The 144,179-nt window shown below is 48.7% G+C and overlaps 1 long non-coding RNA gene across 1 annotated transcript; it reads left to right on the top strand.

The window, feature by feature from the left end:
• Positions 1-25,650: 25,650 nt before the first annotated feature.
• Positions 25,651-118,831, top strand: LOC144807955 (uncharacterized). Its single transcript, XR_013606536.1, has 3 exons — positions 25,651-25,735; positions 26,960-27,031; positions 118,712-118,831. It is a non-coding gene; the product is annotated as an uncharacterized LOC144807955 (long non-coding RNA).
• Positions 118,832-144,179: the final 25,348 nt, after the last annotated feature.

Genomic DNA, 144,179 nt, shown 5'->3' with positions numbered 1-144,179 from the left:
ATTAAAATTGGGGATGGGGGTCGCACACTACTCACACACCAGCAGGATCACGCCTAAGGACTGTGGTAAGTGTAGTTTGTGTTTCGCGATGCATCTTCTTTCGATTCTCTGCTATCTTCGCTATCTTTGCCATCCCTCGATACGTGTTTTGGGGTATTTATCCCTCATCAGCAGGGATTAGGCCGTGTTCTGGGGTTGCCAGTGGCTGCCAAATATTGCCAGGTTTAGTACCACTCAGGCGCGCAGGTGCGGGGTCCCAGGCTCATCAGCCAACTGCTCGAGGGAGCTTTAACATTACAATTGGGGGTGGGGTCGCACACTACTCACACACCTGCGGGATCACCCCTAAGGACTGTGGTAAGTGTAGTTTGTGTACCATGATGCATCTTCTTTCGATTCTCTGCTATTTTCGCTATCTTCGCCATCCCTGGACACGTGTTTCGGGGTATTTACCCCTCATCAGCAGGGATTAGGCCGTGTTCTGGGGTTGCCGGTGGCTGCCAAATATTGCCAGTTTTAGTACCACTCATGCGCGCAGGTGCAGGGTCCCAGGCTCCTCAGCCAACTGCTCAAGGGAGCTTTAACATTACAATTGGGGGTGGGGTCGCACACTACTCACACACCAGCGGGATCACCCCTAAGGACGGTGGTAAGTGTAGTTCGTGTTCCGCGATGCATCTTCTTTAGAATCTCTGCTATCTCCGCTATCATCGCCATCCCTGGACACGTGTTTCGGGGTATTTACCCCTCATCAGCAGGGATTAGGCCGTGTTCTGGGGTTGCCGGTGGCTGCCAAATATTGCCAGGTTAAGTACCACTCAGGTGCGGGGTCCCAGGCTCGTCAGCCAACTGCTCGAGGGAGCTTTAACATTACAATTGGGGGTGGGGTCGCACACTACTCACACACCAGCGGGATCACCCCTAAGGACTGTGGTAAGTGTAGTTTGTGTTCCGCAATGCATCTTCTTTCGATTCTCTGCTATCTTCGCTATCTTCCCCATCCCTGGACACGTGTTTCGGGGTATTTACCCCTCATCAGCTGGGATTAGGCCGTGTTCTGGGGTTGCCGTGGCTGCCAAATATTGCCAGGTTTAGTACCACTCAGGCACACAGGTGTGGGGTCCCAGGCTCGTCAGCCAACTGCTCGAGGGAGCTTTAACATTACAATTCGGGGTGGGGTCGCACACTACTCACACACCAGCGGGATCACCCCTAAGGACTGTGGTAAGTGTAGTTTGTGTTCCGCAATGCATCTTCTTTCGATTCTTTGCTATCGTCGCTATCTTCCCCATCCCTGGACACGTGTTTCGGGGTATTTACCCCTCATCAGCTGGGATTAGGCCGTGTTCTGGGGTTGCCGTGGCTGCTAAATATTGCCAGGTTTAGTACCACTCAGGCACACAGGTGTGGGGTCCCAGGCTCGTCAGCCAACTGCTCGAGGGAGCTTTAACATTACAATTCGGGGTGGGGTCGCACACTACTCACACACCAGCGGGATCACCCCTAAGGACTGTGATAAGTGTAGTTTGTGTTCCGCGATGCATCTTCTTTCGATTCTCTGCTATCTTCGCTATCTTCGCCATCCCTGGACACGTGTTTCGGGGTATTTACCCCTCATCAGCAGGTATTAGGCCGGGTTCTGGGGTTGCCGGTGGCTGCCAAATATTGCCAGGTTTAGTACCACTCAGGCGCGCAGGTGCTGGGTCCCAGGATCGTCAGCCAACTGCTCGAGGGAGCTTTAATATTACAATTGGGGGTGGGGTCGCACACTACTCACACACCAGCGGGATCACCCCAAAGGACTGTGGAAAGTGTAGTTTGTGTTCCGCGATGCATCTTCTTTCGATTCTCTGCTATTTTTGCAATCTTCGCCATCCCTGGACACGTGTTTCGGGGTATTTACCCCTCATCAGCAGGGATTAGGCCATGTTCTGGGGTTGCCGGTGGCTGCCAAATATTGCCAGGTTTAGTATCACTCAGGCGCGCAGGTGCAGGGTCCCAGGCTCGTCAGCCAACTGCTCGAGGGAGCTTTAACATTACAATTGGGGGTGGGGTCGCACACTACTCAAACACCAGCAGGATCACTCCTAAGGACTGTGGTAAGTGTAGTTCGTGTTCCGCGATGCATCTTTTTACGATTCTCTGCTATCTTCGCTATCTTCGCCATCCCTGGACACGTGTTTCGGGGTATTTACCCCTCATCGTAGGGATTAGGCCGTGTTCTAGGGTTGCCGGTGGCAGCCAAATATTGCCAGGTTTAGTACCACTCAGGCGCGCAGGTGCAGGGTCCCAGGCTCGTCAGCCAACTGCTCGAGGGAGCTTTAACATTGCAATTGGGGGTAGGGTGGCACACTACTCACACACCAGCGGGATCTCCCCTAAGGACTGTGGTAAGTGTAGTTTGTGTTCCGCGCTGCATCTTCTTTCGATTCTCTGCTATCTTCGCTATCTTCGCCATCCCTGGACACGTGTTTCGGGGTATTTACCCCTCATCAGCAGGGATTAGGCCGTGTTCTAGGGTTGCCGGTGGCTGCCAAATATTGCCAGGTTTAGTACCACTCAGGCGCGCAGGTGCAGGGTCCCAGGCTCGTCAGCCAACTGCTCGAGGGAGCTTTAACATTACAATTGGGGGTAGGGTGGCACACTATTCACACACCAGCGGGATCACCCCTAAGGACTGTTGTAAATGTAGTTCGTGTTCCGCGCTGCATCTTCTTTCGATTCTCTGCTATCTTCGCTATCTTCGCCATCCCTGGACGTGTGTTTCGAGGTATCTACCCCTCATCAGCAGGGATTAGGCCGTGTTCTGGGGTTGCCGGTGGCTGCCAAATATTGCCAGGTTTAGTACCACTCAGGCGCGCAGGTGTGGGGTCCCAGGCTCGTCAGCCAACTGCTCGATGGAGCTTTAACATTACAATTGGGGGTGCGGTCGCACACTACTCACACACCAGCGGGAACACCCCTAAGGACTGTGGTAAGTGTAGTTCGTGTTCCGCGTTGCATCTTCTTTCGATTCTCTGCTATCTTCGCCATCCCTGGTACGTGTTTCGGGGTATTTACCCCTCATCTGCAGGGATTAGGCCGTGTTCTGAGTTTGCCGGTGGCTGCCAAATATTTCCAGGTTTAGTATAACCCTGGGCGAAGAACTATGCTCCGTTCGCGGAGCTTGCGGAGTTTCGGCAACTCCGCGTTCCGCGGAGAACGCGTAGCTGTCGATTACTCCGCGATCCGGTGCGTAGCGTAGTTCTCACGCGCTGAATAACATTATCGCGTGCGCGGCAATGGCTTACCTTGGTTCTGCGTTCGCTTTTTCCCGGTCGCGTGTGCCACCATGTTTGTAAACCCTCCCGCACAATCCCGTGCGACTGTGCGAACGCGATTACGTCATTTGGATGCGCGATAGCGTCATAAGGACGCGCGAGGATGCTTGTTGGTAAGATCAAGTTGCCGAACACGCAGAAACTGCAATCTTGCACAGAATAACTCGCGAGCATGTTAAAACCATAATAAATTACCATTTTGGTTAGCAAAAAAAGTGAAAAACCCCTTAAAGGTTTACCTTTGGCTGTATTTTTTGGGGGGTAGGAGTCCTCTTTTTGTTTCTACTCTTTTTTTGAAGAGTAAGGAGGAAGGGCCCTTGAGTTTACAACTTCCTGTTCCTGTCCACCAGGCTCCTCCCAGTGCTTTGTCCATGTGGTGCTCACTTTCATTTGGATTTTAAGCTGGAAGGATCACTTTCTGTGTGTGTTGGGCTGCATTACTGCTTTTTCTTGGATTTATTGAGGACTTTTGGATTTGGAATTCTCTTTTTCAAGTAAGTTTGAGTAATGTATGAGTGAGTATGATGTAGACTTGTGTTTGTTTGATTTGAGATTTTTTTTAACTACAGTATTCAATCCTGGATTTAAATAATTATTGATGGAGGCCTGTACTTTTATGAGGTCCCAACTTGTATTTTTTTTTAATTTCATCTAGGCTACATAGAGAGGTACCCATGGGTCCAATCATGTTTCTGTGGTCTGTGTTTACATTTTTATTCCAGTTTGTAAACAAACATCATGGATGGCATTGGATTGTCGTCATTATGCAATAGCAATGTCTGTTGTGGAATTTCTTTTTGTGTAATTTAAATGTTTTTATTTTTTTTAAGCCAATAGCTAACCCTAGTACTCCATGTAGTTAGTGTGTAGGCAGGCTTGAGTTCATTGTATTAACTTTCTGTGGTTGGCCTGGCCATGTGTTGGCGGCCATTTTATGTTTCCAGCCACTTTGCTCTTGCCATAGGCCTACAACCTTGTGGCCTACTCTGCCAGTAGGCCAGAGGTACTACTCATAGGGTCATGAAAGTTAATCAACTGTTTTTGTGGTGTACCCTTAATTTGAAAATCATGGATGGCTTGGATTGATTTAGAAAATCTTATTTTTATGTGTGGGGTATTTCAGGTTTTGGGTGTGTTTAACTAATCTGTCAATTTCTGCCATTAGGTAAACCTAGGAATACAGCTTGGGTAGTTTTGGTAACTTCGCACAGTGTGAGAACGTGACCTTACATTTTTTGTCTTGTTTGCGCGCTCAATGTACTTGCTCGGGAACGCGATAACGACATTTTATTCAATTCGCGCTGCCGAACACGCCGATTTTGCAATCTCTCGAACAATATGTCCCGAGTTGCATAAAAGTTTCTCGAAAATGTTTAATGTGTTTCTTGTGCTACAAAAAGTCCTCATTTATGTTGTCATTTGGTTGTAGTTTTCTCTTTTTGGAGCATGGACCACTTCCAGTTTCTGTCCTCTATGTAATGATTTCTTGTTTATGGGTGGGGTGACCAATTTGGGCGGTGGTGTGTCCATTTTGTGAAGCAAAGCATTGTCCCTTTGCCATAGGCATTTATTGTCTGTCTTCTCTTTCTTTTCATGTTGTTGTGGGTGGCCAGGCCATGTGGTGGGGGCCATTTTGTGTGTACTTCCTTTGTGATGATTTTGCCATGTTGTTGTTGGTGGCCAGGCCATGTGGTGGCAGCCATTTTGTGTATGCTTCCTTTGTGATTTTGCCATGTTGTTGTGGGTGGCCAGGCCATGTGGTGGCGGCCATTTTGTGTGTACTTCCTTTGTGATGATTTTGCCATGTTGTTGTTGGTGGCCAGGCCATGTGGTGGCGGCCATTTTGTGTATGCTTCCTTTGTGATTTTGCCATGTTGTTGTTGGTGGCCAGGCCATGTGGTGGAGGCCATTTTGTGTAAACATCCTTTGTGATTTTTCCATGTTGTTGTTGGTGGCCAGGCCCTATGGTGGCGGCCATTTTGTGTGTCGTTCCTTTGTGCTTTTGCCATAGGCATCCAAGGTTTTTGACTATTCTGGCAGTAGGGCAAAGGTACTACTACTCATAGCCATAGGTGCATTAAAGTTAATCAACTCTTTTTGTGGTGTATCTTTAATTTGTACATCGTGTATGGCTTTGGATTGCTTCAAATTTTTTTTTTTATGTGGGTACTTTTCAGCTTTTGGGTGTGTGTAACTAATATGGCACTTCCTGCCAGTAGGTAACCATAGGAATACAGCTCGCGTACTTTTGGTAACTTCGCACAGTGTGTACACGCGACATTACATTTTTTGTCTTGTTCGCGCGCTCAATGTACTTGCTCGGGAACGCGATAACGACGTTTTATTCCCTTCGCGCTGCCGAAAACGCCGATTTTGCAATCTCGCGAACAATATGTCCCGAGTTGCATAAAAGTTTCTCGAAAATGTTGAATGTGTTTCTTGTGCACCCAAAAAACTGAAGTTGTCATTTGGTTGTAGTTTTTGGAGCTTGGAACAATTCCTGTGTCTGTCTTCTGGTTTCTGGGTGGGCTGACCACGTTGGCAGCGGTGCAGCTACTTTGTGAAGCAAAGCAAAGCATTGCCCCTTTCCCATAGGCATTTATTGTCTGTCTTCTCTTTTCTCTTTCTTTTCATGTTGCTGTGGGTGGCCAGGCCATGTGGTGGCGGTCATTTTGTAGGTACTTCCTTTGTGCATTTATCATTGGCCTCCCAGCTTTTGGTCTGATCTGACAGTAGGCCAGAGTCCCAGAGGTAGTAGTTAGCGGGGGTGCTTTATGTAGCTGTTTCCATTCGGTCTATTCAATTAACATCATTAGGGCATGTGTGTATGGCATTGCATTCCCAAATCTGTTGTCTGGGCAGGGGTGTAGGTAACTTTTTGTGTGTTTAATAATTTTATGCCTTTGTATGTGTTTTTGCGGTGTAGGTTTACAACCTCTTCGCCATGGGGTATTTTTATTCCTTGCATTAACCTGTCATGTGTAGCAGGCATCCTCCTTTTTCTGTCCATATTGGTATATATATAGGCCTGCTTGACTTTATTGGTTCTTTCTGGACTTCATGTGGCTGGGAGCTGTGGTGCTGGTAGTATTAGTCTTCTGTTTTGTCTTTTATACATTGGCCTGTGTGTCTTTCAATTGTTCATGTTGGCTTACTGCTTGTTTGACTGATGTTGTTCTGCCTTCTTTGCTTGTAGGTGCACAAAAAAGACTGAGGAGGTGCTGGTTGTTTCCATCCATCGCCCGTTCTACTGCCAGACGGACGTCCTTCAGTTGTACGCCACGTGTGGTGTGTGACTCTTCTGACCAGACATCTCTGCAATTTGTGCTACTGAGTGCTGCTGTGTGCTGTCATCAGAAGAAGATGGGCCCTAAGAAAGCAGGTACCAGGTCCTCCACCACCAAGAAAGTTGCTGAGAAGAAGGAACAGAAGAAGGAAGTGTCACTTAAGTCTGGTATGGACCCCAAAACCTTTTTTGGGCCCCCAAAAGGTACGCCTGCAGCAGCGGTGTCCGGGGTGCAAGCTGGGGCCAGCACATCCGCATTAGTGGAGGCAAGCCACCAACCCAGGGCCAAGCACATGATGAGGGTCAAAGAGGTAGCCAGCCTAATGTTTGGAAGCAGTGATACTGAGCCTGAACTAAACTTATCGCTGTCTCAAAGTAGTACACAATCCACGGAAGATGGAAGTGCTCAACAACCACCGCCAGCAGTAGATGTTCAACAACCACAACCACCGCCCGCAATAGGAGTTGTTCAACCACAACCACTTCCCGCAACAGTTGTTGAACAACCACAACCACCGCCCGCAATTGGAGTTGTTCAACAACAACAACAACCAAATCCCACAATAGTAGTTGTTGAAGAACCACAGCCCGCAATAGTACTTCCTCAAGAACAACAACCACCATCTCCGCACGCAATAGTAGTAGTTGTTCCTCCCGAAGTCGGGGCAGTTCTGTTGCAGGGTTTCTGTACTCACACAGAACTGTGCACAGAGGAGTGGAACCTCGGCAAATTAGGATGTCCCAAAACTTACCTTGGCAACCAACTCACCCCTTACCGAGCTAGCTACAGTGTCTCATTGGACATATCAAACACCCAATGTTTAGACAAACCAGAACATGAACTTACAGTACCTCAGGGTACGTGGGACTCATGAACACTCTTTCGTTATATTATCATTACAAACCAGAACATGGAGTAAAGAAGACACATGTGCATTTGAAATGTTTATTTACTAATGCCGTCTTCTCAGGCGCAGTATCTTTGATAATACAAGTATACTTATTATCAGTAGCAAAATTATCAGCATAGTTACTAAGACATAAAAAGCGAATGGTGACAGCATGTTAACATGCTGTAATGAATAAGAGTTAACAACACTTATATCTCACCCTCCCTGACACATATATTATATTATTAGCTAAGAAGGTCTCTTTGGGTTGTTTTAGGGCGGGCCCATACCTTAGTGTCCTAGCATGAAGGAATCACATCAGCATACACCAGCTCTCTCTGCATGTGCACCGCATCAAGTGTGTTAACAATTCTCGTGCAAAGCAATATCAATCCCGCCTCAAGCCCAAGTTGGCAAAGGCTGCACTTGTGTTATGACTATGAAGGCGTGGAGATCAGACCTCATAACAATTCCATATCGTGTTGCTCCTGAAACTTCAGCACTCTCCGTGCAGACATGGTTTATTAAACAAGACTGATATCAGAGCAATAACATATTATTCTCACAAACACCACGGCAAACCTCTAGGTTGAAAGCTAAGTCAACAATTAAGGGTCGTGTGCAGAAGTTGCAAGAAAGGAAAAATGGCGTTTAAATCTCAAATGTACTTATGCTAACTTAACACGATATAAGGATATATAGGAGCTATACAACACCCCCCCATGATCCGAGAACGGACTAAATAAAATAACAGAAGTGCCATCACATGAGAGCAGAATCCATATATAAACGAGCATGAATAAAAATTCAATTATAAAAAATAATGCTAAAAATTAGCCCACAAATATAATGTGGCTCAAGCCAATAGGCAAGCAAAAAACAAAATGTTTTGACCAAAAGTCAATAAAATGAAGGAAATGCTATCAATCAGCATGTCAATTTGAGGCAGTGTCTATGATAAGACTGTATATGAAAAGTAAGCCGCAACAGCCTCCAGGAGGAAGTCACTGTCCTCATCCGAAAACAGTTCAGCCATCCAATTTAAAAGATGAAAGGAACATACGTGATCTTCCAGCACCGGATCCTCTATAACCATCAGAGGACAGCTCGGTGGGTTTTCAAGAAAACTCAGTTCCAAGAAATTTTGCGCTGCCGACAACACATCCCAGGGACCCATTAGTCCATGTGCCACCGCCAAGGCCATAACCCTCTCGTCAGAACAAACCAACTCGTGAGCAATGATAGGACTCATCAGTTGATCAAAATCGACGTCAGAAGATACTGGTCCGCAGAGACACAAATCAATGGCCCAAAGGAAATCACAGGTCAGACAGCGAAATACAGGCTGGACACAGGTGAAATAGGAGAACCGAAAAGATAATCCAAACGCCGTGCTTAGAGTCGCTAACGGCAGTGTGCCATAGTAATCAAGCATGCGGTTGCGAAACCGCGTCAGTAGTAGCTGTGCGTGGTCTTGCACAGGAAGGGCATCCATATTTAAAAAGGCAGAAAACCACCAATGCGCCAGCCGCTAATGCAAGCAAAAACGGGAACCCTCCAAATAAGGATGAAAAAATAGAATGGAAGAATGCAGGGATGACTCCAAATATCTTCTCAAAGGAAGTCACGAGACCACCGCTAACAACTTTAAAAAAATGTGCTAGGCCCGTTGTGGAGGATGCGTTAAAGATAGAACGGACCATGGCTCCGAAATGCAAAGGCAAATCAGTGTTTAATAGAGCCTGAACCTCCGTACGGGTGTTAGCAATGTGAAGCACGAAAGTTTCACGGGCCGAGCTCAAGGCCACCTCTTTCTGGGACAATAGAGCTCTTATTCTAGCCATGCCGCTGAATTCTGCTCCCAAGGTCGGTATCTGTGGCCAAATGGAAGACTCCCTATGTTCACGTGTGGGAGGATAAAGAACATTTCTGCAGCAAATAACTCGCTCACTAACCGTTACTATGAAAGCTATACCTTTAATTAAACCACAACAGTTTTCATTATTGAGCATTAAATAACTACCATTCTCTAACAATTTAAACGTGGGGATGATAGCAGGAACTGGCGTGCCCTGTAAAACGCAAGCCATATTCGGTCTGTCCTTGTTACATGAACCGTGTAACTGTATGTGTCTACACATTAAAGAATGATCTGGCGTCTCAGTACACTCATCCCCTGTCAGATAAACTTCTTGTTCATCCTTGAAACATCTGTATGTGTATGGGAGTGACCAGACCTCATGAAGAAAACCGCTACCTAAGGGTTCAAAACGACCTATTGGCACATATTTCATACAATTTGAAAACTTATATAAAGCAAAAGGCAGTGTTATTAAACCGTGGATAAGCCACGTAGCATCAGTGGCCTCTGCCACAGAAAAAGGTAAAGATTCCAACCTTTCAATATGGAGCATAGAAAAGGAAGCATCACGCATTGAAAGCAAGCGTTGTTTGTCTGTCAAATTAAACGGTGCAAATAAAGAAGAAACATTCATGTATCCCCAGGGAACTTTACCCATTTTCAGAGTCTGAAGTGTCCATGCAAACTGCATGATTGAACGTAATTGATTTTGACCATGGTATAATACAGATACTTCATCATGTACAATATCAACAACAGACGACACAATATTATCTAATGTGTAAATTCTTGAGGAAAGCACGTTAATGCTATTGTCAACAACTGCAAGAACTTTCTCAAGATTTGCCTGATCAATAGCCCTAAGGCGTGAAGCAGCCTCAATTTGTGAGAGTTTCCAAATTTCATTGTAAACACCATATAACCAGCGTTTCGACCTGCCACTAGCTGGGCCCTTAATGAAATCATTCAAATCCACGTCTGCATTCAGTTTGGAAAGGTGATACTTAACCGCAGGTAAAGTTGAATGTTTCAGCCAAGCTTGACACAACTTGCCCACTGAGTAAGAGGTGACAGTATGACTCAAATCAAAACGGGGATCAGATCTAACAGTCTTAAAACCGTCAGTTATGTTTAAAAATCTCTTTTGGCAAGAATCAGCACTACGGTGCCAAAGCAGCCAACCCTTGGGATTCATACTGGAAATGTTAAAGGAGGAATTCAGAAGTAGAACCTGTATATCTCTAATGGACAATTGAGTAAAATTACTCCAATTCTCATATTCCTCCAACTCCGGGAAAGACGGGGTGTTTAACTTTTTAGATGTAGCCAATCCAAAGCACGTGGTCTGGGAAATGGTTTCATTTAAAAACCACATATGATTTGGGATGAGACATGCACGGTGCAAAGCCTCAGTGCCTTGTACCTGCCAGGCCCTTGAGCCCCAAACTGATTTAAGGTCTATGGTATCCTTCCATAACTCATACCCTCCAGTAACTAATTGATCCAGGAAGGCCTTTGAATATAACAATTTTGTATTTGTAAGTCGAACCTTGGACAGTGGCTGTTTGTGAAATTTAAAATAAAAGGACTCGGGATTGGACTGATTAAAGTCAGTGAAATAAGTATACTTTTTAAGAAACGTTTCTGAACTCCCTTGTGTTGGTGCTGGGCAATGTTCCCACTGAGTAAAATTAACCGCATCCCTTCGGGAAGATGTCTTGTGTAAGAAGTGATTGCCATAATGTTGGTAACAGAACAATTCACCATAATTAGCAGATTCTAAATATAAATCCTCAGCATCAAAAGCAGCATAGTATTTCAAATCAGAAAACAAACTTTCCACAGCATTAACATCCCAATCATCAGAACGAATGTTTTGTTTCACCACATCCCCCATATTAACTCTCAGTACATTAGGAACATTAACGACTTCCGTTGGACCATGAATCTGAAAACGAACTGCATCCCACGCGATTCCATCCAGAACAGGCCATGCTGTGATGTTAACCAAAGTCAAGTCTCTTTTTAATCTGTGTGTAGAATGTGAAGAGGAAAGTGGGGCCAATGTTCCATTTAAATGAGTAATGCAAGTTCTCTCCTCGACATAGTGTCCATTCATAATCCGAAAAAAATAAAACACAAAACCAATTGACATAAAAAGGTAAACTGAAAAAAGGACCAGCCAAATGTATATCCAAGGAGGTATCAAAAAATGTTTTTTAAACAGGCTAGCATATACTGCAATTTTAGAGGGTTTTTTCGAGGCAAGGGAAGCAGAGTCAAATGAAAATCTGGATTCCGTGGCTAAACGAGCTTGCAGGTCAGGCATGGACAAATCAGTGGGGTATGTATAGTCTGTCTCATCAAGGTTAGTTCCTGGTAAATTATTCAATAATGGACTGGAAACAGCAGGTAATTCGATGGCCACCTCAGGGTCATTATTAGAAGCAGTGGGCATAATTGAATTTCTCACAATGGAAGGACAGGAAACAGCCGGTGTCATGCTAAGAAGAATCGGCCACTCTGTGTATCTTGACATTGTCAATAGAAATAAACCTGTTTTCCTTACGACCTGGAAGTGGTGGTAGAATGACTGTTCTTGTGCCCTTCACTCCAAGCACTGGGACTGGAGCTCGATAGGAGGGACCAAACTCTTTCTTGTTGTCGATCTTCTCTCGAACCAGTTCTCCAACTTGGGGTAGCCAGCCAACTACCGGGATCTGCAACGCATCATCCGATGTGGAGGGCAAATGTTCCTTTGCAAGAGTGTCTCTCGTCTTTTGTAGATTCTGTAAAACATTGCAATGTTCATCTGCGTCAAAGGAAGTGGCGCGAACCACCGAGTCTAGACCGTCAAGGTCAGGGACGAACATCTTGATGCCAAAGAGCATTTCGTATGGGGTCCGCCCACCCAGAGACCTTCTAGGGAGATTATTAAGAGCACGCTGCACGCCATAGAGGTGAGCCAGCCAGTTTCTGCCAGTGCCTATAACTCGGGCTGTCAAAGATTGCTTTAAATCACGGTTCATTCGTTCAACTACACTATTGCCCTCGGGTCTGTAGGGTGACGAAAACTTGACTTGGACCCCCATCGAAGTCATGGCATCCTTATACGCCTTAGAGGCGAAAGCCGGACCCTGATCCGAATGGAAGGTACCACAGGCAAAAATCCCTATAAAGATACGCAAATCTCTAATGACAGTCCGTGAATCAGCGCTGCGATGTGGCCATACCCACACAAAGCGTGTGCATGAGTCAACTGCTACTAAGATGTATTTATACGCAGTATCAGATGAAAATGGACCGCAGTGATCTAAATAAACACAGACTAGTGGTTTATTAGAAATGTACAACTGAGTCTGAGGCGGACGCGTAGCAGTCGAAGGTTTAATCTGCTGGCTTATGTCACACAGAAGGACATAATCACGCGTTTATTTGTACAGTCCCCGCCACCAGAAACGTAATTGTAATTGAGTTACAGTGGCCGAGACGCCCGCATGCGCAGACGCCACACCTTCATGAGCCGCTGTAATCAAGTCTGCTCTGCGATCCGAGTTGGGAATCAGCCGTTCCCCAACATCAGGAATTGTCACAAAAGGAACCTTTTCGGGACTTAAGTGGTATTTATACTTCGAAGGGAATCCCGCAGGATGTTTACTTCCCTTCTCAGAGGCAGCAATCGCTGCCAAGATGTCGCTATCAATCTTGGTTTTAGACCTAGTAACTGCTGCAACTAAGTATGTAGATACTGCTGATTTCGCCGCTTCATCAGCAAGCGAGTTGCCAACAGCGTGAACTCCCACGCGCTGATGACCGAGAGTATGAATCACATAAACGAGTGGCAACATAGCCTTAAGCTCTGCCACTCGAACCCAGATCATTTTATGTTTTATTGTGCTACCCTTGGAATCATGAAAGTCATTTTGAACCCAAAAGAACAAGTTTTCATTGTAAGACTGGACACAGTAGTAAGAATCACTTACAATTAGAGTAGTAACACTTGGATCCGCGTACTCCAAAGCTAGTAATAGAGCACGAAGCTCTGCCAATTGTGCGGTGCAATCGCCCAGGGGCAACGTGCGTACCTCCCTGGAAATGAACTCATCATTCAACATAGCACCGACCACAATGGCGCATGCGGAAACGTAGGCATGTTTAGAGCCATGCGCAACCTGCGCCGACCCATCAGTGTAAATGATGCAATGGAAGTCCTCCAAAGGTCGCATCGCCAGAGGAGCAGGGTGAACGAATTCATACTGCAAGTACTCCTGCGACCGTAAGGAAGCGTCAAAAATAAACATGACATCCGAGGATGACAATGACGCAGCCCACTGAATCCACCGAGGGTGCAAAGCTTTTTAATTTGGTACACTCGCTTTCGTGACTGCCTCCAAATGAGGACAGGGTGTTACCACCAGCATGCGTTTCCCCTGTGACAGAGCTCGTTCCTTTAGAATAGCCATCTGTACAGCAGTTAAAACCTTTTCTATGGTGGGAAACCGCATCTCAGCCGAGGTGTACAAGTGTGACTTGTAAGCAATAGGTACTGTGTCACCTTCATTAAAAGTGAGGTACGTGAAACCCACCGTCCCAGGAATTATTCTTATGACCAGGTTGGTGTGGTTATCACGAGTCAGTAAATATTTAGAAGCGAGCAGATCAGCCTGCAAGGATTGCAAAATGGCTGAATGCTCAGGCAGCCAGCATGATTTTGAGAAAGTTGGTTGTATCAAAGCATACAAAGGCTTGATACGCTGGGCATATTCCGGAATGTAAGTTCTGCCGAAATTCAAAAAGCCCAGTAAGGATTGTAATTTTTTCAGAGTTGTTGGTGCGCGCAATAGTGCGCACTTCTCCAAGAAGTGAGGAGCCAAACCTCTACCTTCATTGTTGAGCTCATAGCCCAAAAACAACACTGTGTGTTCAGCAATGTGCGATTTTGCAAAGTTGAATTTGTAACCCATGTCTGCGAAGTTGCAAACAAGAGAATTTACACGACACAGATGCTCCCAAATCTCGTCGTCTGTGAGATATATGTCATCCACATACGAAAAAGCATCAGGGTCGAGTGCCTCCAGAATAGAGACAATTCGAGCGGTAAATACACCAGGACTATTCTTGTAGCCCATTGGAAGACGCCGGAATTGCTTTTGGACTCCAGCGCTTGTAAAACTGGTCCATTGGGAGCTAAAGCTGTCCAATCTGTGGGCATAAAAACCATTGGATATGTCAAGCGTTGTCTTGAAACGCTTACGCACGAGACTATCCACTAGGGCAGAGCCGTGGGTATTCTGTACTGCACAGTTACGGCAATGCGAGTTCAAATGCCGGTAATCCAAAACCAAACGATATGATCCGTCAGGTTTATTCACAGTAAAAAGGGGATTATTCATCGGTGACACACACGTTTCAATAACTCCCTGATATTCCAATTGTTCAAGGATTTCCGCGACGGAAGATTTTGCTTCACGCCGAATGGGATATTGAGGTTGAGGCTGCGGCTGAGACCGCAACGGAATTTCGTGGCAAGGCGACAATTTATCCCAACCACATTGGTTACGGTACAGAGCCGGCGCGAGAGCCCGAGCCCACTCTTCTGCAAAATGCTGCGCATGCTCTTTCGAGACAGTGTTCGCGAAACTGGGTAGGATTACCTCCTCCCCTCGCGGCGCCGCGAGCACAAAAGGTGGGGGCCAGTCAGCCTCCGAAAGTAAAATATCATATGTAGAAGACAGATTCTCCCAAAATACACCTTTAACGGTACGCTGTATGTCACCCTCAATTAACAGGACAATTTCATATAGTCTTTCAGGGGGAGCAAGTCTCGTATCCGCTGTTTCTATCACAACGTAGACATCAGTCGCTGTCACCCTCAGTAGTGGACGCAGCGCCTCTCTGACTATGGTTATCTCCGCCGCGCTGTCCAGCAAGGTCAGAGCCCACGTCAGATTCCGAAGCCGCGTTCTCACTATCTGTGGCATATCGATGCGCTGTTAAGGCTGCGACTTTCTTTTTCGCAAACTGCGGACGCCTAGGCGTAGAATCCTCCTGCTTCACTGCGCCGTCCGTCTGGCGGGACTGACCACGTCCTTGTTGGCCACCACGTCCACGTCCACCCCCTCCTCCTCCACCGGTCTTCGGGGCCGATGTGTCCTGAAAGGAACGAGGAGAGCGTTGATCAGAACCCTGAAAACGATCAGGTGATTTAATCATCGCGCGGTCGCGCAAATCATAAACTTTTTCGGATGGCGCAGGAGCTTGTATTGCAGGAAAAGTACCCTGAGTCTGCATTGTCTGCTTCCCCTGTGTCTGTTTTTTAGGCCAATTCGATTTCTTGGACTTGGGCTGGGCATCTGTCACTGCAGATTGTCCCTGAGGTTGTTTTTTATCCTTCACTGGAAAATATTTCAGACCTCTACTTGTGCGGCCAATAGTTTTATAAGCGGCCACTACAATCTTTGCTAACTGGCGGGGTTTGTCGGCATCGGGCAGAGCAGCCAAAGCATTCGACACCTGAAAGTTAACTGCATCTCCTTTAACATTGGAGAGAATGAGATCACTTACAATCTCAAAAGAACCACACAGGCGCATACCCAATTCCACAGCTGCCTCTGGACCGTGATCATTCTGAACACGTCTAATGATTTCAGGCAGGGCATTCATAGACGGGGTGCCGAAGCACCTCGTATAAACTGCCGCAAAAGTTTTTCCCCAGCTTTCACAGTCAGCTAGTTCAGGAGTAATATCCTTCGGTAGAGTAATCGTCAACATTCTATGTTTATCAGCAGGAGTAGAATTCGGAAAAACCGCCTCCAGTTGATCAAACTTCTCTGCTAGCCAGAATGGGAAGTCATCGTTGTCAACAGGACGCGCACCAAAAACCGAATTTACCATCACTGGATTGAGACGCATTCCGCCTCGTTCCATGGGAGCGGCCGCACCCCCCTGGGGACCACCAGGAAGATGTCGACCAATGTATTGCACTAAAGCACGAATCACGGAAATGGAAACTACATGTAGCCTGCGAATTTCTGCCAGGGTACAAGCCCCGTGATTCGGGTGCGGGGTAAAGCCACCCAATGCAGGCCAATTAGTACCTGGAATTGAGAGTGGACCTAACCTCGCACGGGACAAAGAGTGGGGGAGGGCGCCATCAAACCAAACCCGATGCTGCCAATGATCAATAGGTATTTCCAATGCCCTGTATGGCGTATATTCAGCCGGGACATCCGAGGCGGTGTAGGAGTTGTACAAACCAGAATTAGCGTCCACAGCCGGAAACGTAACCCAAGAGTAAAACAACTCGTAAGGAAACGCCGGATCTGCACTTACCACGAAAATCACAGCCATCCCATCTACTGGGACCTGGTACGTCTGAAGATGGTTGCGTACCGCTACGCGACTATGCTGTGCAATAGCCACCGCAGCCGCCATCACAGAATCGGAAACAAGAAAACACAAAGAATACTTTGTAGCACAACTGGGTAGTAATTCAAAGAAACCGTTTAAGTAAGAATCAAGCTTGAATAAAGACCTATTTCAAAAAATAGGTAGGTTTCACCAACACCCCGTTTTCCGGAAACGGATGTGAAGGGGTTAAGGCATGAACGATAAACTACTCGAGTGTCATGATATAAGACCACCGAAACCGTTGGGCGCCATGTTGCAGGGTTTCTGTACTCACACAGAACTGTGCACAGAGGAGTGGAACCTCGGCAAATTAGGATGTCCCAAAACTTACCTTGGCAACCAACTCACCCCTTACCGAGCTAGCTACAGTGTCTCATTGGACATATCAAACACCCAATGTTTAGACAAACCAGAACATGAACTTACAGTACCTCAGGGTACGTGGGACTCATGAACACTCTTTCGTTATATTATCATTACAAACCAGAACATGGAGTAAAGAAGACACATGTGCATTTGAAATGTTTATTTACTAATGCCGTCTTCTCAGGCGCAGTATCTTTGATAATACAAGTATACTTATTATCAGTAGCAAAATTATCAGCATAGTTACTAAGACATAAAAAGCGAATGGTGACAGCATGTTAACATGCTGTAATGAATAAGAGTTAACAACACTTATATCTCACCCTCCCTGACACATATATTATATTATTAGCTAAGAAGGTCTCTTTGGGTTGTTTTAGGGCGGGCCCATACCTTAGTGTCCTAGCATGAAGGAATCACATCAGCATACACCAGCTCTCTCTGCATGTGCACCGCATCAAGTGTGTTAACAATTCTCGTGCAAAGCAATATCAATCCCGCCTCAAGCCCAAGTTGGCAAAGGCTGCACTTGTGTTATGACTATGAAGGCGTGGAGATCAGACCTCATAACAATTCCATATCGTGTTGCTCCTGAAACTTCAGCACTCTCCGTGCAGACATGGTTTATTAAACAAGACTGATATCAGAGCAATAACATATTATTCTCACAAACACCACGGCAAACCTCTAGGTTGAAAGCTAAGTCAACAATTAAGGGTCGTGTGCAGAAGTTGCAAGAAAGGAAAAATGGCGTTTAAATCTCAAATGTACTTATGCTAACTTAACACGATATAAGGATATATAGGAGCTATACAACAGTTCAGGAAGTAGAGCCTCATTCCGAGCAAGAAGAAGAGGAAGCCACTTCTGGAGGTGATCTATTGTCTTTCAATTCACCAAGGGAAAGGAGGGTTAGTGCATCGAGTTCTTCGCCAAGCATCCCTTCCGATGACCTTGATAAGGATTGGCAGCCACAACTATCTGAGCATTCAAAGGAGAGACATCCCAAGACCAGGCTAGGAAAAAGGAAGTATACAGCAAGGCTTGAACTTATGGAGGTCGATGTAGGTGAGCAGGATATTGCTGGTGATAAAGACGGGTCTGACACTGTCATCCTCACGAGCGTTATTCCTGGTGCAGAGGATGTAGAGACCAACATTTTCACCCTATCCAGAAAGGCTGCGAATAGTGATGAGCAGGTAGCACGCATAACTCCTACACACTCAACACCCAAAGTAACACCAGCTCCCATTTTTTCATCAGCGAAGGCCCGGCAGCGTCCGACATCCAGCACAAGCGCCACCTCAATAGAAGGAGGTAGTGGCAGTACTAGGACTGAGCTGTCACATAGGGAAATTCAACAAAAATCCTCCAGTCCATCCGGCATTGGAAGTGGGTCCTCCTCTTCCTATGGCAGGAGACAAAAGTTTACCTCCCCAGTGTGGGACTTCTTTACGGTTCACCCAGGTCAGGAGAACATTGCTATATGCACCATTTGTCATGTCAATGTTAGTCGTAGTAAGATTGGTACAAACTATGGTACTGGAGGCCAAACGACCTATTTGAAAAAACACACACTTAATCAGGTGGGAGAACCACCTTGCAAGCTTAGAAAATGTAAGCACTGGTGTTGGTGGGGATACAGTACTACAAGGTCCACTCATGGTTGACCAGGAGGCAGAAGAAGAGGGAGACGATGACCTTCTATCTGGGAGTGGTACACAAATGAGCCCTGTCGCCAGCACTGGAGTGGTAAAGTCCACATCCTCCGCATCAGCAACTTCTCAGTGGCACCAGAGTCAGCCGGAGACACCAAGGAGTGCAAAGTCTGCGATGCAAGGTGGTCCGTCTAGCATAACTGAAAGAAATACTAAGCAGCGTACCATTACTAGCATGTTTAGTCAGGAGGGAAAGTACGAGCGGAACCACCCAATAGCACGTTTGTACATTGCGAAACTTGCAAAAATGTTGCCACTGGACCTTCTCCCATTTTCATTTGTTGAGGCTGTGGGATTTCGGGAATTAGTGGCAACCCTCTGCCCAAAATGGAACGTTCCCAGTCGCTACTATTTTGCCAGAGTTGCTGTTCCAGCACTACACCACGACGTGCTGGAATTGATTGGGAAAGCCTTACAACAGAGTGTTGTCCATTGTATCCACCTGACAACAGACATGTGGAGCAGTTGCGATGCTACAGATTACATGTACATCACCGCACACTGGATCTCTTTTGCAGGTGTTAAAGACAAGTTAACTTCAGGCCTTGACGTTGCTGGGATTTTTAATGATACTTGCAGACATGCAACTGTAGCCATGTTTGCTATGGAGAAAAGTCATACTGCTGAAAACATTTTGTCTGAGTTGAACAGCAAGGTCTTTGAATAGCTGCAACCAAGAGGCCTTAAGATTGGTTTTGTTGCCACCGACAATGGCAGTAATGTAGTGAAGGCAATGAGAGAAGGACATTATTTCAGGGTACCCTGTTTGGCACACTGCATTAACTTAGTCGTGCAAGAGTTTCTGAAAACTGAAGCCAAAGTCAGCAACATACTGACCATCTGCAGAAGAATATGCACGCATTTTAACCATTCTTTTAAAGCACGGAAGCTGCTACGGGTTATTCAGCGTGAGCATAAATTGCCAGTGAAAGCACTGATCCAGGAGGTCCCAACACGTTGGAACTCTACTTATTTCATGCTTGAGCGTCTCTTTGAGCAGTACATACCACTGAATGCTTATGTCATGTCAAGAAGATTAGGGGATCCTACTGTTAATCTTAAAGCCCTGACCATTGAGATGTGGCAGTGGGACCTCATTAAATGCTTCAGAGATGCTACTACCTTTTGAGGTCTTCACACGTGCAGTTAGCAGGGAGGACTGTACTATGGGCCAAGCCATCCCATTGTTGTACATGCTTGAGCAACAGCTGAAGGAGGTCTGTGAAACATATGAAGGTGACGAAGAAAAAGTTGATGCATATACCTTGGCCAAGGCCTTAGCCAACCGCTTATCTCTAAATGCAAGGCTTCAAATGATTGTGTCAGGTCAACATTACATAACTGCAACAATGTTGGATCCACAGTACAAATTATTTGTCAGCAGTAGCGCAGTAATTCCTTTTTCAGATGCGGATGTTGCCAAGTACAAAACTTCCATAGCTGCAGAAGCTAATGATTTAGAAACTGAACGGCTGTTACTTAAAGGCCTGCCAGTGCCAGCCCAGGCCAGTCAAAGTACTCCAGGCCATCCTCCTGAGGCAAGTTCTTCAGAGCATGAGAGCAGTGTGTCTGCTTCCCAGCAGGCACCAACAGTACCAAAAGCAGCACCTACACGATCTGATTCAGCAGACACAACCAAAAGCATAACTGCTTTTTTTCTACAGAAAGGGATGGGTAAGTCCGTTGCTGTTGCAAAGGGGAAAGAGGACCAGCAAAGCCGAGCGCCAATGAACACTGAGCGGATGGTTCAGGCCTATCTGGATGACACAACAGAGGTGTTCATGGAGCAAAGCCCATTGGTCTATTGGTATGAAAGAAGGAGACAGTGGCCAGTGCTGAGCAGGCTGGCGATAAAGTATCTGGCTTGTCCTGTAGCCAGTGTCTCTTCTGAGCGGGTTTTCAGTGCTGCTGGTGCCATTGTGACAGCGAAAAGGACCAGTCTCTTCCCCCAAAAGCGTGGAGAGGCTGACAATGATAAAAATTAATCAACACTTCATACCACCAGACTATAAAGTACGTGAATCAGAGCAGGATGAAGAAAGCGAGTCCGAAGACATCAGTACTGGGTTACATGACCTACTTCTGTCTGAACCCCCAGAGTTTGAGGACAAGCTCCTTTCCCCTGACAACTAGGCTTTTAAATTGTTACTTTCTCCCTTCCTTTATTTGTGTTATTTTCTTATTAACAATGGCTTTCTGGTGCAAAACTGCAAATAAAAACCACAACCAAATCCATCCCCACCACTGATTCTTTTTATGTACCTACTGGAGTTGCACGCCTGTGCATTTATTTTCACTGTATCTTTTTATTTACCTACTGGAGTTGCACGCCTGTGCATTTGTTGACTGCACTCCTCAGAGTCTTGCTCCATCTTCTTGACTCCCTCTCAAGTCAATACAATTCCATCTTGCCAGCCATACATTGGATGTTGTAGATGGAGTATAGTACAATAATGTAGCCTCTAACAGTCCCTCCATAACAAGTGAACCGTACAGTCATGACTACAGCCATCCTCTATTTCATTTGAAATCTGCAACTCATCACTGTCTTACTCTTAAGGCTACCACCTCTGTCTGCAGGCATTCATAGACGACTCTTCAGTGTCAAAACTTGAGCAGGCATCCACAACTGAAGTCAACTTGTTGTGACTCGTCATTACTTTTAAGTTTTAAAAGGCTCGGCAGCATCTGTGATCAATCATCTGACAGTGAAAGAGAAGAGCAAGACAGGTATATTAAATGAATGATGCTATGCATTGCATTGGATGTTTGCTGACTCTGAGCAAATGTGCATGGAATTGAAGTATACTAGTAACTTCAGACTCACGTGATAGCCAATTTTTCCATGTTATTTAATAATATAAATTATTTACGCACTTGTGTTCCTACTACTACAGGTACAGTTAGGACTTAATTTATCGTAGTCACTCACTACAGACTGAGTTGCTGTTGCTGTTGGACTAGACGTGCCACACCTGATAATGATGGTGACCACCATATCTTTGCACGCTGTCAGGCAGTTGGATCTGATCTGATTGATGTACGATGTTTCTTGGAGTGGAATACAAGGTAAATACAAATAAGAGGCACAGCACAGTAGACCCAGGCTACTACATGTGTGTGCACTGTGCAGTGGTAGAGTACAATAGTGGTATGATTAATGACTGAGAATGACGCATTGATTTTGTTGATTAATTTTGAAAATGCTAGGTTGCTTTTTTATGCCCCTTTCTCTGGCTCAGTCAAATTTTTAGGGAAATGCAGTTTGTGTTACGGGCGACCCTGTGTCGTGGGTCTGTTCTGTGCTGGCTCCTGTCTTTTCTTGTACTTCTAGATTAATAATGATGTGCAACTAGTAGACTTATACATATTGTATCGAAGCCGCCTCAGTCTGAAAGTCCTCTCTTACGACTACTCCTCTTGTATTATTTTTTTGATCTTCACTGTATTACAAATACAATTTGTTTAGGTCATTCACATTCTTTTGTATTTGCCTTTTCTTTTTCAATCCACACAGGCTGGACGTTTTTCACCCACTGCTATTATACTATGAGCATCAACTCACCCTTACCACTAATCCTCATCATCAAGCAATTGGATGGCGGGAAACCAAGAATGATATTCAGCGTGTCCTTTTCCTACGTTTATTCCTTACATTCATTGGCTAGTGGATCAACATCATAAATCATCGTCTTCATTGTTTTGCTTTTGTTGTCTCCATGCGTACTGGTTTTCTTTCTCAAACCTTTCCCAAAACCCCCGTACCCATCCATTCAACAAACCCTAACCCTCTTCCCCCGGGCTGCGTGGTTTCATTGAGGTGTGATGTTTGTTACATTAAATATACACCAACAATTTGATCACGCGCTTGCTGGGGCAGATGTGGTGTAAGCAACAATAGTGAAATTTCAACAAGGCATGGCCAGGATCTTCTTCTGCTTCCCAACTCAAGCTCTGTGTATAATGCCAAATAATTTACCATTACCATCAAACAACGAATACATCTAATGAATTGGCGTCATTGTTTGGGTTTAAGTTTACAGCATTATGATTTAGAAAAGTTTGACGTTGACGTGAGTACTACAACTACAGTTGAACTTCTTATCTTCTCTTGCACTTAGTTTCCAGTCCCCAAAACCATTGTTTTGTTTCAGTTTAGCAGTTGCAATATTGTTTTGGGTCAATTGTGTAATGTACTGTACTTAATACTTATACTACCCCCACATTGACTATCACGCAAATGACTGCCTCTTTCTTTTTGTCTCAAAATGCTACTGGCAGGGTCTGTCTACTACTACTATCACAGAAGTTCAGAACCACAGATTCTTCTCCATTGTCTTGGGAAACAAATGCAGCCCTTGCAGTGCCACACTTCATCATCAATCATCATCAGCAATCACAGGTAAGATAAGTTTGCTGTTAGGTATAACGCAAGACAGACTGGTAGTTCTTCTAATACTACAAATATAACTCGGTGAGGGTTTACCGCATCTATCTGTCTGCATGTTAAAGATGTGGCCAATATATTTTTTTATTCGAAAGCACTGTCCCCTGACCTGCATGGCCAATTAAACCTTGCGATGTTGCACAACGTACATTATTTGGTGAAACAGTCCCCCCCCACCCACCCAACAAACACAAATGAACTTCAAATGTTTTCTTTTGAAAATAACTTTGTGTCTCATTTATTTTACCATAATATAAAGAAAGATGATACAAAAATAAAATATATATGAAATCTTACCCCACAGCTGTCCCTACCCTCCCCTAACCCCAACCAAATTTCCAAGTTCAATGTAAACCCCAACACCCAATTCCCACCCACCAACAAAAGGATTGAAAAAGGGGCAAACAAACAGGGTACATCTCAAAGCCGGCGGGCTTTCAAGTGTTTGTCCACAATGAGCTTCACCCGCTCCTCTATTTCATCCTCGAGCCTCGCTACCCGGAGGAGAATCTTTTTTTGAAATTGACGGCACCTACATTGGTATGCATGTTGTGGAGGGGCGGCCGATGATGAAAAAATCCGGCGGCGGGCGGCTGCCTGACCACGGCGACGTACTCCTGCAGGCTTGGGGTCCGGGGCATTGGAAGAGGCAGCAGCTGCTGCCGCCGCCTCCTCCTCCTCCTCCTCAGCCTGAGCCACCAGCCGGCGGTAGGCCTCAACTATGGCCTGCAGTTTCCGCTGCCAGGCCCCGGACTGCCAACTCCTTTCTTGTTGGTTTTGAAGGAGTAACTATAAAGAAAGAGACAAAATTGTTGTAATCCAAAATCCCAGCAAATCAAGAACACAAAATGTATTCAACACATAGTGGCACAGTAGCACTAGCAAGCAAGCTGAGTACAAAAAATTGTGTTGCATCTATCTTGAACATTCTACGGCCTATATAATTAATTTGTTAGACTTTTTGGCACGGCATTATGCCTGCCCTAGTAGCATGGGTGTATTTCAACGGTCACACACATACGAACACCTGTCTTTTTCATATCTCGTTTTATATCATATACTCTGCTTCCGGGAACAGTCTCAAACTAACATTAATTAACAGGGGCCAGATAGTAGTAAATGTCTAGTAGAGACTATCATTCTTTATATCGCGCACCAAACCTTAGGTGGTTTGTGTTTCACCAGCAACGACCCATGCATCCAGTCGTCCCCTCCTTCCCTTGCCTTTGGGTTTGACCAAAACACCGCAGCTGAGACTATCCACTACCCACCAATATTGGGTGTGTCTCCCAACCACGCAGGCAGCTGTGTTTTCCCCTTTCCATGCTTCCACAACAACCCATTCATCCGACTGCTATCAGCCACCTGCATTGCTGATTCCAAAGTATCCTTCTATATTAGATGATTGGTGCTTTTTCCTTGCTCCTTTCATCATACTTAAAATCGATCTCCTTAGTGTTAATCCATCGCAGTCATGTTGTGGATAAGACTTTTAGTCTGCCACCAACGTTTCACAGCTGAGTTGTAGTCAGATAGAAGAGGCCTGTTATTTTATCAATTCTCGCCGGTGGTAATGCTAAGCATGGTAATGACAAATAAAGGTGGCGTCATATATTGTCCAGTAGAACTTCAAGTTCATTATAAATCTCAGAGTACAGTGAGGAAGTTTTCCCCTCCCACCAAGTAATGCGGATCACTATTGAATGTAACTTACCATCGCCCGCCGCTGTTGGCTCCCCCCCCACTGCTGCTGGTGCTGGTGTAGGTGCCTCTGGTACTGTCCCCTCCGGGATCGCCTCTACTGACGCTGCGCCGCTGTCCCCGTCGGCACTGGTGGATGGTACGGGTTCTGCACCTATAAAAATAAGTACACCTTTTTAGATGGATGCACAGCCCCCATTGTACTTGTTCACCAAGAATGGAGTTCTGCAAAACAGTTAAGTACAACGTAATCAGTAGTAGTCCACATTGCATAGTACAGCAGAGTCACTACACATATTAGCATTCATTTGTTATGGTATGGTACCCAAGCTCATCTCATCTCTACTGCTACTCTAGTCCTTGGAAATTTGAACTGAACCATGTAACCTTTGTACATCAATGTATACAGTTTTGCACATGCTACCTCGCAGCTTGTTGCGCAGTACGAGAAGACGCCTTTGAGGCCACATGATTGTTCAATGCATACACCTGAAGAGGTTGGAAAATAAAAAGGCCCGTATTTACTTTTTGTATGTGGATTGTGGAATCGAGTTTGCTTACAGGTTACACCTTTTTTTAGCATGACTGCAACAAACTTGCATAAATGTATTTCATACTGTCTAACGTGCACCACTTTTGTCATTATTTTTCAGCAGATGAGAAGATTTCCTTCTACGAAGCAGAGATTTCCAGAGCTTACCAAAAAGAGGCATATGTAACCAGTATACGTTCAATGGTGAGGGGTCTCTGACATTTCCCACATTTCCCTATCGTGCACTAGTAGCTGTACAAATGTAGATTACTTTATTCAGCCTTTTTTAACTCTGGATTTTTTCTGGTGGGCCCCTTGACGTATTTCACGGAACAACTTAAAACATTGATGTTACTTACTTACTTCTAACAAAATAAAGCTTTTGAAGTACCACATTGACTCTGAAGTATATTTTCAGTGTCTGTTGTCTTGTAGACTTACACGAGTGAGTGAGCAAAAGGGGGTTACTTAGGTTATGGATTGTGTAATAAAAGCATTGGGCATCTTGGTATTGGGGTTCAGGAGTGGGATAATTGAATAATTGACCAATGACTGAGCCCATATAGGTTGTCGTTCAGTGAATTGTGGGTTCCTCAGAGTTCTGTGACTGAGGTGTAAGTAAGGTCCAACCTGTCTATCACCAACATCCAATTTTCTGGTGCATACATAGTTATGTATGTGACTGCATAGAAGAATACCCACAAGAGTAGTAGTGGTATACTAACGTTTACAAAATACTAGACTAACATCTGGATGCATACTTGGTTGGTGTCAATTGGCAAAGCAGAGACATTACAGAGGAAAAAGCATAAGACAGGAGTGGACCCTGTGCCTACAGCTATTCTATCACAGATTTTTTGAAAAGATTAATACCTTAACTAAAGAGTGGGCAACAGGGCAAGCTTACCTACAGACAGTCTAATACTAGTAGTAGCACAGAGAGTCATAGCAGAGGCTCTTTGAAGGAACAGAAAGGCAGGGACAGAATCAGATACCCCAAATTTTGAAAACATAATGAAAATCAAAAAAGCATTTGTCAAAATTTATTTAGGAAGGAAATGTCATTAATCGGTTGGAAAAAAAAGCTCCGTTAGAAAGTTAGGGAAATATCATTGTTCCAAAAGAAAGCACTGTTGGACTTACTGGGGACAGCAGCAGGATCCTCAGTAGAGGAGCTCTGTGCCTGTGATTCACCCGCCGACTCGGTCCCAGCCTTCTGCTTGCCCCTGGGTTCTGTGGTTCATGTAAGAAATAATAAAGAAAGAGAAAAACATTGAGTGCTGTGAAACATAGACATCATTTCAAAAACCACTGCTAGAACATTAAAAAACAAACATTGATCTACCAAATGACTACTGCCTTGCAGGATTCACTGACTGTATACTTGGAGCAAACAAATCAAATGTTCCATAAACATTCTGATTGCAGATTACTAAGTAACACAGAGGCAGTAACACCTGAACAACACCACCGATTCAAGAATGGGGTAAGCAATTATCTGTAAGTAGGCATTTCTTTTTTATTTTTGCCAGCAAAATGCATAGATCACAAGGAGGAGACATGCTTAACTTTGTGCATACACGAAATTGTACGTTCGTTGCATCATATTTTGTTCTGCTACTGACTGAATGCTACTGCTGCTAAGCCTACCCACTCACTAAACAAACTACATCAGTTCTATGGAGGGCTGAGGCAGGGGCGGCTCTAGGCTCATGGTGGTCCTGGGCAGGGAGCGTAGGTAGTGGGCCCCGGAAGAGGAGGTCGGGGCGGAGCACGGAGGCCAGTGAAGTGGGGGGAGTCAGGGTGTTTGGAAGTGGAACAGAGCCGGATGCACCAAATCCCTGCCAGGGGCCTCCACGCAAATATGTATCCATCCTCAGAGGATTATTAAATTAAGGATATATATTGGTGTGATGGCTTGCACATGCGAAAGCCGGCCCTGGCTGAGGTAAGAAGAACAAAGTAACTTTAGCATTCATTGCCAGAGGAGGATTCATGCAGAAGAGAAGGCCGTGAAAAAAATGATACAATATGCAAACTACGTACAATTATCCATCCACCGCTATTTCACTGACGGACAAAGGAAGGACAAGACTCTATTAATAGCATTAACTAACTTCAGTTCTCTACAATAAAGAAAATCTCACATCAATAAACAGCAAAAGCAACACGCAAGAGTCAGTGAAGAAGAGCAGCACAGACCAGTATCATACAATTACAGTAGATATAACGGAATACATTGGAAATGTAACTAGGAGCACCAGTCATCGCGTTACTTATTCAGCCAAGATTTAGAAAGATACAATAACAATAACAATAACAATACTTATACTACTATATATATATATATATATATATATATATATATATATATATATATATACACACTTTTTTTTTTGGGTAGCCACTCACCAAGACCCACGACCTCGACACCAAGCAGGTCCAACAGGTCCTGCTCCCGGTCCAAAATGTCTGCCCAGCGGTGGGACAGCTGATGGTGGGTATGCCGGATACCGGAGCAGCGGAAGACTGCCCGGCGCACCTTCGCCCACCGCCGGAGATGCTCTTCAATCTGGTAGCCGGAGCCGGGCCTGCCGCCTGCTGCCAAGGTCAAGGGGAGGTGGCGCTGGAGAAAAAAGACCAGGGCAGCCACCTCCTCCTCCCCAAAAAGTTGGCGGGCCGTCACCCCTGAGGGGCGCATTCTGCCGCAAGGCAGCCGGGTTTTTTTGGGCACAGGCGCCTTGCCCTTTGAGCCGCCGATGCTGCTGGCGCCCTTCACCATGGTTCTGGGTGGAGGGGAGAAGAAAAGTTCAAGACAAAAAGGTAGGGGAAAGAAGAAGCAAGGTAAAAGAAGGAAGTAAAATAAAACAATAGAAAAGTTGAAAAAAAGTTGTAAAAGTAGAAATAAAATGAAAAATATAAACCTAGGCACAGAGAGAGATAGGTAATAACTAAAGAAACTTTGAAAAAGTGGGTAAAAAGACCAGGATTGAAGAGATATGAGCTAGATGCTAAAGTAGGCCCAAAACCATAGCCAGAGTGTGCAATCCAAGATGGCTGCGCCTGTCGCGACCGCGTGGGTAGGTTCGCACGATATTTACCGCGATCACGCACTTTTGTAGTGCGAACGAGTAGATGAGTTCCCGAACATGTCTTGCACAACCCGAACACGTGACTTGTGACCCGGGACAGGAAATAAGGGAACGCAAGCGGGCGGGACAAACCTCTTGGGTAACTTAGCGCGCTAGCCATACTGAGCATGCAGGCAGCGCCCCGAACACGCGCACCGCGCTCCCGAAGATGAAAAACGGCGCGCGAACGGGTCTAGCAAGCAACTACGCATGTCCGCGGAGCTACGCGTAGGTCGCGGAGTGCAAGTGCGTCTTCGCGGAGCTCCGCGGAGTGCGGCTCCGCGAACTACGCCCAGGGTTACTTTAGAGTCGATTTTTTCGCACTTGCTGTCTATTCCCGAACCTATTATCTTTGCAGGTGACTTTAATGTTGTATTGGATCCCCTGCTGGATAAATCTGCTAATAGTCGCCCCCTGGTTCTTTCTAAGTCTAGGTCTTTGTTACATAGCTCAATGAAGCAATATGGGTTTGTTGACATCTGGAGAGTGAGGTCAGGACAACAACAAGGTGTTTCCTTTCGGGACTACAAATATCATCACCAGTCTAGGATAGATTTTATTTTAAATAGCCAGAGACTGGTAGATTCTGTCAGGAGTATTAATTACCTCCCTCTGCATCTATCGGATCATTCTGCGGTAGCAATGGAACTGGTTTGGCCCATTAAGAAATCTTTTAATATGTGGTCTTTTGATCGTTCTCTTCTCTCTCATCCAGAGGACACGGCTGATTTTAAAACTGAGGCCCATAATTTTATGATATCCAACAGTGGCTCGGCGGCCAGTAGGATTATCTGGGACTTGTTTAAGGCCTTCTTGAGAGGACTTATTACTGGTAAAGTTTCCTACCGTAGGAAGCAACATAGGGAGGAAATTACTTCTATTGAAGCTAATATAGTCAAAATACAACATGACATAGACACTAATTATACAGCTCCCGAGTCTGTTCTAAACCAGCTTCGAAACCAATTGTTGGTCCTGAAAGGCAACCTGGGCTCCGTTTTAAATCTTAGAATCCAACAGAAATGGGAGGCCAGTAAATTAGCCCATTTTGAATATGGTGAAGGGGCAGGGAAACTATTGGCGTGGAAGACCGAAATAGACCTGGTCCGCAATAACATAGCTGTTATCACAGTGGACAATAACACTTTTTCAACGGATGACGATATAAGGAGGGCCTTTAGAGAGTTTTTTCAAACTATCTATAAGGAGGAAAACAAGATTGACTTAGAGTTTATTAACGGCTGGCTGAGGGGTATTGTTCTACCTTCACTTTCCACTGAGCAATTTAAATTTTTGGACAGCACTATTACCGAGGAAGAGGTAAGGTCAGCCATTAAAAAGAGCAAGAAAGGGAAGGCTGCCGGACCTGATAGGCTGCCAGCCGAAATCTATAGAGCTCTGGAAATAGAAATAGTCCCCTATCTTACTAGTTTGTTTAATCAAATCTTACTCGAAGGTCAGCTGCCCCCAGCATCTTGGGATAATGCTTCTATTACCCTTATTAACCTGTTAAACCAATGGATGCGTGCGGATCATATAGGCCAATATCAATCTTGAATGTGGACTATAAGATCTTTACCACAGTTCTTGCATCTAGGCTGGCCTCGGTTGCGCCCTTGGTCCTCCATCAAGATCAAAAGGGATTTGTGAAGGGGCGCCAACTATATGAGCTAACTTTTGATCTGATAGGTGCCATTGACATGGCATCGGCCGAGACCCTTCCATTGGCCGCCCTTACGTTGGACGCAACCAAGGCCTTCGACAGGGTCAATTGGTTATATCTGTTGGGGGCTTTGGCCAAGTTTGGCGTGGGTGCGGGTTTCTGCCGGGCTGTTGGTCTCCTATATCGCAACCCAACTGCGCGCCTGCTGGTGAATGGAGACCTTTCGGACCCCTTTACCATCTCAAGGGGGACGCGGCAGGGCTGCCCTCTCTCTCCGCTCTCCTATTCGATTTTTATATTGAACCCTTTGCGCAACAACTGAGGTTAATATCAAACCTTTTTCTTCCGGAGGATGGGAGAGGAAGGTAGCCCTATATGCCGATGATGTGCTCATTCTTACATCAGAGGTCAGCACTGCACTCCCTGCAATTTTAAAAATTGCCCACGAATTTGGCCAAGTATCTGGTTACGAGATTAACGATGCAAAGACTGAGATGCTTGTCTGGAACGACAATGGGAGCACCACAGGCTAGCTCCTCAATGCTGTATCTGGGTCTGAACATCGGAAAAGATATCAATAGACTTGCTGCAGTCAATTTTTCAAAAGTAGCAAAAGAGTGTCGTAAGCTTCTGCAAGTATGGTCCCATCTTCCGCTCTCATCAATTGGGAGGGTTAATTTGATAAAAATGTCGATTTTACCCAAAATTTCTTTTTTATTTAATACCATCCCCCTACATTTTGACCAATCACTGTTAGCTAAATTACAATCAGAAATCACATCTTTTATTTGGAACAAGCATCTGCCAAGAATTGCTTGGAAGAAGCTTAGACGGCGTAGGGATAAGGGGGGTTTGGTCGCCCCTGACCTAAAGTTATATGCATGGGCTTTACAGCTATCACACACCCGAATGTTGCTGAAAATGCCCACGGCTTACGGGGTCGGCTCTATGTTTTCAGCTATGCTGGATGGGGAAGGTGTTAGTCAGTCGGGCTTTTTATTCAAATTTGGCAACCCGAAATTAAAAAAAAAATTGTAATTGAAGGTCCGACAAGGATTGGCAAAAAAGTGGTCTGAAGTAACAAAATCTATAAAGCTGGGGTATTTCTGTAACAGAACACCGCTATGGGGTTTACCTGAAAATCCCGCCTGGCTAGGTGATAGCTTAGCGGTCCCACTAAGAGAAGCAGGTCTTGAAGTCTGGGGCGACCTTTTTTTCGAAGGGGAACTGCTTTCATGGGAACATCTCCAAAACAAAATTGGCCCCAACTTCTCAAGGTTTAAATATTTGCAAATGGCCAGCTGGGCCCACTCCTACAGCTTTTTGCCCCATGGGGGAATAGGTTTCCACTTGGAGGCTACAGCCTACTAATTGCTGACCTAGTGGACAGCGCACCGGCAAAAAAAGAGATCTCCCAGTGGTATAAACTTATACTTGAAGAAATGGACTGTAACTTTAGCTTACCGGACTTGTTGTGGGGATCTTCACTTACTGGCCACAACCTGCAAGAGCTCTGGACTGCCTCATTTGGGCTTTTATGGAACATTGTGAAGCCTTCATGGCTACGTAGAAATCATCTCTACACCCTCCATAGGGCATATTATTCCCCCCTTAGACTTTCTAAATTCACAGAGGGCAACTCGGTAGCGTGTGCCAAGTGCGGGCTAGTGGCAGCCTCGGATGCCCATATGTTCTTCGAATGCCCCCGTTTGGATACATTTTGGGAAGCAATCAGCAACACTCTCACAGCATCGCTGGGTTTTCAGGTAACCATGGAGCTCCCTCTTGCGATCTTTGGGATCCTAGATGGCGTTCAGAGTTCAGTGAAAAATCTGGTGTTCTACGCTGTGCTTTTGGCCAGAAGGGAGATCTGCAAGAAATGGAAGGATCCCTTTCCTCCCTCTTTCAATGACTGGCAGGCATCCGTCTTGCAGACCTCGCAAATGGATCTGGCTAGGTCTGGCAACCAGAATAAAAGGGCATTCTGGTATTTGTTGTCATGGGAGCAGTGAATTTACTGGGGGTTTTTTTTCCCCAGGGTCCAATGATTACGCTACTATGGTGCTTTTGCTCTCACCATCTGTACAGCCGCTGCCCGGTCCTAGCCCGGCCCGAGTTGGCTGTAACTTCCACCAAGTTTACCGTTGGTTAGGTAATCAGTTTTCTTATACCGAGATGCGGTTTTTTCATCAAAAAACCCTCCTGCACCTCTACTTTTATTTATTTTTATTTATGTCATTTATAAAGCGCCTGAATCACCCCGAATGGGGTATCTCAGCGCTAAGGACAGCTGATGCGCTGGGTAACAAAATTAGAAGAGTATCGTTTTGAGCTTCTTTCTGAAGTGTAAGTAATTGGTGGTGAGACGAATCTCAAGAGGTAGTTGATTCCAGAGTTTAGGAGCGAGGTAGAAGAAAGATTTTCCTCCCAACCTGGTTAGCCTTATGCGCGGGACCGTGAGCAGGTCCTTCCCTTCAGAACGAAGGGAGCGGGGCGGTAAATATTCCACTAGCTTATGTGCGAGATAGGCAGGGCCCATCTGGTTTATGCCTTTAAAAACGATGCAACAGATTTTAAAATGTATTCTTTTGCGAACCGGCAGCCAGTGAAGCTTACGCAACAGGGGAAGTGAAGGGGCACGGTTGGGGGCGCCAGTTACCAGGCGAGCAGCAGTATTCTGGACCACCTGAAGACCTTGCAATGCTGATTCCTTAGCGGCAATCAGCAAAGCATTGCTGAAGTCCAGACGGCTGAGTACCAGAGCATGAACAAGGGTTTTACTTGTGGATACGGGTAAAAAATAAAAAACCTTACGGAGGAGGCTAAGTGCATAGAAACAAGCTTTTATTATTGCAGCTATGTTTTCATCCATGTTAAGATCTTTGTCCATTAACACCCCTAAGTTTTTGACAACTTTCTTTGGCAGAGGCGATGGTCCCAAGTCATCAGGCCACCAACTAGGGGACCTACTGGTGATCGCGTCTTTGAAGAGTATGACTTCCGTCTTTCCTGCATTAAGCTGCAGGAAGTTACTGCTCATCCAAGAAGTTGTGGCTCTCATCCTTTCTCTGAACATGTTTTGGATGTCAGGAATATCTTTCTTGTAAGATAGGATGAGTTGAGTGTCATCCGCGTAGGAGATTGGGATAAACCCATTCTTCCTAAGCAGAGCTGAGAGAAGAGCAATATATACATTAAACAGGGGTGGGCTCAGGCAGGACCCCTGCGGTACCCCTTTGGTGACTTGGGTGGTCTTAGAAAAAAAAGGTCCAAGTTTGACTGTTTGCGTCCTGAAGCCAGGCCAAAGCAGAATTCTGGACGCCTTTAGAGCTCAATCTGTCCAGCAGGATTTGATGAGAAATGGTATCAGAAGCGGCGGACAGGTCAAGCAGTATAAGAATCACTGCTTGACCATCGTCCGCCAGCATACGAATATCCCCAGTTAAGTTCACCAATGCTAGTTCAGTGCTGTGCAAGGGGCGAAAACATGACTGGGAATGATCAAGGCAGTAGGAAGCTTCTATAAAAGTGGAGAGATGGACCTTAATATGCTTTTCCAGTAGTTTGCTATACAGAGAAAGTAAAGAGATAGGGTGGTAGTTGGACACTTCACTAGGAGATAGTTTAAGTTTTTTCCTAATGGGCATGATCTGCGCATCCTTCCATTCTTTAGGGAGATGGCCCTGTTTAATGGAGCAATTGAGGATGGAGCAGATAGGCTCAGCTAATTCGGCTGCAAGTTTTTTTGCTTCTTTGGTGGGTAATAAATCTCTGGGAGAGCCCGATTTGGCGGATTTTAGTAATGATTCTGTATCCTGAATAGTGAGCCAGGGAAATTCTTTTAAGGTAAGCTGATTTTTAAGAGCCAGGTCGTGGCCAGTTGGAGAAATGTAGTTAGTGTTAGTAGGGAAAGCTAATATCTTATTGTAGATGTTCTCTATTTTTTGTGAGAAATGATTAGCTATATTATCGCACAGTGGTTGAGTTGCTTCCTCTTCTGAATTGCAAGTTTAAGGATTAGTGAGAGATTTTAGGATGTGGAAGAGGGTTTTGGGGGTGTTGCCTGCTTGCTCCTGCTGGCTGGCTATATGATTTTTCCGTGCGAGTTTAAAATTTTTGTGGTAGAAGTCTAGAGCCACTTTATAATGTTCCTACTTGTATAATTTTTATTTCGGCGCCATTGTCACTCTAACCTTTTACATTTGCTTTTCTCTTGGCGCAGATTCGCTGTGTACCAAGGTGACTGTGTACGAGTGGGGGCCACGCAGGATTTTTTCTCAGGAATTAAGATATCTAGAGTGAGCTTAATTGTATTATGAAAGGACGACAAATGATTGTCGACTGTGTTCGAAATGGGTTAATATTAACCCTGGGCGAAGCACTACGCTACGCTTGCGTAGTTTGCGAAGTTTGCACAACTTCGCACTACGCGAGCTGCACGTAGCACAGTGCGAACACGCGTAGTGCAACGTAGCGTAGTGCAGCGGTCATTTTTTGCTTGTTCGCGGTCCTCAACGTCATGTTCGCGACCGCGAGCAAACAAAATGACATCCCGGTGAGATTCTCAACGCGGGGAGGTCAGGTTTCTCATTGCGAGTGGTTGCGCATGCTCGCAGTTGCTCGCGATGAGAAACTACCAGTTTGCGTTGAGAAAGCTGCCGCTCGAGTAAAAATCTACTCGAGCAGCAGAAAACTACAGCTCGCACTGTGCAAGTTGCCGTTTTCAATGATTGAACAGTGCCGGATGCTTGTTCGCACTGTGCAATCATTGAAAACGCATCTTGCACAGTGCGAACATGCTACTACGCAGCTCGCGTAGTGCTACGTGAAGTTCGCGTAGTGCGAAGTGCACTTCGCGTAGCTTCGCGTAGCGCTACTTCGCGAACTACGCCCACCCTTAATATTCAGGGGTGTGTGCAGCACGAAATTTACTGGGAGTGAGTTTCTGTCACTGTCTGTATGTGTGCATTATTGGAGCCTTTTTATATACATGTTCACGGGTGCCAGTCAGATCAAAAGATATGCACGAGTGATCCGACCATGTTTGAGGAGTAGTGGCTTTATACGAGATATCGAATGAATTGGAGAGGATTTGGTCTAAAACATGGCCAGCAATATGTGTCGGAGTATTGTTCCTTTTTGTGAGTCCAAGAGCAGACATTTCCCTCTGGAACGTGGTGGCATCCGAATCATCAGGGTTGTCACTATGAGCATTAAAATTGCCTAATAATAAGAACTTATTTGTTGATATCACATAGGGGGCAATCAGGTCCTGAAGAAGTGAGATAGAAATAGCAAGAGGACCGGGGTCGATAAACAAGAGCTCCCTTCCAGCTTAATTGTGAGTGAAGATCGATTCTGAATATAAGAATCTCTATGTTGTCACTACAATATTGGTCTAATATTGTCGCTATTACTGGATCTTTATAAATAATTGCAACTCCACCACAAGTTTTATGTGGCCTATCTAGTTTTAAGATGCGATATCCGTCAGGAACCACCATAGCAATATCCGGAGCGGAGGAGGTTTCTGTTAGGAATCCTATGTCCGAGGAAGCTGAAACTAATAGGTCCCATATGTTAGTGGAATGCTTGGGAATGGAGCGAACCTTCGCCAAAAAGCAATCCCAGTTGGTTACAGATGCACTGTAGGTATCGACAGTGACAGAGGAGACATTGGCCAGGGAGAGTGGCAAGCTGTGGTAGCCACATAGAAGGCAAGATAACGGGCCTTCACCGAGGGGGGGAATCGGTGAATACAAGTGTAAAGCTCATTACCTGCAGAGGGAGACGAAATACAATCTTTAATGGAAATCAGCTCCTGTCTAGAGTAAGTGATGATAGTGCTGGAATGCACTGATTGACGAGTAAGTGAACCGCATGGGTCCTGGCTCCGGGTGACGAAATGGCGCGGTTGGGTGCAGACGGGCTTGCCTTTGGCATGCCGCTGGCGCCCCCGCTGCGCACGCCCGCTGCACGTCACCCCCAGCATCCGGTTTTAAAGGGAAAGATGTTAGAGCGCTAGAACACTCACCTCTTCCTAAAGGAAGTGTGTTAAATGCCACTGAGGAAAAATAGAAAAGAAGGAGAAACTCCCTCCACAACAATCGAGCAATGCTCACGGTGGACCGGGGAGTTAGGAGCAGGAGAATAGAACTGAGTAAGTAAAAAAGATTTTCTATTCAAAAATGCCACTTGTTAGCCGCTCTGACTAACAAATTACAAAGTGCTCAAAAACGAACCATTAAAACATTATTGCTGGATCCCAGTGTCAGCGCGTCCATGATTTATGATGGTGGCCAATGGAGTTAAACCCCCTCCGGAACCTGTGGACTCAGCCAGGAATCTCGGATTCTGGTTCAACAACGAGTTATCCTGTAAATCTCAATTCAACCAGGTTTCATCAGCGTGTTTTGGTCAATTGCATATGATTCGCAAAATTCTCCTTTTTCTCCCTCGGGAATTTCGCCGGACCATTGTTCACGCCCTGCTGACCTCACATCTGGACTATGCAGCCTGTATCTACGCTGGGGCTCCTGCCTACCTGATCAAACGCTTACAGATTGTTTAGAACGCGGCGGCCAGGTTGATCGATAACATCCCATATCGCCACTCGATTTCTACCCACCTGAAGAAGCTTCACTGGCTTTCAGTGACCAGGCGCATTCAGTTTAAGTCACTGGTTTTGACTTTTAGAGCAATGCAGGGTCAGGGACCGACCTCTCTTAGAGGCTGACTTAAGCATGCTCAGTCTAACCGCTCACTCAGATCAATCATCTCCGCCTTTTGGTGACTCCCCGTTTTTGCCTCTACAGAATGGATGGCAGATCTTTTGCAGTGATCACGGCTAAAGCCTGGAACAACCTGCCAATGTCCTTGCAGATGGCTGAATCTGAATCTATTTTCCGATACCACTTGAAGAACTGGCTGTTTTCCAACTCTTAGCCCTCTATGCGTACCCGCACCTGCCGCCTGTCTTAGAGCCGGGAAACGCCAGCTGGGGGTAACTGTTTGCTTTACAAGCTTCAAATAAGAATAATAATAATAATGTTGATTCTATTAATGACCTGAGTTTGACTCCGTTCCACATTCCTCTTCATTAGAAGCTCAACCTCTGACTTCCCTTTCTCTTCCTTCTTAATCCTCAACAGCAAAGGTACAAGTTTTGAAAAAGGCTTCCTTCCTCTTAACACCTCAAATGGTATTCTACCTGTTACTGAATGAGGTGTAATCGTGTTTGATAACAACATACTTTGAAGAGGTTGCTTCCATGATAACCCAAACGTAAGTGCCAATTGTATTGCCTCTTTGACAATTCCATTGAACCGCTCAACCAGGCCATTACTTTCGGGATAATACAACAACGCCCTTACATGATTAACACCACATTTTTCCAAAAATGACTGCATCTTACTTGATTTAACCTCCACCCCATTATCAGACACCAACGATCCTGGTACACCTTCGCTAGAAAAAATATCCTCCAAAAAAACAATCAATAACCACCTCCGTGGTCACACTTCCATCAATATGAACTTCCGTCCACTTAGAGTAATGCCCAATGAGAACAATGACATATGCCTTCTTGGATGGTAACGTGGTAAATGGCCCCATAATATCAATTGCTACTTTCTGCCAAGGCCCATCAGATAAATCTACTGTTTGCAAAGGTACCACCACTGGTTTAATCACTTTGTCACTTGACTTGCATGCATTAGATTCCCGCACCCAATGATCCATACCATCCAAACCAGGACTCCAAATTTCTTCTTAAACCTTCCGCCTCATGCTTGACATCCTCCAATGGCCTTCATGTCCTAACTTGGCAATGTTTTTGCGCTTCTCAATAGGAGGTACAAACCTATCTCCTCTTAGGACAATACCATTACAAAAGGATAATTCCTCCTTTACCTTCCAAAATGTGCTAAATTCAGCTTGCAATTGCCATTCCAATGGCCACCCATTTACAATTTTTTTTTTACAACCAACAGCACAACATCTTTTTTCATTTCCTCTATCCATTTCAACTCAGACAACTCTAACCCATTTGCCACATCTCTGTCCCTACGACACATCACATCTTCAAACATGTACCCCACATCACGTCTACTCTCATCCATTTCCTGTGCGTTGCACGATTCCACTGGTAACTGTGACAATTCATCAGCAACACAAGTATTTTTGTCTGGAACACATACAATATCATAATAATACATTTGCAACTTTGAAGCCAATCGTGCTAACTTTGTTGTTATATTTTTCCTACTTCCTGGTTTTGAAATATTCACTAAAGAGTTATGGTCTGCACAGATTCCCAATTTCCTGCGACCAAACATACATCCTGAAACACTCTACAGCCCCAGTTGGAGAGAGTAATTCTTTCCCTATCACTGAAAGATTTCTGTCGACTTGTGTCGGGGTGCGAGATGCCTATGCAACCATTGACTCATTACCATCCTTCTTTTGTGATAGAACAGCTCCTACTCCGTAACCACTGGTATCCACAGATATAGTAAATCCAACCCCATGGCGCATTTACCACCTCATTCTTGATTGCTACAAACTCCTCCTTGCCAACAACCAAATGTTGCATTTTTCTTCAATAACGCTCATAAATTTTCCACCTTCCAGACATCATTTTTCACAAAACGGGAAATAAACTCTGTTAGCCCCAAAAAAGGCATTAACTGTTCTTTAGGCTTGGGCTCAGGAGCATTCACGATAGCTTCAACATGAATGATTGTTGGACGTACGGCTTCCTTAGATATAATGTGCCCCAAGTATTCCACCTGCCGTTTTCCAAAACCACATTTCTCTTCCTTCACACTCAGAACATTTTTCATTAGAGCATGTAAAACCTCCTTCAATGTCCCATCATGCTCTTTTTTGTCCTTTCCAAATATCAAAATGTAATCCTAAACACCTTCCCACCTGTTATGCCTGATAATACTCTGGACATCTCCCTCTGAAAATCAGCAGATGCACCTGATGACCGTAAAGGCATTCTTCTATACTGGATCCTGCTTTCAGTTGTTATAAAAGCTGTGCAATGCCTAGAGTCTGGTATGCGCTGGCCAAATCAATTGTAGTGAATACAGTAGCCTCCCTGTGATTAGCTGACCTGGTATATGCTGTCCACTGATTAAAGTGGGCACCTCGCGCCAGTCCAAACCGCCCTTATGCTGATTTAAGAGGTCAAAGATAACCTTAGAAAGCTATCCAAGAGGTAGCTGTGGAGAGCAGCCTTCAGGCGTAGCCTTGATGGAATGCTAAGCAGCTTGTTTTACCAGAATGCAATCTTATTGTATTAATTAAATGAAAGGAGAACCACACAGTAGTTATAAAAATATGTATTTATTTATATAACACTCACTAGTATGACACAATATCTTCTACACGAATATATTCACGAAGCAAACAATACTGTAGCACAGAAACGATAGTAAGTAGCAATAAAAGACAGTTGCTATTGTTATTGTTATTGTTATATCTACTTCTAAAGCGCGTCACTCATCCAACAAGGATATCACGGCTCTAAAATTAAACAGTAAACCATAAACAAATTACCAGGGACTACTATATATTCTATTTAGGGAATAATGCAGTTTTTAGTTTTTTCCTGAAAGTGAGGTAACAATCAGTACATCGAAGATCGATAGGCAAGTCATTCCAACACTTAGCGGCAAGGTGCGAAAAGGCCCGCCCGCCCATCCTGGATAGTTTTATTCGTGTGGTGACTGCTTTAGCTGTGGCTTGTGAACGTAAATTCCGAACTGGGGCATAGAGCTTGATTCTGTTCCGCAAGATGTAAGGGCCAGTATTATGCAAAGTTTTATGAGCAATGCACAACATTTTAAATACTGCTCTTTGCCTCATAGGCAGCCAATGTAACATTCTCAGGCATTTTGTAGCAGAATCGTACTTTTTCTTATCACAGACAGCTTTGGCTGCCGCGTTCTGGACCAGCTGTAGTTTGGAAAATAAATAATCCGCCATACCAACAAACAGCGAGTTGCCATAGTCCAACCTACTAGTCAGTAAAGATTGAACTAAAATCTGTCTACATTCCATCGGAATCCAGGGAAAAACACGTTTCAGCATTTTTAGTATGGCGAATCCTTTGCCACAGATTGTGGTAACATGATGCTTCATAGATAAAGTGGTGTCCATAGGGATTCCCAGGTTTCTAGCGGTCAGGGTTGGGTTTGGTGGTGTACCTAAAGTATTTGGCCACCAAGAGCTGTCCCAAAGCTGTTTGGATCCGCCGAATAAAAGAATTTCTGACTTGTCAGCATTTAATTTCAGGTAGCGCCTATGCATCCAGTTAGATAGCTCTGACAGGCAGTTATGTAACCTGTTTTTGGCGTCCTCTTCACCATTGAGGGTTACCATCAACTGAGTATCATCAGCATAAGAGCAGATATTGATACCCCATTTATTGCCTATAGATGCCAATGAAGAAACATAAACATTGAACAATGTTGGGCTCAATGTTGCTCCCTGTGGCACCCCATATTTGATCTTCCGAGGAGTGGAGGTAAGGTTTCCTAAACAGATGGACTGGGATTTATTCGATAGAAAAGACTCCAGCCAGTTCAGGGCTTTACCATGAATTCCTTTAGCAGCTAGCATATTTATTAGCAGTTTGTGGGAAACGGTATCAAACGCCGCTGATAAATCAAGTAATATCAGGGCGACCGTTTTGCCTTTATCAATCTGCATTCGAATATCGTCCATCACAGCCAGGAGTGTTGTCTCAGTACTGTTATTCGATCTAAAACCAGTCTGAGAAACATCCAGCAGGTTATTGGTTTCCAGAAAGCTTGACAACTGTTTAGTTACCAATCGTTCTAAAACCTTTGATAGATATGGAAGCTGTGAGATGGGACGGTAATTGGCTGGATCGTTTATGTCCGCGCCGGCTTTTTTTAATAGTGGTATTACAGCTGCATTTTTTCAGACTTCTGGGAATTCAGCTTGGTCCAAGGAAAGATTAAGAACTTTTGTAACTGCTGGATATATTACGGGTGTAAGCTGGGAGAAGATATAGTGTGGACAGACATCCCATGGTGATCCTGATTTGATTTCTAACATAGCTTTGCTAACTTCTTCTTCAGAAAAAGTACCAAAAGTAGAGCAGCTGGCCTGCATAGTAGAATCAACATGATACTCTACATGGTCCTGGCTATTATTTACAAAGGAAGCATAGATTTTATCAATTTTTCACTAAAAAAATCACTAATTTTGGAGCAGTTTTCATGTGAGGGAGTCAAGTTTGAGATGAGACACGGTGGGTTACAGAGTTCTTTTACTATTTTAAAAAGCTCCTTCGAGGAATTTTTGTTGTCTAGTATTCTTTGGGAAAAATAGTCTTTCTTTGCTTTGCGTATAGCTGTGTTGTATACTTTCAGCTGATGTTTATAAGTAGCTCTGTCTTCGAGCGTTTTACTTAGTCTCCATTTGTGTTCCAATGTGGTACATTTTCTTTTTACAGTTTTTAGATCTGAGCCGTACCATTTCTCTGAGATTTTTCGTTTAGGTCGATATATAGTACGGGATAGTGAACAATGATCCAACGCTTTCTCAATGTTGCTAAGCAATTGACGAATTTCTTCCTCACTGGAAGTTGCAGGACTAAAATTATAATCAAAGTCTTCTTTAAATTTTTCCACAAAGAATTTTTTCCAACATTTTGTGGAATTTGTCGACTGAACGAAAGGTCTTTTATTCTTTATAGGTAGGTTCAAATTAAATTCGATCCTATAGTGATCCGTCCAAAGAGCCCACAGAGGGACCAAACCATATATAAATAGTGGTATAAGAACCACAACTCGAGTCAAGACGAGCTCTAGAGTAAGTAGAATCGCTGGGACCCCAAGGAACCACCCAAGGTGAGTAAGTGCGAACCCCCACGGAGGACAGGTGCAGTGTCGGAACACGACTGCGTGCTCCGTACAATCCTATGAGGAAGTTGCGGTTGAAGTTCTAAGGTTTAAGGACCCTTTTCAGTGTGCTTCAAAGAAACCCCGTGGAAGTTAGGAGGTTGGAGAGCCACCCCATCTGTGGATACCGTAGTACCAGAGTTACCTATCCCAGGGAAGCCGGGTGCATAGGTCTGAAGTAGCGTTGGAAACCGCCGTCGATCTCAATGGGAGACTTCAAAGAAGAGTCACTGCTGGAAGGATGAAGAACATCCGGTGGAATCCAAACGTGTATTTGGGATGAAATGTACCTGGAAGCAGAGGGGACAGAGTCTGGGTCACTGGGAGTGACCAGGGGCACGGTAGACGAATGCCCGCCGATGTCGGGCGCTTCAGCTGCGTTGACGGTGTTTTTGAATCTGCAGCCACGGGGACCCATAGATGTCGAAGACAACTAGGAGCCGGATGAGAGCTGTCCCATAAAGGATGTCAAATGCTTGGGGGTTCGGTGTCCTGCATGGGCACCAACAAGCCTTGGCAATGGCAACCCACGCAGAAAGTCAAAAAGAGTAACAGTTTGGACCAGCAAAGTCCAGGAGATTCACCACAGGAAGGGGAGTCAGGGCAAGCCTGCAGCAACTAGGGAAGCCAATGGAAAACAAAGGTGACCCTCAAGTGGATTCACAGGTCAGAGGCAAAGGAGTCACGAGAGGACCTCAGGTGGATTCACAAGATGACAGTCCATGGAGCACTCAGTGTGAGGAGGACAAAGATCTTGGTAAGAAATGTGCCCAGAGATTGGGGATGTCAGTAGCCCAATGCACTTGTCTGGCAACAGCCAACAAGCATATGCACTTGCAAAAGTATGCAGTGCACAGGGGTTAAGGTTTCACAGTCCTCACAAGGGACCTACCTCCTGTGTTGCTGGGATCTTTGGAGTCCAGAGGAGCTCAGGAACAGCAGACTGGTACTTTGGGATGTGGTGCCTGTTGATGCAGGGGAGTGACTCCTTTGCTCCAAGGGAGATGTCTTCAGTTGTGCTTGATGGTCCACAGGTCCTGCACAGTTCCTGTATGGTGCACAGGCACAGACAGACAATGCAGCAGACTGAGTGGGAGATGAAGTCTGGCCCAAACAAAGTCCAACGAAGTCTATGTGTCCAGATGGTCGAAGTTCAGTGGTTTCTGGTTCAGAATCTTGTCCACGTCGACTCTATGGTCCTACAGCCAGTTATACCCCTTTGTACCCACAGGAGATGGTTGGACAGATGCAGGGGATCCTCCCAGGGGAGGGTCTGGACAATGGCAAGGATACTCCTCTGTCTTGTGTCCAGGTTCGCGCCACAGTGGGAGCCATCGGTTCCCAGAACTGGTTTGAGCTGGACTATGCACAGGGACACGAAGTGTGCCCCTCGTGCAGACTTTCAGGCACTTTGGAAGTGCACCCACCAAACCCCAATACCAAATCCTGTCTGTGTGGTGGCCACACCTCCCTGTGACAGGATGCCTATTGTTCTGCCTTCCTCTTCTTGAGCTTGGCTCAGCAGCAGGAGGGCAGAATTGTGTCTCTGGTCGGCAGCAACCCTTGTGTGCTGTCTGGGTCGAGAAGGGTGGTACTGGAAAGACCAGGGACCCACGAAGCTCGCACCAAAATGGTGGAATCATACCTCCCACAATTGTTACTGGGGTGGAGGAATGATTCCAAGGTGTTTGATACCAAACACAACATGGTTTGTTGCAGCCGTTTTCGAGATAGCATTTTACGCAAGCATACCATGCACCTCCATGTATATGTCTGGTTGCGTCACCAACAGCCCGGGAGAAGGGTCTCCGTATGCTAAATGGATGCTCTGCTCATGCAGGGGCACCCTCTCACGTAAAACCCAGCACCCTGCCTTCAGGATTGTCAAGGTCTGCTATAGGGGTGTTTTAAGTGTAGTGACCAATAGATATAGTAAACCTATATCTTTCGTAAAATCTTACACAGACTGCTATGGCAGACATGTAGTTCCATTATGCATGGCCTCTCATGGGTGGCATAATACATGCTTCAGCCCATGAGAGGCCTCTGGGTTACCTATGCCCTGGTGTACTGTATACTAGGGACTGACAAGGGTACCCCAGTATCCAATCTGGAGTGTACCTAGTACATATCAATTAATCAATCAATCAATCAATCAATCAGAGTACTTGTAGAGCATGCTACTTACCCCTGAGGGCCTCAAGGCGCTGAGGGGACGGGTTAATACTACTGCTCAAAGAGGCAGGTCTTGAGGAGTCTTCTGAAGGCGAGTAGGTCTTGGGTCTGCCGTATGAGGGTAGGGAGGGTGTTCCAGGTCTTGGCGGGGAGGTACGAGAAGGATCTGCTGCTGGAGGTTGTTGGATGCGGGGGACAGTGGCAAGGGCGAGGCTGGCGGAGCGGAGCTGGCGCGTGGGGTGTAGAAGCTGAGTCTGCTGTTAAGGTAGGCTGGTCCTGCGCTGTGGAGTGCTTTGTGTGCGTGGGTGAGGAGCTTGAAGGTGATCCTCTTGTCGACGGGGAGCCAGTGTAGGTCTCTCAGGTGGGGATGATGTGGATGCGGCGGGGGACGCTGACTATTAGTCAGGTGGAGGCGTTTTGGATGCGTTGTAGTCATTGTAGGTGTTTGGCTGGGATTCCTGCGTAGAGTGTGTTGCCGCAGTCCAGTCTGCTGCTGACGAGGGTCTGTGTCACCGTTCTTCTTGTTTCGGTCGGGATCCACTTGTAGATCCTGCGGAGCATGCGGAGGGTGTAGCAGGAGGAGGAGATGGCGTTGACCTGCGTAGCCATGGAGAGGGAGGAGTCGAGGTTGCGTGCATGGTCGCTGGGTGTTGGTGCTGTTCCCAGTGTGGTTGGCCACTAGGAGTCGTCCCAGGCTGAGGGGGTTGGGTCTGAGGATGAGTACCTCCGTCTTGTCCGAGTTCAGTTTCAGATGGTTGCTTCTCATTCAGTCGGCGACGGCCTTCATTCCCTCGTGGAGGTTGGTTTTGGCGGTGTGGGGGTCCTTGGTGAGGGAGAGGATGAGCTAGGTGTCGTTGGCGTAGGAGATGATATTGAGGTCGTGCTGGCGGGCCACTTGTGGGTGGGGGGCCATGTAGATGTTGAACAGCGTCGGGCTAAGGGATGAGTCCTGGGCGATGCCGCAGATGATGTCGGTGGCTTCGGATCGGAAGGGTGGGAGGCGTACGCTGTGTGTTCTGCCGGAGAGGAAGGACGTGGTCCAGTCAAGGGCCTTCTCTTGGATACCAGCTTCTAGGAGGTGTGTCTTTAGAGTGCGATGGCAGACCGTGTCGCTGTTTGATGTTGATGACCTTCCGTAGTTGTGGTGCGATGGCTGCATCTGCTTTGTTGAATACGTGGTGTTGGCACGGGTCTGACGGAGATCCTGAGTGGATGGAGTTCATGACCTTGCGTGTTTCGTCATCATTGACGGTGGACCAGGAGGTCAGGCGGATGGCGCTGGTGGTGTTCACAGGGGAGGTGAAGTCTGGCGTAGTCGGGGCAGTTGTGGTGTTGAAGCTGTTGTGGATGTTCGCGATCTTGCGGTGGAAGAAGATGGCCAGCGAGTCGCACAGTTCTTGTGAGGGCGGGATGTCGTGTGCGTTGGTGTAACAGTTTTAAGGAGAAAACAGATAGACTGGGGTCCTGATTACCAGGATCCCAGTCAGACTAGTAAAAAACTAACACAGCACTAAGAAAAAAGGGAGACTTGAAATATCGGCGGGGACATTGACCCACAATGACAAACACTGGCCACATAGTGATACGGCACAGCAAACGCCCACGGTGGGGGATGAACAGAGAGCACTCAATAAGCGACAATCCACTGAGGGGCTTGGTGAGGTGTGCCCAACATATGGCTGCGGTGGGGGCCATGGGCTGTGCGGACATCCTGTTTGGGCCCCCTTCTCTCCAATGCACCTGGGACAATTCTGAGCAGAAACGAACCATGCTAAGGGCTGTGCCGAGAATGCACTGGGCCTAGGACTAAAATTTAGGGGTATATTTACAAGAACGTGTGATAAACATCACCAAAAATTGCTAACGCAACTTTACACATCGCAACCCATCGCGGGATAATAATCCTGTGTTAACGTGGAATTCACAACACGACGGGAGCACGCGATAGTCTGCCGAAAGCGCAGCCAATGTCAGAGATACAACCACCCCGACAGAGATAAAAACACAAACCACAACACCAGAAATCGTGCGATGAGGAAAGCAGGGATAAGAACCACCAGGTCCACAAAACACATGGCAGGCAGGAATAAGCACAACAAAGGCCTGAAAAAGTTAGACAGACCAAACAGAAAACAACAGCCAAATACAATGGAGGCAACCTGAGATAGCAGATAACTCCACCAAACCCATTTGCAACAAAACATTAGACATGGCAGACCATCTTGCACAAGATGAATGCAGCCTGAGAGCGGAGGAGGACTATTGCAGAAAACCAGAACTCCAGAAATGATGCGAAAGGCACAAACAAGCAGAAACATGAAAATAACAAGACGGCAGCAATGCACACTGGAGGTGGGAGTCCAGCGCCACACCAGGAACTGGATGACATGGAGGAAATGATGTCCACCACATCAGTCTGGAGAAGGTGGCAGGACTCGGGGAGCGGAAACTGCACCAAACAACAGACACAACAGCAACAGGTAGAGGAACCAGCAGGGACTGAGGGAAGGGGGGAAATGGGCACAATAACACACATGCACACCTAAGCACCGCACAACTGCAGACAAACCATGCCCAGGAGTAACAACACCAACCAGGAACACAAGTCACACAACACGGTAATGTCACACCACTGAACAAGCACAGAAGTGAAGACAACGTTGCCTGATAGGGAGAGGGTGAGCCAAATCAGAGCGGAAGAAACATCTCACACACAATGCAGCACACACACATAGGAAGCAGAGCACCCCAACATCGAACACAATGTGGTACAAACACCAACTTGTGCACAAACAAACAAAGGACACAAGTGCACCCGCCTGTGGCCAGTAAACAGCCAGACGCAACTGGGAAAGCACGAAACAGGAACATGATAATGCCCAAGTACAAACACACAGTACTGATGGTGTAGCAATGCACGTATGGCAGGGAGCCAGAGAGTCTGTGACACACACATTGGCCTACAAATCAAGAAATGACACCGTTGGAGACAAGTGAAAGTGCGGAAACTTTATCAACAAGTGCGAGTCAGTACGGCCAAGAGAAGTGCAACGATATGTAAACAACAACAGCAGCATGTCTGAATGAGGAAGGAGAACCTCCCCAGTACAAGTCAGTGCCAACCCGCGTTGGTTGTCCTCACCTGGAACATGAGTGCTGGCCAATGCAGCCATGTCCACTGTCATCTTGGGACAGGTGACCATACCCACAACATGCAACTATGTGTCGGGACATGGAATGGCTCACATCTAGTTGTGGCTGCAGGTACCTTGTCAGTCGTCCATGAACGCGACTGCAGCTGCGTAGGCCAACATCTCCAATGAGCGATCGTCGTCCACCACATCTGACCTGTTGCCGATGTAATCCATTAGCTGACCCAGACAGATGTGCTGACTTCAACCACTGAACCCAATGTGCACCAAAGCCCAATCGGGTAGTGGCTCAATGTGCTCCCTGCACACTACAACTCGTGCAATCTCCAAGGTCCAGTTTTCAGCCTGCATGACAAACATCCATGCATTCCATAAGCGGTCATCCTGGTGATACTCCTGGTCGTGGGCCAACAGGGGCTGCACACACACCTAGTAATCCAGGTCAGCTACTGTTACTTTGGAGAGGCAGACATCCATGGGCCACTCGAATACGAGTGACAATGCAACAGAGGCTGCACGCAGGTGACGTGTGCGTAGCGGAAGTTCAGCCGGTAACTGATCAGCAGCCCTGCCAACGGCAGTGCCCCTAGTACATGCAGCAGACATGCACGGTACAGCTCCACGTGACTGGAGTCGAGCATGTGTCTGGGATGGTCTGCCATTGCGTCAGTGGCTCTGCATGAAGCGGCACTGGCTTGCCCTGAGACAGTCCGGTGGATGAAATGGCTCAGCTTGGTGCAATGAGCAGTGTCTGTGTGAAATGGGTGCAGGCCTTGGTTGGGGTGGGAGTACATGTGAATGCCATTTCACGCACGCCAACTACGACCAAGGACTACTGTGTGTGGGATGTGTACACGTTGGTCTCACATCGGGCAGTGCATAGTGTGTGAGTCGCAAACAAATGCTATTGTATCTGTCAGGGGGTCCTGGGCACATGCAAGTTCCTCTCTCAGGGGGTGCTGGGCACATGCAAGTTCCTGCTCGGACCTGCAGATGTACTACCGCTTGATAGTACACCTCTCCCCACATTCAGCTAGTGTGTGGCTGAGGTGCCATGCCATTGATGGCTCATGTGCAAGGCTTGCCCAGATTATCATTGTGAGTTGTTCTGTTGTGTCTGGTGGGTGGACATGTTGTTTTGTGAATTTGTGATGTGTTACAACACAGAAAATGGTGGTAGGTACTATTGCCGCACTAACAGACAATTACAATAACCATTCCTTGGTTCTGGCTACAATTAACACACGCTTTCCAGAACCAGGATCCGACGAGGAAGACTCCAGCATAGGAGACAGGATACTGTGCCCAAATCGGCAAACGATAGCGACACGGCTATCATCACAGCAACCATTCATATTTGAAGAAGCAAGGACTCCCCTGACACCAGGGATTTCCATAATAAAACCCACCCATTAATGAATGGGCGACATTGGAATTTGAGATATACTCGCCCATGCTGGAGTGAAAGGTTAATGAAGACTCCCCATTTTTGGAGAAATAGCATTTCAGTACAAGGATACAAAGACAAGCCCTGAAGAAGCCCGTGTTGGGCGAAACGCGTAGGCTGTGGCCGTGGATTTTGTGAATCACAATAAAAGCATTTTTGAAAATCTACGTCATCTTTTGGAAGACTCATCACTCCTGTTATCTATTCATTTGGAAATTGCCAAAAAGATTGTGCATTTCCCTTGGTGCCATCCTGGGAATGCTGGTTGCTGATGGACTGTCGGAGGATGGAGGAATCATGCACACTGGTTGGTTATTCGGAGGCGACATTGGTGGAGGTTCCACGGTGTTCTGTTGTTACCTGCACATTGATGTGAGATGTGTGCTTTCTGTTGCAGCGATTGTGCGCTGTGTCGGCAGGGGCACAGGTATGACATGTGTGCTGTGGATTACCCCCAAGACGTGCGTGCATCCAGCTATAGCATTTGGCCCCTGCTTGGTGGCCATCAGATCCTGCGTATTCTGTTGGACATATAGGGACTAGGGTACCAGGCTTTGGTGATGTTCAGGACAGGTGTGATGGACTTGGATGTGGCTGGATGTATGACTCCTCTGACTCTGGCGAGTGTTGGTTGGGGGATACCAGGGGCCAACAGGTGCAGCACAGCCAGCAGCTATGTGTGGGATGGGATGTTGGTTGTCTGCTGTGTTGGTTCAGTCGGCCTGTTTGGCCTTGTTGGTCAAGATGCATAGGATGGTTGTCCTTTTGGGCCTGTAGTGGGCAATGACATTGTCAGGTGTTGGTTCTGTGAGGCTGGTGCGGTTCCTGGGGGTCCGCTGTCTTTGTCTGCGCTGCCTCTGTGGTGTTCCGGGGAGCAGGGGTGTTCTGGGTGGGTGGTTGGGGTCCTGGGGTGGTGGCGGTGGGTGTTGTGGCCCTCTTGGGTGTCTAGGCCGCATGACCAGTGACTCCATGGCATCTGTTGCCCTTCAGATGTGGCTGTGGGTTGTGCTTCTTTTTGTGGTGCAGGCTGTGGTCCGAATTTGAACCAGGTCAGAGAAGGTGTTATTTTCCTGGTGCTAATGTGCCTTATGACCTGTTTTGTGTTCTTATTGCAGTTCTGTCTGGTTGTTGTAAATGTTGTGGAGTGGTGTTGTCACAGCTTTTGGCACGGGAACGCCTACTCCGCATCTGATTAGCAATAGTTGCGGGAGTCATCTGTGGCGATGTTTTTTGCAGCTGCTATCGCGGTTGAACTGGTGCTGTGGGCTGTTAACACTTGCTTGTGAATGGGGAGATACATTTATCACTACTTTGGCTGTGATAAAGTGCTGTTAACTCCACGATAGCTCCTTGAGAATATGCCCCCCAGTGTTGCAGATAGATGCTGCTGCTGCCCACCCCATTCTATTGAGAACCCACTGAATACCCCCCGACACCAGGAAGACGACCTGCTATACTAACATACAAGCCGGCCCACCACAAAAAGTACACAAGAGAGGGCTTTGAAGCTGAGGATGAGCAACAGGCCTGACAAGGTTGGGTCTCGCAAAGACCAGAGACTGGCGAAGCGGAAGCCGAGGCGGGACGGGCAAGGCCCCTTATAACTCCTACGACACGACATCTGTTGGAGGGGACGGTCGTCCGGCAGCTCACCCTGATGGGGCTGCACTTGAGAAAAAGCTGATCCACCATTATACCCAGAACCCGGGGCAGAGTGTATACGCTTTCCTGTGGCCCCCCTCCCTTGGAGCACAGGCCCTGTGGGACTCTGGGACGGCCAGGGATGAGACAGAGGTCGCTCAGAACAATGGCGCTAGCACACAAAACTCAACCTGCGAAACTTGCACTGTGAGTGTCCGTGAGAGCCCCCTGCTCATCTTCATACAAAAGAGGCGATACATGCTGTGGCTGGAAAGTGAAAGCAATAACTAGACTCTTCAACAACATGGGCAAACCTGACACTAGACAGACCAAACTCCCTTTCAAAAGGGAAAAAAAGACAGGCCAAGTGGACACACCACAACCCGCGACCAGCCAAGAAAACCCCCAGGAGGAAGACGCCCAAGATCTCGACATCAAAGAGAACTTGGTAGAAGTTAAGTCCAGTCTCTGCAACATAGACGCCAAACTAGACCTCATGGCCAGTCAGCTCAACAGAATGAAGGAACAGGTGGATAAATACAATAATAGACTAGAGCACCTTGAAACTAGAGTCTCTGACGTAGAGAATGACCAAACAAAGTGGAATGAACAACTACTCAAGATGGAGAAAATACTTGAAATAATAAGAGCCAAAAATGAAGACCTAGAGGCACAATCTAGACAAAATAACCTGAGAATTATTGGAGTTCAGAAGGCCACGGCCATTGACAATATGGAAAAATACGTAACAAACATGATCAAGGAACTGTTCGGAGAAGTGTTCTCCCCCAATTCATAATAGAGTGGGCTCACACAACACTGGACCCCAGACCGCCCCCAGGCGCACCGGCCCGCCCCATTATAGCGTGAATCCTAAACGTCAAGGATTGAGACACAGTGCTGCGATTTTCAAGTGAAGGCGGCAACCTACAATACCAAGGAAATACGATCTCCTTTTACCCGGACTTCACGATTATAGTTCAGACTGACCGTAAGGAATTTTTACCAGCTAAAAATTTACTCCAAAAATCTGTAATAAAATCTGCTCCTCTCTACCCAGACAAACGACGCATAGCACATGGCGGTGGAGCTCATCAGTTTACTGATGCCAAAGCAGGGCTCAAATTTCCTGATTTGCTGATTGCAAAGTTGTCCAGACACTCTCCATGGGATCAAGATCATGGGAATCTGGACGAAAATGACTGAACTTTAAACTCAAACCTCTCTGATCCACTTCAAATAATCACCACAGTACAAAGCAGCACTGTAACTGGAGGGAAAGAACTGTGCAGAGCCCACGTCAGGGTTCCCTAACACAGTTTATGTGATCTACCACCAATGGAACCATCCACAAGGCATGAGCCACTGTTTCACCCACGAAGCTGGAGGAAGGCTGGTGTGTACGCGAGGCTCCTCTTCGCCCCCCAGGAATGATTCCCATGCTCTTCTATTCAGACCGGGGAGGGGGGGGATGGATTATTCAACCAAGTTCAGGGATTTGAGGGGGAAGTTGAGGGGGAGGGGGAGGCGGCGGTAGGGGGTTTCAATATTCTACTGTTTTGAGAGTGTTAGATTTTGTCTACGTTTTAGAGGAGGCCCCTGCCAAATACACATAGGTAAGACACTGAAGCAGACAGTCTATAGGAGAGATCCCATACTACTGCCCTACACTAACACGGTAGACACCAGACTGAGCTCACAATGACCCCAACCAAGTAGACGGCGCACCAAGAAGATGACCCTACATACCAGCACCCAGATACCCTTAACATACCAATGGCACCCAGAGAACTTAGGCTCCTAACGTGGAATGTTAGACTGCTCAACAACACCAGGAAAGCTCGCCTAGTCCACACATACCTCAATAGACACCACACAGATATCTGCTTCCTTCAGGAAATTCACCTGACCCCACCCACCTCCACTCGCCTAGAGGTGCACTGGTGTGCAGCGGTACACCACTCCCTGAATCCCAGCTATGCCTGGGGCACTGCAATACCTATAAGGAAAGGAATCCCATGGATGCTCACTCAGATTAAAAAGGATACTGAGGGGTGGTATGTTATAGTGGCAGGACAACTCCAACAGCAATCCCTCATACTGGTTTGTGCATGTGGCCCTAACATAGATGACCCAGAACTTTACACTGAGATTTGGCACCAAATAGTGAAAATGGGCCACGGAGCTATATTCTCGGGGGGAGATTTTAATGTAATCCTAGATCCTGATCTAGACAGATTGGGAGCTGCTCGGCGGCCCCACCCTAAAGCAGTGGAGCAACTCCATGCTTTAATGCTAAATTTCAACATAAATGATGTATGTAGATATAACAACGGGACCCGTAGGGAGGGCACATGCGTGACATTAGCACATGAAGCCTGGTCGCGCATAGACTGCTGGCTGACCACCAGAGACGTGACTACATGGTCAACAGCAACAGCCATGACACGCCACCATCAGACACTGTCTAACCATGTTCCAGTGCTTCTAGAGCTCACCCTTCCCTCGACCACAAACTGTGCCTTTACATGGCGCCAGCCGCAACGGCGCACTCCGTGATCAGGTATTCTAGGCTGAAATACACCAGGCCATCACAGAAAATGTTGCAGTCAATGAGGGCTCAGTCAGCTCCCCCCAGATACTTTGGGAGGCCTTCAAGGCTGTGGTAAGAGGGGCTCGTATTCCCAAAACAGACTGGGGTGCTAAAAGCAATCCTTTCCAGACTTGCTGGAAAACGATCTGCGGGAAAACGAAACACTACTCTGTGACATGAGATGCCCTGCTACACTAGCGTCAATATAAGAGAAACTCGCCGAATACGAGGAAGAAGCAAACCGCTAACTTCACTATTTAACATGCGAATCCCAAGCAAGACAGTACAGGGAAGGTGATGGTGCTAGCAAAATCCTAGGGATATGCTATCAATCAATCAATCAATGAACTTGTAAAGCGCACTACATACCAGTGAGGGTCTCAAGGTGCTGTGGGGGGATGCTGCTACTGCTCGAAGAGCCAGGTCTTGAGGAGCCTTCTGAAGATGAGCAGGTCTTGGGTCTGCCGTAGATGGGTGGGGAGGGTGTTCCAGGTTTTGGCGGTGAGGAAGGAGAATGATCTGCCGCCGGAGGTCGTTCTTTGTATGCGTGGGACGGTGGCAAGGGCGAGGCTGGCGGAGCGGAGCTGGCGGGCCGGGGTGTAGAAGTTGAGTCTGTCATTCAGGTAGGCTGGTCTGGTGTTGTGGAGTGCTTTGTGTGCATGGGTGAGGAGTTTGAAGGTGAACCTCTTAGTGATGGGGAGCCAGTGCAGGTCTCTTAGATGGGAGGTGATGTGGCTGTGGCGGGGGACGTTGAGGAGCAGTCGGGCTGAGGCGTTTTGGATGCGTTGTAGTCGTCGCAGGTGTTTGACCGGGATTCCTGCGTAGAGTGCGTTGCCGTAGTCCAGCCTGCTGCTGATGAGGGCTTGGGTCACTGTTCTTCTTGTTTAGGTCGGGATCCACTTGTAGATCATGCTAAGCATGCAGAGCGTGTTGTAGCAGGAGGAGGAGATGGCGTTGACCTGCTTCGACATGGAGAGGGAGGAGTCGAGGATGAATCCTAGGTTGCATGCGTGGTCCGTGGGTGTTGGAGCTGCTACACAGGCCTAGAGCGCAACACTATATTATGGAACTCCAGGATGAGCAATCAACAAACCAGACTTCCCCACAGCCATACTCGACGCGGTGACCTCCTTCTACTCTAATCTCTAACATACTACGGGAGAGATTACTGAGGAAATGCTAATAGAATTCTTTGATTCCATTGAACTTCTGTGGCTTGACGATGTGCGGTGACAGTACTTGGACTCACCATTCACTGAAGAGGAAGTCCTGCAAGTCAACTGCAGTCTCCAGAACAACAAAGCCCCTGGTCTGGACAGCCTAACTGCCTCTTTTTAAAAAGAATATGCCATCCTGCTAGTCGCCCATATGGTAGTTATGTACCAAGCATCATTAGAGGCCCAAATGCTGCCACCCTCCTTAAGAGAAGCAATGATCATTTCCATACCGAAACCCCGGAAATCACCACATTTATGTAACTCTTATCACCCCTTGTCAGTGATTAACATTGATAACTTTGTCCCAGTCCATTCGACAGCACATAACCTCAGAACACAGTTCACAGTCATGCAATGTGTGGACCCCACATTAGCGGCGGGCACCACACTCGATTCACGGGAATGGGCTTTCCTGTTTGGTCTCCTCCGGTGATTTGGATTTTACCCCCAATTCATCCGCCTTATAACTTTTCTACATCAGTCCCCGTTCCAAGAGGTACCCCACAGTGATGTCTTTTTTCTTCAATTCTGTTCGCCATGGCAATGGAACAACTAGCATCCCAATTACGACAACACCATGCGCATAGAGGGCTTAACTTCAGACTCCGCGAAGAACTAGCCATCTTCTTCGTTGAAAAGGTGCAAAAAATCTATAAGACTTTTCCGCAGCACCTTCCCGGTCCATCTGTTTTTGTTGATACTAGGGTTGGCGGCTCCACCTTAGCAACTATCCCAGAGATCTCTGGGGAAGAGTTAGCTAAATTATGCAGGAAAGTGAAAGCGGGCTCTCCATCGGACCCTATGAGGCCGGCTCAATTTATGGAGTCCCTGATGCACTTCCAACAGTCGATCGGCGCCATACTTAACCTGTACTTTTCCACATCTATAGTCCCTAGGGCTTGGAAACAGGCATGGGTATCCCCCATTATTATGAAGCCCTCCCTGGATCCGTCAAAACCAGAAAACTTTAGGCCAATCTCCCTCCTCCCGTGGGTGGCCAAGATTGCGGAGGCTCATGTGAATAATGTTCTATCTCTGTATATGAGCCAAAATGACATTCTGGATCCGTCGCAAAACGGGTTCCGGCCTGGCCATAGCACGGAGTCCGCTCTTCTTGCCTCTACGGAACACTTAAGGATGATCCTTGATGCCGGTCAGAGTGCTGCGATAATCCTGTTAGACCTCAGCGCTGCCTTTGACACGGTTTCACATGACATTCTTCTGCACCAGCTGGAGTCGGTAGGGATTACGGGATCTGCCTTAGAGTGGTTCCGGTCTTTCCTAGAGAAGAGATCCTTTCGGGTTTCGGCACCGCCATACATCTCTCAGTCTCACTCTATTGGCCAGGGGGTTCCGCAAGGCTCTGCACTCAGTACATCTTTGTTCAATCTGTATGTGCAACCTCTGGCAGTTGTGGCAAAAGAGTGGGACTTAGCGCTGGTGTCTTACGCGGATGATACCCAGCTGGCCATCTACATCAGCTACTAGGTTTAGAGATGGTATGGCAGCTGTCGCCCAGTGGATGGCAGACAATTGTTTACAGCTCAATGCTAGCAAAACAGAGGTTTTGCTAGTAGGGAAAAACACTGCCCTCTGGAATGAGCATTGGTGGCTGGCTTTGCTGGGCACGATGCCAATGCCAAAGCCCCTAGTTAAGAACTTGGGAGTGCGGATGGACTCCTCACTTAGCTTTCAGACCCACACAAAGAGAGTGGCAGCTACCTGTGTGGGCCTGCTGAGAGGCCTAAAACCTATCCTGAAGTATTTTGAGCAAACAGTACGTCAGCTTTTTGTTCAAGCCATGATTATCTCTCGTTTGGACTATGCCAGCGTATTGCTCCTGGGTGCTAACAAAGCTGAGGTACTGCGACTCCAACGGGTTCAAAACCTGGCAGCGAGAACTCTGATTGGGCTCCCTTGCAGATGCCCTGTCAGAGCAACGATTGGAAGACTCCGTTGGCTCCCAATTGCTTCTCGGATTAAATTTAAAGCCCTCGTCATGGCGTTTAAGATCCTTAAAACCGGGAGACCGGTCTTAATGCGCCCATTGTTGACCTGGTACGTTCCCCGGCGTAGCCTGCGCTCGCTGGGACAACACCTGGTGAATGTACCATGAACCAAACTATGCCGCATGGGAGGGCGCTCCTTTCGGGTGTTGGCAGCTACACTATGGAACTCCCTGCCGGACCACATCCGTGGAATAGAGAACCTGCTGGCTTTTCGGAAAGCCATTAAAACTCTTCTCTTCTCATCATCATAGGCTGTTGTCTACATCTGGCTAACCTTGAGTACCTGTCTCTTGATTTAGCTGCGCTGGGACGCCTCTTTGCTGGGGCAGCTGTTGCGCTTTACCAAACCCCTAACATAACATAACATAACATGTATGCAGATGACATAGCCCTTTACGATCTAGAACCCCATATTAACCTTGAAGCAGTTATCTGGGAGGTCATACACTTCGGGGAATTGTCGGGTGTCAAAATTAACTGCACTAAGTCCATTATCTTCCCCCTCACGGAAAACACCCAACAAATTGAATCGGAATACTCAATACCATGGGTGACGGAACCAGTCAAATATCTGGAGGTATGACTTAGGTAAGACATCGGGGACCTCTTGACAGCAAACTACGGTAGGGCAATCACCTGCCTAGAGGACAGACTCCCAATATCTACCACTCTCCCTCTCGGGAATGTTGGGAATAGCCAAGATGGTGGTTCTGCCAAAATTCCTGTATCAATTTGTCAACCTGACTCTATCCTCCAAATTCCGACAGCGCCTAAGATCATTATTAATAACACTTGCATGGTCTGGGAAACAGCCCATTATAGCACGAGAAGTCCTCACCTGCCCCTACGGCAGGGTGGATTAAATGCCCCAGATCTTACAATATATGTTTAGGCACCCTTAAACTGGACAATCTTCCCGCCTCTGCAAGCAAAACTCTAATCCACACTCTGGTGACCTCGCAGCTGGACTATGGGAATGTCCTATAATTGAGAGCATCCAAAGGAAGCTTGCAACGGTTGCAACACATTCAGAATGCAGCGGTACACTTAGTTTTCAATCTACCTAGATGGGCTACAGCGACGAAATTCCTGGACTCTCTTTACTGGCTGCCAATCAGTAAAAGAATTCTCTTAAAAGCTCTATGTTTCTGTCACCAGAGTCTACAGGGGAAAGGTCTTAGCTACCTGTATGATCTCCTGACCCACTACAAGCCTACTCAGCAGTTGAGATCGAAAGGAGCACATCTGCTCAAAGTACCGAAAATTAAAAGGGCAAGGATGGGTGCAGGCTCATTTGGCTATCCAGAAGCCACAAATTGGAAAACTCTGCCACCTTTGCTGCCTGCATAAACATCTGAGAACATCTTTCACAGAGGTCTAAAAACCTGGCTTTACCAGTTATAAGCCGTGCCTCTCGGTTTGACTCCCGCTTATAACCATTTCCATAGCGCAGGGACGGGAAACATCCTTTACAATGCAACTTTTACCACGCAGTGCCTTTACGACATAACTTTTACAACGCAAACCATTACAACGCATTGCGCTGGGGGGCGCTCTAGGATAGGGAATACGTTTAATTTACTATCCAACACCTTCCCTAGTGTCCAGGGGGACTGGAGTTGGAATAGTAAATTAAACTATTCACTATCCAGCACCCAAAGCGCTATGCGTTGTAAAGGTTTGCGTTGTAAAGTCTGCGTTGTAAAGGCAGGCGTGGTAAAAGCATGCGTTGTAATGTCATACATCCCGCAGGGACACACCAGTCGGTGTAGACAGGCGCTTTACAAATTACTTTATTATCAATATTATATGCAATATGTGCGCAGGCTCTATATGCCCACTACTGGACATATCCCATCAAATTTCAACCGCACTTGGCGGTGGAGGCAGACCTGGTACATCGCACCTCCCTATCCACGGCACTTTACCACCCACCCGTACAGAAGAACTCTGCCAGCCACACGCTTCACCCCAGCTTCTCCGCAAGCTCCCATGTCTCCTTCAACCACACCACCAAACTCCACTGGACCGACCATTGCTGCATCAACTTCACCTTCCGGAAACCCACTATGCACCACCGCACCCAACAGATCCCCCGACGCTGCTGGATCAAAGTCCCTGAAGACCAGCTAACCACCACCCTCGCCCGGAGCCCACCTAGCGACCCCACAGACCCCGACACCGCCGCTTGCAACCTCAGACAGTGGATCGACGACTGCGCCAACAGCCTTGCCCCGATCAAGAAACCTTCCAACAGACACACCAGCAAGAAAGCCAGCTGGTTCACTGAGGACCTCCAGGCCTCCAAGCAAAGCTGCCAAAATTTAGAGAAGAAATGACATCGCGAACAGACACCGGACAGCTACGCAGCCCACAAGAACGCCACCCGCAGACTCCATCACCTCATCAAATCCGCCTAAAGGACCTCCTTCAAAGACAGCCTAGACAGCAACGCACACAACAGCAAAGAACTCATCAACATCGTGAAGGAACTCTCCAACCCCAGCTCCAACACCAACGACGACGTCCCACCCTCACAAGCCCTGTGCAACTCACTGGCTACCTTCTTCCATTGCAAGATCGCAGACATCACCACTGCTCACCAGGGGGGGGGGGGAGGAACTCAGAGCAGCTCTTTCACCACTGCTCACAAGGGGGGAAGGGTTCTCAGAGTAGCTCTTTCACCACTGCTCACCGGGGGGACGGGTTCTCAGAGCAGCTATTTCACCACTGCTCACCGGGGGGAACGGGTTCTCAGAGCAGCTCTTTCACCACTGCTCACCGGGGGGACGGGTTCTCAGAGCAGCTCTTTCACCACTGCTCACTGGGGGGGACGGGTTCTCAGAGCAGCTCTTTCACCACCGCTCACCGGGGGGACGGGTTCTCAGAGCAGCTCTTTCACCACTGCTCACCGGAGGGGGGGGGCAGGCTCTCAGAGCAGCTCTTTCACCACTGCTCACCAGGGGGGACAGGCTCTCAGAGCAGCTCTTTCACCACTGCTCACCGGGGGGGGGGGGGTGGACAGGCTCTCAGAGCAGCTCTTTCACCACTGTTCACCAGGGGGGGATAGGCTCTCAGAGCAGGTCTTTCACCACTGCTCACCAGGGGGGCAGGCTATCAGAGCAGCTCTTTCACCGCTGCTCACCAGGGGGGTGGGGGACAGGCTCTCAGAGCAGCTCTTTCACCACTGCTAACCAGGGGGGTAGGGGACAGGCTCTCAGAGCAGCTCTTTCACCACTGCTCACCGGGGGGGGGAGGGGGGGAAGGCTCTCAGAGCAGCTCTTTCACCACTGCTCACCGGGGGGGGACAGGCTCTCAGAGCAGCTCTTTCACCACTGCTCACCGGCGGGGGGGGGGGGGCAGGCTCTCAGAGCAGCTCTTTCCTCACTGCTCACCAGGGGGGCACAGGCTCTCAGAGAAGCTCTTTCACCACTGCTCACCAGGGGGGTGAGGCTCTCAGAGCAGCTCTTTCACCACTGCACACCAGGGGGTGGACAGGCTCTCAGAGCATCTCTTTCACCACTGCTCAGCGGGGGGGGAACAGGCTCTCAGAGCAGCTCTTTCACCACTGCTCACCAGGGGGGTGGGGGACAGGCTCTCAGAGCAGCTCTTTCACCACTGGTCACCAGGGGGGTGGACAGGCTCTCAGAGCAGCTCTTTCACCACTGCTCACTTGGGGGGGGGGACAGGCTCTCAGAGCAGCTCTTTCCTCACTGCTCACCAGGGGGAGGCACAGGCTCTCAGAGCAGCTCTTTCACCACTGCTCACCAGGGGGGGTGAGGCTCTCAGAGCAGCTCTTTCACCACTGCTCACCGGGGGGGGGGGGCAGGCTCTCAGAGCAGCTCTTTCACCACTGCTCACCGGGGGGGACAGGCTCTCGGGGCAGCTCTGTCACCACTGCTCACCGGGGGGGTGGGGGGGGACAGGCTCTCAGAGCAAATCTTTCACCACTGCTCACCGGGGGGGACAGGCTCTCAGAGCAGCTCTTTCACCACTGCTCACCGGGGGGGTAGGCTCTCAGAGCAGCTCTTTCACCACTGCTCACCGGGGGGGGGTACAGGCTCTCAGAGCAGCTCTTTCACCACTGCGCACCAGGGGGGGGCAGGCTCTCAGAGCAGCTCTTTTACCACTGCTCATCGGGGGGACAGGCTCTCAGAGCAGCTCTTTCACCACTGCTCACCAGGGGGGGGCAGGCTCTCAGAGCAGCTCTTTCACCACTGCTCACTGGGGGGGACAGGCTCTCAGAGCAGCTCTTTCACCACTGCTCACCAGGGGTGTGGACAGGCTCTCAGAGCAGCTCTTTCACCACTGCTCACCAGGGGGCACAGGCTCTCAGAGCAGCTCTTTCACCACTGCTCACCAGGGGGGCTCTCAGAGCAGCTCTTTCACCACTGCTCACTGGGGGGGACAGGCTCTCAGAGCAGCTCTTTCACCACTGCTCACCAGGGGGGGTGGACAGGCTCTCAGAGCAGCTCTTTCACCACTGCTCACCAGGGGGGGACAGGCTCTCAGAGCAGCTCTTCACCACTGCTCACCAGGGGACACAGTCTCTCAGAGCAGCTCTTTCACCACGGCTCACCAGCGGGGACAGGCTCTCAGAGCAGCTCTTTCACCAATGCTCACCGGGGGGGACAGGCTCTCAGAGCAGCTCTTTCACACTGCTCACCGGGGGGACGGGTTCTCAGAGCAGCTCTTTTATCACTGCTCACCAGGGGGGGGTGGGCAGGCTCTCAGAGCAGCTCTTTCACCACTGCTCACCGGGGGGGCAGGCTCTCAGAGCAGCTCTTTCACCACTGCTCACCGGGGGAGACAGGCTCTCAGAGCAGCTCTTTCACCACTGCTCACCGGGGGAGACAGGCTCTCAGAGCAGCTCTGTCACCACTGCTCACCAGGACCTCGGGGGGGGGGGGTCAGGATTTCAGAGCATCTCTTTCACCACTGCTCACCAGGGGGAGGGGGGACAGGCTCTCAGAGCACCTCCTTCACCACTGCTCACCGGGGGGGGACAGGCTCTCAGAGCAGCTCTTTCACCACTGGTCACCAGGGGGGGGACAGGTTCTCAGAGCAGCTCTTTCACCACTGCTCACCAGGGTGGGGCAGGCTCTCAGAGCAGCTCTTTCACCCCTGCTCCCCGGGGGGGACAGGCTCTCAGAGCAGCTCTTTCACCACTGCTCACCAGGGGGGGACAGGCTTTCAGAGCAGCTTTCACCACTGCTCACCAGGGGGATGGGGGGGACAGGCTCTCAGAGCAGCTCTTTCACCACTGCTCACAAGGGGGCAGGGGGACAGGCTCTCAGAGCAGCACTTTCACCACAGCTCTTTCACACTGCTCACCGGGGGGACGGGTTCTCAGAGCAGCTCTTTTACCACTGCTCACCAGGGGGGGGTGGGCAGGCTCTCAGAGCAGCTCTTTCACCACTGCTCACCGGGGGGGGCAGGCTCTCAGAGCAGCTCTTTCACCAATGCTCACCGGGGAGGGGGACAGGCTCTCAGAGCAGCACTTTCACCACTGCTCACTAGGGGGGGCAGGCTCTCAGAGCAGCTCTTTCACCACTGCTCACCGGGGGGACAGACTCTCAGAGCAGCTCTTTCACCACTGCTCACCGGGGGGGACAGACTCTCAGAGCAGCTCTTTCACCACTGCTCACCGGGGATGAGGGGTGGGGGGGCACAGGCTCTCAGAGCAGCTCTTTCACCACTGATCACCGGGGGGACAGGCTCTCAGAGCAGCTCTTCACCACTGCTCCCCAGGGGGCACAGGCTCTCAGAGCAGCTCTTTCACCACTGCTCACCGGGCGGGACAGGCTCTCAGAGCAGCTCTTTCACCACTGCTCACCAGGGGGGGGGCAGGCTCTCAGAGCAGCACTTTCACCACTGCTCACCGTGGGGGGGGGCAGGCTCTCAGAGCAGCTCTTTCACCACTGCTCACCGGGGGAGGGGGACAGGCTCTCAGAGCAGCACTTTCGCCACTGCTCCCTAGGGGGGGCAGGCTCTCAGAGCAGCACTTTCACCACTGCTCACCAGGGGGGTGGACAGGCTCTCAGAGCAGCTCTTTCACCACTGCTCACAGGGGGGGGGCAGGCTCGCAGAGCAGCTCTTTCACCACTGCTCACCGGGGGAGGGGGACAGGCTCTCAGAGCAGCACTTTCACCACTGCTCACCGGGGGGGCAGGCTCTCAGAGCAGCTCTTTCACCACTGCTCACCAGGGGGGGACAGGCTCTCAGAGCAGTACTTTCACCACTGCTCACCAGGGTGGGGCAGGCTCTCAGAGCAGCTCTTTCACCACTGCTCACTGGGGGGGGAGCTCTCAGAGCAGCTCTTTCACCACTGCTCACCAGGGGGGGACAGGCTCTCAGAGCAGCTCTTTCACCACTGCTCACCAGGGGGGTGGACAGGCTCTCAGAGCAGCTCTTTCACCACTGCTCACAGGGGGGGGGGCAGGCTCTCAGAGCAGCTCTTTCACCACTGCTCACCAGGGGGGTGGACAGGCTCTCAGAGCAGCTCTTTCACCACTGCTCACCGGGGGGACAGGCTCTCAGAGCAGCTCTTTCACTACTGCTCACCAGGGGGGGGGGACAGGCTTTCAGAGCAGCTTTCACCACTGCTCACCAGGGGGGGGCAGGATCTCAGAGCAGCACTTTCACCACTGCTCACCGGGGGGGCAGGCTCTCGGGGCAGCACTTTCTCCACTGCTCACCGGGGGGGGGGGGCAGGCTCTCAGAGCAGCACTTTCACCACTGCTCACTAGGGGGGGCAGGCTCTCAGAGCAGCTCTTTCACCACTGCTCACCGGGGGAGGGGGACAGGCTCTCAGAGCAGCTCTTTCACCACTGCTCACTAGGGGGGGCAGGCTCTCAGAGTAGCACTTTTACCACTGCTCACCAGGGGGGTGGACAGCCTCTCAGAGCAGCTCTTTAACCAGTGGTCACGGGGGGGCAGGCTCTCAGAGCAGCTTTTTCACCACTGCTCACCAGGCAGGGGGGAGGGGGACATAAATAGTCTCTCAGAGCAGCTCGTCTTGCCCCACTGCTCACCTGGATCCTGTCTGGGCCGGGGGTAGTGGAGGTGGTATAAGATGAGGGATGAATGCCCCACATGCTGCTACTGTTCACCAGGTGCGACCTCAGAGGTGGGGGAGGATGTTGGGGGTAGGAGAGGTGGGTTGAATGCCCCACGTCCTGCCACTGCTCACCAGGTCCTATCTGGGGCGGGGGGAGGTTGGGATAAGAGGAGGGTTGAATGCCTCACATCCTGCCACTGCTCACCAGGTCCTGCCAGGGGTTGGGGGATGATGTTGGGGTAAGAGGAGGGATGAATGCCTGACATCCTGTTAATGAACACCAGGTCCTGACTGCGACCAGGGGTGGGGGAGGTTGTTTGGGGCTACAACGAAGGCGTGCTGCCTCAATCCATAGCGGCAGGGAGTTCGAGATCAGGAGCTCTGGAGCGCTAAATAGACAGCGCATTTTACGCACTTAACAGCGCTATTTACAACTGATTTTAAAATATCCTGTTTTGTATCTAAGTTGTTGTTGGGTTTATTTTTACCCTGTTTTTAGTCCCACTCACCTGCACTATAATAGTAATCACACCGCATTTCGCGGGTCCTTTTTCACCCCTTGGCGGCCATCTTAGGGGAAGGTCGTGACGCCAGGCGGCGCCATCTTTGTTGCCGCACTAGTGGTTGGCCGAGCGCTACTTAGGGCGGGCAAACCTGAGGCTCTGCCTTGACTAACGAAGGCGTGCTGCCCCAATCCATAGCGGCAGGGAGTTCGAGATCAGGAGCTCTGGAGCGCTAAATAGACAGCGCATTTTACGCACTTAACAGCGCTATTTACAACTGATTTTAAAATATCCTGTTTTGGGATGTGGTGCCTGTGGATGCAGTGGAGTGACTCCTTCACTCCAAGGGAGATGTCTTCAGCTGTGCTTGATGCTCCACAGGTCCTGCACAGATCCTGTATGGTGCACGGGCACAGACAATGCAGCAGACTGAGTGGGAGATGAAGTCGGCCCAAACAAAGTCCAGCGAAGTCCAGCGTGTCCAGATGGTCGAAGTTCAGTGGTTTCTTGTTCAGAATCTTGTCCATGTAGAATCTATGGTCCGACAGCCAGGTAAGCCCGTTTGTACCCACAGGAGAGGGTTGGACAGATTCCGGGGATCCTCCCAGGGGTACCAGGAAGACCAGGGACCCCACAAAGATCGCTTCAGACGGGTGGAATCATACCTCCAACATCTGTTACTGGGGTGAAGGTACGATTCTAAGCTATTTGATACCAAGCACGACATGGTTTGTGGCAGCCGTTTTCGAGATTGCATTTTGCACGAGCATATGATTCACTTCTACGTATATGTTTGGTTGCGTCACCAACAGCCCGGGAAAAAGGTTTTCCGTAGGCTGCATGGGTGCTCTGCTCATGCAGGGGCACCCTCACACGTAAAACCCAGCACCCTGTCTTTAGGATTGTCAAGGCCTGCTATGGGGTGACTGATAGGTTTTAAGTGTAGTGACCTATAGATATAGTAAACCTATATCTTTCATTAATTTTTACACAGGCTGCAATGGCAGACCTGTAGTTCCATTTCGCATGGCCTCTCATGGGTGGCATAATACATGCTTCAGCCCATGGGAGGCCTCTGGGGGTACCTATGCCCTGGTGTACTATATACTAGGGACTGACAAGAGTACCCCAGTATCCAATCTGGAGTGTACCTAGCACATATCATAACAGTTGTAACGAGAAAACAGATAGACCGGGGTCCTGATTAGCAGGATCCCAGTCAGACTAGTCAAAAAACAGAACAGCACTGGCAAAAAGGGAGACTTCAAATATCGACGGGGACATAGACCCGCAATGACAAACACTGGCCTCGCATAGTGATACAGCACCGGCAAAAAGGGAGACTACAAATATTGGCGGGGACATAGACCCGCAATGACAAACACTGGCCACGCATAGTGATACAGCACCGGCAAAAAGAGAGACTACACATATCGGCGGGGACATAGACCCGCAATGTAAAACACTGGCTACCCATAGTGATACAGCACCGGCAAAAAGAGAGACTACAAATATCGGCGGGGACATAGACCCGCAATGACAAACACTGGCCACGCATAGTGATACGGCACGGCAAATGCCCATGGTGGGTGATGAATCGAGAGCACTCAATAAGCGACGATCCGCTGAGGGGCTGGGTGAGGTTTGCCCAATATATGGCTGCGGTGGGGGCCAGGGGCTGCGCGGACATCCTGCTTGGGACCCCTTCTCTCTAATGCACTGGATTTGCAGCAGTCTGAGACAATTCTGAGCAGAAGCACACCATGCTAAGAGCTGTGCCGGGAATGCGCTGCGCCTAGGACTAAAATTAAGGGGTATATTCACAAGAACGTGTGATAAACATCACCAAAAATTGCTAATGCAACTTTAAACATCACAGCCCATCGTGGGAAAATAACCCTGTGTTAATGTATAATTCACAACCCGGCGGTAGCATGCAATAGTATGCCGAAATCACGGCCAATGTCAGCGATACAACCACCCTGACGGAGATAAAAACACAAACCACAACACCAGAAAACGTGAGATGAGCCCATGCGCGATGAGGAAAGCAGGGATAAGCACCACCAGGACCGCGAAACACACGGCAGGCAGGAATAAGCACAACAAAAGTCTGAAAAGGTAAGACAGACCAAATAGAAAACAACTGCCAAACACAATGGAGGCAACCTGAGCCAGCAGACAACCCCACCAAACCCATTGGCAACAAAACATTGTACATTGGAGGCCATCTTGGACAAGATGAATGCAGCCTGAAAGCGGAGGAGGAGAATGGCAGAAAACAAGAACTGCAGAAATGATGCAAAAGTCACAAACAAGCAGAAACATGACAATAACAAGAACGTAGCAATGTACACTGGAGGTGGGAGTCCAGTGCCACACCAGGAACAGGATGACATGGTGGAAATGATGCCCACCACATCAGTCTGGAGATGGTGGCAGGACTCAGGGAAAGGAAACTGCACCAAACAACAGACACAACAGCAACAGGGAGAAGAACCAGCAGGTACTGGAGGACGGGGGAGATGAGCACAATGGCACACATGCACACCTAAGCACAGCACAACTGCAGACAAACCATGCCCAAGAGTAACAACACCAACCAGGAGCGCAAGTCACACAACACGGCAATGTCACACCACTGAACAAGCACAGAAGTGAAGACTACACCACCTGAAAGGAAGAAGGGTGAGCCAAATCAGAGCGGGAGGAACATTTCACATACAATGCAGCACACACACATAGGAAGCATAGCACCCCAACATCGAACACAATGTGGTACAAACACCAACTTGTGCACAAACAAACACAGGACACATGTGCACCCCCCTGTGGCCGGTAAACATCCATACGCAACTGGCAAAGCACGAAACAGGGACATGATAATGCCAAGTACAAACACACAGTCCTGATGGTGTAGCAATGCACGTATGGCAGGGAGCCAGAGAGTCCGTAACACACACATTGGCATACAAATCAAGACACAGCACAGTTGGAGACAAGTGAAAGTGCAGAAATTTTATCAACAAGTGCGAGTAAGTACGGCCAAGAGAAGTCAATAAACAACCTGTGGAGACCACGAAATATCACAACTTCACATATACAGAGGCAGGAGTGGGTTAATTTCCTCAGGGAGAACGTATTTGCACTGCACCTTTTTAATTTTTTTATTTCAGACCTTTCAAGAAAACTAGATGGAATTAACTCACACCGACCTAAATTAGGAAAACTTTTATTATCGTACCTGGCCTATGCAGATTATATTATTCTCTTAAACCTGATTAAGGTAGGTCTGATAAGGCTATTAAATGAACGCTCCGATTTTCTGTTGGCAAACAACCTGGAATCAAATCTCTCAAAAACCAAAACGATGCTTATTACAAATCGGACAGCTACGACTCAACGAATTAGACTAAAGGGTAACCCGCTGGAGAAAGTGTCATGCTATAAATATCTGGGATTATTCATTGACGATAAACTTTTGTTTCATGATCACCAAAAGTACACGAAACAATGAGAAGGGGCCCTAACATTCGCCCTCCAAACCCTGGCAAAGAAGTTGGAGGGTCCGTCCTTGAAACTATTACTAACGATAACGTCAGCCAAAGCTCTTCCAACATTATCTTACGCCAGCGCTGCAATGCATGGAAACGACGCAGAAACCCTAAACAGTCTAATAACGCGCATTTACAAAAAGATTCTTCTACTTCCAAAGACTGCCTCACCAGCTCAGATGCGCTTGGAGTTCAGGCTAATGAATGAAACATTGGGGAGGCTCTACTCATACATTAAAGTATGGTATCAAATAAAACAAAATGTAGAAAAAAACGGCCTTAATGAATCCCTATGGCAGGAAAGGGATCAAGATAAATATTCGCCAGCACACAAATTTCTTGAAGACTTCTTAAAGATCACAAGCACAAGGGAGCTGTGGAGTAAACAAATGCCTTACCAAGCATTCAAATTAATAATAAATAAAGCTGCAAGGTTCCACTCATTACGGACCGATAAAGATCTTTTTCGCACAAGAAGTCACTCGTGGACACTGATCAACACCTATGAAACCTTGAAGCAAGCAGCCTATCTGGACTCTACTTATTCAATCTACATTAAGAAGAAATTAATAATATTAAGGTTCGGACAGTTCCTTACTCTTGCGGAAGCCCCCACACTGGAAACTAATAGAAAATGAAAATTGCCGGCATTGTGGTTATAAAAAAGAAGATTTGATTCATCTTGTATGTCACTGTAAGACATTGCAACCAGCCCGAACCGCAATATTGCGGCGCGCAATTCAGGACAGAGGCATAAGATCGTGCAGGTCAGCTATCATATGTGGACTAGACTCCAACGACCCCCAAATGAACTGCAAATTGATTACATTTTTACGAATCCACGAGCACGAACTGAATGTTAAATCACAGTAATAATATGATAAGTATCTTACAATTATATAACTTTCTAGGATTTTATGCTTTTACAGAGATGTAATTTTTATGTGACACAGAATTTTTTAAATTAGAATTTGGTATATTGTTATGCTTTTAACAATAAAATAAACAAACAAACAAACTACATTAAGAGAAGTGCCACGATATGCAGACAACAGCAGCCGAATGTCAGAATGAGGAACGTAGGAAAGCACCCATGTCCACCCCGGGGGAGTAACTCACCAACACAAGTCAGTGCCAACCCGTGTTGGTTGCCCGCGCCTGGAACATGAATCCTGGCCAATGCAGCCATGTCCACTGTCATCTTGGGACATGTGACCATACCCACAACATGCAACTATGTGTCGGGACACGTGCAATGGCTCACATCCAGTTGTGGCTGCAGGTACCTTGTCACTCATCCATGAACGCAACTATAGCTGCGTAGGCCAACATCGCAAATGAGCGATCATCGTCCACTACATCTGACATGTCGCAACATAATCCTTCAGCTGACCCGGACAGATGTGCTGACTCCAACCACTGGACCCGTTGTACACCAAAGCCCAATTGGGTAGTGGCTCAATGTGCTCACTGCAAACTACAACTCGTGCAATGTCCCAGGTCCAGTTTTCTGCCTGCATGCCAAACATCGATGCATGCCATAAGCGGTCATCCTGGTGATACTCCTGGTCGTGGGCCTTCAGGGGCACACACACACCTAGTAATCCAGATCAGCTAGCATTACGTTGGAGAGGCAGACATCCATGGGCTACTCGAATATGCACGAGTAACAATGCAACACAGGCTGACGCGCACAAGGCGGCAGCTCAGCGGGTAACTGATCAGCAGCCCTGTCAATGGCAGTGCCCCCAGTACATGCAGCAGACGTGCATGGTGCAACTCCACGTGACTGGAGTCGAGCATGTGTCCGGGATGGTCTGCCATTGCGTCTGTGGCTCGGCTTGAAGTGGCACTGGCTTGCACTGGCTTGCCCTGAGACAGGCCGGTGGATGAAATGTCACAGCTCGGTGCAATGAGCAGTGTCTGTGTGCAACGGGTGCAGGCATTGGTTGGGGTGGGAGTACGTGTGAAGGCCATTTCACGCACACCAACTATGACCAAGGACTACTGCGCATGGGATGTGTACACGTTGGACTCATGTTGGGCAGTGCGAAGTGTGTGAGTCGCAACAAATGCTATCGTATCTGTCATGGGGTGCTAGGCACATGCAAGTTCCTGCTCGGAGCTACAGATGTGCCTGATAGGACCTTTCAACCCTACAATGACTTCAACAGCTGCATGCATACCGGAGACATACAGAGGCCGGTCGTGGGTGTGGTGGGACATCTGCGACCCTGGGATTTATGTATGACATGCCCAGCACGATGGACATAGGCGGACTCAATGTGTCACGTTGCCACACAGCTGCACCTCCCTGCCACAGGCACACACACTTGTGTGCGATGCACGGTTGCATCACGTGCACTCCTATTGGACACCATTCTAATGTCCGTCCGTGCATGTCCAACGCCATGCCAACAATAACGTTGGCCTTCGAAGGTTTGCGCCCACTTGGGTGTCAGCCAATGGTCCGGACAGGTCGGACACAGGTGTTCAACACATGGCTGACTGGGATCTTGCTCTTATGAGGCCAGGTAACAGACTAATACATCTGCAAGACTGATACACATGACACCTGGCATGCATGTGCCAAGAACCCAAGCGTCCTCGCGCTCCTACATGTCCCTGTCTCAGCCGGCCCGCCCTCCTGGTACATGCCACATTGCAAAATCGTGTACTGTGGTCCTGGTGGCAACAATACCCCAAAACAAAGACACACTTACCATACTTCATGCACCAGCACATGTCTGGACCACGCCCTGCCCCCCCCCCCCTGCTGAACCAACACACGCAGCCTGTGCATGCAGGGGGGCAGGTGTGGGGCTACATGTCAAGGGCCACTGCCAATGCTGAGGTGACATGGCAACGTCCACAGAAGACAGCCCAGTGTGATGTTGCACGGTCCGTGCCCATCATGCTGACACAATGAACACACAGGCACACTTGCTCAGATGTTTACGTTTATGTTTATGGGATTTGTAAAGCGCCTGACTACCCTTGGGCATCCATCTCAGCGCTGGGATGTTTCAGAGGTAAAGGCAATCAACACTCAGTCCTACGGGAAGAGCCGTGTCTTAAGTCTTTTCCAAAAGGAGGCTTTATTTTCAGTGAGTTGGAGCTCTGGGTCTCAGCTGTTCCAGAGCGTGGGTACCAGATGGGCGAAGGATCTTCCACCCCATCTGGTTCTTTTGATTGTAGCCGCTTTCATCAGGAATTGTGAACTTGATCCGAGATGTCGGTGGGTCGAAAAGTGAGCGACCAGCTTTTGGATAAGGGCAGGGCCCCTCCCATACTTGGCTCGATGTGCAAGGCTTAAGGACTTACATTTGATTCTGGCTTGGATCGGGAGCCAATGCAATTCCCTCAATCCTGATTTGACTGATTGAAGTCAGGGTATGATCAGAAGCAGTCGGGCAGCAGCAATCTGAACAATGTGTAGTCTGTTTGTTACATATTTAGGAGAGCCCAGAAAGAGAGAGTTGCCGTAGTCCAGTCTCGATATAACTAAGGCCTGGCCTACACAGATGATATTGTTCTCTTAAGCCTGACTAGTAAGGCTATTAAATGAATATTAGGGGCTGTTTACTCCCTGGTCTACGGTGGTAAGTGATTTAACAATTTTAAAGAGCTCCTTAGAGGAGTTTGAAGATTTTGCTATTTGTTCTTCATAGAAAACAGCCTGAGCTTTCCTAATGCTCTTATGATAGAGCTGTATAGCTATTTTATAAGATCTTTTTAGTTCAGGGTCATAAGACTTCCTTCAGTCTTGTTCCAATGTTTTACAGTTTTTTTGTGCAACCAGCATAGGTGAGAACCAATCGGATCTATTCAAATTTGTGTGAGTTAGAGGGCCTGGCTTCCTACACTTCCTGTCAATAGAGCTATTGATCCATGTTAGCCGGTTGCCATGGGCCTCTTCTAGGTCTTTTGTGTCTGGAGATATTGGGCTTTCCGGAAGAGGACCACGCCCAGGGCTACGTGCTTTTTATTCACACCCCTACGCTGACCTGGCATACACCGGGCCATCCCACTCTGCGCACGCTTAAGGGGAGGACATAACAGGCAACATTTCTACGTACTCCCCCACTGGCCAGGATGACATAGTTGCGTCCACTGTCCACTACACTACATACACCAGACGTGTATGTCAGCATGGATATGGGTGTGTTCTGCATACTGCAGTATGTCTAGCACATCTATCCCACACTTGGCATTGTGTAATTTCCACAATTATAGTTCTCCTGTCTCCTTCACACATGCCTGGTTGCCACCTCTCCTCATATTTGGCCAGTGTGAGGCTGAGGTGCCATGCCGTTGATGGCTCATGTGCAGGGCTTGCCCAGGTTACCATTGTCCCTTGGTGCCATCCTGGGAACGCTAGTTGCTGATGGACTGTCGGAGGATGGAGGAATCGTGCACACTGGCTGGGTAGTTGGAGGCGACATTGGAGGAGGTTCCACGGTGTTCTGTTGTTGCCTGCACATTGATGTGAGATGTGTGCTTTCTGTTGTGGCGATTGTTTGCTGTGTTGGTGGGGGGCACAGGTATGACATGTGTGCTGTGGATTGCCCCCAAGACATGCGTGCATCCAGCTATGATGTATGGCCCCTGCTTGGTGTCCATCGGATCCTGCGCATTGTGTTGGACTTATAGGGACTGGGGTACCAGGCTGTGGTAATGTCCAGGACATGTGTGAGGTACTTGGATGTGGCTGGCAGTGACTTCTCTGACTCTTGCAGGTGTTGGTTGGGGGGCAACAGGGGCCAACAGGTGCAGCACAGCCAGCAGCTTTGTATGGAGTGGGATGTTGGTTGTCCGCTGTGTTGGTTCTGTCGGCCTGTTGGGTCTTGTTGGCCAAGATGCGTAGGATAGCTGTTCTTTTGGGCCTGTAGTGGGCAATGACATTGACAGGTGTTGGGTCTGTGAGGCTGGTCATTTCCTGGAGGTCCGTTGTCTTTGTATACGCTCCCTCTGTGGTGTTCTTGAGGAGTGTTCCGGGTGTGCGTTGGGGTCCTGCGGTGGTGGCGGTGGGTGTTGTGGCCCTCTTGAAATGAAATGAAATGAAAATGGGATTTGCAAAGCGCTGCAGTTGCCCTGAGGCGTCTAGGCACTAAAACTAAACAGAAAAAGCCCTCAGGAGGTTACTAATTACTGAAACAAAAAGGTTTTAAGCTGTTTTCGGAAGCTAGTTAGGTTGGGATTATCTCGCATCTGCAGAGGGAGGGTGTTCCACAGTTTAGACACGTGGTACGAGAACGAACGTCCTCCTGCTCTGGCTCTGAAGATTCTGGGGATTTTAGCTAGTGATGCGGTTAAGGAGCGAAGTGCCTTGTTGGGGAGATAGGGGGAAATGAGGGAGGAGTTGATTTCTGGACCTATTTTCCAGAAGGTCTGGTGGGCGATGCACAGAGCCTTAAACTTTACTCTGTCCCTAACAGGCAACCAGTGTAGAATTCTGAGGCCGGTTTTTATTGAGGTCTTCCGTGGGACTCCCAGTAGCGCACGAGCAGCACAATTTTGAATGCGCTGAAGTTTTTGTAAGGTGTAATCTGGTGCTCTGAGATAGAGGGCATTATTGAAGTCCAGACGGGACTGGACCAGGACCTGTATGATTATTTGTCCGGCCTCAAATGGAAGAAGGGGAAGAATTTTTTTAATCACCCTAAGGAGGCCAAAACAGGTGGCCGACACCTTAGTGGCCTGTGTGTTAAGGCTCAGCGACTTGTCGAGCCATACCCCCAGACTTTTGATGTTATCTCTCGGGGGTGGAGCCGCTCCCATGCTTGCGGGCCATATCAGCTCCAGAGTAGAAGGGGCCGCCGGGTCCAGGAGCATGAACTCAGTTTAGTCGTCGTTGAGCTTCAGGCATGAGTTCATCATCCAGCTCTTTACGTCCTCCAGGCAAGCCGCTAGATTGGGCGGTGATTGGAGGCCGCTTTTCTGTGCAAGGGAGACCACCAACTGGGTGTCGTCCACATAGGAAATGATGTTAACACCATGCGGACGAACAATCCCGGCCAGTGGCCTCATGTATGCGTTGAAGAGCGTAGGGCTCAAGGATGAACCCTGCGGGACTCCACACTCCAAAGGCCTGCTTGATGACACGAATGTTCCGTCAAAGACCTGGACGGTTCTGTCTGATAGAAAAGACTCAAACCAAACCAGGGCTTCTCCGGACACTCCTAGGTCAGCGAGGCGGTTCAACAGAATTTTATGATGTACCGTGTCAAACGCGGCACTGAGATCGAGGAGGATCACTGCCACTGACCCCCCCCCAATCCAAGATCCATCTCGCTTCCTCAGTTACGGCCAGTAGAGCGGTCTCTGTCCCATGTTTTAGGCGAAAACCCGTCTGGGAGGCATCGAGGAGATGGTTTTCCTCGAGAAAATTCGTCAGAGTGGTATTGACGTGCTTCTCCAGGATCTTGGATACCCATGGGAGCAGAGAAATCGGGTGGTAGTTGCCTGGGTTAGCTGGGTCGAGGGAAGGTTTTTTTAGTAAGGCCCGCACCATTGCATGTTTCCAAGTTACTGGTACCATCCCGCTCAGTATGGAAGAATTCAACAATTCCAGGAGAGTAGGGAGAATGGTTTTGCTGAGCATCCCCAGTGAGCCCGGTGGAGCAGGGTCACATGGAGAGCCGGTTTTTACAAGTTGTACCAGACTCTCCAATGTTTCCAATTTCAACAGAGGAAGGGACTCCAGCTTATTGTCCCTGTCCAGAACTGAGTCCAAGCGTTGAGAGGGTGAATCCATCGATGGATTTGGAAAGGAGAGGTAGATTTTTTTCACTTTTTGGAAGAAGAAATCCACCAACTCATTGCATTTGGACGGTGAACTACTATTATCTGTGACAGGCGGGGAGGGTTTTATCAGGGAATTTACTATGTGGTATATTTCTTTCGGCTTAGATTTAGCCGAGGTTATTTTATCGTTATAGTAAGCTGTTTGCGAGGTTTTTATGGCCGTTTTGTAGTTCCTAATAATTTCCCTGTAAGTAGCTTTATCAGCGGGATCGTAGGTCTTGCGCCATTTCCTCTCTTGTCTCTTACAGAGTGGAGAAGTGTGGCTCACTGGTTAGAAGCGGCAGACCCTGAAGCAGAGGTCAGGCCTGGGACCAGGGTTCAATTCCCGACGCGGCAGGGTCTTGGGCTCAATGTCCACGATGTCGATAATTCTCGCTTTGGTGCCTACTCCAATCATGGGTCCCACTCTGCAACTCTGGGCAATAGCTTGCTTAATCTCCACAACGGCCCCAACAGCGCTGGGATGCCTGGCTTCACCTTGAGGGGGCATCTCACAGGGAAAGCCAGGATGGGTTTCACAGCGGTATACAGCGCCAGGATGCCCCGAGATTGGGCGGCAGTGCGCTTTACAAGTATACACACATTTACATTTACATTTACATTTTGATTTCTAAGGTCTTCTGTGTACCACGGGGCTGATTTACTTTGCCTCTTTGACTTAGATGGGTACGAGGGGAGGACCAAATCAAGAGAGGTAGTTATCCACTCGTTATATTTAATGTTGTTTGCCATCGGGTCATGAGAGAGTATGGGTCTGGTGGTGTTGAGAGCCTTCCTCCAGTTGTCGATAGGAAGTTTGGACCAATTTCGAGTTTTCCGCGATGTAAAAGAGGATGGGGGGGGTTTACTCGTGGTCCAGGTGAAGGCTATCAGGAAATGGTCTGACCATGGGAGACTACTAATGGTACCCACTTTGAGCTGGTCGCTGTTGCTAAAGATCGGGTCCAAAAGATGACCTTTTTCATGCGTGGCAGAGGGGACTAATTGCTCCAGTTGAATGGCAGCCAGGTTTGACATCATTTCTAGTGCCGTGGAGTCCAACAGGTTGTCAAAATGTATGTTGAAATCTCCCAATAAGGTGAAGTTAGAGGGAGAGACAACCAGTTGGGATGCCACCGATAGAAGAGATGTGTTAAATTGTCCGATAGAGCCAGGGGGCCGGTAGATGAGAATACCAGTGAAGCTGGAATTGGGGGAGAACTCAATAGCGAAAGACAGATTTTCGCAGTCCTCAATCTCCTCAGACAAACAGCGGCAGGCAGAACTCTCCTTGTAAATAACTACAAGGCCGCCACCTCTGCCCAGCGGTCGATCAACCTGCGCTATCTGATATCCCGGAGTAATGGCCTGTGCCAGATCCGGCTGAGAGTCTTGATTTAACCAAGTCTCAGTTAAAAAGATCACGTCCGGTGAGTGTTCGTCTAGTAGTAGGGAGATTTCTAAACAGTGTTTCGCTAGGGACCTGCAATTCCGCAGAAGCATAGAATAGTCCTTTATCTCAGGTCTAACAGTGATGGTTTTGATGGTTAGCTCAGATTTACACTGCATACAGCAACGAGGGATCTCCAAAGGGTGTCTAGGGGGGCCACAGCTGGGTGCGACCGGTGGACGCAGCTGATGTAGAAGACATGAGCTGTATACATATTTGTCACCCCCAATAGAGCCAGGGGGCATGGCCCCTGGGCCCGGCCGGGCGTGGACGAGCGCAGACGAGCTTGCTTTAAGCGCGCCTTCGGCGCGCTTTTTGCACGCCCGCTGCGCTCGTCCGCTGCGCCTCCGATAACTCAGCATACTTTTATGCAGGCGGGGAGGGTGAGGCGAGGGGGCGTGGCCGGCACGAGTGGGCGTCGCCGGTGGTCCGAGGGTGGCGGCAAAATAAACAATCAACTCGCCTGCAACAGCGTTCACTCGGCTGTGCAGGGTGTTTGTTGGATGGCGAAGTGACTGCCCATAGAGGGTAGGTGAAATAAAAGCACACAAAATCAGCTATTCAATAGGTTACAATACAGTTTAAAACAATTCAGCTCCCGGCTTTTCGCCTCAGGAGGGGTTCTGGAAGGGCTACGCTATTATCTCAGCGCCCTTTTTAAGCGTCAGGGGGAGGGGGCGTGGCCGGCACCAGTGGGCGTCGCCGGTGGTCCGAGGGTGGCGGCAAAATAAACAATCAACTCACCTGCAACAGCGTTCACTCGGTTGTGCAGGGTGTTTGTTGGATGGCGAAGTGACTGCCCATAGAGGGTAGGTGAAATAAAAGCACACAAAATCAGCTATTCAATAGGTTACAATACAGTTTAAAACAATTAAAACAATTCAGCTCCCGGATTTTCGCCTCAGGAGGGGATCTGGAAGGGCTACGCTATTATCTCAGCGCCCTTTTTAAGCGCCAGGGGGAGGGGGCGTGACCGGCACGAGTGGGCGTCGCCGGTGGTCCGAGGGTGGCGGCAAAATAAACAATCAATTCGCCTGCAACAGCGTTCACTCGGCTGTGCAGGGTGTTTGTTGGATGGCGAAGTGACTGCCCATAGAGGGTAGGTGAAATAAAAGCACACAAAATCAGCTATTCAATAGGTTACAATACAGTTTAAAACAATTCAGCTCCCGGCTTTTCGCCTCAGGAGGGGTTCTGGCAGCATGACCAGTGGCTCCATGGCATCTGTTGCCCTTCCGATGTGGCTGTGGGCTGTTCTCCCTTTTGTGGTGCAGGCTGTGGTCCGACTTTGCACCAGGTCAGAGCAGGTGTTATTTTCCTGGTGCTAATGCGCCTTATCACCTGTTTTGTGTTCTTATTGCAGTTCTGTCTGGTCGTTTTGAATGTTGTGGAGTGGTGTTGTCGCGGCTTTGGGCACAGGAACACCTACTCCGCATCTCATTAGCGATAGTTGCAGGAGTCATCTGTGTCAATGTGTTTTGCGGCTGCTATTGCGGTTGAACTGGTACTGTGGGCTGTTAACACCGGCTTGTAAATGGAGAGATACATTTATCACTACTATGGCAGCTATAAAGTGACGTTAACTCCCCGTCGACAGAAGAATCTCCTTCAAACTCCTGACCCATGCACACAAGGCACTCCACAACACCGGCCCAGCCTACCTCAACAGCCGACTCTCATTCTACGTACCCAACAGGAAACTCCGCTTCACAGACCTGTCTCTGGCCGCAGTCCCACGCATCGACAGAACCACTTCCGGGGGCAGGTCCTTCTCCCACCGCGCCGCCAAGACCTGGAACACCTTCCCTCTCTTCCTATGACAAACTGAAGACGCGCAGACCTTCAGGAGACTACTCAAGACCTGGCTCTTCGATCACTAGCAGCTGCTCCCTTCCTCCCCCTGTGCCTTGAGACCCTCGCGGGTAAGTAGTGCGCTCTACAAATCCACTGATTGATTGATTGATTGATAGCTCCTTGAGAATATGCCCCTCAGTTTTGCAGATAGATGCTGCGGCTGCCCACCGCATTCTATGGAGAACCCACTGAATACCCCCCGACACTGATGCCGGGGAGAGGCGACTTGCTACACTAACATACAAGCCGGCCCACCGCAAAAAGTACACAAGAGGGGGCTTTGATCTGAGTTTGAGCAACAGGCCTGACGAGGTTGGGTCTTGCAAAGACCAGAGACCGGCCGAAGAGGAAGCCGAAGAGGGACGGGCAAGGCCCCTTATAACTCCTTCTACGACACAACATCTCTTTGAGGGGACAGAGGTCCGGCAGCTCACCCTGATGGGGCTGCACTTGAGGAAAAGCTGACTCTCATTGCACCGAGAGACCGGTGCAGAGAGCATACACTTTCCTGTGGCCCCCCTCCCTGGGAGCGCAGGCCCCGTGGAACTCTGGGACGGCCCCCGGATGAGACAGAGATCGATCAGAACAATGGCGCTAGCACACCAAACTCAACCTGCGAAACTTGAGTGTCCGTGGGAGCCCCCTGCTGATCTTCATACAAAAAGACGCGATACCTGCTGCGCTGGAAAGTGAAAGCAATAACTAGAATCTTCAACCACAAGGGCAATCCTGACACTAGACAGACCAAACTCCCTTTCGAAAGGGAAAAAAACACAGGATAAGTGAACAACCACAACCCGCGACCAGCCTAGACAACCCCCAGGAGGAAGGAGGAAGACGCCCAAGATGTCGACATCAAAGCAAACTTGGTGGAAGTTATGTCCAGTCTCTGCAACATAGACGCCAAACTAGACCTCGTGGCAAGTCATCTCAACAAAATGAAGGAACAGGTGGATAAATACAATAATTGAATAGAGCACCTTGAAACTAGAGTCTCTGACGAAGAGAATGACCAAACAAAGTGGAATGATCAACTACTCCAGATAGAGAAAATACCTGAAGGAATAAGAGCCAAGAACGAAGACCTAGAGGCACAATCTAGATGAAATAACCTGAGAATTATTTTTGGAGTCCCGGAGTCCACGGCAAAAATGAACATGTTCAGAGAAGGGCTCTCTCCTGATTCATAATAGAGCGGGCTCACAGAACTCTGGACCCCAGACCACTCCCAGGTGCACTAGCCCACCCCATAATATCGTGAATCCTAAACATCAAGGATTGAGACACAGTACTGCGACTTTCAAGTGAACACGGCAACCTATAATACAAAGGAAATACGATCTCCTTTTACCTGGACTTCACGATTATAGTTCAGACTGACCGTAAGGAATTTTTACCAGCTAAAAAATTACTCCAAAAAGCTGAGATAAAATCTGCTCCTCTCTACCCAGCCAAACGACGCAAAACACATGGTGGCAGAGCTCATCAGTTCACTGACGCCAAACCAGCGCTAAAATGTCCTAATTTGCTGATTGCAAAGTTGTCCAGACACTCTCCAAGGGATCAAGATCATGGGAATCTGGACGAAAATGACTGAACTTTAAACTCAAACTTCTCTGATCCACTTCGAAAAATCACCACAGTACAAAGCGGCACTGTAACTGGCGTGAAAGACCTGTGCAGAGCCCACTTCAGGGTTCCTTAATACAGTTTATGTGATCTACCGCCGATGGAGCCATCCACAAGGCGTGAGCCACTGTTTCACGAAGCTGGAGGAAGGCTGGTGTGTACGCGAGGCTCTTCTTCGCCCCCAGGAATGAGTCCCACGCTCTTCTATTCAGACCGGGGAGGCGGTGGGGATGGATTACTAAACCAAGTTCAGGGATTGGAGGGGGAGGGAGGGGAGGGGTCTTTCATTATTCTACTGTTTTGAGAGTGTTAGATTTTGTCTAAGTTTTAGAGGAGGCCCCTGTCAAATACACATAGGTAAGACACTGAAGCAGACAGTCTATAGGACAGATCCCATACTACTGCCCTACAGTAACATGGTAGACACCAGACTGAGCTCACAACGACCCCAACCAAGTAGACGGCGCACCAAGAAGATGACCCTGCATACCAGCACCCAGATACCCATAACATACCAATGGCACACAGAGGACTTAGGCTCCTAACGTGGAATGTTAGACGGCTCATCAACCCCAGGAAAGCTCGCCTTGTCCACACATACCTCAATAGACACCACACAGATATCGGCTGCCTTCAGGAAATACACCTGACCCCACCCACCTCCACTCGCCTAGAGGTGCGCTGGTGTGCAGAGGTACACCTCTCCCCGAATCCCAGCTATGCCAGGGGCACTGCAATACTTATAAGGAGAGATATCCCATGGATGCTCAGTCAGAATAAAAAGGATACTGAGGGGCGGTATGTTATAGCGGCAGGACAACTCCAACAGCAACCTCTCATACTGGTTTGCATATATGGCCCTAACATAGATGACCCAGACTTTTACACTGAGCTGTGGCACCAAATAGTGAAAATGGGACACGGAGCTATAACCTGGGGGGGAGATTTTAATGTAATCCTAGATCTGAACTAGACAGATCGGGAGCTGCTCGGCGGCCCCACCCTAAAGCAGTGCAGGGAAGGCGAAGATGCTAGCAAACTCCTGGGAGATATGCTGCGCAGACCTGGAGCGCAACACTATATTACGGAACTCCAGGATGAGCAATCAACAAACCAGACTTCCCCACTGGCCATACTCGATACGATGACCTCCATCTACTCTAATCTCTACCATACCACGGAAGAGATACCAGAGGAAATGCTAATAGAATACTTTGATACCCTTGAACTGCTGTGGCTTGACGATGTGAGGTGACAGTACTTTGATTCACCCTTCACTGAAGAGGAAGTCCTGCAAGTCAACCGCAGTCTCCAGAACGACAAAGCCCCTGGTCTGGACGGCCAGCCTGCCTCTGTTTATAAAGAATATGCCACCCTGCTAGTTCCCCATATGGTAGTTATATACCAAGGATCATTAGAGGCCCAAATGCTGCCACCCACCTTAGGAGAAACAATGATCATTTCCATACCGAAACCCGGGAACTCACCACATTTATGTGACTCTTATCACCCTGTGTCAGTGATTAACATTGATAACAAAATCCTAGCTAAACTGATATCCAATCGAATATGGCCCGTTTTATCAGACATAATTCTCCCCGACCAATCGGGCTTTGTCGATAGCACATAATCTCAGAACACAGTTCACAGTCATACAATGTGTGGAGCCCACATTAGTGACAGGCGATGCCCTCCTAGGCGCCACAAAGGCGTTTGAGTCACTGGAATGGCCTTGCCTGTTTGGTCTCCTCTGGCGATTAGGATTTTACCCCCAATTCATCCGTCTTATAACTTTGCTATATCAGTCCCCGATGGCACCCTAACGCTTTAACGGAATGACATCAGCCCCATTTCAAGAGGTACCCGACAGTGAAGTCCTATTTCTCAAATTCTGTTTGCCATGGCAATGGAACCACTAGCAGCCCGACTACGACAACACCACGCACACAAATGGCTTAACTTCAGACTCCGCAGAGTGCTGGTCTCCAAGTATGCACATGACATAGCCCTTTACGTTCTAGAACCCCATATTAACCTTGATGCGGTTACCTGAGAGGTAAAACACATCGGGGAATTGTGGGGCGTCAAAATTAATTGGACTAAGTCCATTATCTTCCCCCTCGCGGAAAACTCCCCACAAATTGAATCGGAATACTCACTAACATGGGTGACCGAATCAGTCAAATATCTGGGGTTATGGCTCAGCCACAACAGCGTAGACCTGTGGACCGCAAACTATGGTAGAGCAATCACCTGTCTAGAGGACAGACTCTACCACGCTCCCTCTCGGGATTGTTGGCAATAGCCAAGATGGTGGTTCTGCCAAAATTCCTGTATCAATTTGTCAACCTTATTCTATCCTCCAAATTCCTAAAGCACCTAAGATCACTATTAATAACATTTGCATGGGCTGGGAAACAGCCCACTATAGCATCAGAAGTCCTCACCTTCCCCTACGGCAGGGTGGATTAAACGCCCTAGATATGACATTATATGTTTTGGCACCCATAAAATGCTAAAGAAAACCTTGGACAATCTTCCCGCCTCTGCAAGCAAAACTCTAGTCCGCACTCTGGTGACCTCGCAGCTGGCCTATGGGATTGTCCAATAATTGGGAGCATCAAAATGAAGCCTGCAACGGTTGCAAGACATTCAGAATGCAGCGGTAACCCTAATTCTCTATCTACCTAGACGGGCTTCAGCGACGAAAGCTCTGGACTTCCTTCACTGGCTGCCAATCAGTATAAGAATTCTCTTCAAAGCTTTATGTTCCTGTCACCGGAGTCTACAGGGGAAAGACCCGAGCTACCTGTATGATCTCCTGACCCACTACAAGCCTAATCGGTAGTTGAGATCGACAGGAGCACATGTGCTCAAAGTACCGAAAATTAAAAGGGCAAGGATGGGTGCACGCTCATTTGGCTATCTGGCAGACAAAAATTGGAACACTCTGCCACCTTTGCTGCGTGTAGAAAAATCTGAGAACATCTTCCGCAGAGGCCTAAAAACCTGGCTTTACCGGTTATAAGCTGCACCTCTCGGTTTGACTCCTGCATATAACAGTTTCCATACCGCGGGGACACACCAGTCGGTGTAGCCAGGCGCTTTACAAATTACTTAATTATCATTATTATATGCACTATGTGCGCAGGCTCAATATGCCCACAACTGGACATATCCCATCAAATTTCAACCGCACGTGGCGGTGGAGGCAGACCTGGTACATCACACCCTATCCATGGCACTTTATCACCCACCCGTACAGAAGAACAGAAGTTACCATGACTGACTGTGCGATGGGCATGGGATGGCCTAAGACGTCGGGCATGGCTTCCATGCTTTTAAGCTCCTTCTATTCTGATAATCAATAACCCACTGATACCGGCACTGGTGGACTCCAATACTAAAAACAAGCATTTGCAATGCAATAGGTCTTGCATTTGTGAGAGTTTAAGCTACTGGCATTATAAACGACAATGCCTTTAATTTATGTTTTAAAAACCAACACATACATAAAAGGTATTGTCATTTACAATGCCTACTGCTCAAACTCTTGCAAACGAGAGACCTAATGCATTGCAAATGCTTGTCTCCCTAGGCAGCGGTGCTTCTTGTGAAGATTATTATTTTGTCTCAGCTGTGAGCTATTGTCATCCCTCCTTCTTTTTTTAGGTCGAGCCTAGACATCGCAGCTGCCAGGTGATCGGTTGTTTGAACTTTGTGGGGTCTGATCCATCCCACGGTTCGGATTGGCTTATGTCTGTGTCATTCCAAAATCATAGCCTACAATTTAATTGGTTAATGGTTGGAACATGCCCTACAGTTTCTTGCAAATTAATTCCCATGGAGTATTGCCTCTGGAACGAGCAGCGCCATGCTTGCTGCTTGAATGCCTTTATCTCCTTTCCTTTCTTTGTCCTTACGAAGTGCTCATATTTTAAAGTGTTTTATTGTTATCCTAGCCACGAATCCTCAAAGCTTTCTTTGCTATTTGGGGACTTGGAACCCCTTTTTTGTCTCTTGTTATTTTCTGTGTGCACATTTTGGGAATAGCACTTCAAGCACATACGAAAACATGCAGTTTACTGCTGTTCTGAACATTATGTTGTGGATAATTACCTTTGATGCTACTTAAAACACTCTCAAATGGGCCTGTCGACACCCTCAGCACCGCCGAACACCTGCACTTCCAGATCCACACTGATCCCAACACCACCTTCAGAGGAACCCTAGACTACAGACCCCCCGGACCCGACCATAGTTCAGCGACTCCATTGCCGACTTCGTCAGTTCACACGCACTCGCCTCCACAGACTACATCCTCCTCTGGGTCCTGAACTTCCACCTCGAGAACAACAACGACACCAACTCCACCACCATGATTGACAACCTTGCCAACCTCGGACTTAGACAACTCGTCACAACACCCACCTACTTTGCCAGCCACACGCTTGAGCCCATCTTCTCTGCAAGCTCCCTTGTCTCTTTCAACCACACCACCGAACTCCACTGGACCAACCATTGCTGCATCCACTTCACCTTCCGGAAACCCACCACGCACCACAGCACCCAACAGATCCCCCGACGCTGCTGGAGCAAAGTCCCTGAAGACCAGCTAACCACCACCCTCGCCCGGAGCCCACCTAGTGGCCCCACCGACCCCGACACCACTGCTTGCAACCTCAGAAAATGGCTCGACGACTGCGCCAACAGCCTTGCCCCGATCAAGAAACCCTCCAACAGACACACCGGCAAGGAAGCCAGTTGGTTCACTGAATACCTCCAGGCCTCCAAGCAAACCTGCCGAAAGTTAGAGAAGAAATGGCACCGCGAACAGACACCGGACTGCTACGCAGCCCACAAGAACGTCACCTGCAGACACCATCTCCTCATCAGATCCGCCAAAAGGACCTCCTTCAAAGACCGCCTAGACAGCAACGCACACAACAGCAAAGAACTCATCAACTTCATGAAAGGATTCTCCAACCCCAGCTCCAACACCAACGATATACCACCCTCGCAAGACCTGTGCAATTCCCTTGCCACCTTCTTCCATTGCAAGATTGCAGACATCCATGACAGCTTCAATGCCACGACCACCCCGAAAACCGCTGAGACCTCCATCCCCAAGGTCACCATCCACACCGACCCCCTGTTCACCTGGACTAACATAACCGACGACGACACCATCAAAATCATGAACTCCATCCACTCTGGATCTCCATCAGATCCATGCCCACACCACATCTTCAAAAGAGCCTGCACCACCATCGCACCGCATCTCCGGAAAACCATCAACCTCTCCTTCAAGACAGCGACCTTCCCGGAGAGCTGGAAGCACGCAGAGATCAAAGCCTTACTCAAAAAATCCAAGGCTGACCCCAAGGACCTGAAAAACGTCCGGCCCATCTCCCTCCTCCTCCGGTTCACGGCAAAGGTCATTGAGAAGACCTTCAGCAGACAACTGACCCTCTACCTTGAGGAGAACAGTATCCTGGACCCTTCTCATTCCGGGTTCCGCAGCAACCACAGCACCGAAACTGCCCTCATCGCCGCCACTGATGACATCAGGGCCCTGCTGGACAATGGAGAAACCACACCCCTCATCCTCCCGGACTTGTCAGCTGCCTTCGACACCATCTGCCACCGTACCCTACGCACACGCCTCTACGATGCTGGGATCCAAGACAAGGCTCTGGACTGGACCACCTCCTTCCTCTCCGGAAAAACCCAGAGCGTCTGCCTCCCCCCTTCCGCTCCGAAGCCACTAAGATCATCTGCGACATACCCCAAGGCTCATCCATCAGCCTGATATTGTTCAACATCTACATGGCACCGCTCCCCTACGTCGCCTGAGTACATGACCTCAACATCATCTCCTACGCTGACGACACTCAGCTGATCCTCTCCCTCACCAAGGACCCCCTCACCGCCAAAACCAACCTCCACGAAGGGATAAAAGTCATCGCCGAGTGGATGAAGAATGGCCGACCGAAGCTAAACTCAGACAAGATGGAAGTCCTCATCCTCTGTTCCACCACCTCAGCCTGGGACGACTCCTGGTGGCCAACCGCACTGGGAGCAGCACCAACACCCACCGACCATGTACGTAACCTGGGACTCCACACTTCCATGACAAAGCAGGTCAATGACATCTCATCCTCTTGCTTCATCACCCTCCGCATGCTCCTCAAGATCTACAGGTGGATCCCCACCGAAACAAGAAGAACAGTCACCCAGGCCCTCGTCAGCAGCAGGCAGGACTACGGAAACACCCTCTACACAGGAGCCTCGGACAAACTTCTGAAACGACTTCAGCGCATTCAAAACGCCTCTGTATGTCTGATCCTCGACATCCCTCACTGCAGCCACACCTGAGAGACCTGCACTGGCTACCCAACAAGAGGATCGCCTTTAAGCTCCTCACCCACGCACCCAAGGCACTCCACAACACCGGACCAGCATGCCTCAACAGGCGACTCAACTTCTACACCCCGAACCGACAGCTCCGCTCCGCTGACCTCGCCCTCGCCACCGTCTCCCACATCCGAAGAGCGACCTCCGGTGGCAGATCGTTCCCCACCTCACCGCCAAGACCTGGAACACCCTCCCCATCCTCCTACGGCAGACCCAGGACCTGCTAACCTTCAGAAGACTCCTCAAGACCTGACTATTCAAGCAGTAGTAGCGCCCCCCCAGCGCCATGAGACCCTCACGGGTAAGTAGTGCGCTCTACAAATGTTCTGATTGATTGATTGATTGTCGGAAATCACAGAGGCCAAGCCTCGGTTTTATAGCTTTAGAAGACCAAGGGCCACATGCATCAAGCATTGAATCAGCCCATTTGCGAGGGCAAAAAGGACTTTTCTAAAGCATTAAAAGCCTTGGCATTTGCAAACTGGGTAATTGCAAATTTTTGCGATTACCTATATTGTGAATGTATTTAGGGAATTGCAATTTGTCATTCCCTAATGCGCTGCAAGTTGCCTTTCCTAGATGCGAACTGTGCATTTAGAAAATGCTGATTACCATCAGCTTCAAGTTGATGGTAATTTGCAAATGCATTGAAAAAGCCCCCAAAATGCATTTTTCAAAGTGCTATTAGGTAATATTAACCCCTTGCGTGCTTCAGTCACCAACGGCCGTCGCACGCACTACTTTCGTAGTGCTGCGCACATCCCTAGGCTGGTGCGGCCCCGCCCACTCATTAAACCCGCCGCACCTTGGCTGAATCGCCGCCGCGGTAAACGGGTTAAGGAATCACAATTTATTTTGCGATTCCTACATGCATTAGGATTTGCAATTCCCAAATTGCGATTCCTTAAAAATCGCTATTTAGGAATCGCAAATCCTAATGTTGATGCATGTGGCAGCCAATTAGGAAAAAAAGAATTAAAAAAGAAAAAAAGATGTAAATCTTTCAGAAACGTTTAAAGTTTCCGTTTGAGCAAGCATTAATGCGCAGAAAGAAAGACAAGCGGCGTTTTTAGATCATTTCCGAAATGTGTTGCTTTTTCTTTGAGGAGGCCAATGTGAGAATTGTCAAACATAAGACCACCAGAAAGTTTCTCCGAAAATGCAATATTATCTTGAATAGCGTTGACTAATGCCCCATCTTTTTTTTCTGTTTGGTGTTTTTATCAGGACGGAAAACATGATAAAACTGATTTGACTCCGTTTGACTTTATTGCCCCAATAAGTTCCCCAGGGGCCAGGCTTCTCGCTGCCTTCACACTTCCGTCCACTTTAGAGAATTCATGCTGCTTGTTCCCCTTTGAAGTGGAATGGGGGAGCAGCTTCACTGGGTATTACTTTTGAGCCTTGGCTCAGTGAAGGCTTTTAAGCGTGTGCCGCTGTGTTGCGTGTTATGAGGTGATGCCTAGGCTGCTTCTTGTAGCGTCCTTGAGGACTGGATAGTCGGTGCTTATTGATTTTACTCTTCAGTGGGATGGGGAGGTTTATTCGTTTTACTGGGAGACCCGCACCTTAGCTCTGTTTCTCTTCTGCATCTCTTGGGTTACTGTGTGAGAGTGATGGGAGAAGAGGTTAAACCGCTGCGGCCCTAACACAAGCCCCTGTAGCTCATGGGGTTCCACATTCCTGCAGGACCCTCTACTGTCATGGAGGCCCCTACTGAGGCCAAGTTAAATAAATAGCTGTGAAATACGGGATACTCTGGGGCACCTCATTACATTCTGCAGGGGTGGCCCTCCCGCAGCATGCTTGGCCAGTGCTTACTTCCCTTCTCCCTCAGTGCATGCTTCCCGTCTCACTCAGTGCATACTTCCTGTCTCACTCAGTGCATACTTCCCATCTCACTCAAGGACATACGCACATCAAAGGAAGCAGCGACTGAAGCAAAAATCAATTCTCCAGTTTTACAATCTCGTCTCTAAAATGGCCTCAACAGTTCCTGTGTTTGATAATGAAGGGAAGGACCTGATTATCCCCTTCAACCAAGCTTCAGCTTGAGGTTGGTCGCTGGCAGCTCCTTCCTGTGAGCTCTTTTAGACCTTGGTATTCCCTAGTGGTGCAGAGTCCTGGAGGCAGGTGTGAGGCATTGAGACATTTCCATCAATGCCACGCCTTACGGTAGAGGAAGGTCTCGTGATCATCATATCAAACAACACCGAGAGGGCACGAAGGGCATTTTCTTGAGTGCAGTCTGATCAGTGCGCACCTATCTAGCTCTGTTTGGTGCTGAATGAGTTCAGTTGGGTGACTAAGGTCTTACTAGGTGTTGTGTTATTACACTCGTCTTTCATGTTATATTTGTCAGTGTGGAGGAGTGCCTTTTGCATACTACAGTTACGGATGTGTGATGTATCCTTACCTTGTCACTCCAGTCCTAAACAAGAGAACTCAAGATGCTATTGAGGCTTATAATCCCCCCTTCGCATACACACATTCTTTTTCCAGTTGGGGCCCGAGGCACCATCCATTTCAGTGCCATTGGGGTCCCAGTTCAGTCCATCCCTAATTAACATACTAAGCCCTGAACAGCATTTAATTAATGATATCAGAAATGATTCTGTTATCTAACGGTGTAATATCTGAAATTAGTTTTTGTCCATTTTAATCCAGAAAATCCTAGCCACGGGCAGTCGGTGGATCACTCCTGAATCTCCAAAACTCACTGGGTGTAAATCTCCTAATGAAAAGGTTACAGGGATGGATTACAGCTCGGCGAATCAGCAGCAAGGTTTGCTAAGCCATAGTGGTGGCCACATCTCCCCTACTGTCAAGATCATTTGCTCGACCAATCCACCTCCCTCCACAGTAACATACATTTTGTGCAAAAGGTTCCATCAAATGTACATTGTTCTTGCTATTTGTGCGTGCACTCAGGGATCTCAGTGGGGCAGCAACACATATTTCTGCTCTTTCTGTGCTGCACATTGTTCCTTTCCATACCCTGTCCAGCTGGTGGTAGTCTGCTAAGGACATCACTGATTCTTCTGTCCACATGTGTTGCAGACTTTTACTTCTTACTGAATAGTTATTTTTTGTAAATCAACACCCATTGACATTTTAAAGGCAGGCCGTAGATGAAATGGTAAAGTAAACTTTTCTTTCCTTAAGTGACTGACAATAAATCTTGAAACTCTTTGCGAGTTGTTAGAGCGTGCAGAGTGAATACTTTATCTCGTCTAACTGAGGTGCAGCAGGAGAGCCCAGTTCGAGCTGTGCATTTGGTTACTGTATTCATCATTGATCTTCATTAGAGCCAGAGATAGGTCCCTCCTGCTTCTGTTCTCTGCATCCATTCGTTATCTTCTTTAGAGCCAGAGGTAGGTCCCTTCTGCTTGTGTCTTCTGCATCCATTCTTTATCTTCATTAGATCAGAGGTAGGTCCCTCCTGCTTCTGTCTTCTGCATCCATTCTATATCTTCATTAGATCCAGAGGTAGGTCCCTCCTGCTTCTGTCCTCTGCATCCATTCGTTCTCTTCATTAGAGAGCCAGCGGTAGATCCCTCCCGCTTTTGTCCTCTGCGTTCAGTCGTTATCTTCATTAGAGCCAGAAGTAGGTACCTCCCGCTTCTGTATTCTGCATTTATTTGTTATCTTCATTAGAGCGCAGAGGTAGGTCCCTCCCACTTCTGTCCTCTATGTTCATTCGTTATCTTGGTTAGAGCCAGAGGTAGGTCCCTCCCACTTCTGTCCTCAATGTTCATTCGTTATCTTGGTTAGAGCCAGAGGTAGGTCCCGCCTGCTTCTATCCTCGTTATCCATTCGTTATCTTCGTTAGAGCCAACAGTAGATATCTCCTGCTTCTGTCCTCTGCATCCGTTCGCTCTCTTCATTAAAGAGTCAGCGGTAGGTCCCTCCCGCTTCTGTCCTCTGCGTTCATTCGTTATCTTCATTAGAGCCAGAGATCGGTCCCTCCAGCTTCTGTCCTCTGCATCCATTTGTTCTCTTCATTAGAGCCAGAGGTAGGTCTCTCCGGCTTCTGTCCTCTACCTTTGTTCGTTATCTTCATTAGAGCCAGCGGTTGGTCCCTCCCACTTCTGTACTCTGAATTCATTCGCTATCTTCATTAGAGCCAGACCAAGGTTCCTCCCGCTTCTGTCCTCTGCATCCATTTGTTATCTTCATTCGAGCCATAGGTAGGTCCCTCCCGTTTCTGTCCTCTGCATCTGTTTGTTCTCTTCATCAGAGCCATAGGTAGGTCCCTCCCGCTTCTGTCTTCTGCATCCATTTGTTCACTTCATTAGAGCCAGAGGTAGGTCCATCCCGCTTCTGTCCTCTGCATCCATTTGTTCTCTTCATTAGAGCCAGAGGTAGGTCCCTCCTGCTTCTGTCCTCTGAATTCATTTTTTCTCTTCTTCAGAGCCATTTGTTATCTTTATTAGAGCCAGAGGTAGGTTGTTGTAACGACTTGCGTTGTGAAAACCGCGATGTAATAGCATTGCTATGTAATCCCCGCGCTGTAAACGATGTTTCCTTTGTGTTGCATGTAGAATTGTTTTGTGCAGGAAGTTGCTTCCTGCACAAAAACAATTTTGAGAACAGTGACAGCTCACCGGGGGAGTGCTGCGTGCGTTTGGCGGGGCGTGGGAGGGGCAGGGTGGGGGTGTGGTGGAGTCGGACATACAATGGCAAGGAGTAAAGTAAGTAAGTAATTAAATACAACTATTCACTTTGCGCTCGCTGTATCGCCAACTCATATGTCCGACTCCACTACACCCTCACCCTGCCCCTCCCCTGCCCAACTGCCCCGCAGCACTCCCTTTGTGGCCGCCACTGCCTGAGAGGCATTGTGTGCTGCAGAATGAGGACAAAGAAAAAGATACACCTCACCTGGGAAGGCATAGCATTTTGGCATGTTACCAGGTCTACCACTTTTAGAAAATCTAGTAATGCATCAAAATCCATGGAAGTTGAAAGGAAAACACCCATGCAACACCTTCTCAGGGCAGCTGCGTGATTTGCTCTGAATTTATGAAGCAACTCAGGGCCACGCAAGGTGGCCATTCTTGGCTTCATAAATTGCATTTTGGGCTTGCATTGCGCATGCACCACATTGCGTGCTGCATGCACGACGCAAAACCACACATAAATGTGCCCCATAATTACGTGCACAAAGAGGGCTTTTATTAATATTAGTCCCATTAGAATGGCATAACAGCTTTGTTCTACTCACAATGAAGTGTCACTCTAAGTGTCACACATACGGGATGGCAATATCACACATAAACACACAGAACACGTGAAGAAGTCAATCAATCAATCATTTGTAAAGCGCACTACATACCCACGAGGGTCACATGGCGCCGGGGGGCTGCTACTGATCGAACAGCCAGGTCTTGAGTATCCTCCTGAAGGTCAGCAGGTCTTGGGTCTCTCCTAGGCTCAGTGGGAGGGTGTTCCATGTCTTGGCGGCGAGGTGGGAGAAGGATCTCCCACGGTAGTTGTTCTTCAGGTGCGTGGGACGGTGGCGAATGAGAGGTCTGCGGAGCGGAGCTGGCGGTTGGGGATGTAGAAGGAGAGCCGTCTGTTGAGGTAGGCTGGGCCAGTCTTGTGGAGTGCCTTGTGTGCGTGGATGAGGAGCTTGAAGGATATTCTCTTGTTGACGGAGAGCCAGTGCAGGTTTCTCAGGTGGGGGTGATATGGCCGTAGCGTGGTACGTCGAGGATCAGTCATGCCGAGGCGTTTTGGATGCGTTGTAGTCGTTTGATGAGCTAGGTCGGGCCTCCCGCATAGAGGGCGTTTCCGTAGTCGAGTCTGCTGCTGAAGAGGGCCTGGGTGACTGTCTTTTTGTATCTGTCGGGATCCATCTGTAGATCTTGCGGAGCATGCGGAGGGTGTTGAAGCAGGAGGAGACGGCGTTGACTTGCTTAGTCATTCAGAGCATTGAGTTGAGGATGATTCCCAGGTTGCGTGCGTGGTCGGTGGGTGTTGGGGCTGCCCCCAGTGCCGTCGGCCACCAGGAGTCCCCCGAGGCTGAAGGGTTGGAGCCGAGAATAAGGACCCCCGTCTTGTCTGGGTTCAGCTTCAGACAGTTGGTTTTCATCCAGTCGGCGATGGCCTTCATTCCTTCGTGGAGGTTGGCTTTGGCTGTGATGGGGTACTTGGTAAGGGAGAGGATCAGCTGAGTGTCGTCGGCATAGGAGGGTATGCTGAGGTCGTGCTGTCGGGCTACCTGTGCAAGAGGGCCAAGTAAATGTTGAACAGTGTCGGGCTGAGGAAGGATCCCTTGGGTACGCCGCAGATGCTCTCGGAGGCTTTGGAACGGAATGGGGGAGGCGGACGCTCTGGGTTCTGCCAGAGAGGAAGGACGTAGTCCAATCCAGAGCCTTGTCTCGAATCCCTGTGGCGTGGAGGCGTGCGCGTAGTGTGCGGTGGCAGACGGTGTCGAAGGCAGTAGAGAGGTCTAGGAGGATGAGTGCTGCGGTCTCGCCGTTGTCCAGCTGGGTCCTGATGTCGTCGATGGCGGCAATGAGGGCAGTCTTGGTGCTGTGGTTGCTGCGGAACCCTGACTGGGCAGGGTCCAGGATTCTGTTTTCTTTGAGGTATCGGGTTAGCTGTCTGTCACACATAATCAAACTGAAACCTTGGCGGCTATACAAGGGCCCCTTTTTACAGCCTGTAGGGAGTTCGGCCATTTAGTGTTTTGCCACCGCTCGCCCACTTAATGGGAAACCTAACGGGGAACTGGCAAACACAAGGGGGCTGCAAGTACTTGACTCAAGCAAGTCTTGTCTCCTGATCTTTCTGGACCCATCCGCAGCCTTTGACACTGTTAATCTTATCTCTCTTCTGAACACATTAAAACATACAATCGGATTTGAAGCCGCGGTGCTTTAATGGTTTGAATCATACCTCTCAGGCAGACCTTAGAAGATTGAAATAGCAAACTGTCTCCCTGGTTGTATGTTTATACAACGCATTCCGTTGCAACGCATGCTTTAACCACGCATGCGTTACAACGGAATGATTTTTTAAGGCATAACCTTTTCCTCTAATTCTTGCGTGGTGACGTTGTACGTCGTTAAGAGGAAACAGAAGTTTTTTCCCGTTTCCTCTTAAATGACAACGATTGCCTGCATAATATGACGTGATTTCAGGTGAGGGTTTTATTTGGGGGGGAGACCCCCCCAAGCCCCACTTGTTTATTTTGAACCTTTACCACATATGCCTTTACTACATACCTCGTAGTAAAGGTATGCGTGGTAAAGGCTTTCGTGTTAACCACGCATGCGTTGTAATGCATGCGTGGTTAATGTATTCGTGGAAACGGCCGTGTTGTAGTGGCCGTTTCCCTGTCTCCCTACATCAAAGGCTGTGGATCAAGGTGCCCCTCAAGGCTCGATCTTCGCACCCACCCGTTTCAATCTTTACATGGAACCGCTGGGAAACCTTCTAAAAAAGTCTGGGATTATTACCCCTATGCAGATGACACTCAACTCTCCCTAAGGGTGTCTTCTGTACACAGCATTTAAATCCTCAACACCACCCTAAACTCCATCCAAGACTAGACTTCATCTCATCATCTAATTCTGAATCCATCCAAAACCGAGTTCATTCTTTTCTCAACCTTTAACTCTCTACCGTCTGTTCAATCATGGATGGACAGTCTGAACATTCTTAACATCAAACCTAACATCGTTGACAGTCTCAAATCCCTAGGTGTCATCCTGGACAAAAGACTCAGCTTACATTCCCAAATCAACACCATGGCCAAGAAGGCATGCTGCGAACTGCGCCACCTCTGGGGGGTTCAGTGTTTCATTCCTGGGCTATACCTAACAACTCTTGTCCAATCTTTGGTTCTCTGCAGACTGAACTACTGTCATTCTCTCCTTACAGGCTTCTCCAAAACCCACCTATCCCCTCTAAAATCCATCCTCCATTCAGCAGCACCTTTCATCTATTGAGCCAAAAGAAAAGATCATATTACACCCATACTGATTTCTCTTCGCTGACTTCCCATTGAAGCTGGGTCTATTTACAAGACTGCCTGCACCACCCATAAAGCCTTGTACACTTCCGCCCCTCGCTACCTGGCCTATAAACTCAAAATACCAGGCGGCTCCAGACCTTCACACAAAGCTGAAAATGCACTGCTCGAACCTCCAACTTTCAAAAGGGAAAGACTCACGGTGCAGTCCTTTCCAGGAAACGCGACCAGAATTTGGAACTCGCTACCTACAATTCTCCGGACCACGTCCTATTTCCGGACTTTCAAAACAGAACTTAAAACTCATCACTTCCAAAGACACTTCTAATAATTCACCTCATCACAGGTCATGACCCTGATTGCCACCTGACACTCATGAGAGCTCAATTTTGTAAATTTGTATTTAGTGCTTGTGTAACCCTAATCGCGCCATCTTTTCGTATTTTGTAATCCTGAATGTATCTGTAAGTTGTTAATATGTAACTTTCAACACAAGTACCTATAAGTAGTGTTACCGACCTTCGTGCTACTCTCATTCCTTATGTAATTTACCTGCTCTATTGTAAAGCGCTCTGACACCTCGGGGTAAAGTTTGCGCTATATAAAAATATATAAATAAACAAACGGATGGAGGAGCACGGGGCTTGGGGCAGGCTGTCCTGAGAGGGTGGTTCGATCGAGGGCGGGCATACACCTGGAGACAGGGATGCACTTCTATACTAAGTGGGGCCCCTTACAGAAAAAAGTGAGTTAAAAAACCATTACAGATGTCAAATTAAGTTTAATATTGCTTGCATCTATATGGTGTTTTAAAAATGTGGTCGGTGAGTTGGGGATGTATTTGTCCTCCCACCGATGTCAAAGGGTCGACATGTTTCTGCCTGGTGGCCCAGTAGGGTCCGCAGCAGTCATCAGGACCTAAGTGATAGATATTGTGGGCTCCACTCTTACCAAACTGTGGTGAGAGGGTATACACGGTGTGGGGTGAGCAGGATCACACTCCACTGCGAGGTGGCCTTGGTAACTAAAGTCCTAAGGATGGGACCAAGAGCCCCATAGGAGGGTGAGGGCAGGGGATGAAGGCTACATCGAGGAGAGGAGGTGCCAACACATAGGTGTAGCAGCGGAGATCGCATCACGTTACACTCTGGACCCAATGGGTCTCCTGCCCTCACCCTCCGATGGACAGCTGCAGCCGAGCCACAATGCTGCTTGTCAGGCTGTCTCCCTTGGGCAGTCCTCCATGAGGTCTCAGTCAGGGGTCTTGTCCAGGATAGATACCGTCCTCATAGAGGGGTCCTTCTCCTTGACCTAGTACGGGCAGCACCTTCATCCTTCTCTGATCCAAGGTGCACCACAAACCTCCTGTTTTGAAGTGGTAGATCCCGCACACGAAAGCCTTATCTGGACCTCGCTCAGCTGGAAACGGAGGGGTAGTCACTGATGCAAAAAATATCTGTGGCTGGAGAAGCTTCTGCTGGTGAAGGAAGAGCCTCTCAGATGGACTGACGGAGGTCAGGATGCTGCGGAAGCTGCGTCCACTCTGAGGGACGACAGAAGCATCTTGGCATGCATCGAGCCCACATAGAGCGTAGAGCAGGAGGAAGCGCTCCCACTCAGGTCTCACTACTGCGCAACCAGTGGGTACAATCACAGTGCGAGAGCTCGAACGAGTACACTGAGTTTAGGCCCTGTCAGGGCTGATGATGTCAGACCCGGATACCGCCAGGTCCCAGTCTCGGGGATTGACTGATGCTCCTTGGCACTAGAACCATACACCATGACCTCCGCCTGCTAAAGGCACTGCGTATGAAATGCTTATTGTTATCGATATTGTGATGTAAGGTGCTGGTATTGTTGCAGGGATTCTGTTTGGGACCAGAACTATGCCTGGGATCACAGAACGTCAGTATGTAGGGATTGAGGGGCATATTATCAACAAATAGCGATATTTATCGCTAAGTAGGGTTAGCAGTAAGTTTTTTTTTTTGCCGCGCATCACCGGATTTTATCGCTGAGATAACGTGCTATTAGCAACGTTTATCTCAAAAGCGATAATATTTCCGGCGATAGCGGCGAAATCCGTGAATATCAGTGATATTCATGCATTATCGCTAACAGGTTCTTAGCCATTATATCCACCTCCCATTGGATATAATGGCTAAGAACTGGTCTGAGCAGGCGATAGTTTTTGGAGATATTTGCGCTTAGTGCGAATATTTCCATTGCTTCGCCTGTGTTGGTAATAGGCGATAGCGATGTTAGCGACTGCTTTCAGTCGCTAACAAATTGGGTATGCCCACTTTGCATGTCATTAGCGATAAATATCGCTGACATGCAAAGCGGGCCCCAAACCGCTCGCTATCGCATACAAGCTGTCGCTAACTGCTGTTAGCAACAGCTTGCTAATAGGGCGATAGAAATATCGCCGCTTAGCGGCCAAAAATGGCGCTAATTGTCTATCGCCCCCCTTGATAATATGCCCCTGAGTCACCATACCACATCAGTACCTCTGGGCCTCACTCCAGACTAGCCCATAGTGCCTCACTTGCCCTCCTAACCTTTCGCGAGTAACAGGTAAGATGGCACTCTAGAACACAACACTCTAGTCCCCTCAGGGACCCACGGTAACAGGTCATCACCTCTCATTCTCTCACTCTGGCATGTCCATAATAAACATAAATAAGACACAAGAACAGTTTACAATATCTGTTGAAACTATTGTGCACTATTATGAAGCAACCGTGCTGCAACTAGAAAGCATACAAAACTTAGTAGTGTAATTAGCATCACTAATTAACCATACCCAATGAAAAGCCTATCATGGTTAACGGTGCATCTGCGTAAGCCTGGCCTCACAATAATACATCAGTGATCTCCCGGATGATACTGCACGTCATACCTGGCATTTGCCGTTAGCTGGTCTGCATCTCAAACTGTGCAGAGCTGGTGAGCTCGTCCCCAGACCTTTCACCTGCTAGAAATTCTTCTCTCTATTTTGAAAATGGCAAGTCTCGGCCTTGGACGAAACGTTCAGACTGACTCCCAGCAGAAGAGCTGGCTAATAAAACATGTGCAACCTATTTCTAAAATAACAGAAAGGCACAAAAACAAGCGTGTTACCTTGTAACGTGTGCAAAGCAAAAGCAGCCGACAACATGTGCAGTTAGGCTACTATAGGGGAAAATGACAGTGGGCCCTATGGGGACTGCAACAGTCTGTGGAAAGGTTTAAGTGAAGAAACTTCCGCCACAATTCAATTCACGATCCGTCATACTCAGAAAATGTACTGATAAATCATCAAAGACTTAGGGGCAGATTTACAAGCCCCTTGCGCCACTTATGCGTCACTTTAAACATGGGAAAAGAGACGCAAAAGTGGCTCTCCGCGCAATCACTATAATAATATAACTGCCGACTGGTAGGGTGACTTTACAGCGGTGACGTATCAGTCACCCCCATGAATGCCTGTGTGTGCACAGCTACAGATACTCCTTAAACTATTAAACAAACGCCTGCGTCGCCTGTAGTAATGAATCAGGTGTTTCCCGCAGAGGCTTCTGGGTATGCTAATGTCTGTGGCTGGGCACGCCCCCTCCAGAGACAGCAAGGCTCCTGCAGCAGCCCCATGGGGACTTGTATAATTTTCGTCTAGAGCCGGTTTCCACCAATGGGGGGGAAGGGGCGGATATACTTCATTTGCTTCCTTCCTTCTCTGGGCTTAATTTCCGACTCCAATCCATCAGTTACACTTATTATTCAAGGTCCCACTATTCGCTTTGTTAATTCTTCGTATTTAACTACTTATAGAAGAATACACTAATCACCCGGAATTTCTCTTAGAAACGTAGTGTGCCTAATTTCGTGCCTTCCCTCTAGCGGGCTTATACTCTGCCCCCTCGTTCTTAAATGTGCGCTCTTTATCGTTTTCAATGCCACAAAGAGCCTTGCATTTATATGAAAGTAAAGCAGCATTATGAGGCGCGCACAGGATTGTGGGTATGCAGATTAAGAGTGACGCACTGAATGTTCCTCTGCAGCATCCCGACCTCTAGCGGCGAGAAGGAGCGGTGCACCTCACGAACGCGCCTCGTCCTGCGTCACGTGACCCTGCGACGCCTCACGCCCGAGGAGGCCCGACCGCCCCAGAAAGCTCACCTCTCACATTTCAACCAATCACGGAGTTTCTTGGACAGAAACCCTCCAAAAATTGGAACGAATTCCGCTTCTCACGGCCCCTCGTAGTGCGCGTGACCCGCGGATTAATGTAACTTTGAAAAGTAGGGCGTTCATCTGTTCGCGCAATCACGATAAAAAATATAACTTGCTACTGGTAGGGTGACTTTACACCGATGACGTGTCAATCACTCTCATGAATGCCTGTGAGTGCACACCTACCGGCGCTCCTTTTATTGGTAAACAAACGCCTGTGTCGGCTGCAGTGATGAATCGGGTGTTTGCCGCAGAGGCTTCTGGGTATGCAAATATTTGTGGCTGGCCACGCCCCCTCCCGTGCTAGCAAGGCTCCTGCAGCAGCCCCATGGTTTCTTGTGCTCTGGATCCAGGCTGGGAAGAGTCTCAAAGTCCAGCAATAAGGGGAATGTGTGAAGCTAATTTAATAGTGACAAAAAGTGACACTAGAAGTCCCACCAGAAGTAATCCTGCTGAAGTAAACCAAACAAGCATTGGTATAGCCAATAGGTCTTGCCTTTCGGAGCTAATAAGTGTTAACGCCGTTCGAGAGCGAGGACTTTGTCTGCTGGTGCTCTGATTCCCGAGAGACGCCGCTTACCAGAACTTCTTTGTCCACCATTGGAGAGTTCACTTGCTGCATTGCGGGACTGCGAGGACCAGGTAGCCAAGCGCCAGGAACACCGGCCGCACCTGGGTCCTCTTCCCACCACGCCCATCAGCCCTACATTACGCCTCACGGCCCCCGCTTCGCAGGAGCCGTTCGAGAGCGAGGACTTTGCCTGCTGGTGCTCTGATTCCCGAGAGACGCCGCTTACCAGAACTTCTTTGTCCACCATTGGAGAGTTCACTTGCTGCATTGCGGGACTGCGAGGACCAGGTAGCCAAGTGCCAGGAACACCGGCCGCACCTGGGTCCTCTTCCCACCACGCCCATCAGCCCTACATTACGCCTCACGGCCCCCGCTTCGCAGGAGCCGTTCGAGAGCGAGGACTTTGCCTGCTGGTGCTCTGATTCCCGAGAGACGCCACTTACCAGAACTTCTTTGTCCACCATTGGGGAGTTCACTTGCTGCATTGCGGGACTGCGAGGACCAGGTAGCTAAGTGCCAGGAACACCGGCTGCACCTGGGTCCTCTTTCCGCCACGCCCAACAGTATTCCCTATTTAGCCAGACTTACACACGCGCACGCGGGACGAGCGCAGGACGCGCGCGGGCGGGCGCCGGGCAAAGCCCGGGCCAAGGGCGGGCCCATTCAAGCCCGAACAAGACCGGACCGGGCCCCCCCTCTTTTGCCCCACATATACTGTATGTCTAAATCGCAAAGTCTACCTATTGTTTTGTGGTTGTGGCATAAGTAATACAGGGCAATGTCAACCCAAGAAACTAGAAGTTAGACTGCACTAGGTGGCCCGAAGCTGATAGGCACCTTGGACAATTTCATTATATGTACAAACTCATTAATCGACCAAGGAATTGTCTTGATGGAACGAAGGGTGTCCCAATATCTAGCACTAGCCAAAAGATCGTCTATGGGACATATTGCGTCTGTACGTACACCCGATAACACTAAAAATAGATCTAATCTCCTACAGACCCAAGTTGAGAAGCATAATACTCCTAGTGCCCCATTAGATCCTCAAGATGCGAACCCATCCGACCCTCAGGCCTTGACTACCCCGGAACCTACCCCGGAGCCCACCCAGGAAATTATACCAGTAGATATGCAGGACGGGAATAGTAGTGGGTTAACGAGAGGGAGGCGGGAGGGCACAATCCCTAAGCGTAAGCGACCCAATACTAATGTCTTAGGTTCCAGAAAAGCAAAATTATAAAAGGCAGCGCAGGCTAACGATATGGGTAGCAAAGAGATGACGAGTGTAACTATTGGGCAGAAAGCAGGGCAGGAGGAGGCACTGTCTGAAACCTTAGCTCTAAGAATTTTTGATGATACCATCTTAGATGATTCTATTGCTGATATCATGGTCGATAGTAGTGTAGCCGACAGTATGGGTCCCGGAGAAGAATTAGGGGACCCCCTTGTAGACACCCTGAGGAAGCTATTTGAAACTTTTCTTACACCATTGAAAGTAAGGCTCCAAGGCATAGAAAATCAGCTTAACGAACTGCAGAAGGATATAAGATCCCTGAATAGTAATCAGCAGAAAAAGGCTGCTCTAGCAGTTCCATCGGTTAGTAAACCTCAGGCATCGAATACACTTCCAGCAGCTCAAAAAAAAACAATTCCTAAGACCCCAAAGCCGAATCCCCCCAATACCGAAGTTAGCAAAGCATATGCCAAACCCCCTGTAATTAATGAACGTAACATCCAAAAACCGGTCGGCCCTAAAACTGCCACTCTAAATTCTGATAAAACCCCAATTGAGCGAGCCCAAAAACGCAGAAGTATTAATTTACCTCCAGAAGCTAGCCCCTATGTGGTGATCCTGACAGGGGTTCCGGAACTGGCTCCCTCAATTACGGAACCATCATGGGCATTGAAAAACAAGGTATCCCACTGGCTAAATACTAACCACCCTTTACCACCAAACACAATGAGTAACATCCTAACGGTACGGAGGGTTCCCTGGGTGGGATACAACAGAAAAAGATCAGAGGGAGATTGTGTGGTTGTAAATTTTAAGGATCCACGATCGGTGACCCACATTTGCTTGGGGGTACCTCGGATTAATGGCAATATGATCGTGGCTAGACCTTTTTCTTACTTCTATACACCAGAGGAACAACCTGATAATGGGTGGAGTTGGACCAGGGCCACTAATCATGCTAGGGGAGGGCTGGGACATGAGCACTATAGGCCTTTGAATGCTAACAGTTGGGGAGGGGTCGATGAAGATGGATGGACTCTAATACAACGGAGAGCAGGGAGACCCAATTTTGGAAGTAACTGGAACTGTGGCCGTTGGTCAGGTCTTCAGCTTGTTCCAGCTTCTATCCCTTGCCAAAACCGGTATAGTGGACTGGAAGCTGTTGACTGACTCCCGGCACAGGTAGTGGCTTCTTGGGCTTCTGCTGTCTCATTTGCCCCTACTAGAACCTCTGATAACAGTCCCCTCGGGTTATAAGATACTATTGACAGCCCACTTCCATTCTCGGCTATTAATACACCAGGGTGTATTAGGGACAACGCTCATGCCCCATATTCCCCTTTGGACCCGACGACCTCCTTGGACAATGCTGTTTGGGAAGGATATGGCAAACACGGGGAAACTGAGCCCATAGTGTCTGCCAAGATTTGCGATTATTTTCCAACTGAGAGTAGCGGCACAGGCTCTGATCTGGGGTTAGTCTCGGCATATGCTGGTGGTCTCAAGGGTAATAATGGTAACCTCAACATCATTTCATGGAATGTTGCGGGCTTGTGTAAAAAAGTATCACTTCCTGATTGGAATAACCTCATAGATAAATATGACTTGTGTATATTTCAGGAAACTTGGTGTCTAGAACCAATGCACAAGTCGGGCTATTCCACTTTTTATGTCCCAGCTATCTCTTCAGGGCGAGGTCGCCCGTCGGGCGGCCTGTTAATCTGGGTAAAGATTGCATTAAATTGTAGAATAACCCATCACAATAGCACATCAATGGACCTGATGAGGCTAACGATCAGAGATCCCCAGGCTACAGTGACCCTGGAGCTTTTTAACGTTTATGCAAGAGGTCTGCAAGGGGGGGCAAATTCCCCGATTATCTCTGCATTAGCTGACTCACTCCTAAGTTATCCAACCGACTCACTTCCCATAGTTGCCGGCGATTTTAACTGTACTTTTGAACCGCTGGCGGTGGGTGGAGCGGGAGGTCTTTATGATGAGGATGCGAGATGGGGAATAACGCAACTGACAATCGCGCCAATCAAAAAATGGACACCGATTGTCATCCAAATGAATGCCTTGCTAATGGAACATGCCCTGGTAGCTGTGAATGGGCGCACACCATCAGATTTTGCGGGAGCTTATACTTACAATAGAGTCACCTGTCAGAATAGATTACATTCTGGTTGACAAAAGATTATGGAAATATGTGAGTGACATGGTTGTCACTCCATCTATCCATAGCGACCACAACCCACTATCCCTTTGTATGCAGAACCAGTTGTTTAGTAGGAAACCTCAATCTAGGAATAGACTGAGGTTGGTGACAAGGGAAATTATCCCCTCAAATTGTAAAAGATTTATTAAATGGCATAAATTCACCCTCGACAAACACAAAATAAGCACTCTCGGGTTGATTGTAAGAGACCAGACGAGAAGCTCTCTGCAAGTTGCACTAACGATCCAGGCTTCCCCCAGGTGGATGTGATCTATGCCGAAACAATTGATAGGATGACCGCCCTTTTTATGGATACTCGGGCGTCAACCCAATGCAAGAGCAGGAAACCTGCAGCCAAGTGGTATAATCACGATTGTAGGGTGCCAAAAACCATGCTGCTGCTGCGGTCCGCCTAGCCCGATCTCAATATAGACGAGCATTATTGGTGGCAAAGAGGGCCTGGGATGATTCCCATTGGGAGGAGCTGAAGCTGGCTAGTCAGGCTAAGAATGGAGAGTGGTTCTGGGCTTTGGTCAGAAGGACAGGCGGCGGCGACACAGAACCAATACCCAACCATATTACTGATGGGGAGTGGTTCGATTATTTCAGGAGTTTATATGAAGGGCTAGGGGCACCAGATAGCAGTGAATTAGCTGGACAGGACGTAGCATCTTTGATAGCCACTGTGCCCCTCATTGATCCTGTAGGGCAAAAAGAGGTCGAGACTGCTATTAACAAAATCGAGCAAGGGAAGGCACCGGGCCAGGATGGCATCCCTGGCGACCTATTCCGAGCGAATACTGAGAATTGGGCTAAGTTCTTTTCCATTTTGATTAATGCCCTCCTTCAGGGGGCTCCGGTTCCGATTTCCTGGAAAGGGGCCGAGGTGATCCCGATTTACAAAAAGGGACCTAGAGGAGACCCTGCCAACTATCGTCCAATCAGCCTCATTGATGCTGGTCAGAAGGTGGTTGGCAGGGTTCTACTGGAGAGGATCCTTTCATGGGCAGAGGAGAATAATATCATTTCCCAATTCCAGGCAGGTTTTAGGGCGTGCACAAGCACTATCGACCAGGCATTTAGGCTGGTGTTACTTTACTGGAAGATAGTAACTATTGGCAAGGGTGGTCTCTACTTGGCCTTTATTGATTTGCCGCTCGTTGTTGGATTTGGACGGAGCATCTGAAGGAGTCCTCTGAAGGCGGGTGAAAGGTGCTATCAGCGCTCGGTGAACACTCGGTGTATCAGGACTGTAAGGGGCTCTGTGTGCTGTTTACTGTGAGGGCGGGACTGCGAGTCCCAGCAGGAATAGCGCTCAGGACATCAGCGCACCTGCGACTCTTCCCGCCCTCCCCCCTTCCTCCCTACTTAGCCCCGCCCAGTAACGCGCACGCGGAACGCGCGCGGGCGGGCGCCGGGCTAAGCCCGGGCAAAGGGCGGGCCGTTTTAGGCCGTTAGAGGCCGGTCGAGACCGGACCGGGCAACCCCCCTGACGTCTGCCTATCACTGGGACCTTTTGTGACTTTGTCTTTTATTTTGAAGGCGCCCTTCACAACAATGGCCGCCAGAGAGACCAGGAGCAAGGTGGCCCAACAAGTATCAGGTACCATGGAAAAATTTCTTTTTAAGCCTAATCCATTGGAAAAAAAAGGTCCTTGTGTGCTAGAGGGACTTTGTGAGGAGGGTATCGACAATTTGTCCATGGCTTCTCCGGGCTCATCAGTCAATGCTAGCACACCTTTACTGCTTGATGCTACCCACCTGTCACTTTTGGACAGCATAGACCAGACCATTGAGTCAGTCCTACAACAACTGAGGACACCTCTATCTTCGAATAGAGATGGAGATTTATTACGCTTGTCAGGGGTTGTAGAGCTTTCCCCCAATCCCGCTCATGCAGAGTCTGTACTACAAGAGGTGGGTTCTGACGCAGCAGACCAAACGAACCAGAGAAGCAGCATCGGATATCATACAACTAAAAGGAAGAGATCAAGGAAACCCAATGGCGTAAAAAGGGCGAAAACTGACTCAATTTCGACCTTTCAAGTTGACACTGAAGATACTGTAAATTCAGCAGGGGTTTCTCCTGCTAGGAATGGGTCGGCTCCAGTCAGCCCCTTATTTACTTCATCTGTCCCTGTGCATACTGGGCCATTTATTTTTGGCAGGGCCCCTCCTTCTAATATTACAGATGTGTCCATTAGCCTACTAACGGACACTGTCAGGAACCTTTTGAATCCCCTGACCATCAGGTTGGACTTTATAGAAGCCAGACTGTCGACCATAGAACAATTTTGTATTGATCATAATAGTGTGGATTCTGGGCTGGGAACAAATTCAAGTGGGGCTCACAGGTCCAATGCTGGGTCAAGTCAGTTACCTCTAGTCCCAAACATCCAGGTTCTAAATAGTCAGACTGTTCCTGTGAGGGCAGTGGCTAATATTAGTTCTACAAATGCCCCCCCTTTGCCTGTTCCAGCTGGGCCGTGTCACTTGCCCCCAGTTCCAGTTTTAAGCAGTCAGGCTTCCAATCCTCAAACATCTCACCTAAGGGCAGTTCCTAATACTAGTTCTGATTTAGCCCCCCCATTGGCCCCACAGGTGCCTCTCATACAGAGGCCACCTGTACCTGCTCCCAGAAGGTCAAAACAGCATGCTCAGTCAATTCAACCCAGCCAGGATAGACCAGTCACTGTGCAGGTCGGCTGCCCTACTAGTCCCAATACAAGGCGTAGGGTAGTCAACCTGCCCCCTGAGGCAGTAGCGTACACTGCAATTCTGGTGGGAGTACCAGAACTCATCAGTGGCGCCATGGAATCACAGGATTCCTTGCGCAACAAGGTGATTAATTGGCTTAATATCCATAGACCCCTCCCATCTCATCTAAAGGGAGAGGTGCTCATGGTAAGAAGGGTCCCATGGATTGGATATACTCACAAGAAATGCGGGGGGGACTGTATAGTTGTAAGCTTTAAAAGCCCACAGGTCGCCCCATACATTTGCAATTGGCTTGGTAGTGCATCCAAAACAGCAATTGATTTGGTGCCCCTTTCATTCTTTTATCCAAGTGCACCCAATCCAGTTGGGAGGAGGGATGATGGTTGGACCAGGGTGGGTTTTGCTGTGGATGGCTCACGCTATAGGCCCAGGTACAATGAGATCCCCACATATGGCAATTTTATACATCCAAATAGATATTCTTGTTTGGACCAGGTAGATTGACCACAAAAGGCGCTCACTATGCAGGTCCCTAACGGAACTGAAAACGGGAAGGAAAGTAGGGATGTGACGATAGCTTTGAGTGAGAGTAATGATAGGGCATATGAACGCCATGGTAGAAGGAATATAGCACTTGGACGCCCAAGGGATTTAGCAGCTGTACCATCTAAGGACCCAATGGGTATTAATTCAGTAGCAGGAGTGGTGAGCGCTTTGACCCTTGCACTAGTTGAGCCAGCTACTAGTGGAACCCCTGATCCACCCTCAGCCACCGCATTAATTTCACCTGAACGATCGGGGTCCAGGACAGGCACCCAATGTTTGAAGGTCCTCTCCTGGAATTTGGCGGGGATAGCAAATAAGGTGAATTCAACTGATTGGGACCTACTGATACAGGGCAGTGATATTTGCCTTTTTCAGGAGACATGGGCGAGGGAATCCCTGAGTAGAACGGGCTTTGAAACCTTCGAAATTCCGGCCAAGTGGAGTGGGAAAGGGAGGCCTTCAGGGGGTTTGGCAGTCTGGGTAGCTTCCCACATTGGATGCCAGGCGGAAAACATCCCGACGTTCTCGCACGACATCCAATGTGTGCTGCTTAGATGGCCTGGTGTAATAGCCCTGGCAATCATTAATGTATACTCGCGCCCAGTTCCCCTGTTTGGGGAATCTTCAACGCTTGATGATTTAGCGTCCTTCCTGGGTCAACTCTCTGGTGACTACAAGATAGTGTTGGGCGGGGATCTTAACTGTCAGTTTGAGCCCCTTGAAGGGTTAAAGGAGGGTGCTCTCACTACGGAGGATGATTTCTGGGGAGTTCCACCATGCTCATCTCCCCAGCCTAAAAAGTGGTCCCCGCTTGCAATACAGATCATGTCCCTCACCCTAAATTTTGGAATGCGGGCCTGTAACGGGCGTACCACGTCAGACACCCCGTCACTGTGCACATTTAACAGGAAGGACCACGAGTCGAGAATAGATTACATCTTCTTAGACATTAGTATGTGGTCCAAAGTCCAAGATTTTAGGGTGGTCCCAAGAACATACAGCGACCACAACGCTCTTCTTCTGGTAATGCAACATCCTGCACCTGAAGAAAGGTCTCCGACTCCCATTGGTGGCGATGACCCTGGGAATTTGGTTCTGGCCACAAATAGGCGTCGGGTAAAATGGGGGAAGCTGCTAAATACAGAAGGTAGCTTGGGCAAATTATTTGAAATAGCACTCCCAAAGTTTGAAAAAGTGGAAGACCTTATAAATTCATCGAGTCCCGATGATTACAACAAGCAACTAGCGCAAATCCATGAGGAACTAGTTAGTGGTCTCGCTGAGGTCTTCTACCCACTGGTACGGCTACGCCGGAAAAAGACCCGTACCCCGACCTGGTATAATAGCAGCTGTAGGAAGATTAAGTCTGACTTAGTTGCTACTATAAAAACTGGATCCAATAAGGCCAGGGTGCAAGAACTAAGAAGGGATTATAAAATGGCAATGAAAACTGCCAGGGCCGAGTGGGACTGGGACCGTTGGCATGATCTATCTGATGCCCTAGACGCTAAGGACTCGAGGAAATTTTGGGCCCTGGTGAACACGGGAACAGGGGAACTTAAATCGGCAGTGGAGCCTAATATTGCCCCCGCTGTCTGGGAGGCTCACTTTGGGGGACTCTATCGGGACATGAACCTGCCATCTGGTGATGTAGAGCCCGAGGCCCCTGCTTCCACGGGAGCAGCTTTGGAATTCACCCTAGGTGAGGTGGCGAGTGCTATTGAGAGGTTGGCGGTGGGGAAGGCCCCTGGTTTAGACAAGCTACCAGGGGATCTCTTTAGACACCATCCTGAGATCTGGGGCCCGTACCTCCTCATTCTCTTTAACGCCATATTGGGAGGGATGGCGATCCCCTGTTCCTGGCTGGGGGCAGAGATTGTACCTATATATAAGAAGGGCTCTCCTCTGCTCCCAGCCAATTACAGGCCGATCAGCCTTATAGATGTCCCCCAAAAGCTATTCGCGCGCCTCATCTTGAACCATCTGTTAGATTGGGTGGAGGCCAATGACATTCTGAGCCCCCTTCAGGCTGGCTTCAGGAAAAACACGTCCACCATGGACCAGATCTTCCGCCTCGTCCTCCTTTACTGGAAGACAGTGAGGATAGAGGGGGGAAGGCTGTACATGGTGTTCGTGGACCTGAGGTCAGCCTTTGACCTGGTCCCTCGTAAGAAACTATGGGAGGTCCTGTTAAAGTTGGGGGTACCTCCCCAGATCCTAAATATCATAATTAGGCTACACGACAATAATTATGCGAGGGTAAGGTGTGGGAGGGACGGCAGCCTCTCACCTAGTTTCCCTGTCCGTAGAGGGGTGAGGCAGGGTTGCGTTTTGGCGCCGACCCTGTTTTGCCTCCTTATTAACAATGTTATATCCCATCTGGAAGAGGTTAAAGATAATGATGCCCCATGTCTGGCAGGCAGGAGGGTGCCGGCAATTATGTTTGCCGACGACACCCTCCTGCTTTCCAAGTCCCCGATGGGAATTCAGAGGATTCTTGATGGATTTGGTCTTTTCTGTAAACTACACGGTCTAGAGATCAATACTGAGAAGACCAAATTCATGATATTTAATCCACCAAAAAAAGCCAGACCTAATCCCATCTTGGGTACCGCCAGCCTTGAGAGGGTAAAAACTTTTTTGTACTTGGGAGTAACACTACAGGAAAATCTGTCATGGGATTCCCAGATAGCAAAATCATGTCTAAAATTATCCCAGCTGTCGGGCGCGATTTTGAAGGTGGTTAACACCTCTTCCTACAAGCCTATTAGCCCGGCGCTCGAAATGTACAAAACCCAGGCCAAGGCAGCTGCAACATACGGGAGCGAACTATGGGGGCACAAAGCAGGCCAAGAATTAGCTAGAGTGGAAAATAGCTTTTTAAGACGACTTCTGGCCTTACCACGAGGCTCACCACTCTTGCCTCTGAGACTTGATATGGGTCTCCCTTCCATTGCAGAGGAGCTAGAGACTAGGCCGGTGAGGTTCTGGCATAGACTTTGGTCCACGAGTGAACTTATTCATTACAAGCAAGACCTCATTCATGTCATGAACCTGAATGTAGGCGACAAAATCCCCTGGCTAGCTTTTGTGAAAAAAGAACTATATTCCATGAATTTATCTGAGTTATGGGTGGATCCCGAACATGGCTGCAGAAGGGTTCCTCGCAAACGACTGGTCCAAATTTGCAAGGAGCATAGACTAGCACTCCTGCTGAAAGCACAAAATAGCGGCACCCTCACAAATCGATTCCTGGAATCCAAAAATTCATATGCTTTTGAATCTTTTATGGATTTTATTTATCCCATTTTCGCAAGGAAACTTTACGCACAATGGAGGCTAGGCACTTTGCCCATAAGATCATTCACTTCCAGATGGTCAATGGGCAACGACAAAATGTGTCCAAGCTGCAACATTCACGAGGAGGATGAATTCCACATCATGTTTGTCTGCCCTGCATATGCAAAAGCTAGGAAATATTGGCTAGCGCCTCTTTGTAGAAACTTGGGGTTTAGCAACTACTTACAAGCACATAGAGTAATGAAAACTAATACCTTTGCTCCTATTGTGTTTGCAGTAGCCAAATTCCTTATGGCAGTTTGGTTGGTAAGGAAGAAGAAAATCCTCTAAATGTGCGGACATTGCTACGATCTGGTTTCCTTTTTTTTGTTATTACTCATTAAGTGAGTTGGGAAAATAATGGTGTTTTATTTATCCTATTTTTTTTTTTTTTTTTTTATTGGAAAAATAACTACATGAATTGTATTTTAAAGCTAATTGCGTGTGTTTTATCTGCATCTTTTATGGTCTTAACGACCGAAATAAAGAATTTTTGGATTGGATTGGATTTTAAAACGGCGTTCGACCTGGTCCCTCGAGAACGCGTGTGAACAGTTTTGCGGGAGATGGGGTCCCCCCCATTTTGAATCTGTTGGCTCGTATGCACGATGGAAACTATGCTTGTATACGGTGGAGCACCCAGGATCAGAAAACTGACAAAATCCCGGTAAACAGAGGTGTTTGCCAGGGATGCGTCCTGGCGCCCACTCTCTTTTCATTGTTTGTTAACAGTGTTGTCTCATTTTTATCTGATATTGATGCTGATGCCCCGACTCTGGCTGGTGTCAAAGTGCCCGACATGCTCTTTGCGGACAATACGCTACTGGTATCTAAAACACCTATGGGGCTCCAGTAACTTTTAGATCGGTTCTCCATATTTTGTAACCTAAGGGGCTTGGTCATCAATACAACCAAAACCAAGCTCCTTTATTTTAACCCTAGCAAGAAAGGCAACTGTACTATTACTCTTGATGATGTGCCCCTAAAGCGTGTTAAAGTATTTGACTACCTAGGGATAAGGATATCCTATCAACTGAAATGGCAGCCACATATTGAGAAAATGGCCCTGAATCCTAAACGAGTCTTGGGAGTCAGTGGGAGGGAACATAGAGCCTCAACTTCCAGGCCCATAGCACCGGCACTGGAGATCTATTCTGCAAAAGCTATAGGTAGTGCTCTGTATGGAGCAGAGCTCTGGGGTTTCAACAATGTTGATCCCCTTGTTATGGCTGAAAAAAAGTTCTTTAGGGAGCTCAATCAATCAATCAATCAATCGTAGCTTCAGAAGGACCACGATCCACCACCACCAGCAACAGGTTGCACGAAGAAGCTGGAACAAGATCACGGCCGACCAGCTCACCGCAGCCCTGAACCAGCACCCTCCCGCCAGCTCTGCGAACCCCAGCCAGGCCGCCGACAACCTCACGAAGTCGATCAACAACTGCGCAGACGACCTCGCCCCACTGAGGACCCCGCCCAGCAGACCCGGCAGCAAGAAAGCATCCTGGTTCACCGACGAACTCAAAAGCTCCAAGAAGAACTGCCGAGCTCTCGAGAAAGCATGGAGAAGAGACCCAACACCGGACAACATGACCACCCTCAAGCTCGCCACTCGAAAACACCATCAACTGATTCGCGCCACCAAGAAAACAGCATTCAAGGAAAGACTGGACAACAACGCACACAACAGCAAGGAACTCTTCAACATCGTGAAAGAGCTCTCCAACCCCAACGCTGGAATCAACGACATCACCCCATCACAAGACCTCTGCAACTCCCTCACCTCCTACTTCCACAACAAGATCGCTGACATACACAACAGCTTCAGCACACAACCAACGCTCCCCACGACCGCACCAACGCCCCCCACCACCACCCTCAGCGCCTGGACCCCTGTCAACACCGAAGACACCATCCGCACAATGAACTCCATCCACTCCGGATCTCCAACCGACCCCTGCCCTCACCACGTCTTCAACAAAGCCGACGCCGCCATCGCACCCCAGCTACGGGACATCATCAACGCCTCCTTCGACACCGCAACCTTCCCTGAGAGCTGGAAGAACGCCGAACTCAGCGCTCTACTAAAGAAACCAACAGCAGACCCCACCGAACTCAAGAACTACCGCCCCATCTCGCTCCTCCCGTTTCCAGCCAAAGTCATCGAGAAGACAGTCAACAAGCAGCTGGCCGCCTTCCTCGAGACGAATGGATCCCTCGACCGCTCACAGTCGGGCTTCAGGGCCAACCACAGCACCGAGACCGCCCTCATCGCTGCCACCGATGACATCTGTGCCCTGCTTGACAACGGAGAAACAACGGCCCTCATCCTCCTAGACCTCTCCGCGGCATTCGACATTGTCTGCCACCGCACCCTAGTGCAACGCCTCAGGAACGTCGGAATACAGGAGAAGGCACTGGAATGGATCATCTCCTTCCTCGCTGGAAGAACACAGAGAGTTCGCCTACCCCCGTTCAGGTCAGAGGCCACTGAAGTCATCTGCGGCGTTCCTCAAGGCTCCTCGCTCAGCCCCACCCTCTTCAATGTCTACATGAGCCCCCTTGCGGCCATCGCACGCCAACACAACCTCAACATCATCTCCTACACCGACGACACACAGCTGATCCTCTCCCTGACCAACGACCCCGCCACCGCCAGAGCCGACCTACACGAAGGGATGAAACACGTAGCCGAATGGATGATGACTTGCCGCCTGAAACTGAACTCAGACAAGACGGAAGTTCTCATCCTGGGCACCTCGCCCTCCGCCTGGGACGACTCCTGGTGGCCACCCGCCCTGGGCTCCGCACCCAAACCGACAGACCACGCACGCAACCTGGGCTTCATCCTGGACTCCTCCCTCTCCATGACCAGACAAGTCAACGCCGTCTCCTCGTCTTGTTTCAACATCCTGCGCATGCTACGTAAGATCTTCCGGTGGATCCCCACCGAGACCAGGAAGACGGTCACCCAGACCCTCGTCACCAGCCGTCTGGACTACGGCAACGCCCTCTACGCCGGAACCACCGCCAAGCTGCAGAAGAGAATCCAGAACGCCTCAGCAAGACTCATCCTCGACATCCCCAGACGAAGCCACATCTCCAGACACCTGAGAGACCTGCACTGGCTCCCGGTCAACAAGAGAATCACCTTCCGCCTCCTCACCCACGCACACAAAGCCCTGCACAACCAAGGCCCGAGTTACCTCAACAGCCGCCTCAACTTCTACGCTCCCACACGCCACCTTCGATCAACCAGCCACGCCCTCGCCGCCGTCCCCCGCATCCGAAGAGCCACAACAGGAGGAAGATCCTTCTCCCACTTGGCCGCCAAGACTTGGAACTCCCTCCCGACCCACCTCCGCCTGACCCAAGACCACCTCGCCTTCAGGAAGCAGCTCAAGACCTGGCTGTTCGAGCAGTAGCGGACCCCCCCCCAAGCGCCTTGAGACCCTCCGGGTGAGTAGCGCGCTATACAAATGCGATGATTGATTGATTGATTGATTGTATGGTGACCGCTTTTTCTTTATGTCCAAAGCTGCAATTGGTTTAATGATTTTTTAATTGTTGTATTCTGGTCTAAGTATTTATTCAAATGCTTTTTATAAATGTATTGTATTTTACTGCCATGTGCTTTTTAAGATATTTCATATCGAAATAAAGCTTTGTACAACAGTTAAGGCAGAGATATTGAGTTTGTGTTTGTTTTTAAGCTGTGTTGTGCAGAAGTCTGCAGTATGCTGAAATGTTATAATAAAGAAGTGTGAGAAGCATTTTTGTTAGTTTACTTATGATGCATAATGTACAACAAAATGACGATGATAAAAAACTATTAATTAGAAGTAATGATTTGTGTTTTTTTATGTTTGAATGCCGGCAACTTGAATCGACCTGTTCTAATCGTTGCTTTTTATGGTGTTTATTGTTAAAGGGGTGGGTATAAATAACAGGAGAGTGAAGGTTACTTAGTTAGTTAGTGAGAGTGATAGATTTAGTGAGTTAATTAGTGAGAGAGTTAGTGAGAGTGAGAGAGTTAGCGAGTGAGTTAGTTAGTGAGAGAGAGTTATTGAGTTAGTGAGAGAGTGTGAGATTTAGTTAGTGAGAGTGAGAGAGTTAGTGAGTGAGCTATTGAGAGTGAGTTAGTTATGATCACCAATTATAAGTGAAATGGAAATGTCAGAATTTCATTGCTCCAGTTTACTCCACCCAGGAGTAAAGAAAAAAAACAACTCCACTAACCCATGTCATACACTAACTGCAGGCAGCCAGTAAAACTGTACTGGGGCCACACCGGCTACTCCCTTGTTTCTCTTCACAGTGTTAGAGTTCTGGAGGTACGTCACTCCCTTGTTTCTCTTCACAGTGTTAGAGTTCTGGAGGTGCGTTACTCCCTTGTTTCTCTTCACAGTGTTAGAGTTCTGGAGGTGCGTTACTCCCTTGTTTCTCTTCACAGTGTTAGAGTTCTGGAGGTGCGTTACTCTCTTGTTTCTCTTCACAGTGTTAGAGTTCTGGAGGTGCGTTACTCCCTTGTTTCTCTTCACTGTGTTAGAGTTCTGGAGGTGCGTTACTCCCTTGTTTCTCTTCACAGTGTTAGAGTTGTGGAGGTGCGTTACTCCCTTGTTTCTCTTCACAGTGTTAGAGTTCTGGAGGTGCGTTACTCCCTTGTTTCTCTTCACAGTGTTAGAGTTCCGGAGGTGCGTTACTCCCTTGTTTCTCTTCACAGTGTTAGAGTTCCGGAGGTGCGTTACTCCCTTGTTTCTCTTCACTGTGTTAGAGTTCCGGAGGTGCGTCACTGTCTTGTTTCTCTTCACAGTGTTAGAGTTCTGGAGGTGCGTTACTCCCTTGTTTCTCTTCACAGTGTTAGAGTTCTGGAGGTGCGTTACTCCCTTGTTTCTCTTCACAGTGTTAGAGTTCCGGAGGTGCGTTACTCCCTTGTTTCTCTTCACAGTGTTAGAGTTCCGGAGGTGCGTTACTCCCTTGTTTCTCTTCACAGTGTTAGAGTTCTGGAGGTGCGTTACTCCCTTGTTTCTCTTCACAGTGTTAGAGTTCTGGAGGTGCGTTACTCCCTTGTTTCTCTTCACAGTGTTAGAGTTCCGGAGGTGCGTTACTCCCTTGTTTCTCTTCACAGTGTTAGAGTTCCGGAGGTGAGTTACTCCCTTGTTTCTCTTCACTGTGTTAGAGTTCCGGAGGTGCGTCACTGTCTTGTTTCTCTTCACAGTGTTAGAGTTCTGGAGGTGCGTCACTCCCTTGTTTCTCTTCACAGTGTTAGAGTTCTGGAGGTGCGTCACTCCCTTGTTTCTCTTCACAGTGTTAGAGTTCTGGAGGTGCGTTACTCCCTTTCCTCCACTCCCTTGTTTCTCTTCACAGTGTTAGAGTTTTGGAGGTGCGTTACTCCCTTGTTTCTCTTCACAGTGTTAGAGTTCTGGAGGTGCGTTACTCCCTTGTTTCTCTTCACAGTGTTAGAGTTCTGGAGGTGCGTCACTCCCTTGTTTCTCTTCACTGTGTTAGAGTTCTGGAGGTGCGTTACTCCCTTGTTTCTCTTCACAGTGTTAGAGTTCTGGAGGTGCGTCACTCCAGTGTTTCTCTTCACAGTGTTAGAGTTCTGGAGGTGCGTCACTCCCTTGTTTCTCTTCACAGTGTTAGAGTTCTTGAGGTGCGTCACTCCCTTGTTTCTCTTCACATTTTTAGAGTTCTGGAGGTGCGTCACTCCCTTGTTTCTCTTCACAGTGTTAGAGTTCTGGAAGTGCGTCACTCCCTTGTTTCTCTTCACAGTGTTAGAGTTCTGGAGGTGCGTTACTCCCTTGTTTCTCTTCACAGTGTTAGAGTTCTGGAGGTGCGTTACTCCCTTGTTTCTCTTCACAGTGTTAGAGTTCTGGAGGTGCGTTACTCCCTTGTTTCTCTTCACAGTGTTAGAGTTCTGGAGGTGTGTTACTCCCTTGTTTCTCTTCACAGTGTTAGAGTTCTGGAGGTGCGTTACACCCTTGTTTCTCTTCACAGTGTTAGAGTTCTGGAGGTGTGTTACTCCCTTGTTTCTCTTCACTGTGTTAGAGTTCTGGAGGTGCGTTACTCCCTTGTTTCTCTTCACAGTGTTAGAGTTCTGGAGGTGCGTTACTCCCCTGTTTCTCTTCACTGTGTTAGAGTTCTGGAGGTGCGTTACTCCCTTGTTTCTCTTCACAGTGTTAGAGTTCTGGAGGTGCGTTACTCCCTTGTTTCTCTTCACAGTGTTAGACTTCTGGAGGTGTGTTACTCCCTTGTTTCTCTTCACAGTGTTAGAGTTCTGGAGGTGCGTTACTCCCTTGTTTCTCTTCACAGTGTTAGACTTCTGGAGGTGTGTTACTCCCTTGTTTCTCTTCACAGTGTTAGAGTTCTGGAGGTGCGTTACTCCCCTGTTTCTCTTCACTGTGTTAGAGTTCTGGAGGTGCGTTACTCCCTTGTTTCTCTTCACAGTGTTAGAGTTCTGGAGGTGCGTTACTCCCTTGTTTCTCTTCACAGTGTTAGACTTCTGGAGGTGTGTTACTCCCTTGTTTCTCTTCACAGTGTTAGAGTTCTGGAGGTGCGTTATTCCCTTGTTTCTCTTCACAGTGTTAGAGTTCTGGAGGTGCGTTACTCCCTTGTTTCTCTTCACAGTGTTAGACTTCTGGAGGTGTGTTACTCCCTTGTTTCTCTTCACAGTGTTAGAGTTCTGGAGGTGCGTTACTCCCTTGTTTCTCTTCACAGTGTTAGAGTTCTGGAGGTGCGTTACTCCCTTGTTTCTCTTCACAGTGTTAGAGTTCTGGAGGTGCGTTACTCCCTTCACAGTGTTAGAGTTCTGGAGGTGCGTTACTCCCTTGTTTCTCTTCACAGTGTTAGAGTTCTGGAGGTGCGTTACTCCCTTGTTTCTCTTCACAGTGTTAGAGTTCTGTTGGTGCGTTACTCCCTTGTTTCTCTTCACAGTGTTAGACTTCTGGAGGTGTGTTACTCCCTTGTTTCTCTTCACAGTGTTAGAGTTCTGGAGGTGCGTCACTCCCTTGTTTCTCTTCACAGTGTTAGAGTTCTGGAGGTGCGTTACTCCCTTGTTTCTCTTCACAGTGTTAGAGTTCTGGAGGTGCGTTACTCCCTTGTTTCTCTTCACAGTGTTAGAGTTCTGGAGGTGCGTTACTCCCTTGTTTCTCTTCACAGTGTTAGAGTTCTGGAGGTGCGTTACTCCCTTCACAGTGTTAAAGTTCTGGAGGTGCGTTACTCCCTTGTTTCTCTTCACAGTGTTAGAGTTCTGGAGGTGCGTTACTCCCTTGTTTCTCTTCACAGTGTTAGAGTTCTGGAGGTGCGTTACTCCCTTGTTTCTCTTCACAGTGTTAGAGTTCTGGAGGTGCGTTACTCCCTTGTTTCTCTTCACAGTGTTAGAGTTCTGGAGGTGCGTTACTCCCTTGTTTCTCTTCACAGTGTTAGAGTTCTGGAGGTGCGTTACTCCCTTGTTTCTCTTCACAGTGTTAGAGTTCTGGAGGTGCGTTACTCCCCTGTTTCTCTTCACAATGTTAGAGTTCTGGAGGTGCGTTACTCCCTTGTTTCTCTTCACAGTGTTAGAGTTCTGAAGGTGCGTTACTCCCTTGTTTCTCTTCACAGTGTTAGAGTTCTGGAGGTGCGTTACTCCCTTGTTTCTCTTCACTGTGTTAGAGTTCTGGAGGTGCGTTACTCCCTTGTTTCTCTTCACAGTGTTATAGTTCTGGAGGTGCGTTACTCCCCTGTTTCTCTTCACAATGTTAGAGTTCTGGAGGTGCGTTACTCCCTTGTTTCTCTTCACAGTGTTAGAGTTCTGGAGGTGCGTTTCTCCCCTGTTTCTCTTCACAATGTTAGAGTTCTGGAGGTGCGTTACTCCCTTGTTTCTCTTCACAGTGTTAGAGTTCTGGAGGTGCGTTACTCCCTTGTTTCTCTTCACAGTGTTAGAGTTATGGAGGTGCGTTACTCCCTTGTTTCTCTTCACAGTGTTAGAGTTCTGGAGGTGCGTTACTCCCTTGTTTCTCTTCACAGCGTTAGAGTTCTGGAGGTGCGTTACTCCCTTGTTTCTCTTCACAATGTTAGAGTTCTGGAGGTGCGTTACTCCCTTGTTTCTCTTCACAGTGTTAGAGCTCTGGAGGTGTGTTACTCCCTTGTTTCTCTTCACAGTGTTAGAGTTCTGGAGGTGCGTTACTCCCTTGTTTCTCTTCACAGTGTTAGAGTTCTGGAGGTGCGTTACTCCCTTGTTTCTCTTCACAGTGTTAGAGTTCTGGAGGTGCGTTACTCCCTTGTTTCTCTTCACAGTGTTAGAGTTCTGGAGGTGCGTTACTCCCTTGTTTCTCTTCACTGTGTTAGAGTTCTGGAGGTGCGTTACTCCCTTGTTTCTCTTCACAGTGTTATAGTTCTGGAGGTGCGTTACTCCCCTGTTTCTCTTCACAATGTTAGAGTTCTGGAGGTGCGTTACTCCCTTGTTTCTCTTCACAGTGTTAGAGTTCTGGAGGTGCGTTTCTCCCCTGTTTCTCTTCACAATGTTAGAGTTCTGGAGGTGCGTTACTCCCTTGTTTCTCTTCACAGTGTTAGAGTTCTGGAGGTGCGTTACTCCCTTGTTTCTCTTCACAGTGTTAGAGTTATGGAGGTGCGTTACTCCCTTGTTTCTCTTCACAGTGTTAGAGTTCTGGAGGTGCGTTACTCCCTTCACAGTGTTAGAGTTCTGGAGGTGCGTTACTCCCTTGTTTCTCTTCACAGTGTTAGAGTTCTGGAGGTGCGTTACTCCCTTGTTTCTCTTCACAGTGTTAGAGTTCTGGAGGTGCGTTACTCCCTTGTTTCTCTTCACAGTGTTAGAGTTATGGAGGTGCGTTACTCCCTTGTTTCTCTTCACAGTGTTAGAGTTATGGAGGTGCGTTACTCCCTTGTTTCTCTTCACAGTGTTAGAGTTCTGGAGGTGCGTTACTCCCTTCACAGTGTTAGAGTTCTGGAGGTGCGTTACTCCCTTGTTTCTCTTCACAGTGTTAGAGTTCTGGAGGTGCGTTACTCCCTTGTTTCTCTTCACAGTGTTAGAGTTCTGGAGGTGCGTTACTCCCTTGTTTCTCTTCACAGTGTTAGAGTTATGGAGGTGCGTTACTCCCTTGTTTCTCTTCACAGTGTTAGAGTTATGGAGGTGCGTTACTCCCTTGTTTCTCTTCACAGTGTTAGAGTTCTGGAGGTGCGTTACTCCCTTCACAGTGTTAGAGTTCTGGAGGTGCGTTACTCCCTTGTTTCTCTTCACAGTGTTAGAGTTCTGGAGGTGCGTTACTCCCTTGTTTCTCTTCACAGTGTTAGAGTTCTGGAGGTGCGTTACTCCCTTGTTTCTCTTCACAGTGTTAGAGTTATGGAGGTGCGTTACTCCCTTGTTTCTCTTCACAGTGTTAGAGTTCTCTGGGTGTTTTTCTTCTGTGTTTCTCTTTACAGCGTTGCTGCCTGTGACCAGGAATGGAAGCTATGGCCGCCAGACTCTCAGCTGGGTGAAGGGGCATCACCCAGGGAATTCAAGACCACCTGTCCCCGGCGCACCAGTGTCTGTCTGCTTGCCAAGACCAGTGTGCACCCTGTGAGAAAGATGAGAGCATCAGGGCCCTCCCGTCTCATTCTCCCCCCCTCCCCTCTTCCTCGACCGAGGCACCTGGCACATTATAGAAGTGTGGGAGTTGAGCAGGCAAATGAGCAATAAATATGCCTTTCAAATATATTTTTATCATGTTACGCTTGCTGTGTATTCAAGACAGATTAAATGTCTGGCTGTGTAGCGGTGATACGCCTGTCCTCCCTGAGGCTTATAATAACGGTTGCCACAGGCTTGCCTCTGCTCTGCCCTGTCCTCTGTATCATTGTTGGTCCAAAACACACAGGTCTGTGCAGGCAAACTGGCGAGTTACTGGTGCTAACGCCTTCTGTAGGGGAGTCAGCATGACTGACAGAAGAACCATCTTCGGATTGGTAACTCTTCTCCCAGGGTGTTGTTGTTCAACTTAAGGGGTTTGTATCTGCCTTTTCTTTCTTTGGAAAAGTTTTTTTGTCTTTTTGACCTTTACTATTTTTTTCATTTGTTTAAGGACATTAATACTGATATGGTCTCTTCTAACTTCTTTGAAGCTTTTTTGGCATCAACCTTTTCTGTGTGTTGCAGGGCGGTGCCAACCATGAGCTCCATTGGTGCCTTGAAGAAGAGGTTCCGAGATGGCTGATCCCTGAGCTCAAGTTGGGATCGTCAACAAAGATGGCAAGAGAATATCTGATTTTTAATTCCAAAGGAATCTCTCCTGCTGAAAGGTAATCCGTGAGCATGCCAGCCTGTAGGGTAGTACTTATGTGTTTCTTTAAAAGTTTCTCCAGTTTATCAAATAGTGTTTGAACACTGTTGCTGATAGAAGGACGTGGGGTGGAGGCAAGAGGTCCACTAATGGCTGTATTAATGTATTCATCCGAATTGAGGGAGTTCTCTAGAGCTCAGTTAATGCTGCTGAAGAAGGTTCTGTCAGCAGAAGAAACTAATAACAAGCTGTTGGATGGACATAACTCTGGGATACATAGGGTGCCCTCTAGCTGTGACAGCTCCAATGTTGAAGCCATGCTGTGGCAGCCAGGGTTTCCCACGAGACCCCGCCAGAGCAACCGGGAACAGAGCCCCCACCATGGATTCCCGGGCACACTAGTATCAAAGGGAGGGGCACTTATAGCGTCACCACAGGTCAGAGTGTGCCTACCTCCTTTCTGTTAAGAAGGAAGAGACCCAGGATCAAACTAAAGAAATGCAAAATAAAATCACTACTTATCTGACGATATCCGAATGATAAAAAACAGTGTAAAGGTTGCTGCACACTGTTCGGTGTTCTTTTCATGTTGGTGACCTATATGGAACAGCGCTGCGGAGACACAAGTGACGAAGACACAGAACATCACTGGTTCCCTCTAACCCTACCCTAGGGTGGAGAGGTCAGTGAACAGAACCTCACAGAACTCAAAACCCTACCAAGAACTCCAGGGCAAACTATTTCTGTGGGAGTGGCAGAAAGAGACTGAGTGGGGTGGGTAGGGCAGGTGGGGTAGAATGGGGTGGAAAGGGCAGGTGGGGTAGAGTGGAGAGGGAAGGGCAGGTGGGGTAGAATGGAGAGGGAAGGGCAGGTGGGGTAGAACGGGGTGGGAAGGGCAGGTGGGGTAGAGTGGAGAGGGAAGGGCAGGTGGGGTAGAATGGGGTGGGGAGGAAAGAGCAGGTGGGATAGAGTGGAGAGGGAAGGGCAGGTGGGGTGAAGCGGGGGGGTGAGGGGAGGTGGGGTAGAGCCGGTTGACGAGGGGAGGCGATGTTTTGAAGTTCCTAAAAATACTTAGGATCAGCGCGTTTGTGGGACAACATGAACGAAGGGATTGGTGTCTAGACTGATTCCGCCCCCCCCCCCTCAGAGGATATGCCGGCCTATAGACCAGCTAGCTCACAGTGGCCCTATAAGCCCCCGAACCCTACCAAGGAGCTAATCGTTGCTGGCAACCATTGAACATGACAACCCCTTCAGGGATCGTGGAAACAGTACAGTACTTTTCGCTCAGTCAATCGTGTTCACTTGGTCTCAGAGAGATACACAGAGGAAACGTTGGGGACGTTTACAATAAGCATTTATTAAACCAGCACCATTCTAGTATAAAACATGTTTGCTGCGACCATCAATAGACAGAAGCAAATGTATATGATTACAAGCACCAAAATCGTGAATAGAAGTTAGAATTCTACCATGGTGCTAAAACAGTGAATATATGCAGGCATATAAACATGACGGTAATCAAGCGTAGTCTTACAATGCGGACCCTACTTAAGTGTACCTAAGTGCACCTAGCATGTATGTGGGTGTGAAGCCAAGAAACCCCCATAGGAAAGAGGCAACCCCCTTACCTGATAGGAGAGAATGAAGGACCCCATCTTGGTCACAAGTTCGACACCCCACAAGGGATGCCAGGCCGCTGTGTGTTGAAGCCTCAGCGTGCAGGGACCTCCGTGTCAGTGTCAGCGTAGAAGCATCTCCTCTTCTTACCTAGTAAAGGTGTGGTTCTTCTATACCAGGAGGTAGTCCTGGGGGTTCTACCTAAATCGATATGTTATGATGGCGAGTATGCAAATTAACCTAAATCAATAATTGCAATTATGCAAAATAGTCCTGCCGTTGGTGGATGAAGATAGCGATGACTTTTGTGCAGAGTATGTCAATCCTATTATGTACGTAGTTAACTGGCTAAAAATGTAGAAGCATGAACGTCATAAGTAGTTTTAAGTGCAGGTCCTGCCGGGATTGGACTAATGAAGAAACAATGCAGAGCTGAGGGAAAGTAGAGCCTGCCAAAGGAACAGAGGAAGAAGAGAGCACTGAGGTAATGTCTATAAAGGGTCAGAGGTGACACCGACTGGAGAACAGAGGAGGAAAGAGTAACAAACCGGAGACAAGCAGATGGAACCCACAAAGGAGTATTATTACTAGTAGAATGCTTTGGAAGCGTAAGGCTCGCACTGTGGGGGGATATCTACTCACCTATAAGGACCCTGACGCTTCGACTCTTCTCAGGGAACGGACGGTCCACCGGGCAGTGCGGGGGCCCTTCCTTGTCACTCGATAAAGGAGCAGGCTTAGAATCGGCCATTACTGTAAAAAAAAACAGAACAAATTAAATGAGACTCAGAAGAAAGATCCCCTCGAGGAAAGGGCGGGACACAGAAGCACACACTGTCCACAGAATATTGTTAAAGGTCCTTTCAGTGAGCCAGAAGGAATGAACAGCTGGGGGGGGAGAGAGTTAGGGGGGGTATAAATCTGAAGACAGGAGGGTCTGACCTCCTACCCAGTCAGAAAAGATCACAGTTGAAAGGGAAGGAAAGTAACCTCTAATGTGTCTGAAACATGTATGTGCTAGACATGTTCACAGACCAGCAGAAATGTCACTGATATGTCTGAGGTGCAACTGTGATCCGAGGAAAAGGAGGGGTCAGCTGAGGGATGGGACTATTTTTACACTTTGACTGCTTAGGGCTTTCCGCCCTGTGTGATATTTCAGTGTTTAATAAATATTACACACATCAAATACTCAAACTAGCTTGGGTGGATTTCTTCAGAGCTGGCTTGGTGTGCTAAGGGCTAGTAGGCCGTGAGCACTGGGGCTGGGGTCATTTGCTTCTGATGCCCGGGGCCCTTCCTACTGTGGCTCTGCAGACTCGGCCAAGTGTACACCCCTCCACCCAGTGGTAGGGATGATGATCAGGCTTCTCAAGCTCAGAACTCAACAATAACCTAGCAGTGCAATCATGGATTGTCCAACTCAGAGATTGGCTTTGTGAGATATTACACCCAAATTCAGCAGATGTGAGATCTCAGCGGGTGTGATGGATTTCACCCAGATCTCTTGACTGGGGGTGAGTGGTTGAAAGGTTTCAGCGCTCTGTCCATCTTCTTGTTGTGTTTGTGCACACCCACTATACCTAGGGGTCGGTGTAATCCCTCTCCCTTTAGCTTGGATCTGAGTTCTCTCTTCGCAGGTGCGGTTCACCGCTCTTAGTTCATGCACTCGGTTCACCTACGAGTCCCCACAGGTTATGTTCTTTGGCAGCAGAGTCCATCAGTGCTTCTGGTCCACTCTCTTTCAGAAGAGACATGCCAGCTGCCGGGTCTGGTGGCTCAGTGTGTCAGGTTTGCGCTCCGCAGGATCAGCATGCAGCAACAAGGCTCCACCTCCGGACCCTCCGACCACCCTGAAGTATGTATACACAGGGTGGTCAGACGATACGGCGAGGGAAAAAACCCCAAAAGGGGAAAAACCCAAAAGAAAAGAGAAGAAGGGAAGGGCAGCAGGGAAAAAGAAACTGGAAAACAAAAAGGGAATGGTTAGCAATGCATCAATCACTACACTCATGTAATTCTCACTATAGATCAGCCTAGCAATCACCTGTAAGCTTTGTAAACCGGCACCATACCGCAGTCTCTCCAACCATCCTTCTGACCCCTATGCAACACAAGAGAACATATTAAACATGTGCCTCCTATATACAATCATCTAAGTAGTAGGTGCATATATAGCAACCTACCCTATAGCCTCCTTCAAAACACCAGAAGTTGGTTCCAGGTTTCCAGTAAGATACACAATGGATAAGAAGCAAGGAAACAGTCACACCGTGAAAGAAAAAGTATTCCAAAGTTTCTTTGTTGAAGGCACAAAAAACTCCTTAGATAACGCTAGTGTAAAAGACTCCTTTACACTGTAAGCATGTACATGACAAATGTCAATAACCAATCCAAACACGGCATGCCATAGGTTTAACTACTGACATCCGCTTTGGTAATTACAATCCTTTCCAGAAATCGAAATGGGCAACCATGGTGATTCATGCCGGTAGTGCGGAGGTCCTCATTCCCCCCCTGCACTCCGCCACTTGCACATAAATGTTAACATAAGGCCTCCGTAACACTGATGCAAAGAAGCTGACAACCTGCCAAGTATCTAAGCTTCGTACAAGGCGTTTTGCTTTCAAGGCAGCAGCAAGGTCAACAACATTACAGCAGCCCGCTCCCCGTTTGCAGTCACGGGAAACATGTGAACTACAAACCCGCTAGTCAGCGAACCCTCACACGATAAACAAACAGCAGTCCCAAACCTCATGGACGAGATTCCAATCCGGAAACAGCACCCAAGGCGCCGGGCTCGAGGAGAAGCAGCCGCGTCCTCCTCGTGTACAAAATCGCAAGCCTAGAGCGCCCAACTCCGCCCAGGGATATCTCGTTCTGCGCCGAGGATGCTGGGAACGTAGTCCAAACCCCCGGCGTTGCTGGGAACTGTAGTTTTTTGGCAGGCGCGAAGGCTAAAACCTGACAGTATGCCCTCCTCCCAAGCGCCTCCTAGGCCCAGGCTTCGTAGGACATCTCCTGTGGAAAGCCAGCACAGCCCGAGGGGCACTGATGTTGTGTACAGGTTCCCATGAATCCTCCTCCGAACCATACCCCTTCCAGGAGACGAGATACCAAAGCGCCCCCCTACGGTATTTGGAGTCACGAATGGATCTCACCTCGTACTCCAGATTTCCATCTGCCACCACCGCCGGAGGCGCTGCTCGACGAGAGGAAAAGGCCTTCTTCAGCAGATGCACATGGAACACCGGATGTATTCTCAGAGCAGCAGGCAGTTTCAGTTTATATGCCACAGGGTTTATCTGTCGCACAACAGGATAGGGACCAATGAAGCGCGGATGGAATATGCTCCTCAGTTTGAATCGGATGTATTTGGTGGAAAGCCAAACCATGTCCCCCACCTTGAACTGAGGCCCAGGTGTACGATGCCTGTCTTCCCATCGCTTGTACACCTTCTTGGCTTGTAACAAACGCTTTTGCACAGCTCTGTGCACCCTCCTCAAAGTCTGGACTTGCTTCCACACCGAGGGCTGAGTCGCCAAGTCCTCAGGGATGGATACCGGCAGGGTGTTTGCATCAAACCCAAAATTGGCCCTGAAAGGGGACATACCGATGGAGCTGTGACAAGCATTGTTATACGCCAACTCCGCCATCCATAACAATTCCACCCATGACTCGTGTGCTTCCCTGGAATAGCAGCGCAAGTACTTCTTTAACGTCTGGTTTAGACGTTCAGTTTGCCCATCTGTTTGTGGGTGGAAACTAGTGGATAGCGCTGACTCGATCCCCAATGCCTTGCACCACATGCGCCAAAACCGAGCGATGAATTGAGGCCCTCTGTCAGACACGATGACTCTTGGTATGCCATGCAAACGAATGACTTGTGAGGCCAACAACTGCGCCGTTTGACTAGCCGTGGGAAGGGTCACGCAAGGGATGAAATGTCCCATTTTAGTTAGATTATCCACCACCACAAGTACAGCTGTGTTGCCCCGATCAACTGGTAGCCCTGTAATGAAATCTAAGCTGATGTTCTGCCATGGTCGATCAGGTGAGGGCATCGGCATCAACAAGCCCTTCTTTCTGGTGTTTTCCCCTTTTGCTCTGGCACAAGAGTCACACAGGTTTACCCAGCGGGTAGCATCTCTGACCAGTGTCTCCCACCAGAAGTGTCTCTTGAGCAGGTTCACAGTCTTTGTAACCCCAGGATGTCCAGCCATAGGAGCCTCATGACACCACCTGAAGGCCTTTTTCCTTATCTCCTCTGTGGGCAGAAACAGACATCCCCCCTGGAACGGCAAACCATGTTTCATTACCCGACCTGGTTTGGCAGCCGCCCATCTGATTCAAGAACCCATAGATCTAGAGCCTTTAACATCATCCAGAAAGCTTTCTGCTCTGACCACACACACCACTTTAGTTGCAGGGATGATGGAACACTCCTCCTCCACCTTTCTCATGGGAATCTCCTGCCTGGACAGTGCATCCGCCTTTCTATTATCCGAGCCTGGACGAAACGTAACAACAAAGTTGTACTCGGAAAAGAACAACATCCACCGCATCTGCCGTTGCGTGAGATGCCTAGCCGAGGACATATACTGCAGATTCCTGTGATCGGTATACACCGTCACAGCCTGAACAGCCCCCCACAGGTAAGTTCTCCATTCCTGGAATGCTTTCTTTATAGCCAGGAGCTCCTTTTCAGCTATGGAATAGTTGATCTCCGCCGAGCTCAACTTCCGAGAGAGATAGGCAACCGGATGAAGCTGACCTGTGTGTGCGTTCCTTTGGGACAGTACGGCTCCTACTGCTTCATCCGAAGCATCTGCTTCTACAATGAAAGGATGTTCCAACACCGGATGAGCCAACACAGGTGCCGAAGTGAAAGCATTTTTTAAGGTCACAAATGCTTCCTCTGCCTCCTTTGTCCAGGCAAAAACCTTGCCTTTCCGTAACAGTCTGGTGATGGGGATAGCAACCTGGGAGAAGTGCAAAATGAATCGGCGATAATAGTTCGCGAACCCCAGGAAGCTCTGTACTTCCTTCACAGTCTTTGGGGCTGGCCAATCCTTTACCGCCTGTACCTTTCTTTCTGACATCTTTAACCCTTGTGGACTAAGATTAACTCCCAGGAACTCCACTTCGGTTACGCTGAACTCGCACTTACTCAGTTTCACAAACAGATGATGTTCTCTTAGCTTGTCCAACACCAGGCACACATGAGAGGTATGACAAGACACATCCTGCGAATATATCAGTATGTTGTCTATATACATGACAACAAAAAGATCCACGTATTCCTTTAGAACATCATTAATAAAAAACTGGAATGCCGCAGGAGCATTGCACAGGCCAAAAGACATCACAAGATATTCATATAACCCGTACCGCGTCTTGAATGCCGTCTTCCACTCGTCCCCCTCTCTTACTCTGACCAGGTGATACGCTCCCCGAAGGTCCAGTCGAGTGTAGATCTTGGCCTCTCTCACTTGGTCGAGCAAAACCGAGATGAGGGGGAGAGGGTATCTGTTGCGGACGGTGTTTTTATTCAAAACGCGGTAGTCCACACACGCTCTCAAGTCACCATTGGCTTTAGCGATAAAGAAGAGAGGAGAAGCGGCCGGAGAGCGGGATGGCCGGATGAACCCCAAACGAGAGTAATGCTCAATGTACTCCTTCAAATGGGCTGTCTCTGACACCGACAAAGCATACACTCGGCAGGATGGTATCGTGGCCCCCTCTACTAAATCTATACGGCAGTCATATACCCTGTGGGGGGGGTAGTACTTCTGCCTTTGCTTCACTGAACACGTCACCATAACCGGAGTATTCAGCGGGTATTGCGACATTTTTTTCCGCAGCAGTTGCGGCCAAAAAAGGGCTGGCTAGCGTAGTGACATTGGCAGATACACATGGTACTAAATGATCGTAACAATACTCATGAAGGAAATGAAAAGATTTCGTCTGCCAATCCACCACCGGATTGTGCTTCCTTAACCAAGGCATACCCAGGATTATTTCATACTGAGGTGCTGCTATGATGTTCAAAGACAGCACCTCTGTGTGCACCATGCCTTGTACTACTACAGACAACCCCACATCGCTGGTTCTTTCGGTGATCTGACCTGACGTTAATGGTTGCCCGTCGACCGCCAATATCTCCTCAGGCTTCTCCCTAGAGACACGAGGCAAGGCCAAACGTCTTACCAGGCCCTCATCCACGAAATTACCCGTGGCTCCAGAATCCACCATGACCATAACTTGATGTCTCTCTAAGTTACACTCCAGTGTCATACCTATCACCAGATGAGATTCTGTTTCATCGTCCCCCTTGGAAGACAAAGAAGTGAGCTTCCAAGGTGGCTCTTTCTCTTCGCTAGGCATGTTGTCACCCTTCGGCTCGCCTTCCTGCACAATGGTAGACACTGCGACCTTCTTGAACCTGCTACTACTACCAGAGGACTTGGGTTTGGATGGACATTCCATAACATAGTGTCCCTTTCTTCCACAGTACATACACAGGCCCTGTACTCTTCTGGTCTCTCTTTCTTCCCTGGACAGAGGGGCTCTGAGGGCTCCTATCTCCATAGGTTCAGGAGGGTTTTCAGTCCCCCCAGTGGCCTTACGCTGGTTTCCCCCGCCACCGTAAACCCCTTTGTCCCATCTCCTTCGATTACTCCCCCTATCTGATATACGAGCATCCAACCTTAACACCAGATTCACCATGTCTACAAAGGATGAAGGTTGAGGATCCACCTGTGCCACCACATCCTTCAAATCGTCATGTAAACCCTGATAAAACAGGGACATTCGTTTTTCTTCCGCCCATTCGGTTTCAGCCACTAAACGATTGAATGCGGTTAAATAAGTAACCAATTCTCCTCTGCCTTGCCTCAACGTCAGCAATTCTCTATCCGCACTGAACGTGGTCGCTCTGCGGTCAAAAACCCTCTCAAACTCTTTCCTAAATGCTGACCAGTCCGATAGTATGGCATCATCTCTTTTCACTAAGGGTACCGCCCATTCAGCCGCATCCCCCACCAAATAAGAAATCAGAAATGCCACCCTGGAATGGTTAGTGGGGAACGAAGACGGTTTACACGAAAAATGTAAAAGGATTTGAGTCATGAAAACATGCACCTTACGGGGGTCTCCAGAGAACCTTTCAGGAGTGGCCAGTGGAATGGGGGGTGGCACAGTAGCCTGAACATTAGAGGACGAGGCTGAAGCATTAAATGGATTGCTACTCAAACGCTCCACCTTGTCTCTTAAGGCGGCAGTCTCGGCCTTGGACGAGGCCAATTCCTGTTGTACTAACACCAAAGCATGCAACACATCCTCCATAGACGCCATTGCTGCTACAAGCTGACCGGGCGGAGCGAAAATTCTTGGGCTTGCGATTCTGTCAGGTTTGCGCTCCGCAGGATCAGCATGCAGCAACAATGCTCCACCTCCAGACCCTCCGACCACCCGGAAGTATGTATACACAGGGTGGTCAGACGATACGGCGAGGGAAAAAACCCCAAAAGGGGAAAAACCCAAAAGAAAAGAGAAGAAGTGAAGGGCAGCAGGGAAAAAGAAACTGGAAAACAAAAAGGGAATGGTTAGCAATGCATCAATCACTACACATGTAATTCTCACTATAGATCAGCCTAGCAATCACCTGTAAGCTTTGTAAACCGGCACCATACCGCAGTCTCTCCAACCATCCTTCTGACCCCTATGCAACACAAGAGAACATATTAAACATGTGCCTCCTATATACAATCATCTAAGTAGTAGGTGCATATATAGCAACCTACCCTATAGCCTCCTTCAAAACACCAGAAGTTGGTTCCAGGTTTCCAGTAAGATACACAATGGATAAGAAGCAAGGAAACAGTCACACCGTGAAAGAAAAAGTATTCCAAAGTTTCTTTGTTGAAGGCACAAAAAACTCCTTAGATAACGCTAGTGTAAAAGACTCCTTTACACTGTAAGCATGTACATGACAAATGTCAATAACCAATCCAAACACGGCATGCCGTAGGTTTAACTACTGACATCCGCTTTGGTAATTACAATCCTTTCCAGAAATCGAAATGGGCAACCATGGTGATTCATGCCGGTAGTGCGGAGGTCCTCATTCCCCCCCTGCACTCCGCCACTTGCACATAAATGTTAACATAAGGCCTCCGTAACCCTGATGCAAAGAAGCTGACAACCTGCCAAGTATCTAAGCTTCGTACAAGGCGTTTTGCTTTCAAGGCAGCAGCAAGGTCAACAACATCACAGCAGCCCGCTCCCCGTTTACAGTCACGGGAAACATGTGAACTACAAACCCGCTAGTCAGCGAACGCTCACACGATAAACAAACAGCAGTCCCAAACCTCATGGACGAGATTCCAATCCGGAAACAGCACCCAAGGCGCCGGGCTCGAGGAGAAGCAGCCGCGTCCTCCTCGTGTACAAAATCGCAAGCCTAGAGCGCCCAACTCCGCCCAGGGATATCTCGTTCTGCGCCGAGGATGCTGGGAACGTAGTCCAAACCCCCGGCGTTGCTGGGAACTGTAGTTTTTTAGCAGGCGCGACGGCTAAAACCTGACACAGTGGACTAATGCGTCCATTCCAGGGGCCTGTGTTCAACCTCATGGTCACAGGTTCAAATCCCGGCGGGTCCAAGCAGCCTTTCATCCATCTGAGGTCGATAACATGAGCACTATTGAGATGGGTAACAATGAACATCTGTTATTCAGCGCCAAGAGACCTCTGGGTGAACGTGCGCTTTACAAATACACATGTTATGTTATGTTATGCAGCAGACAGCAATGGAGGTGCACAAATCCTGTGCTGGTGTCTGGGCTTTGGCGTCGTTGCAAGGGTCTGACTGGTTCTGCGCTTCAGATGAGGTGGGTCTGAGGGCCACTGTTTCTAGGGTCACGGGACGCAGTGTTCTGAAGGTGTCGCAACTCCATCATGGGACACCTCTTCGATTCAACAGCATGGGTCACTCAGGCCTGGTCCACGGATGTTGAGGCACAGGCCGCTTGGGCATAGGATGGAAATGCGGCACCACAGTTCGCTCAGGCACAATCCTGACTAACCTAACGGTTAGTCGGGAGTGACCGGACTCATGGTTCTTAGAGCTCACAGATCGCTCTGCTAAGTCTTCCTGGGCAGACAGACTCTCAATGCTTTGAGGTCAAGCTGCTACCTGCTCTCCCTGGTCGCTAACAACTTCTGCAAGATTGGCAAGCTCCTTCCCTCTCTCGGCAGGCAGGCTGGCTTCCAGGCTCTTGAGGACAGGAGAGCAGCATCTTACTTCCAAGTCAGACTACAGGTATTGTGGCTTCACCTCTTTGAGGCTGGGTGTCAGGCAGACAGGAGCTTTACTAGCACAGCAGGCCTTTGAGTACTCCGTGGTGCACTCCCTTCCTCGGTCAAAGAGAACTTGGAACTGTAATAATAAGTGGATTAGTGGCTCCTACTTTTAACCAGATGAAGCAGACGTGGGGTTGAATTCTCTGTCTGTACTTTCAGAACTGATTTGGAGAGGTTCTTACTTCAGAAGTAGTGTAGTCTTGAGCCTGGAGTTCCCACAACAGAGACACAAAGGAGTGTGAGCTTTCTGCACCTGCTTTTCAACATCCTCACAATGGCACCAGGGAACTGACAAGTGGCTTGCTTCACATAAAGGACTCTTCACACTCTGTAGAGAGACCCTTCACCCCATCTACCAAATGGCAGTGCACAGGAAGACTAACAAGCAGCCCCTCGCAGCAGAAGGATCTGACTAAATTCTTAAAAGAACCCCATCTCCTCTCTCCCCACAGGGATCTCCTCTGTCCAGCTTTAGGAACCTCAGCAATACACTTTGGCTGTGTATGAATACGACCTCACTTCCCTCCTGTGTACATGAGCGGGCCATGGGTTTCCAAAATGGCAGCCACAGGGCTCCATCATTCTGGTTTATTGAGAAACACTATGCATGTTCCTCACAGGTCACGTACACATACATGCACATTGGACACTTGGGATGTTAGAGCAAGGTCTGGTAGGGTTGCACTGGGAACAAAATTTAGCACTAATGACAACGCTCACGCCAGCCATTTTCATCGACCTATTTCCTGTCTCGCCCGTCTGTCTTCTCTGCTTTTTCTCTCTCGGATCTCTCGCCATCCTCTTTATTTCCCTTCTCTCTCTTTGCTGCTTATGCCTCCCACTGTGGCTGCTGAAATAAGTGACAAAGACACCAGCAGCGGATGTGGGTCGTACAATCTGGACTCCGAGGTCTCCAGCCTACCAGGGAAATGCCAGATGAGCTAAAAAGCCAGTCCGTCACTATGGCCTGGGTTAAAGTAATAAAGCAGAACTTCACACGAATGAGCCGGTAGGCAACCACTCCGGCGACACAGGTCTGGTCACAACCACTGATTCACAAAACATGGTACATGGCCCCAACCAATCTACATGCTAGACCCATGACATGGACGGTGTCCATGGTCCGAAAACTGAGGTTACACTTCATGTGCCCCTTCAGCTCACAGGTCCAGGACTGTGCAAGTCCTCGTGCCAGTTCCTCCTGTGACAGTTCTTCCATCCAGCTTGCCCGCAGTCCACTACGCTCTGATGCCTGTCTACCTGCTGCCCTAATTTGCGCCTCCTCTGCTCCTTTACTGCTCTGTTGTGCCTCCTCTGCTGCTTTCCTGCTCTTTTGCACCTCCTCTGCTCATTTCCTGCTCTTTTGCACCTCCTCTGCTCGTTTCCTGCTCTGTTTTGCCTCCTCTGCTCGTTTCCTGCTCTGTTGCACCTCCTCTGCTCGTTTCCTGCTTTGTTTTGCCTCCTCTGCTCGTTTCCTGCTCTGTTGCACCTCCTCTGCTAGTTTCCTGCTCTGTTTTGCCTCCTCTGCTCGTTTCCTGCTCTGTTGCACCTCCTCTGCTCGTTTCCTGCTCTGTTTCACCTCCTCTGCTCGTTTCCTGCTCTGTTGCACCTCCTCTGCTCGTTTCCTCCTCTGTTTCATCTCCTCTGCTCGTTTCCTGCTCTGTTGCACCTCCTCTGCTCGTTTCCTGCTCTGTTTCACTTCCTCTGCTCGTTTCCTGCTCTGTTTTGCGTCCTCTGCTCGTTTCCTGCTCTGTTTGGCCTCCTCTGCTCGTTTCCTGCTCTGTTGCGCCTCCTCTGCTCGTTTCCTGCTCTGTTGTGCCTCCTATGCTCGTTTTCTGCTCTGTTTTGCCTCTTCTGCTTGTTTTTCTGCCTTCCGCTTTGCCTTTTCGGCCAGATACCTGCAATCAGGCACTCAGGTCAGGGAATCACGATGGTACACCATGCGGGGACATTTCCGTCCCAACAAGTTTTCATACAGGTTCTTGCTCTCAAAATAAGAGACTGGGAAATAACCCAGGGCTCACTACATACTTTTGTGGAAGCATTCAACTAACTGATCAGAAGTCTCAGACTCCAGGAGTGAACTGTATCAAGGCAGGAAGTAGGAGCAGCCTGTAGTGTGCCTCTAAGCGGAGAGCTGTGCTCAGAATTATTTGTGGGTCTAGGATGAAATAATACTCTCCTGACTGTGAACAGCATTTCACTCCATTTATTGATCCAGAGAGAAAGGGTCATTCTAAGAGAATGTAAATCAAAGTGCAGGTGAGCAGCAGCTCATGAAACAATAGCTCCCTCTAAGTTAATCAGTGAGTTCACACTCCATCTCTGCAGAGCCGAGGTACAGCTCCAACCTGTGTGCTGAGACAACCATCAACAGTGAGGGATTACAGAGAGGGGCAGAGTGTGGAGCACAGTGAGGGATCACAGAGAGGCAGAGTGAGAACCAGAGAGAGGGGCAGAGTGAGGGATCAGGGAGAGAGGCAGAGTGAGACCCAGAGTGAGGGGCAGAGTGAGGGATCAGGGAGAGAGGCAGAGTGAGACCCAGAGTGAGGGACAGAGTGAGGGTTCGCAGAGAGAGAGGCAGAGTGAGAACCAGAGTGAGGGGCAGAGTGAGGGATCAGGGAGAGAGGCAGAGTGAGAACCAGAGTGAGGGGCACAGTGAGGGATCAGGGAGAGAGGCAGAGTGAGAACCAGAGTGAGGGGCAGAGTGAGGGATCACAGAGAGAGGCAGAGTGAGAACCAGAGTGAGGGGCAGAGTGAGGGATCAGGAAGAGAGGCAGAGAGAGAACCAGAGTGAGGGGCACAGTGAGGGATCAGGGAGAGAGGCAGAGTGAGAACCAGAGTGAGGGGCAGAGTGAGGGATCACAGAGAGAGGCAGAGTGAGAACCAGAGTGAGGGGCAGAGTGAGGGATCAGGGAGAGAGGCAGAGTGAGAACCAGTGTGAGGGGCAGAGTGAGGGTTCACAGAGAGAGAGGCAGAGTGAGAACCAGAGTGAGGGGCAGAGTGAGGGATCAGGGAGAGAGGCAGAGTGAGAACCAGTGTGAGGGGCAGAGTGAGGGATCAGGGAGAGAGGCAGAGTGAGAACCAGAGTGAGGGGCAGAGTGAGGGATCAGGGAGAGAGGCAGAGTGAGAACCAGAGTGAGGGGCAGAGTGAGGGATCAGGGAGAGAGGCAGAGTGAGAACCAGAGTGGAGGGCAGAGTGAGGGTTCACAGAGAGAGAGGCAGAGTGAGAACCAGTGTGAGGGGCAGAGTGAGGGATCAGGGAGAGAGGCAGAGTGAGAACCAGAGTGAGGGGCAGAGTGAGGGATCGGGGAGAGAGGCAGAGTGAGAACCAGTGTGAGGGGCAGAGTGAGGGATCAGGGAGAGAGGCAGAGTGAGAACCAGAGTGAGGGGCAGAGTGAGGGATCAGGGAGAGAGGCAGAGTGAGAATCAGAGTGAGGGGCAGAGTGAGGGTTCACAGAGAGAGAGGCAGAGTGAGAACCAGAGTGAGGGGCAGAGTGAGGGTTCACAGAGAGAGAGGCAGAGTGAGAATCAAAGTGAGGGGCAGAGTGAGGGATCAGCGAGAGAGGCAGAGTGAGAACCAGAGTGAGGGGCAGAGTGAGGGTTCACAGAGAGAGAGGCAGAGTGAGAATCAAAGTGAGGGGCAGAGTGAGGGATCAGCAAAAGAGGCAGAGTGAGAACCAGAGTGAGGGGCAGAGTGAGGGATCAGGGAGAGAGGCAGAGTGAGAACCAGTGTGAGGGGCAGAGTGAGGGATCAGGGAGAGAGGCAGAGTGAGAACTAGAGTGAGGGGCAGAGTGAGGGATCAGGGAGAGAGGCAGAGTGAGAACCAGAGTGAGGGGCAGAGTGAGGGATCAGGGAGAGAGGCAGAGTGAGAACCAGAGTGGAGGGCAGAGTGAGGGTTCACAGAGAGAGAGGCAGAGTGAGAACCAGTGTGAGGGGCAGAGTGAGGGATCAGGGAGAGAGGCAGAGTGAGAACCAGAGTGAGGGGCAGAGTGAGGGATCGGGGAGAGAGGCAGAGTGAGAACCAGTGTGAGGGGCAGAGTGAGGGATCAGGGAGAGAGGCAGAGTGAGAACCAGAGTGAGGGGCAGAGTGAGGGATCAGGGAGAGAGGCAGAGTGAGAACCAGAGTGAGGGGCAGAGTGAGGGATCAGGGAGAGAGGCAGAGTGAGAACCAGTGTGAGGGGCAGAGTGAGGGATCAGGGAGAGAGGCAGAGTGAGAACCAGAGTGAGGGGCAGAGTGAGGGATCAGGGAGAGAGGCAGAGTGAGAACCAGAGTGAGGGGCAGAGTGAGGGATCAGGGAGAGAGGCAGAGTGAGAACCAGAGTGGAGGGCAGAGTGAGGGTTCACAGAGAGAGAGGCAGAGTGAGAACCAGTGTGAGGGGCAGAGTGAGGGATCAGGGAGAGAGGCAGAGTGAGAACCAGAGTGAGGGGCAGAGTGAGGGATCGGGGAGAGAGGCAGAGTGAGAACCAGTGTGACGGGCAGAGTGAGGGATCAGGGAGAGAGGCAGAGTGAGAACCAGTGTGAGGGGCAGAGTGAGGGATCAGGGAGAGAGGCAGAGTGAGAACCAGTGTGAGGGGCAGAGTGAGGGATCAGGGAGAGAGGCAGAGTGAGAACCAGTGTGAGGGGCAGAGTGAGGGATCAGGGAGAGAGGCAGAGTGAGAACCAGTGTGAGGGGCAGAGTGAGGGATCAGGGAGAGAGGCAGAGTGAGAACCAGAGTGAGGGGCACAGTAAGGGATTACAGAGAGGCAGAGTGAGAACCAGAGTGAGGGGCAGAGTGAGGGTTCACAGAGAGAGAGGCAGAGTGAGAACCAGAGTGAGGGGCAGAGTGAGGGTTCACAGAGAGAGAGGCAGAGTGAGAACCAGTGTGAGGGGCAGAGTGAGGGATCAGGGAGAGAGGCAGAGTGAGAACCAGAGTGAGGGGCAGAGTGAGGGATCAGGGAGAGAGGCAGAGTGAGAAACAGTGTGAGGGGCAGAGTGAGGGATCAGGGAGAGAGGCAGAGTGAGAACCAGTGTGAGGGGCAGAGTGAGGGATCAGGGAGAGAGGCAGAGTGAGAACCAGTGTGAGGGGCAGAGTGAGGGATCAGGGAGAGAGGCAGAGTGAGAACCAGTGTGAGGGGCAGAGTGAGGGATCAGGGAGAGAGGCAGAGTGAGAACCAGTGTGAGGGGCAGAGTGAGGGATCAGCGAGAGGGGCAGAGTGAGAACCAGTGTGAGGGGCAGAGTGAGGGATCAGCGAGAGGGGCAGAGTGAGACCCAGAGTGAGGGGCAAAGTGAGGGTTCACAGAGAGAGAGGCAGAGTGAGAACCAGTGTGAGGGGCAGAGTGAGGGATCAGGGAGAGAGGCAGAGTGAGATTCAGTGTGAGGGGCAGATGAGGGATCAGGGAGAGAGGCAGAGTGAGAACCGGTGTGAGAGGCAGAGTGAGGGATCAGGGAGAGAGGCAGAGTGAGAACCAGTGTGAGGGGCAGAGTGAGGGATCAGGGAGAGAGGCAGAGTGAGAACCAGTGTGAGGGGCAGAGTGAGGGATCAGGGAGAGAGGCAGAGTGAGAACCAGTGTGAGGGGCAGAGTGAGGGATCAGCGAGAGGGGCAGAGTGAGAACCAGAGTGAATGGCAGAGTGAGGGTTCACAGAGAGAGAGAGGCAGAGTGAGAACCAGAGTGAGGGGCAGAGTGAGGGTTCACAGAGAGAGAGGCAGAGTGAGAACCAGTGTGAGGGGCAGAGTGAGGGATCAGCGAGAGAGGCAGAGTGAGAACCAGAGTGAGGGGCAGAGTGAGGGATCAGGGAGAGAGGCAGAGTGAGAACCAGAGTGAGGGGCAGAGTGAGGGTTCACAGAGAGAGAGGCAGAGTGAGAACCAGAGTGAGGGGCAGAGTGAGGGTTCACAGAGAGAGAGGCAGAGTGAGAATCAAAGTGAGGGGCAGAGTGAGGGATCAGCGAGAGAGGCATAGTGAGAACCAGAGTGAGGGGCAGAGTGAGGGTTCACAGAGAGAGAGGCAGAGTGAGAACCAGAGTGAGGGGCAGAGTGAGGGTTCACAGAGAGAGAGGCAGAGTGAGAACCAGTTTGAGGGGCAGAGTGAGGGATCAGCGAGAGGGGCAGAGTGAGAACCAGAGTGAGTGGCAGAGTGAGGGTTCACAGAGAGAGAGGCAGAGTGAGAACCAGTGTGAGGGGCAGAGTGAGGGATCAGGGAGAGAGGCAGAGTGAGAACCAGAGTGAGGGGCAGAGTGAGGGTTCACAGAGAGAGAGGCAGAGTGAGAACCAGTGTGAGGGGCAGAGTGAGGGATCAGCGAGAGGGGCAGAGTGAGAACCAGAGTGAGTGGCAGAGTGAGGGTTCACAGAGAGAGAGGCAGAGTGAGAACCAGTGTGAGGGGCAGAGTGAGGGATCAGGGAGAGAGGCAGAGTGAGAACCAGAGTGAGGGGCAGAGTGAGGGTTCGCAGAGAGGCAGAGTGAGAACCAGAGTGAGGGGCAGAGTGAGGGATCAGAGAGAGAGGCAGAGTGAGAACCAGAGTGAGGGGCAGTGTGAGGGATCAGGGAGAGAGGCAGAGAGAGAACCAGAGTGAGGGGCAGAGTGAGAACCAGAGTGAGGGGCAGAGTGAGGGATCAGGGAGAGAGGCAGAGTGAGAACCAGAGTGAGGGGCACAGTGAGGGATCAGGGAGAGAGGCAGAGTGAGAACCAGAGTGAGGGGCACAGGGAGGGACCATAGAGATAGGCAGAGTGAGAACCAGAGTGAGGGGCACAGGGAGGGACCATAGAGATAGGCAGAGTGAGAACCAGAGTGAGGGGCACAGGGAGGGACCATAGAGATAGGCAGAGTGAGAACCAGAGTGAGGGGCACAGGGAGGGACCATAGAGATAGGCAGAGTGAGAACCAGAGTGAGGGGCACAGGGAGGGACCATAGAGATGGGCAGAGTGAGAACCAGAGTGAGGGGCACAACGAGGGATCAGGGAGAAAAGGCAGATTGAGGGGCACAGGGAGGGATTACAGAGAGGCAGAGTGAGAACCAGAGTGAGGGGCACAATGAGGGATCAGAGAGAGAGGCAGAGTGAGGGGCATAATGAGAGATCAGGGAGAGAGGCAGAGTGAGGGGCACAATGAGTGAAAAGGGATGGAGGCAGAGTGAGGGGCACACTGAGGGATCAGAGACAGGCAACAAGAAGAAACTCCTTCAAGGAACGCATCGACAATAACGCATACAACAGCAAAGAGCTCTTCAACATCGTGAAAGATCTTGCCACCCCCAGCTCCAGCTCCAATGACATACCAGAATTACAAGAACTCTGCAACTCTCTGGCTAGCTTCTTCCACTGCAAGGTCACAGACATCCACAACAGCTTCGACACTCAGGAGCCGATGACAGACAACAATGACACCCCCGACTCTACTCCCATGAAACTCCCCAATCTTCTGCTCTCATGGAACAACGTCAACGACAAAGACACCATCAAAATTATGAACACCATCCACTCTGGCTCACCTTCCGACCCCTGCCCCCACCACATCTTCAACAAGGCAAGCGCCATCATCGCACCCTAACTCCGAAAGATCATCAACAGCTCCTTCGAGACCGCCACCTTCCTAGAGAGCTGGAAACGTGCCGAGATAAACGCCCTCCTCAAGAAACCCAAGGAGGACCCCAAGGACCTCAAGGACTTCCGACCCATCTCCCTGCTCCTGTTCCCGGCCAAAGTCATCGAGAAGACCGCCAACAGACAACTGACCCTCTTCCTAGAGGAGAAGACTGTCCAGGACTCCTCCCAATCCGGCTTCCCCTGGAACCACAGCACCGAGCCCGCCCTCATAGACGCCACTGATGACATCAGGGCCATACTGGACAAGGGCGAAACCACGGCACTCATCTTCCTGGAGCTCTCGCCCGCCTTCGATACAGTCTGCCACCACACCCTACGCACACGCCTCCATGACTCAGGGATCAAGGGAAAAACCTTAGACTGGATCACTTCTTTCCTCATCGGCAGAACCCAGTGAGTCCACCTCCCCCCGTTCTGATCCGAAGCCACCACTATCACCTGCGGCGTACCCTAAGGTTCATCCTTCAGCCCGACCCTTTTCAACATCTACATGGTACCGCTCGTCAACATCGTCAGAGCGCACCACCTCAATATCATCTCATACGCCGACGACACGCAGCAGATCCTCTCCCTCACCAAAGACCCGGCGGTCGCCAAATCCAACCTCCATGAGGGAATGAAGGCCGTCGCAGACTGGATGAAGACCAGTCGACTAAAACTGAACTCAGACAAGATGGAGGTCCTCATCCTGAGCTCCACCCCTCCACATGGGACGACTCCTGGTGGCCTACCTCACTGGGAGCTGCCCCGACACCCACTAACCACGCATGCAATCTGGGGTTCATCCTGGACTCAACGCTCTCTATGATCCAGCAAATCAACGCCGTCTCCTCCTCCTGCTTCAACACCCTCTGAATGCTCTGCAAAGTCTACAGATGGATCCCCACCGAAACCAGGAGAACAGTCACCCAAACACTCCTCAGCAGCAGGCTGGACTACGGTAACGCCCTCTACGCAGGAACCATGACCCCACTCCAGAAAAGACTCCAACGCATACAGAACGCCTCCGCACGCCTCATACTCGGACTCCCCCGCCACACTGACATCTCCACCCACCTAAGAGATCTACATTGGCTCCCGATCAACAAGAGGATCACCTTCAAACTCCTCACCCACACTCACAAAGCACTCCACAACGCCAGACCAGAGTACCTCAACGAACGACTGTCCTCGCCCTCGCCACCGTCCCATGCATTCGCCGATCCTTCTCCCACCTCACCGCAAAGACATGGAACACCCTCCCACCCATCTGCGGCCGACCCAGGACCTGCTGACCTTCAGGAGATGTCTCAAGACTTGGCTGTTCGACCAATAGCTGCCCATGCCCCTTAGTGCCTTGAGACCCTCACGGGTGAGCAGTCCTCTCTACAAATGCCTTGATTGATTGATTGACAAGAGCGAGAGGCACAGTAAGGGATCACAGAGACAGGCATAATATAATGCTAGCTGGGTATACTGCAAGTTCGATGAGGGGACAAGCCTGTGAAAGAACAGTGAGAGGCAGACTGAAGTCAGTCATGAGGGGCACGGTCAGATGTATAATGAAGGGTTAGACGAAGAGATGCAGTGAAGGGCACAGAGGTAGTTACAAAGAGAGTACAAAGAGGGACACTAAACAGGCAGGACAGAGAGGTTAGGTGCTTCCAGTGTATGGTGAGCGCCAGCAGAGGATTACAGATGTATCCTCAGGGCCGCTCAAGGCCAAGATGAATGAAACCATCTCTTACCAGTGAGACAAGGAATGTTTGGCGCCTTCTCGTTGCCCTTGGCAGACATTGGAAGCGTCTCTTCCTCTGCTTTAACACTAACTGATGTTATTGCTGCAGTCATTTCATTTCCTGAAAGAATAGAAATGTGAACATTTGATGATACCGCGTCTTTGACCGTGAAATCTGCTGACTTTGCAGCACTGCTGCATATTTTGAAGCCTCAAGACAAAGGAAGCCTCATTCGGACTCTGTGCATCCACAAGGCTCCTTGTTGCAGAGATGGTCTTTCATGCAACTGAGTCTGGTGGGGACGCGGCTTCTACACGGGGCCTCCACTGAGTCACTCAAAGCTACAACCAACAGAGATTCATCCACATCCCCATCACTGAACAGTGACCACGTCCTGTTGCCACTTTCCAATAACAATGCCAATAATATGAGCCACAAGCACTTCTGACACCAACATTTCTGTCAGTGGAACTGTCGTTTTAAGACTGCGCGAAATACATTTGTAAGAATAATTATGTTTCCCCGTTTAAAGAAATTGTGACATGCACATTTTATAGAAACCGAATTGCTCGTCTTGTATAGAAATCTGTACTGCCCTGCCCTGCTTTTCCACTTTCCTGGCTTTTGCTTATACCATTGCACCAAAGTGAGACAAATACTCTCCTTCGGGGACTTCGGACGTACCTTGAGAAGACTCTGCAATAGCACAGAGAGGACATTGGCCAGGGACATGGCCTTGTTATTGGCAAAAAATTGTAATAGCTGGAGAAAAATCTGTAAAAAAAAACATGCCATGAGAAAAAAAACTCCCAGGGCTCGAAGGTAATTTTTTTATATTTAAACAAAGAGAGTCTCAGTTTAGATTTTTCTTTTTGAAATTAAAAAGAACATTGAAAGTTTGCTGCAGTTGTGTGTCAAACTTTAAATGCATTTACAGGAACTGTGACAACAGCGGTTCCTGTAACTGCAAGAGATGTCCTCTGGGCCGGCAGACTTCTCAAAATGTGGTTGGTGGTACTCTCTCAGGGAGACTACTTTACTCCGTCGTCCTAACAGAGTAAATACCACTCCGCCAAATTCTAAATAAGGCCTTTAGTTCTTTAGGTCACAAACCATCATGGGAGTACACATATAAAGCCCCCACAAGGACCTCAGGGGAGGCACTTCTAGACTCATGGAGTCTCAGACAGAGGGCAACAGTAGGGTCCCCTCTAGGTCCAGTTGCCACTGATCAACTGGGCAGTTGCAGGAAAGGCCTCTTGTAGCTCATTGTGTCTTTAGCCTGGGAACAAGAAATACTAGGTTTGGTGCTTTAGGGCTCTTCTCAGGTTGCATGGCAGGTTCAGTCCTCTTCTGATCTTCCTCACGTTCAGGAGTGTTGGAAAGTGGGTACCTGGAGGTGCCACATTTGTGCCAGACAAGAGCTAGTGGGTGGGAAAGACTCCTGGGTGCGCCCTAACCAATGGGGTAAACATTCCCAGGCTAACCCAACCCACTTTAGGCATTTACAAGATGACAAAGGTTTTCATCCATATTAAACTTGTTTTCTGAGTACTGAGGATGTGTCCATTGGGAGGGTACTATGGTAATCCTAGTGGCCTTCCACATCTAACACAATAATGCAGTTTGGGGGAGTTACTGTACCCATAATAAAACCCAGAGGTAGATGTCTGGTAGAAGAAAAGTTGGGGGTTTCAGCAACCAGACAGTGGAGACACAATAATTGTTTTGGCATCTGGTTTCCCTTCCTTTCAAGTGCGCCCCCAGTGTTACATGTAAATACACCAGACCGGTCAAGTAGGAATTTACATTCAAGCAGGATTTGACAATATAATGTCGAAAATGGAGGCTCATAGCTTTACCCAGCATTTTTTTGTCAGAATCGGAGGTGCCACCTCTGCCAATTCAAGTCAGCCTATTGTTTGCTCCTGGGGGGATAGTGCACCCTTTTCACACCTATTCAAATGCTAATTACTTGCTGGAAGAAGTAGGAGAGCAAATGCAAATTTAGCCCCCAGGAATGTCAGGCATGAAAAAGGTAACTTTCTAAAAGTTACTTTTCCTTAATATTTAGTAAATATCAGCCTCAACCATTGAATTGTATTTGTAATAACTATTAAAATAGTTGCTTAATTTTGTTTCTAGCTGTTCCCATTTCTGAGATGCAGTATTAAGATTTGTAATCCGTACTCTGGGTTTCTATATAGGACAGCCAGACTTGGCACAGTGGAAAAAAGCTTTTTGGTGCTAATCACAGTAAGAGCGTGATAAGACTAAAGGCCTGATTTAGAGTTCGGCAGACAGGCTACTCTGTCACATACGTGGGTGATCTCTCGCCCACCGTTGTTCAAGTGCCATTGAATATAAGGCACTTGGAATACGGCACATGAAACATCCATAATGTTTGTGACAGAATAAACTGTCCACCAAACTCTAAATAAGGTCCTGCATTTCTACATGTCCTACTTTTAAATACCATATAACGTGCTTTGTGGGCGACAAAGCCCACATGGGGTGATTTATTAATATTTAGAAAGGAGGTTTTGACTTGTCAAAAGGGTTTATTTTGACAGGTTGAATTACAGTGCTTTAACTACCACAAACAGGCTACAATTGTAGGCCTGAAGGCAGGGTTTATACTGCTTTTGTAGTGGATGGCACAATAGGCGCTGAAGTCCACTAGTGACATTTAACTTGCAAGTCCCTGGATGCATTTTGTACCATATTCCAGGGACTTATATAGAAGTTACATATACCAATTCGGAATATGCCAATTCTAAGGGGGAGCACTGGTACTTTACTACTGGTTAGTAGGCGTCAAGTGCAAAGAGTTCTAAGGGCTCAGCAGAAGATGAAAAATACGGAGTGACCACGCAGAAAAGGCGGATTTCCTACAGATTTCCTAGCCTCTCTGATGCGTCCACCATGGTGATCTTGACAGCTTGCAAACCTATGACGCAGATGTCAACGGGCGTACATGTTCACCATGATCAATGCACTTTAGTTCACTCAGTAGATGATCCTGATTTAAAGAACCTGCAAGCAAAGTGAGTGCTTATTACTCAAGCAACAAGAGCTGGTAGCGAGTACGCTTATCACAGTCTTATAGCCAGCTACAAAAAATATTCTGGTCAGGCTAAAACCAAGCACTTTAACTGAACATCAGTAACACTTAAAATGCTATAAAGGATGTCTTCCAAATAATTACAGCTGTTACCAGTCTTCCTGCTTGTCACACTTCTGTCACCCCCCCCTCACAAATGGTATGTTCCAATCCCTCATGCTTCTTCCATGAATAAAATTACTTATTCATATCAGTTTTCTTCCTCTCTGGAGGTTCCCTCTGTGATGGCAGAACAAGATACTTCTGGTCCCCATGAACTCAATCTTACACTTTTCAATCCCTTGTCCACCGTACTGTCATGGTGACACTCACTTCCACCAAGTAGGGTCTCCCTTTGGCTCCCTTGATCTTGGGCAGATCCCAGTCAACTAGAGAACGGCTCTGGTGGTCCACCTTCTAACGAAACTGTGTGCCAACCCTATCATAGGCCAAGATCACTCCTCCCTTACCCTTCCAAAGTCTTCCAGAGTATTGTCAACCACCAGCTATCTTAATTTATCTAAACCAACTCCGGCCTGGACATATTACAGGCCAGGTTCAGACAGGGCCATGCTGCCAAAGCCATCCTGGTCTCTGCTGTGGATGACAAACGAGCTTCCCTCGATGAGGAAGCAGACATTGCCCTTATCCTAATGGAGGCAACTTTTGAAACAGTCACTCACTCAAACTTACAACATAGCCAGTGGGAGATCGTAATAAGAGGTAAGCATGGATCAGGCAGAAGTCTGAGCCACCTCTTGGGGTCCTGAGAGAGGCTGCCCAGCGGGACCCCCCGAGGGGCTAGTGCACCGTTGAGCCCCAGGTGAGATATGAAAGGGGGGGCTGGATCATCCTTTCCTTTCAGTTCCAATATTAAAAAGACGGTATCTACTTGCTTCTTCCTCCTCATACTTCTAAGAATCCTTTATTCCTCATTGACCTTCAGGTGGAGGTAAATGTTGATCCAAGCTTCTAGATTATCTTTTAAGACTACTGCGAATCCTTGCTCCTGGGTTTATCCAAACATCTTCTACCCAGATTACAAGTAGCTTGGAATGTGCCTAACACCCTGACACTGGGCGTTTGCAAACATTCACCATCTCAACTCTCTTGTTATCCCTCCATTGGCTTCCTGTGGACAAACATGTTATGTAAGGGACTCTGCTCCTGTAAGAGAGACATTCATCAATCATGGCCTGATTTTACTGAGCACAGATTTAAACAATATTCCTCTGGTCAGACTCTTACCTTCTGTCTCTTGGACACTCTCTGTTCCCAGAGTAAAAGCTTTTGTTGGCGGATGATGTTCTCCAACCTGAGTACCCACGTTTGAGACTCCTTGCCCTTTGTGCTGTGCTCCATAGAAAATGCTCTACAGGTGTTTATTATCATGATGTTGGCAGGAGTGGAAGATGACTCCCTGGATCCTAAGTAACCCTGGGCGTAGTTCGCAAAGTAGCACTACGCGTAGCTATGTGAAGTGCACTTCGCACTACGCAAGCTACGCGTAGCACTACACGAACTGCGTAGTACCCTGTTTGCACTGTGCAAGATGCCATTTCCAATGATTGCACAGTGCGGACAAGCATTCGGCACTGTGCAATCATTGAAAACGGCATCTTGCACAGTGGGAACTGTAGTTTTCTGCCGCTCAAGTAGATTTTTACTCGAGCGGCAGCTTTCTCAACGCGGACTGGTAGTTTCTCATCGCAAGCGGTCACAATATAAAAGAAGGAACATTAAAAGTTGAAGTTACAATTGTGTACAGCCTCATCTTTGTACAAATACATTCAAAAGTGTTTAGCTCTTAAGTAAAACAAAAAACAAAACCAAAAAAGTTGCGGTCTCAATTTCATCGTCTGTGCAGTCCATTTCAAGGGTAGTGGGTGTTGATGTGTCACCCTGTTCACCTGCCTGAGACTTTGCAGTGGAGATTCGTTGACATCTGAACA

Source organism: Lissotriton helveticus, chromosome 1_2 (genome assembly GCF_964261635.1).
Source record: "Lissotriton helveticus chromosome 1_2, aLisHel1.1, whole genome shotgun sequence".
NCBI classification, from domain to species: Eukaryota; Metazoa; Chordata; class Amphibia; order Caudata; family Salamandridae; genus Lissotriton; species Lissotriton helveticus.
This window is presented reverse-complemented; position numbering and strand designations above follow the sequence as displayed.